The sequence below is a fragment of the Chondrus crispus genome, genomic scaffold (genome assembly GCF_000350225.1).
Source record: "Chondrus crispus Stackhouse genomic scaffold, scaffold_188, whole genome shotgun sequence".
Taxonomy (NCBI): domain Eukaryota; phylum Rhodophyta; class Florideophyceae; order Gigartinales; family Gigartinaceae; genus Chondrus; species Chondrus crispus.
This window is the reverse complement of record NW_005179067.1, coordinates 39,607-179,838: the sequence shown is the minus strand read 5'-3', so window position 1 is coordinate 179,838 and position 140,232 is coordinate 39,607. Positions and strand designations below refer to the sequence as shown.

The following is a 140,232-nucleotide window of genomic DNA, read 5'->3' as shown; positions in this document are numbered from 1 at the left end:
ACCCTTCGCAATGGGTTTGGGTTTCAAGAAAACCGTCGTCTCGCACGCCACTTTAACCTCCCTCATCCTCGTCTTGGTAGTATATCTGGTCATCTCCGTCAACCATCTCCATTCCTCCACATGTCCTTCCCTGTTCTCCTTCGCAGCCGAGCCCGCTGCCCCCGAGACCACCCGCATCTCCGGGGCTCAGACGCGTCGCAACAGGCCCATGCCGGTGTGCGCAGCCTCTAACCATCGCGCAAAATCCTTCCTCATGGTCTTTATGGGACACAGTGGCTCCACGGCCATCATCTCAGAGCTCAGCTCCAATTCCCGTGCCTACGTGAATAAGAAGGAGCCCGTCGACCACCAGGAAACGTTCAACACCACAGCCGCTCTGTTGTATACCCGCGACTTTTTCGAGAAGGGAATCGCAGAAGGAAAGACCCCTGGTTTCAAGATTCGCCCCACCCACATTCTTACCGAGCCTGATAAATGGCGCAAGCTCGCCCTCGACTATGACACACGTATCATATGGCAGTATCGAAGGAATCTGTTCAAGTCAGCTGTGGGTGAGTACTCACGCCGCTATTTGAACGATACCAGTATTGTCAAGGGGCTCGATAGCAAGGAAGAGGCTGACAACAGATGTAGTTTCGGCGTCGGTTGTTCGTATCCGATTGATGATGTGCCGTTCTTCCATGACCTGCTTCGAGGCAAGATGAACAGCCAGAGGAAGATCTCGGCCGCAGTTCATGCCGTGTCGGGTGGCAGGGGCTGCGTGAGAGAGCTTCCTTACGAGGATTATTTGTACGAGAGGGAGGAAACTTTAGCGGATGTGTTTCGCTTCTTGGGGCTGCCGCAAGAGCCCACAGAGCCAGAGCGGTTTAAGGCCACAGGCGATAACATGTGCAGCGTTGTGGAAAACTGGGCAGAGCTATGTCAAAATTTTTACGGATGCGCACTTTGGCAGCATATGCTAGATGATCCCAAGAACGGTTGCACATGTCCGCTCACCAGCACACCAACTACCTATTGTCAAATGTACCTCGAGTAGCTCTTCGTGCTCGTCGAGGAGCAGAAAAGGTTAATTTATTGTTTCGAAACACTGTTTTCGTGTGTGCTTTTTCTGCTGAGCAGTTGAATTTTGTTAGGGTTTGAATCATCCGCCAACGCCAGCAGCTGCCGATGCCGTGATACGAAGTAACTCCGTTGTCAAAATCGCTTTTGACATGGCCACAAGCACTGAATTATGAGCTGAAGCAACCGGCTTCCAACATCGTGATGGGTGGCGCTTATTTTCCTTAAACACCTCTCGCGATCAAGTTGCAAGGGTATTTTCACGAAAAATCTGAGATTTTTTTTTGTCTTTTTGGAACCAGAGCACTGCTTACGAGGCTTCCTTGTCCGAGCTCGAAGAGCGAAGAGAAGATGCTCCTGAGTGAAGAGTTGAGAGTGTCCCTCACTTCCACCCATAAACCCCGTTCTGCTTCCCCTCGCTGCATTGCAGTCGAGTGTCTAGGTGACAAATAGCCTCAGAATAGTTCACTTTTCAACCTCCTTTTCCTCCGTTTGCATTTACCCGACAAGAGCAGGAAAAGTATCCTCGCTACCGCAACTGTACGAGGTATTACGGTACATTCCAATGTGCACTACTTGCTGTATAGTCATCTTTAAAAAAGTGTTCCCCGAACAAGCACTCCTGTGCAACCTTGAAGCCTTTGTATTTTTGACCAAGTACTCAGCAATGATTGCCTTCTCATGGTGCCATGGTGCCATGGTGCCAGGCACCATGAGAAGGCAATCATTCGAGTACAGGGGGGTACCCTATTTAGTGCTACCCCCTGTACCGTGATATAATAGGCACTAAATCGGGTTTGGCACAAGAACGGTAACGTAACAAGAAGACTGTATTTAACTACGCAAACCCATCAAGGTCGTATGTTCCTGCTACTTGCGTGGCTTGAGAGCCTCAAATATGATGAGTCTGGCCTTGTACAAATGTGAAGACGCATCAGGTTGCGAGAGAGCTATCGCTGCCGCCTCTAATTTTTGAGAAATCATTCGCTGCTTCGATCAAGGAGAGAGAACGAGACTGACTAGCATTAGAAATCTCCTCCATCAGTTTATCTGTATGCTCTGCTTCAGTTCGCCCAGATAAAACACACCCAGACCCATCCATTTCCTCCATAATTCTCTCCACATCTTCTAGAGCTTCTGTCTTCATGGCCTATCGGACTTCACTTGAAGCCTCTACCACAACCCAATCATTAATATTACTTTCATTTAACGCGGCAATATCAGCGGCATCCCTTTGGTCATTAACAGTGCTCACATTTTGCATTTTTGGCCTGGAGATATCCCTAATGCCTGTTATGTGCGAAAAATCGCACTTAACAACAAAATTGGGACATGACCGTTTCGCCCTTATGTGCGAAAAAGTGGCCCATAGAGCCGTTACGAGGGCTAACTTGGCATCGCTCTGACTCAAAAACGGCTGTGTCAGATCCAGTTGTGCGGCGACACTTTGCCTCGGGCGCCTTTTTCAGTCGCTCATGGCTTTTCACTTTGGCAATTGGACAAAAATTGGGCCACAAAGATGCCTCACAGTGCCGTCTCCCCAATGGCTTCTCCAGGGCATTCGAACACGACTCTTCCCGCCCTTCTCTCCACGATGACCACTCCTGGCAGCCCAGTGGGCGAAGACGGTGCTCCTTTGGCGCGAACATTGGGTGGGGAACACGTTGGAATCTCAGGAGCAAATTTAGTGGAGGAGAATGACAGTCCCAATGCTTGCCTCCGCAACGATCAAGAGGGAGGGGTAGAGATGCGACTGGACAGGATCTACTGGAGTCTGATGCGAAGTTCAAGTCTATTGAGAAATACCGCAACTCACTGAACAAAGTTCAGGCTACTGGTGATTTCATGATTGACGTCGCCCAAGAAATGCTCAGCTATGCAGCGAGTATCCAGTTGCAAGCTGGAACTGATAATGGGACGGAAACGAGACAAGAGACAAGCACGCAGGAATCTAAAAGGCTTATAAGCCTGGCACATTCTAAAAAGCGCAACAGGCTCGCGTTTTTTAATTCTACCGATGGCATTGCGGTGCGTCTTTTAGTGCGGGGACACCATGTTGGACAGGGATTGCTACAGTATTGTGCTTTATGTGGTCAGCACACCACGGGATATCGGGACCATCGTACCACTTTCAGATGTGACATCTGCTCTGTACATCTCTGTCTGAGAGTACCACGAGGGTTCAGGAAAATCTGTTCGCAAATTTAGCACAGCTCAAAGCACTTAGAGGTGCGAAGGATTCCAGCAAGAACTTCATCACGTAGCAGGCAGGGGAATAGCGAGACGGAGAGTTCTTCAGCTAATCAAGGAAGCGGTTCAATGCACGAAAGTTTTATTGAAGGACAGGATAGTGGCGAGGAAGAATTTTTCAACAATGAAGAAGAAATCACCCCTCAGGCAAGGATGCAGGAAGCGGAAAATGTTCCGCCATCCCGAACTACACGGTTTAATACTAGACTGGCATCAACTCGCGGAATTTCCGAACAAGCAGAGAGAACCTCGGAGCAAAGATCCAAAAAAAGGAAGCGCACATAAGAGCGTGTTAACAAATTAGGGAAGTTGTCACAAAGCCAGCCCTTTGAGTAAACAGGGCCCAGTTATGTGCGTTGTTTTGCACATAAGACCCTTTTTAAGTTGCCTAACCCACCTCCTAGACCTCGACTTTGACGTTCTGTCTCTCCGGGGCTATTTACGGTACCGCCCCCAAAAGTAGTAGAGGAAAGCAGCTACACGTCCACAATGGCTCTATGTTCTCATTTTTCTAGGTTCTTTCATGGTCACTTAGTTATGGGCCGTCAAAGTTAATGTTCGATTTTTCGCACATTAAAATCTGGCATTAGGGATATTGGAGATATAGACCCGACATATCTTTTAAAAAAGATTCCATGGCGTCCTTCGGGAATCGCTCGATGGGCCGTGGGGGTACTTGTTTATCATACGTTTTGGTGTAGAGCCGTTTGAGTAGCACTAAACCGGGTCATGTACTATATATGGAGGCACTAAATCGGGTACCCCCCTGTACCCTTCCCCGAGGGGGCAATTTGGTAATTATTTTGACGGAGCCTAACAAGTGTTTTATGGCACTATCCTGGGCTACCAAAAAGCGTCTGCTACAGCCAGTGGGATGTCCATGTGCCATAGACGACGAAAGGACGCCGGCGAAAACAACCTGTTTGAAGCCATTTGACATTTTCACACACGTGCAGAAAGGGCTCAAATGAGAAAAAGGGGCAATTTGGTAATTTTAGTTATGAACCGGAAAGCAACAACAGAGATTGCACAACCTCATCTTCACCGCCTTTATCCTTCCTGAAGGCATGCTTCGAGAGTGTACGGCTCATTGCCGCACCGTACCTCGCCCCAGACGTGGACGACAAATGCTCGTCGCGTGCGGAAGAGAGCGGTATCTGGTTTACTGATCCCGACGTTGACTTTGCACGTCCATTTTCACTCGACAATCGCAGCTGTACGCGCTTGCGTTCCCGTTTTGCCTTCTTCTCACCTTTGAGTCGCTTTTCCGTAGCTAGTTTTACGTCTCTCTCTTTTCGGCTTTCAATTATTTCGTCCAAAGTCAGATAGAGAGCAGGTGTCCTTATTTGCAAATCAACACTTTTCGGACGACTTGCAATTGAACTCTTACTTTTCGAGGAACGTGTGCTTGTCATAAGGAATTTGTTCACACTCCTGCTCTTCCTCAACAATATTTCAACATCACGGAGTCCTGATGTGGGGTCATTTGCAGCCTCCGAAATGTTTTTGAGCTTGCGAAAAGTCTGATTGTCGGGGTTGCGAGTTCTATTTGCGGCATTTACTAAAGCTGCCTGGCAACTTTTCGGGTCATATGGCACCGCATTTGGTCCTTGTCTCTTAAACCTGTCGGGAATGAAAAGTTCATTGGCCATAACCCGTCTTTTCGAAGCTCAACTTAATCTATCAACAGTGATGTCACTGTAAGCCAATGTCGCCACCATCAGATTTGAAGGGAATGGCATGCCATTTCGGTCTGTTGGAGTGGCAAGATTTATCCACTCATTACATTCTTACCCTCTACAATGAAAAAGGGTGGTATTTTGTGACCAGAGGCAGAAACAACCACCACAATTGTAATATGCTTGTTGTTTTTCTAGCTTGACAAGCCACATACCCGCCATGATTAGTAAGTGAGGAACCGAATACTTTATTTCTCACTCTATATTGGCAGTATACAGCTGTCTCGTCGAGGTTACAAAGCCGCGTCGGGTCCCTGAATATGCTTGGATGGGAATTTTGAACTTTTTCAATGCTTCAGAGAACGTTGACATATGTGTAAAATTCTCAGCCGCCAACTTTGCCACAACTTAGTTCTCACTTTTTCGGTAAGTGATGTCTGTATTCACTGTCTGCCATTGCCGGATGGTGTCTTGAGATGGGCTGACAGATTATGTGCCAAATCCTGGACGTCCATCAGACGCTATCTCAGTCATAATATTCCGCACATCACCATTTGAAAGTGCGAAACCCTTTTCAGCTGCATATAAAATCCTTTTCTTAATCAAACTAGACTCTTGTTCACTAATAACTGGGCGGCGTCCTCTGCAATGGGCTTCGGGAGATAGGAGGGCGTAGATTTTCGATTCATCATGCCTGTGGGATAACTCCTCTCCGCCCTGGGTTGGGTGAGAGGCGGAGGCTTTAGCGAAGGAGCACGCCGCGCGGACGCGACGCGCTAATTAAACCGATCGGACGAGCTCGCGAAAAGGGAGTGGCTCACTGGCCGGTTACGCGCAGTCGCCCCGTGGTGCGTGAACGGGAGCGACCGGTAACGGGTTAGAAGCCAGCGCGCGCGACAGACAACCGAAAACGGACGGACGTAGGCGCAAAAGGGACGGGGGCGAGCTTGCCCCAGTTTACTGGTGGGGACGGGTGTCAGGTCTTAACCCCTCAGAGGGACGCCTCGGACACTTGTCGCAGTATACAGTACCTGCCGCCTAGTGCGTACCAGGTACTGTACGCCATTAAAAAGCTAGCGCCTCAATTCCTAATTACCGCGCGGACGCTGCAGCTACACGTGTGTACTACTGTACAAACGCGCTGCTTACAGACTACCACACGGATGCCACGTGTGCTAGCGTACACGAGTCATACTGGTAGACTACCGCTTGGCCGACACGTGCACTACTGTACACGTACGCCAGATTACGACCGCTCGGCACGCGCGCGCTCCCTACACGTGGGCACACCCGCCCACGTGTCCACCGTGCACGGCCGCATGAATCTGCGTCCATTTGCGCGGGATCCATCCGGTACGAGCTGCCTCGCGGTGGGCAGTCGCACGCGGCTGGCTGCCGGGGCTGCATAGCACGTGCGCGGCTTGTTTTCCCCAGAGGCTTTTGCGCGAGCGAGCGTCCGAGCGGTGCGACCGAGAGCGGCCGAAACTTGCGCTACGCATGCACGCTTGATCCTTGTTGGCGCGAGCGCCAATACCGGTCGATAAACGGCTGTGGAAGCCCATCGGCGGGCTCGTAGGTGTCGTCCGAAGCGGTATATCCATACCACCGGACCTTGTAGTCGATCCCGCCGCGCGTAGTACGGTGTCCGACAATGCGGTCAACGACGTACTCCGCTCTTTGCGTTGCGGATTGTGCGTCCGACTCGGTAGATGGGGCCGGGGTGACGGTATCCCCCCGGCCCGCGCGGCATCTTCGTAACGCGGTCGATGCTCACGCGATTTTCCACGCCGTCCTGCTCGATGAGGACCGTGGTGTCCGTAGCGGAGTGCACGCGAAACAGACCCTCTGTCTTCGGTAGTAGTTTGACAGAGAGCTCGTCCGTTCCGGCCGTACCTTGCGCACGCGTGCGTCGCTCGACGCTTGTCAACGGGCGGGGCGGGCGATCAACGTTGACAAAATCGCCCGCCACAACGACCGGACGGAAGCGGACCTTCTTGTCAAAATCGTCCTTGTACCGCTTTTGCGATGCGGTTAATTTCGTCCGAGCGCGGCCGAGAGCGTCGCGAAGCTTTCGCAGCGTAGCGCGCTTGTACTGCACCGGGGTCCGCGGGTCCTCTCGATGGGTCCCCGCGTCCTGCGGCACAGTACCGGGGAGGATTAAACCGGACGGTGGCCGCGTCAACACCAGGTCGAACGGAGTTGTCTCCGTCGACCGGTGGACCTGCGTATTGTACGCAAAGGTCAGCGGCTGCACGTAGTCGTCCCAATCGCGCTCGTGCTCCTCCACGTAGTGCCGGAGGCGTTGCACCAGCGTGCGATTGAACCGTTCGGTCTGCCCATTCGACTGGGGGTGGTAGGCTGTCGTGAGATAATGCCGCACCCCCAGGAGGGCGCATACCGCGTCGAAGAACTTCGCAGCGAACTGGGGGCCATTGTCGGTTAGTACGTAGCGCGGCGCTCCGTAAACGTAGACCCAGTTGTCTAAAAACGCGTTTGCGACGACCGAAGCGGTTGTGGTCCGGAGCGGGATACTGCGCGTTAGCTTGGAGAACCGGTCGGTAATTACCAACACGTGGTGGTTTCCGTGCGCGGTCTTGGGCAGGGGCCGCAGGAGGTCCATCGCGACAGACTCCAAGGGGCCCGCGCGGGGAACAGCATGAGATCCTTTTGGTTCTTGACAAGCGTCACGCGGGTCGCAGCACACGAGGTGCAATTCCGTACGGTCGAAAACGCGTCGCTGGCCATGTGTGGCCAGTATTACTCCCTGCCAAGGGTGTAGTACATACGCGTCGCTCCCTGGTGACCTGCCAACCTCGGATGGTGTGCCAGGTACAGTACGCGGGGGCGCAACCGAGTCGGTACCACGCGCTGCAGGGTTCCGTCCAACGGGGACATCCTCACGAGAAATCCGTAACGGTCGATGTCGAACTTCGAGTTCGGCGTCCCGACGGTTTCCGTGGCGAAGCGACAGAAGGCGTCCTCAGCTTGTTCGCGTAGAAATTCCTCAACCGAGATGGACGCAGCGTCGCGTTCCTCGGGAGTTATCGCGAGCGCGTGACAACCGTCCGGACGGTCTTGCGGCGGGTCCCAGTGCACATTGTCCAGGAGGGCCTTGCTGCCCTCATCGTACTGGACGGCGAAGCACGGGACCTCATCATCGACCGGTTCGGTGTCTCCTCCATCGGTACGTAAGCGCGATACGCCGTCCGCGAGTTGGTGCTTGACGCCTGGGCGGTACTGTACCACGTAGTCGTACTCCGCCAAGCGCAGGCGCCAGCGAGCGAGCCGACCGGAAGTGTCCGCTAAATTGAGGACCTAGCGTAGGGCCTCGTGATCCGTGCAGAGGTTGAACGCGCTTCCGTATAGGTACGGCCGTAGGGTGAGGATGCTCCACACTACGGCCAAGCATTCCTTTTCGGTAGTCGTATAATTGCGCTCCGCATCGGTCAACGCGCGGCTCCAATATCCGATCGGTCGGGTACCTCCATCGGGTTGCTCCTGTAGAAGAGCGCAACCCACTTGGTGTCCGCACGCGTCGGTGTCCAGCGTATATTTCCGTCCGTAGCGGGGCAGCGCGAGGATTGGCGGCGCCACGAGGCGCCGCTTCAATTCCTCAAACGCCGCGTATTCCGTATCGGTTAATATCTCGAACTCGTAGGGCTGATTCTTGCCGGTCTTCTTGTTCAGCGGCGCGGCGATCCTCGCGAATCCTTGCACAAACCGTCGGTACACGTTTCACATCCCGAGAAAGGATCGCAGTTCCGTTTGGTTCGTAGGCGCGCGCGCGCGCTCGATCGCGATGACGCTGCGTCGCTCCACCTCCAACCGTCCCGGACGAATGACGTGCCCGAGATAGGTTACGGAGGTGTCGAAAAACGCGCACTTTGCCAATTTTAGCGACACGCCCGCGGTATGTAGAAGCCGTAGTACCTCCCGCACGTGTGCCATATGTTCCGTAACGGTTCGCGAGTAGACGATGACGTCATCGAGGTAGACCAGCGCGGTCTCCCATTTCACGCGGGACAGGATGATGTCGACCGCTCGTTGAAATGTCGCGGGCGCGTTTTTGAGACCGAGCGGCATGCGTAGAAAGCGGTAGAGGCCCGAATGCGACGCGAACGTTGTTTTATCGCGGTCCTCCTCGGCGATCTCCACCTGCCAATACCCGCTATTACAGTCTAGCGTGGTAAAGACAGTGGCATCGCCGAGCGAGTCGATACATTCGTCCATGCGCGGTAGTGGGTAGGAGTCGCGAACCGTAACGGCGTTTAGCTTGCGATAGTCCACGCAGAACCGCATGGTCCTGTCCTTTTTAGGGACGAAGACTACGGGGCTCGCCCACTCGGCCGATGTCGGTTCGATGACTCCCGCGCGCAGCATGGGGTCGATTTCCTTCTTCTCCTTCTCGCGCGCGATGGGTCTGGCTCGGTAGGGTGCTTGGTAGATCGGCTTCGCACCGGGCTTCAGCTCGATGCGATGCTTCGTAGCATCGATCTTACCCAAGTGGCCGGACCACATGTCCTTGAACTCGGACAGCATGTCCAAAAATTCCGACCGGATGGTACTGTCTTCTGCACCAATATGGACGTCTTCTTCCCACGAGCGGGTCTTCTCCGCGTCCGTATCGGTCTGCTCATCCGCGCTAGCGGAATTGTCACTGTGGGCGTCGTCCGTTTCCGGTTCTTCGCGTCGCGCGCCTCCTCCTGTAGCGGTGGTGGATTTAATTCTGCCTTCGTCCGTAACGGGTCCTTCTCGTCGCTCACATTCCCCCGCGGGTGGGGAATTAATCCTGCCTTCGTCCGTAGCGGATTCTTTGCGACGCGGGTATTCTTCCGTAGCGGTGGAGGATTTTCTTCTGCCATCGTCCGTAACTGGTTGTTCGCGTCGCGCCTGTTCCTCCGTAGCGGTCGAGGAATTATTTTTGTTCCCTCCCCCTTCCTTAGCGTCGGCCTCTCCGGGGACCGGCACGCCAAGTGTCAGGATGTGTGTGGGGGAAGGCAACGCGAGACCAACAACGGTATGCTTGGGGACGTGGGCCGCGCGGCTTCCGAAGTTGCTAACGAGCACCGTAAACGGCTCGCCCGGGAGGAAATCCATGACCCCCTGGGCCATCAGGCATAAATTCTTATGCGCCGTTTTGGGGTGGTTTCGCAGGAAGCAAAGCCCCCCAGCCGGTGTTGCGACGCGTACCATCGCTTGGGTCATCGGGGGTATCGTGATCCCCTTGACCACGCGAATTTTTCGTGACGGTACGTTCGTCGGGAACTGCGCGCGCTTCCGGTCGGCCGAATTTTCCTCCTGCGGGAGCTGCTGCGACGGTCCCCTCGAGGCCATCTAGCGGTCGTGCCTCGAGGGTGTGACTCCCGTCAGCGCTACGGACGGCGCATGATGGAACAGCACCTTCCTCTGCGGTGGCAGGATCGCCTTCACGTGGCGATCCAGGAACGTGGTTCCGAGGATACAGTCCACCGCGAGGTTGGTGACGACCAAGAACGGTACGTGCGCGACGAACTCACCAATCCGGACGTACAGCTTGAGCTCGCCGAGGGCCTTCATCGACCTGTTCGGAGCGTCGATGAGCGGCGGGCTCCGCGCGGACTGGATGGCAGCGCGCCACGGTTCTGCCACACAGCGTAGGTGGATTAGATTCGGGCCGGCGCCCGAATCTAGAACCGGCGTGATGGCGCGCATCATCGCGCGTCGTTGTCCGACCGTTGCGGTGACCTTATAATTTTGCTTCTTGAAGAAGCAAATTGCCGCTTCGTCCGTTCGGCTCTGCGATGGCGCGCGTACCGAAGCGGTCGACGGGGTGCCTTGTTTATTGAGGCTTGGCACGGGGAGGATCGTCGACGCCTCTACGCGTCCTCCCCGGCTTCCCCCGTCAACCCAAGGTCCTCGGGCCCCTCGTCCGTCAGCGGTAGCGCGGGTTCTTCCGATTGGACGGCCTCGCGCGGCTCGACCACGTTGATGCCCGTGGGAGCCTGCGCACGCGAATTTTGCCACGCGGTCGGCGGTTGGCGCTCGAACGGCGAACTCGGGCGGAGACCTTGACGGATCCGAAGCTTTTGATAATTGGCCTCGCGGGCCTGCAAAAGCTTCGAACGCAGCGCGCTATCCGCCACCACAGGACATTGCTCCTGTCGGTGGGTCAGGTCCAGACAGAACCGACACGCGGGGGTCCAGATAATCCTTGATTGAAGAACCGGACCCGCTGGTTCTGTACTGGCCTTCCGTACGGATATGCGCGCGCGTCACCTTGTTAGGGGGGCGCCATCGGTGCGCCCGCTGGGGACGAGGCAGGTGACGGATGGTAGCTAGTCGGCGGCGAGCTAAGCGAGCTCGGCGTCGCCAACTGGTCCGTCACCGCCAGTATCTCCTCCGTTTCGATTCCGCGCGCTGTCGGGAGTTCAGACAGGGACTCGACCGACAGCACGGGCCTTGTCCGGGCGTTGCGCCTGAACCTTCTCACCGCATCGGGCGATGCTTGAGGCGATGCGAGCGAGGTCGCCTGTCTTCGAGCCGAGCGGTGCGATTCGCCTATCGCTTGCGCGTAGCGTGCCACCGCTTGGTAGTCCACGCCCGGATGCGTCGCGAGATAGTTCCGCACCTGCGCGCACGTCGTTGGCAGAAGTCCCTCAACGAAAAGGGACTTCAAGCGCCTGTCCGATAATACGGTTCCGCAGCGCAACGCCTTGTCCCACAACTGGTTACTGTACACCTCCTCCGTCATATTAGAGCTCTGACGGAAGGAGGTGACATCACCGACCGCTTCGGAAATAACTTCGTCAGTCGCGTACGTGCGCAATAGATGACCGGCTACACGCCGGGAACGGACGGAAGGCCGCTCTTCCGAGTACGGTGGTACGGGTATACCGCCGATGATGACACCTGCGAACCTGCGAACCACATAGATTATAACACCGTCGTACGATTCTGCCGTCGCAGGAGCCTCCCGGTACCACCCGCCAAGTTATGGTCTGCTCCGGGTAGCGTAGGGATCGACAACTAACCCCCCCTCGCTGACCCTCGACATACGGCGTCTCGTATCTCTCTTACGTCCACGGCCCGAGGGATCGTCCGCTAAACCGGTGGACGTCCTCGACGCCGAGGACACCCCCTACACGCCCCGCCACGGGAAGGGGTTACCCTCGCGGGTCACCCATTCGCCGACCCTCCTCAGCTTCCAGCTGCAATCTTCCCCACAGAGGGAAAATACACCTATCTAAGGTGAGTAGCCGACCCCTCTACAAACCGGCTAAACCGTCGCCTTATCAAGCTTCGCCTTCGAGGACACAGGCGGACTCTGGACCGCGACGCATCACGTCGTTTTTGGTGGTATCCGCAGGATGGCCGGATGACCCCCTGCGGAAGTGGGCCCCTACGCAAGTTCACAGAGGAGACCGGCCGATCTGTTCGATGTGGTGGACCGGCAAGGCCCCTCCGCTCGCCACGCTCAGATGCACCTCTTCGCGTTTGTCCTTCGCGTCACGTCACTCCCCGAGTCATGACCCTTCGCCCTTCAAAGGAAACGATAAACTCGACGGGTTTCGCTCCCCGCCGTGACGCCGCGTTCCTTGACCATGGCTAATTTTTTGGTCATGGATCACGCTTGCCTCACCACGCGTACGGTATTATCTATCTGACCCTCTCCTCTCCGCGACCAACCGTCGACCAGAAAGTCGTCTACCCGCTTTCCGCCGACTACCTCGTTACTCCCCGAGCATCGCCTCGCCTCCTACGCGGTTAGCCCGCACCTCAGGGAACCCTGCCACTGGACGTGTCCCTCGCGGATACGACCCCCCAACCCAAGGGATGGCCCACCGCCAGCTCGACAACCACCTCGGAGTGGCTCTGCCCCGCTCCCGATCGCGACTCACTCCGCGACGTTGCGCGCTGTACCGCGTTGGACTACGGCCCGACGGAACGGCAGCTAGAGACGTCCGATGCACAGTGGGGGCGACCAACTCATTGCGCCACGTCGCGTTGTCCCCCCCCTTTCAACCGCCGACCTTCACTCGCCGCTCCGCTCGACCCGACGTGCTCGCGTAAGATGATGGACAGGAGAAGAGGCCCCGTTTAATTTCTACCGTAACGCCTCTTCCCTTCCTCTACTCGCGTGCTACGCGCTACCCCTGGGTGCCTCGTCTGGAGGACGCCCGCCCGCCATTACTCCGACAATCCATAGTCGGCCAGGTCGCCCTCTACTCCCGCAACCGGGACAACCGGTGCATCCGAGGGAATCGACCCTCCGTCAGAGTCGAGGGTAGCTCCCTCGACCTCCGCCGCTACTGTAATCCCCGCCACTACCAAGGCGACCTCCATCGCCACCCCGCTGTCCGTCTGAGGTGCGGACGACTCCGTGCTCGCCGCCGCCTTGAGGCGTTTCACCTCCGCCACAAATTCGGCGTTGTGTACTAATTTTGTTAACTCGTCTTCAGAGACGCCCAGCTCGGCAAATAATCTACGCCGTGTAGTCACCGCCGCCTCCGGTGATGTTGACCTGTCTCGTGGGACTTCCACGGGACCTCCCCTGCGGCCCGGTACTTCCGCCGGTGCCGACCCGACCTGATTCCCTCCCGATCCCAGACCGCCTTCGAGGGCGTGGGGCTCATCGGCCGTCGATGTCACAGGATCTGTACCTCCCTGCATCAGCTCGGGCTGCAGGCTGGTAAAGGTCACCGGGTCGAAACGGATCCAATTTCCGGATCCCGGTCCTCCCGCATCTTCACGCCTTCCCGGCGACGCGTTCGCACGATCCGTACGGTCGTAATGATGCCCTTGACCGTACGGCACTCGCGACCATTCCACCTTGTCGTGGACCTCCAGCAACCTTCTCAGCTGAGCGGATACCCAAGGTCCGCGTAAAACCTCATCCAAGTCTAACTTGTGCAGCCAGGCAATTATCATGGTCGGTAACACGTATAGTCGCCCATCTAAGGACGACTATATGAACCGTTTCGCAACAATAGCGATCCACTCGCTCAGAAATATCATCCAGCGAGACGAACACGGCGAGTCATTGAGACTCAAGCCGAAATACACCAAACAAGGTGGAATCTCCGCAAGAAAGTCAGCCGGGACTTCGTATTGCGAGAACCAATGCGGTATCTGCGGGTACCGTTCATATCGGGATCGAGGTTCAAAAGTTGTCGCCTCGATCCACTCATACGCCGCAAAAATACCAAGTGCGTTTCTCATCCGACGCTCAAACTTGAGCTTGTCGTAATAACCCGGGTTCCTTTCCCGTTCCACGTACTCCTCAAAACGAGCAGCCAGAATGGGCTTGTCCCACGCTAGGTATTTAACAGCCGGCTCCTCAACTCGGTCCGGCAAGTTGTCTAATATACGCCTTAAATTGGCGACGTATCCTCGGTCCCCCTCGGTGCGGTATGCCCATGTGTCGAAGTCCCACTCGAAGGGGATCGCACGGTTACACGGTGTTCGAGCCAACCGCCGTACCAAGGCCGCCATATACTTTTGGCGACGTCCACGCCCCTCGCGGCGATACTTTGCCCACACGTGCCCATCCTGCACCGCGAGGCGGAAGGAAAAATCACGAGACCACACAGCCCTCAAGCTGAGACCACTGAGGAGCGTCCCAGTCACGTTCGTGTATGAACGAATTAGTTGGCTGTCACGCAGGCCCGCGGCCGTAAGAAAAGGGGCTCGCTCGAACGCCAGTGGGTCGTCGACCATGTTCTTGCCGCGCAATTCCTGAGGCGCTGGCCACCCGTTCATGCACGCGGCGCCCGTTTCCCCCGGTTCCCCATACGGGTTGTGGAACCGTTCCATCCCTCGTCGTCCCGTCTACCGAGCGCATCTCCGCCTGGAACGGCGTTCTCCACCCGCCACCGACGCAGAGTGAGGGAAATTAAAATGGAAATTAAAAGGGAATACGAAGGGATAAGGAGAGGGGAAGTTAAGAATTTCGGGGGTGCTCCCAAACTGGACCAGGTTGGCACTTCAAGCTCGCCGAGGAAAGCAGACAAAAGCGGGGCAACTGAACGGCTTCATGTCGCTCGCTGCTCCGCATCCGTACGTGACTCCCTCTGTCCTCTCTATGCTATCCCTCAGCGGCGCCGGCTTCTTTGGAGATAATGTCTCCTTACATACACCCGGGGACGCGTGTCTCTCTAAGAAGGGGGATCTGTAGTGCATTGTACACTATGGCGGGACAGCTGTCCCTAACCCGCCATAATCGCGCTCTCCGCCACCACGTGTACCACGGGTACACGGGGGCCCCCTGTCTCTCGGCGGGACCATACCGGTGGACATGTGTGATCCCTCTGCCACCTGTCAGGCCCATGGGGTCTTTTACTTGGTCCCCTCGGGGCTACACCCGTTATATTCTAGTTATTCTAATTTACAGTATAATTTAGCTTCGCCATGACGGCGACGGGGACTATATAGTCAACCCGATAATCAAAGTAAAGAGGCACGAAGCCTCGGGTCTTTTACCTTGGTTTCTGGATTCCAGGTTGTAGCCTCGATTCGGTACTGGCTTGCCCATACTGACTGAGCCATCTACACCCCTGGAATCCCAACTGCCTTCCCTGCGCGCGTCGACCCAACCGCACGAGCGCTACGTTAACTACTGCGCTGCCCGTTCTGTTAGTTCTGTTTTCCTTTAATTCTTCCTCTTCATTGCTGACCCTAGTTCTACCTTTCTACCGCGCAAGCCGCGCCCGGATCCTGGTTCCGGTCATCCACCGGGTGGTCTCCCGAATTCCCTTACGCGTACGAACGCGCGTCGCTCTGCCTACAGCCGCCACACGTGGCTGTAGTGCACGACAGCGAACTATCAAAAGTTACGCATCCGACAGGGGCTTCGCCCTGGTTCTCCATTCAGTCGTCCACAGGGACCGGTGTGGCGAGGAAATTCCTCATCTCAAATCACGCCGGTCAACCTGGTGGACGAGGGGGTCGACGGGGCGGAGAAGCTGGTCTCTGAAGAGGAGGAGGATCTCCAACTCACGGGGGAAGACAGGGAGGACGCGTAGAGGCGACATCATCAAAACTCCCTGTCTGCCTCACCCCGGAGGATCCTTCCCCCTCAACTCAGGCAGCAGAACCGAACCGAACGGAAGACGCGCGGACCGCAGCGGAACCTATCTGCTTCTTCAAGAGGCAGAACTATAAGGTTTCCGCCACGGTAGGGCTGCGACAAGCGAATATGCGGGCACTGTCCCCAGTCCTAGACTCGGGGGCAGCGCCCAACCTCATCCATATACGCTGTGTGGCCGAGCCATGGCGCGCGGCCATCCGTCCGGTAAAGAGCGCGCCGATGGTGGACTGCTCCAATCGCTCAATGAGCGCCCTTGGACAGCTTACACTGTACGTCCGCATCGGAGATTTCACAGTCAGGGTCAAGTTTCTCGTGGTCACCCGCTTGGATGTGGATTGGTTATTAGGGACCACCATTATATATAAAGGTGGTGCCTAATATAGTGGTAGAATAGCCTTGATATGTTGGTCTATAGGCCAACATATCAAGGCAATTCTACCACCGCGACGGAGGGTTTTCTTCCATCATGCCCCCTCATTGGCACTTACAAGCACGACGCCATCCAAATTTACTCATAAGGAACACCGAACGGAAACGGAAAAGTCGCCAAGAACCAAGCCGTTTCCGAGCAACACACCGTCTCGGAAAATGCGCATTGTGCGGGGAATTACAAGTCCCCCCATGACCCAAGCAACTGTACGGGTGGCGACGCCTGTCGCCGGGCTCTGCTTCCTACAGAATCATTTCCACACGGCGGAGAAGAACCTGTCGATTATGGAGCAGGGAGTCATGGATATGAAGCCAGACATTCCGTTTTCGGTAATAATGAGCAACTTCAGTCATCACTCGGTTCATGTGCCCAAGCACACCGTTACTGGAATTGCGTTACCCTCGCCTACGCAGATCCTAACCCTTCAGCCAGCCACAGGAGTGGCTGAAGCTAAGGAGGGGGGAGGAAACAAAAATATTTCTCCCTTGGGCACTGTAGAGGACGTTCAAGAACAATCCGATACGGAAGATGAGGGTGAAGACAAAACCGGTACGGATGACCCCCCGTGGTTGTGGACCGAGGATGTCCACATCGGCGAGGAGGACGGAGAGCTTCGTGAAAAAATATTCACGATGCTCTCCGAATTCAAGAAGATGTGGAATGTCCGCCTCGGGAAGATTGGTGCTACCAAGCACCGCATCGACCTCAAGGCGGGGGCCAATCCCATCTACCAAGCTCCGTATCGAGCTGGTCCAACCGCACGGGAAAAGGAAAAAACCGAGGTGAACCGCATGCTGCGGGCCGGCGTCATCGAGCCGCCCACGGCAGAATGGGGCAGTCCTGTGGTCTCCGTACCCAAAAAGGACGGTACCATGCGGTTCTGTGTGGACTACCGCAAGCTAAACGCACGTACCATCCGGGATTCCTATCCCCTACCGCGAATGGATGAGTGCATCGACTCACTCGGCGACGCTACAGTATTCACTACGCTTGATTGCAATAGTGGATACTGGCAAGTTGAAGTCGCCGAGGAGGACCGCGATAAGACGACGTTTGCGTCGCACTGCGGTCTATACCGGTTTGTACGGATGACGTTCGGTTTAAAGAATGCCCCAGCCACTTTCCAAAAGGCTGTTGACATCATCCTCTCCCGAGTTAAATGAGAAACCGCATTGGTGTACTTGGATGACGTCATCGTGTACTCCAAAGCCGTTACGTAACACCTCGACCACGTTTGGGAGGTACTACCACTGTTGTAAACCGCTGGGGTATTGCTGAAGATATCGAAATGTACGTTCTTGGACACTTCAGTGACGTACCTGGGGCACATAATCCGACCGGGACGGTTAGAGGTCGAGAGGCGCAACGTCATCGCCATCGAGCGGGCGCTACCTCCCTCTAACCAAACGGAATTACGCTCTTTCCTGGGGATGTGCATTGTCTACAGGCGGGTTTTCCCGAACTTCGCCAAAATTGCTGCTCCCCTTATAGGAAGACGAGCAAGGATCACCCCTTCGAACTAGGAGTCCTATCCGATTCGGAATATGAGGCCTTTGCCGAGCTAAAGAAGGGGCTGGTTTCACGGCCCATCTTGGCTCTACCCCGTCACGGTTACAAGTACACACTCGACACAGACGCATGTGCGTACTAAGTGTGGTGTGCCCTGCTGCAAGACCAACCGAACGGAGATAAATTTCCGATTGGATACTGGAGCCGTAGTCTCACGGATGCTGGGAAGAATTACACGACGATCGAGAAGGAGTGCGTTGCAGTCGTCTGGAGCATCCTGGAATTACGCCCTTACCTGTACGGTGCCACCTTCAATCTCCGAACGGACCATGAGGCCCTCCGGTGGGTCCTCAATTTGGCGGACAGCTCCGGCCGGCACGCCCGCTGGCGGTTACGTCTGGCGGCGTACGAATACGACGTACAATTCCGGCCGGGTGTCAAACACCAATTGGCGGATGGGGTATCTCGCCTCCGGACGGACGAAGGGGAAACCGCCGCAGTAGACGGCGAAGTCCCGTGCTTCGTCGTTCAAGTGTCAAGACAGGAGCCTAACGTAGGGACCGTCGATATTGACTGGGCCCCAGCTACCGAACGGAGTCCTGAGAATGCGCGAGAGAGGCCCCAGGCCCTTGCCGTAACTCCCGAACAAACGGACGTATCGTCCCTGTCGGTTGAGGAATTTATCCCAGCACAGGCGCCGGACGAGTTCTGCATTCATGCCGCCCGGACCTTCGGAGAGCCAGACTCAAAGTATGACGTGGAACGTTACGGTTTACTGGTGCGGAGGTCCCCTCTTGATGGGACACTGCAACGCGTCGTCCCGAAACGGTTAAGGGCCAAGGTGCTGTATTTGGCACACCACCCGAGGTTGTCCGGACACCCCGGTGGGACCAGGACGTACTATACCATGTACTACGGTAGTACAGGGTAGTACCCTGAGAAGGCAGTACTACTGGCCCCACATGACCAACGACGTGTACGCCACCGTACGGAACTGTCAATCGTGCTCTGCGACTCGGGGCACGATTGTACGTCATCAAAAGGACATGAAACTATTCCCCGCGGCCGTACCCCTGGATTTTGTCGCAATGGACCTCCTGGGTCCCTTGCCGAAGACCGCACATGGGAATCCGTTCGTCCTTGTGATTACCGACCGGTTCTCGAAGCTCACGCGCAGTGTCGCGCTTCGTACGACAACCGCAGCCGTGGTGAATAACGCATTCCTGGACAACTGGGTGTAAGTCTACGGAGCACCACAGTACGTCCTTACCGATAACGGTCCGCAATTTGTGGCGAAGTTCTTTGACGCCGTGTGCGCGCTGCTAGGCATACGTCACTATTTAACGACAGCCTACCACCCGAAAACTAACGGGCAGACCGAACGGTTTAATAAGACCATCGTGCAGAGGCTCCCACATTATGTCGAGGAGCACCAGCGAGACTGGGACGACTTCCTCCAGCCTCTGACGTATGCTTATAACATACAAGTCCACCGGTCAACGGAGACTACTCCGTTTGACCTGGTGTTGACAAGACAACCGTCCGGACTAACCGTCGCGGGTACACCGCCCCAGGCTGCGGGAGTCGCCCATGACAACCCGCGTACTCCTGTACAGTAGAAGCGGGCGACTCTTCACAAGCTACGGGATGTCCTCGACCGTGCGCGGGTAAAGATGACCGCGGCCCAGAAGCGGTATAAGGAGAACTTCGATAACAAAGTCCGATTCCGACCGGTAATACAGGAGGGCGACCAAATCTACGTGGATCGCCCTCCCCGAGCCCTCTGGGCGGCTGAACAACGTGGCCGTGACGGAAAGGGGCTTGGGACGGACGGCATGTCCGTCAAGCTTTTACCGAAGACGGAAGGATCCTTTCGGGTCCGCCAAGCCACGGACACGACCGTTACTGTGGAGCAAGACGAGCTTCCCGTACGAGTCAGTATTGACCGCGTTACGCGGATGCCGACGGGCCCCGGGGACCGGACCATGCCTACCGGGGGCATAAGTGCCCCTTCCAAACGGATTAACCTTTCCCGTGGGGATGGTGCTAATACCCCCGAGGAGTTCGTCGTCGACCGTCTCGTAGCTCATCGCGACACCCCTACCAGTCTGGAATACAAAGTGCGGTGGTATGCCTACACCCCCGCGGATGATACATTCGAACCGGCGGAGGGCCTACTACAAGCCTTCATGGATCTGTATTGGCGAGCCCATCGAGCTTAAAAATCGCTCGGTGCCGCAGCTAAGAAGGGGGGTCTCCCGGATACTGTACCGATTGAGACCACCCGCATGTAGCGCATGCGGGGGCGGAAGTCGTCTACGGGACCGTCACTACCGCTCGGATCTATATGCACTACGATGGGCTTTGCACCCTCTAAACTACGGCTGGCAGTCGACTCCGTCACCCCCCGAACTAGAGGCCTGAGTAACAAAATTGGCCAGCCCTCCGGGGCAGGTGCCGTCTGTCAAATACTGTACACGCCGCCAATCAGGCGTATAATCCGAAACGGTGAAGTACAGGGACCTCAGGGGGATCGCCTAGGTCACTAGGTGTCCCCCGAGGTCGACCATGGTCAACGATGGGGAGCTACGGCACGCCCGCGGTGCCCAAGAGAAATACCGTCTCGGATACCTGCAGCGGCGGCGCGACCCCCCACACGTGGCAAAAATTGCCAAGTGTCATTCCCGTATTGGTGCGGTGACCTGCCGAAAAAATCCGGCGACCAAGTTGTGAGGGGTGACACAGTCCGGTTCGGAAATTAAGTCGAAGTTCGGGCTATGTTTGAGCCCCTAGCGGGCTCAATAAAAATCGTAGCCAACTGCAGACCACGGCATCGTACTCCCCGCGTGAAGTCGCGTCGGACAGTATAAGGTCCGAAAAACGGTCAAATTGACCGACATTGAATGTCGACCCCGGCGGACCCGCCGCCATCTTTGGTCGACTTTGGGCTACGTTTTGATTCCTAACAGGCTCAATAAAAATCGTAGCCCACTTTCGAGAACAGCATCATGCTCACCGCATCAAGCCGGACCTGGGGGTATCAACCGATTTGGAAACGAGATCAGTTTGTATTGGTTTCTAGTCGTTTTTACAGTTTCCAAATCGGGATTGTCGGCGAAGTTGCCCAGGGCGCACCCGTACGCCCCTAACCGCCACGGAAAGGGACCGAGCGAGGCCAGAGGGGTCTCCCCGCAACCAAGAGGGTGGAGACCCCCGCGTACTGTACGCGCCGGTGGAAAAGTGGGGCGTCCGAGTTTGCAAATTGGCCAGCCTTCCGGGGGGGTGCTGTGCATCGGTACGTTGGCACCACTACCCCGGAGGAGCGCCGGCATGTGGGGAGGAGCTGTAGCCCTCTGGGTAGGGCCTGGGTCTGTACCTGGCGCCCTGCAAAGCCGGGCGAAACCGAACGGTACCCTGCAGGAACCTCCGGTGGAGCGCTCAGGTCCATGAGCACCCCCCGAGGCCGACCTTGGATGATGGGGGATGGGGACGAGCCGCCGTGAGGCCATGCCGTCCTCAAACCCAATCACCGACACGGAATGGCCGGGGTACAGTATATGTGGTGCATACGGTATTGTACCCGGTGGCCGCAGCCAATGACGGCGCGCGGCGGCGCATGGGGGGCGGTTCGGAACGCCTCCGATTTGGAGGACCACCCAATCGGAGCTCGTCAAAAAGGCAAAAAGCCACCCCCCGAACGGAAAAATCAGGCGTATTTTACTTTGAAAAAGGCCGATTTTCCGCGAAGGAAAACGCAGCGGCATCGGACCGGGGGGGGGCGCACTGCGCATACCGACCACCGGAGCTGTGCCTACTCCCGCGCGCACACTCTCACCGCTTGGAGAGTGGATGAGGCCTCCCGTGAAGGAGGTCCGCACAGGCAAGAATAGGCGAGACGGATAAGGCAGATGTTTTATTGGGGTACCATCGGGTTGAGAACCACGGTCACGGAATAGCGCCTATTCGAGTGTCGCGGGCTTGGGCGAGCGGACGCCCTCGGCCAAACCGGGGGGGCGCCCCGCCATGCTCGCCCTAGAAGACCGGTTGGTGAAACCCGGCAGCAGGTGGAATCTCAGCCCCGCGCTTGCCACGCCCTGAGAAGACTCGACCGAGCTCGTCAATTGTTGACGCAGCCATCCGGACGAGGGCCGCACCCTCTGCGGCCTCGCTCTCCAAAATCGAGAGCTGACGACGCGCCCCGGCAAGCTCTGCGTCACGTTGGCGCAAGGCGTGGATCCACGAGCGAGCGGCCACGAGCGCATCCGTCACGATTGAAGGCACGTCGAGGTTCTCGTTCGAACATTCGTACTGTAGAACCGCGAAGGCACCTATTTCCGCCTCGGGACGAAACCCGGCGGATGATGGCGGCATGGGCAGGAATGACCCGCCCGCTGCTGGTCGGGACCGTATCGGACTCTCGCTCGTCGCGGAAGAGGACGAGGCGGCCGGCGGAGGCTCCGCCCCGCCCACGACCGGCGTAAACCGTGTCGGATCCCGGTCCTCCCTCGACGAGGGTGAGGGCCCCGGCAGAAACCCCGCTTTGGCCCAGCGGTCGCGCATGGGCGTGCGCACTCCGACCCCAAGTCGGGGGGATCACGCAGCCGAGGAACTGTCGCTCGGGGAACCCAGGTAGGGCGCCAATGTTGCCGCCACGCCGCGAACTGGCGGAGGCCGGAGCGGAGAACGGCTATCCGGCGAAGCTGGCGGAGTCTCTGTATTCCAAGACGGAAATTCCGACCGGGTCACCCCGGCAAGTGGTAACTTGTGAGGCTCACCAGCCCCCAAGGGGGTCTCGTTAGCAATCTCAACGACCTCCACCGGGCCCAGCGGGGGCGGCGGGGGCCTCTCCATTTCTTCGTCGACCTCCGTGGCCCTGTAGGCCGACCCAAGGGGGCACTCCTCGACTACCACCGAGGTGGGGGGCTGGGGTAAATTTCGTAAGGTCTCCTGCTGGGGAGCGGGACCCATTGAGCCCTACTCCCTTCCAAGTCCGTTGAGGTACGCTACCCCCAGCAGCCCCGCTTGGGGGGCCTCCTCGAGAGGGAGACCTGGTGACCCCGGTATGACCGACTGGTCGGGGTCTTCATGACGACCCTCCGGTTCTTCCTCCCCACGCTGAGGCATGTGAGGGATGACCCCGGTACGGTAGCCGTACCAGATAAAGTCTTCGTCGTCCCTCTACGGCCGGTGAAGGGTGAATTCCAAGAGCTGGTCAGTGTAGTCTGCATCGAACGGGGAACCTTCGACCAGCGCGGCTATCCCCACCGATCGGATCAATGCAACCAAAGACAGTTGCAGGCGGAAGAGCACGCCCGGGCAGGGTTGATGCCGGCGCGCGTCCAGACGCCGGTCGGGACAGCGCGTGAAGAACGGGATCCCCTCTCACACCGCACGGAGGAAGCAGTGGAGAACGAGAGCTGCCCACTTCGACAGCGTGATAGCACGGACCAGCGCTCGCTTCTGGTTATCTACTGCGGTCCGAGAGCCCGACAGCCACCGTGAGGCGACGTACTCCATCACGCTAGGCGTCGGCATGCAGAGGTGCTCGGGCGCCTCAAAATCGGACCAGTCGGTGGGCAGGTGCGGATAGAGCTTCGACCGCGCTTGAACTGGCACGGAGAAGAATTCCGTGCAGTGCCAGAGGTGGAAGAAGAAATCCGTACCTCGTCAGCGGAGGCGGCTCCCCCGTGCGGCGTTCTCATCCCACTGGCGACGGTTGGCGACGCTGTACCAATCCCATATCGGGCGTGGGAAGGCCACCAACCGAGCATGAGGGACCGCTTGGTCCACCCGGCCGAACCGGTCGAGCAACGGCAACAGGGCCTTGTAATACGCCACCTCCTTGGGGCAGCGGACATACATGATGTCACTCCCTGAATCGGCCAAAACCCGACACGGCGAATGGCGCCAGCGGTTGAACCAGGCCTGGCCTTGGGTTCGCTGACCTCCGTGGCGTTTCGCCGACCGGCTGCGGGCCCCGCGTTGAACGGGGATCGCTGCAAAGCGTGCTGCGTCGAGGTACCGCTGCGAAAGCCTACTGTATTCCGCGACAGTTAGCGGAGGCTCCGGAGCGGCAGATGGCCGCCCCGTGCGCCGCCAGCGGTGGTCGAGTTCTTGACCGGGGAACGCGCAGCGGGCCATCTCTTGTAGACTCATTGGCCGATTGGCTCGCACACCGCGGTTCCTCCGGGGCCTTCTGATCACCGTTGAAGAGTCCGCCCTGTCGAGCGGGTCAGGAGAGGCCGGTGTTACCGTTGGTGCTCTCAACCGACTCACCGCTCGGGCGAGCGACGGGAGAAGCGGTACGGGGATACTCCGCAGCGGTCTCAGTATGGGAGAGCGGGGCGGTGTCGCCTCAGCCCTCGACCGTACCGCCGGCGGATCCACCGCCGGCACCGTCGGGTTATTCACCTGTTCCGACATCGGTGAGATAATAAGGACAGAAGAAGTTGTGGAAGTAGCTCGTACCGTCTGGTTGGGAAGAGATGAGGTTAGTACGGGTGAGGGCCGATCGCATGGGGGAGCCGGATTCTCGACCGCATGGGAATCCTCGCCCGGTTGATATAGCCGAGCGAAAGACCGCCGAGCTGCCCGACCGGGGCGCCGGCGCTTGCCCATTACGGAAAAAGTCAACGCGGTGCGGTCGTCGGCCGGGAAGGCGGCGGGAGATACCGATAACGGAATAGACGTGCCAAGCACGGTCGTCGGGACGGCTTGAAGGGGAGATACGGAACCCGACCGGTCGGCACGAGGACGTGCCGTCACTTAAGAAGGGGGGTCTGTGGTACAATTGTCAAGTGGCGGTACTGTACTAGGCGGGCGCCAGGGGCCTCGCCGAGTACAGTAGTACGATGTTAGCCGATGCGGCGCATACGTGGCCAGCACGTGTAGATGTGGCCACGTGGGAGTCCACGTGTAGTTAGTGGCCCCAGCTAGTGTAGGTGTACACGTGGTGCGCGACCGATCGGTGGGTTAGTACAGTAGTCATTTTTAGTTACCGTAAGCTACAGTAAGCTGGCTACAGTATGTACAGGTACTGTAGTCCGTCCGGTGCCACGGCCCTACTATGGGGTATAAGATAGGGGGTACCGGGCTGGAGGTAAACCGAAGCAAACACGCCTCCCCTTACTTCCTACCCTAGTCCTTTCTACGTACGGTTAAGTAAGAACTTCAGGTTTCCAGCTCGCCACCGGTCGTACTGCTCTACACCCCAGTACGACTGCGCCTGTCCCGCGTAGTCTACCTCCCTCGTCCGGTGCTTCCTACCGTTCCGGATTATTCTACCTGACGCTCCAGTGTAGCGGTCCCCTAGGCTCCCTCATTTAGAGGTACAGCCTGTCCTTTTTCCGTTTAAGGTTTAGCGTCCCTACGGCTGTACCACAATCGATACAATCGCAGACAAGAAACTCATCGAAAGAATTATCACTCACTGTATATATGACGGACAAGTGCGGTTCCTTGTGCACTTCAAGAACACCAATCTAATTGACGACACATGGATAGACAAGAACGACCCTGCGATCACACAACAACTCATCCAAACGTACAACCATCAATTATTCGATGACGAATAACCGCTTTAAAGAGGGAAGAGTGGTAAGGTTCGGATCCCGCTCAGCTCTTGACAGTAGAAACTTTACTGTAAACTAGAGCTGAGCAGGACGGCGAGCCACTGTACGTGACGTGTAAAGTACAGTACACGTCAGTGCAGGAGCTCACCCTGACCGGCAGGCCGTTCTTCTTTGGGAAATGGGGACTCTACAATGAAGAGAGTCCCCAAAGACGACCCGGTAAGCCGATCCGAGGAGGATCCTATAAGACAAGAGGACCATGATGAGCCGGAGGAGGACCAGACAGAGGGCATTAAGGGGTCTTTTAGAAAGATTTTTAATGGAAAAGTTAATTTTTAGTGTAGTCTAGGCTATTTTACCTGTATCGTAGCTACCTTGTAGAGTTTAATAAAGGTACCGGTTCGGAGCGACGGGGAGTTGGAGGGGCAGGCACAACAACCGACTAACCACCGGAGCCCCCGTCCCGACTAAGACAGAGCGTCAATTAGAACCTCTAAGTCAAAAACCCCAAAACCAACCGAAACTTTGAAAGTAAGTCAAACATTCCCAAACCTTGTCCACGTGTCCACCGGGCACGTGAAAGTTTATAGCCATAAATCGCAATTAAAGTGATAACTGGCTCGCCGTGGTCCTGACATGGGCCCGCAGGGAGGGTCTTGCCTGTCCTTTTGTAGCCATACCCGTGTGACGGTTACGTCTTCCCACCATGTGGTGATGTCACAACTTGTCAACAAGTTGCTTTTATTCATTCGACAGATTATGTATTCCATCCTTACTTTATATATATATATATATATAATATCCATCCTTACTGTGTAATGCTTTTTCATTTTCTCGTCCCTACGAAGGTGGAGGTTCCTTCACCTTTCTACAAGAGAGCATCTTTCAAAGACGTTCTCCAACTTCTTCTTTCGGACCGATAACCGGGTTCCACCATCTTGGGAAGCGCCACGCTTGCGCGATGTGCTCTCTGACTATCGCATATTACCATACTCAGGAGCCCCACGCCTGTGCGACGCGCCGACCAGAGACCAGACGGATTCGAAATCCCGAAATCGGCGACACCTTTCCACTCCATAAATTTATTTTTTGTCATTGGAGCTTCACTCCCCCTGCTAGAAAGTGCAGTCGAGATTTCAATGCTTACGGGACTCCTGGGACCTGTTCACGGTTACTTGGGGGGAGGCCTCTTCTTTGAGAGAGGGTGCAGGACATGAACATATTTCGTGGCGTTTGATATCACCACAACACTACTCTTCAGAAAAGGCTAATTTGGGACGCAGGTTAATTTGGGACACGATAAATATGCACAACTTGTCCTCAGCATAGGGCTGCCCCATCCCTTTTTTCTGCCAAAAGCAAGTGCTTACTCGATAATTACCTCACCCAATAAGAGTTTCCATCTTGTAGCCCAGCAAATAATCCGAAACAGATACCGCGCGCCAAAATCAGGTCACCAAGTGCGCGCTCTCTGATGTACCCATATTTCAGAGGTGCAATGCACGGAAGCACTGAGTGCACTCATCTAGCATGCCGTTCGGCTCTCAACGTTCTCGTAATGACGAAGTCCATACGAGTAATGGCAACGGTCGTAGCACGTCGCAGGGCCATGACAAAAGAGAGGCGTGCCGTTTACATGCAGGCTGTCGACATGTTCCGAACTGGAACATTCTCCCACCGCGAAATTGCGCGCCGATGCAGCATTACCAAGTCTACCTGGGTGCATATACGAGCCAGTCTGCGATCAATTGAACTCGATCAGGCAAGTCCAGACGAAATTATGCAGGCCGTTCTTCCCAACAGTGTTGGGCGACCTACCGTTTTGTCGATGGAGGAACAGAACATGATTGTAAGGCGCATAACGTTTGCGGCTCAACGGGGCTTTGCTCTGACTGTCCCTACTCTAAAAACTATAATGGCAAAGATTGCCGCAGATGAACTTCCAGGGTGGCTGAGTCGCCTTCCTTGTGATGACACCGTCAGGTCATTTCGGGCACGACACCGGGAGATTACATTTCGAAACAGCGAAAATTAAGACAGTGCAAAACTGAAAGGGGAAAGTTATGAACACGTGCTATCCTACGTAACTGCTCTCAAGCAGATTGATAACGTACACCCTCGTATTTTTGGAGATGCCGACCGTTTGTGGAATATGGATGGAACGAAGGTTGATGCAGAATTCGGCAAGAGAGTGAAGGTTCTGGGACCTTCGAATACTCAACACGGGGTTTCGTATCCTCAGCCACGGCTGGTGGAAGTGGGAAGCATGAAACATGTGTTACTGCAATATCAGCTTCCGGTTTGAAAGCTCCCCCCTTTTTTATTGTTGCAGGGAAGAATCGTATGTCAAAGTGGTTTGAGCCACTCGATTCAGGCATTTATAAATTTGATAATGGACGCCCTCAGCCTTTGTCTGAACATGGCTGGTGCCTGGGCGATGCCTGCGTGGTAATGACACAGAAAGGATCCATGCAAATGGATGAGATGCCAATTTTTATCGAGCACCTCAATCGTTTTGTAAGGAGAACAGTTAGCGCTTCTATACACTACGTTTTGTGTCTTGATGGGCATAGTTCCCGTAAAGGTATCGAACGGTTGGAGCTGTGCACTGATTCCAAGTGCGAAGTTATTCAGATCCCGGCCAATACATCGCACTTTCTACAGCCATGTGATAATGCTGTCAACAAAACATTTCAGCGAACTGTCAGGACGGCGAGAGACAAACTTTGCGCAATGGCTCTCACTAATACGAGATCCATACAAGTGAAGCTCATGGTTGGGGTCACGGGTCATAAATCCATTACTGTGCGAGATATCAAAACGTCCTTCCAAGCTACGGGACTTTTCCCGATGGAATTCGACTTTGCAGAGAGGTGGAAACGAGCGGCGGACGAACTTAAACAGAAGAAGAGACTCATTCACTAAGGGCTAGAGATATGCACTGTCGCGACCAGACTTCCAGCAGTACAACGTCGTCGTGCTGACAACGACACGTACCAAGACGTTTTGAAAATAATTGAGAGCTCGTCAGGAGCTTCACGAAAGTTGCAAGAACTTTTATTATTGATTCAAAGACACAGGACAGTCAACAGTATTCTCATGGAGACAGGGAAGAGTAAATATGCCAACACACAACACAGCAGTAACGAACAATGTGACTCTAAAAATACTGCGTTGCCTTGCGGAGCACCTGGGGAATATCTCAAGATGAAGCATACCATGGATCTACGCAGGCAGAATATGGAAAAGGCGGAAGCAGCTAAGGTCCTGAAAATGCAGAGACAATTGGAGCGAACTGCTGCGAAAGCGCGCGAAGCGCAAGAGAAGAGCCGCAGAAAGTTCGATCGTGAGCGAAAAAAGCAGAGCGTGTAGCGGAAAAGGGGCGAGTGGCTGCGAGAAAGGCTGAGGAAAAAGCAGCAAAAAGTGCCGATGCGACGAGGCAGTTGTCGCGAGGGCTCTCCAACAGCTCGCCCGACCGGCCTCTTGTGAAAAGACAATCAAGCGGTAGCTGCCCAAGGGTAGGAACAATGAACAACATGTCCTAAATTAACCTGGATCCCCGATTTTGAACAACATGTCCTAAATTAACCTGGATCCCCGATTTCATGACTTCTGGTGGGTGTGGAGTATATGCGCGGACTTTTCAAATTTTTACTGGCAGCCGCATTCTGGCGGCACTGATCTGTTTTGTACATCATGGCTGGGCATCTGACATGTTTCCACTGTATACGGTGGATTGGAGGTTTGCTTTGTTTTTAAATGTTTGAAAAGTGTCCCAAATTAACCTGTTCTGAAGGGTAGGCTGGCTGTGACGAATTTCTGTTTACTGTATTTAAAAATAAAAATTGCAGAATGCAGTTCTTCTTCGGAATGCAAAAGCGGTTTACCCCTCGATTCACACTGCGGTGGTCAGTCAGTGACCCCCTGATTTTATTCCGCAAAGCCACGAGGTATGATAAAATTTGGGAATGATATGTGATCTGGACCCACGCCGCCGCGCCATCGCCAGATGCGGTTTTGGCTCTCACTTCAAAACCGCAACTACGTCGCTCGTTTCAGCCGTATTCTCAGAAGCGACATCGGAATCACCGTGACTGGAGCATTGGCGGTAATGTTGAGCTGCACTCTAGAAATTTTTGGGGCCGTGCAAAGGAATAATGAACTCTGTGCGCAAAGGTTGTACCGGACCCTTCAGGTGGCAGACAACGACAAACGCGCCCCTGTTTCGCTTGCGAAACCTCATATGAGAAAAAACCGAATCTTCCAGTGACGTTGACTCCAAATCAGATTCGTGCGGGAGCAGCCGTAGGCACCGGGCACCTATGTAGCCCTTTTTCCGTGCTCAATGACTTCAAGGATCAAGTTGTTTATTTATGTACTCACTGTCGCGATAGGAACATTGGTTGGAACGTACTGTGTAACCCCAGAAAGCATAGAAAAGCATCTGTGAGAGCTCTTCTGGCATGGAAGACCAGGTGTGATCCTAGAGCTGGCAAAGGCGTCAGAAGACTGTGTGATGTTTGTCAATCTCTCAACAACAAGGATGTGCACCATTGTAAAAATGAAATCGCAGGACCTCCAAGCTATCGAGGACGTAATCCAAGTCGGGACTGGACTCTTTTCAATGTGACAAGAAATTCTGGACAAATTAAAGACGAATTTGTCAAGGAAATGTGCCGTTTGTCAGGTTGAAACCCAACTATTGCAATCAGTCTAATTGAAGACCCATCAAAAGCTTTTCTGTGCTATTATCATTTAAACCACAGTCAGTATGCTCAAAAGGCTCAAGAAAGCTTTAGGAACTGGCAAATGGGCTAGAACTGTGCTTTTTTAGCCAAGTAGGATGTCTTTCTAGCAACAAGGAGAACCATGAAAGGCACTGGAAGATGCCTGTGTTTGATACAGATAATCTCCATTCCTTGGAAGACTATTATGATTTCGAAGAGAAGGTTTTGTTTCATTCGCAAGGCGTGTTCAATGCGCTTGATGCCATGGGAAAGAATTGTTGCAGGAGCTGCCTGTATATCGTGACTGAAGGAAAGAGAGGTGCCGTTGACGAGGTTTGTCTTCGATCTATGGCCTGTGTTGTCTATAGTTGGCTAGTAAGGTGCATTCTGTACTCTCTCCAAGATGATTCGACAGCTGAAAAGAATAGCTTATTGAATGATGCGGCTATCAAAGATATGTCTGTATTGGCCAACAAGCTCAGGATATCGTGCATCGAGTCTTATACAAGCGGAGCATCTCCCATTCGATTATTGCGATTTTCCGAAGTTTCAAAATTACGAAAAGAGCTCTGCTACTTTCACACGCATAACAGCTGTACAACGAAGCATGATATCGACAACAGAACTCTTCAGAAGAGAGTTGAGTTGGTACTGGTTGGAAAGGGTATAATTTTGAAGAAACTCAGCTACTGGCTAAGATTTTATATTTCCCTGAGTAACCTCCATACGGTGATAGGCTCTATCGCTCTGTCCATGGCCCCAAACCTATCTCAAGTTACAAGGCCATCCGCTTCAGAGTTGAAAACGCATTTGAATGTTGTTTCCAAGCATTTCATGGCCCAAAAAGATAAATACTGGAACGGAGACTGGTCTTTGTCGTCTGAGGTAGGTGCTATTCCAGGGCCTCTATGGACTGATGTTGTGCTACAAATGGCTTCTAACAGACGCATAGCCGCCTGGTCTGTGGCATCCAAAGCTGTTAGTAAAACCCTTCAAAATGTATTTCCTGTTTCGAACACTGCTGAAGCCTTGCCGAATCATTCAAGTGAAGAATGTCTCAACTCTACGTCTGACTATACCCGGACTGATCTACTCTTGTGTGTCCCGGTTTTAAAGGTGATAGAGCAGATGGTTCACTCCCGAACCAATGGCATTGCTGCGGGTCCTCTGACTATTGCCATATCGATTAGCGGGATCTGTGAGGTAAGCCCGTCATTCGTGTCTGTTCTGAATGCTATGAGCGTGTTTCTGTCATACAATGTTACGGAAAAACACCGACAGAGACTCATTGCTGACAGAGAAAGAGCAGGCCCATGGGATTGGCAGACCTCAGACCCTGTTGCTATACCTGTCCTTCAGTTCGATAACTGGGACATAAAACCTCTACACGCCGTAAAAGTAGATGGAAAGCAATGCCAAAAGTTAATGGTTCGTTGCTGCAGGGTGTTACGAAGAAGAGATCGAGAAATTTTGCAGCTTCGGAACCGAACAAACAGAAGAAAACGAAAACGAGTTGAGGGACATTTCTGGATGGAAAAGTGTAAGGGTACTCGGGAAAAGGCACCAATTCATTGATAACTTTATCAAAGAGGAACATCTGGAAATGCATAAGCAATTCAATGACATTATGTTTGGATTGTCATCTCTATACAGGGCTGCTCTCCTGGGAGGGAGTGACGTGAAAGATGGAGAGTACAATACCCGTGTACAAGATCAGTTCGAGACGGAGGTGAGAAAAGGGCCAGTAAACTTTCGAACACAACTTTTGTCAGCCTTTAAACCACACGGTGGGAGAAATGTCATGGATGAAGATCTTTTAGATCAGCAAGTGGTGTACGTAGATATTAGCAGGGAGAGTGCTGCGGATATTCTCATTGTGCAGAGATTCTTGGGTATCATTGAGGAACAATTGCAACCAGGCACGCAAAATCGCCCTCGATTTGTTGTTATCGGTGGCGACCAGCCTTCCTACAAAAATGTTCTGTGACTTGTGGTTGAATTCATGGAGGAAAAGTAGGGATGCGAGTAGTTCATCCTCGAACAGAACAGTACATGGAGATATAGGCCTGAAACGAGGAAAGCTACAATTGCATGAACGGTTAGTGCCTTTTCCAGGCTTCTTTCATGCGGAGAAGCAGGTAATGTATGCATTGTGCAAGGAATTGCTCGATGGACTTGGGTTGGAGCAGTTGGCGGGATGCGCGGGACTGTCCAAGTCCCACGTCTTGAACATTATCAGTCACTCTCATGCGCGCAACAATCGGACGGTACTGTTCAACTTGGCATGTGCTATGGTGATACACGTTACTGACCTCCTTGTTTTCGAAGACGAGCATGTCGCTAAAAGCATGTCTGCTCTTCATTGCTCTGCCAGCGCAAAGGTTGTGACCAGTGACAGTACCGCCATGTCCACAAACAGGACCAAACAAAAATATTTCATGGTTGCGCTAATGAGAGTGAAAGACGATCCATGTCTGGCTACGTTAAAAAGTTGTACAAAGAACCTCCGACATTGTTACTGCTGCTGTATTAGAGACAGGACGAGTTATCAGGACCAAAGTCGAGGAGAACTTCTGCAATGGACCTAACGGAAAGCACTTTATTGGAACACTCCTACTTTCCTGCCTTCTTCCCACCATTAGATTCCACGTTTTATCCAGAACGGGACATTCGGACTTGAATGAAGCGTTCTGGTTCAAGCAGAATACCGTTCTGCACTCCTCGAATCACCTTAAATATCAGGAGCTATCGTTGTTCTACGCATTCTTCAGGGGCATTCTGCAAACTGCTGTTGAGGAAGAGCTCTACAAAAACAAACCGGGGCATTCACTGCTGAAGCTTTTGAGCTTTACCGGAAAAATAAGAGATGGCTTGGACAAGCGCGGTTGGACTTATGTTCATCTAGATGAGGCCTTGGAAATGCTCATTGTGAGACATTTAGAAAGCCTGAGTACAAACTTCATTGCCCATTTAGAGAACTCCGCATCATGGCTCATGCCAGTGTCGATGTTTCGAGCATTTTCGCGGTATGTAACTGGAGCTTCCAGAGCTTTTGGGCGGAAGAGGTCAAAAGAAGATGGTGGTGAAGCTTCAGGTCCTCTCTCGCACTTCGATAGAAATGCGTGCTAATGGAGAACAGTATGTAGAGTTCTACATATGATGAGGGAATGCAGGTTCCTTTCCGAGTCGCACAGAGTCTCCGAATGGCTTACAAACGTATTGAGCAGTCCACCTGCCAGGATGAACATATGGGAGGATCAGGAACAGATTCTACAAATCAGCGAGAGAGGTCTTTTAAGAAGCAAACTGCATTCATCAGTCACATTCCCAGATGTATTTGGCCCTCTATCGGAGCAAGACAGAGACACGTACTTTTTTGGAAAGAAGTTTAAGAAATGGACTCGAGCACGCAAGGTTATTCGACCTGCGCAGTCCATAGCAAAGTGTGGTGGAACCGTACTTGCTCAATGTGAGGAGAGCGCTGTCAGCACACCAGTGCAACTAATTATGCAGGGGTCGAGCAGAAGGAGCGATAAAGACTTCTCCTTGAAACTGGTTGCAGAGCGAAGGCGTAAAATTGCTAAGATGAAAGATGCTTATTGCATTGAACAGCGAATGGCGTTGAGGGCGACAGACACGGAGTATCTGAATGAAGTCATGGAGAGGTGGGGCTCATTACACAGTAAACGGTACCTTATATCGCCGCACGCTGATTGTTGCGTGGACAGCTGCGGAAACCTTAACAATGGCTCCAAATCAACGTTTCTGAAGTACATCGTGAATGGAAACAGAGATATTGTATATACACTGAATGATGTAGCTAAGAGTATTCGAGTCTCCACGGTTGATGAAGGGAGCAACAGAACCAGACCCAGATTAGTTCCTTCACGGATTATATATGAGTCAGAACTGCGCCAATACTATTCTCTGCAGGTTGACATCATGAACGCTTTGCACTACCGAGGCAACATAGGAGAGAGAGGCACGTCACTGCGATGTGTCATTAATGGAAAGATGAAAACCATTCTGCGACCATGGATTTTTGGCACAAGAGCAACGCATCTGAAGCAACTACACCTGCACATCGATGACCCCGCTATTGTTCTCCTTCAAAAGAGCGCAGAGCAAGCTTGTAGAGATATTAGCAGAGTGAAAGGCACAGGAGACGAGGGTGAAAGTACTTTCGTACAAACAGCTCTGGATTTTGACGACGAGCTGAGAGTCCCTTGGAGTTCTCTTTTGTCGAACAGAGCGCACAACGACGAGCTGGCTTCCTTACATTTGTTCTGTGGTGCAGAGGCAGCGTTTGAAGTGTTGTCTACGACTAGGCATAAATGCAGTATCTATATACACGGGGGAAATTTTGTACAACCCACGTCATTTACAAGTTGCACACCGAAGAGCCTGGTTCCTCACAGATATTCCACGGGCGTGGATGCAATTTATGAAGGGAAGGTAATATTACGGCGCGAGCCAGATGAAAACATGTTCATCGTCCCAAGAAGCAGATGCATTGTGTTTGATTGCTCTGGCAGTGCATACCTTGGCACTCATTCTACACGGGGAGTCAGAGACAAGATTTGTGACTGTCTTTGAAATGTACGTAAGGGAGCCGTTCACCACATACTGCAACCAATTTCGATACTAGAATGACGAGCGAGATGCAATGGCTCGTGGGAGGCCGTTGAAATGTTCTGGTTCTGTCCTTTTGTCGGACGGCACTGATGTTTTCGTAATATTCCTTTGTAACAGGGATCTATTGGGCTTTGGAATCCTTCATGTTTTGAACGGCTCCGTGCATGACCTGGACGAAACTGTAAGCTGCCTGAACTCAGTTGGGGTTCCTGGCAAGAGTACGGCACTGGCTTATTGCCTCGCAGGGTGTGACTTTTACTCCTTCCATGTTCGGACTGAAGCATGACCTGTTCTTAAGAACACTGTGCCGACAATCGCAGCATGCGGGAACTCTGGAGTCGGTCTCGTTTCCAGATTTGATACTATTGGACACGAACGTTTGTCTTCTATATCTATACAAGCATGGGAGGTTTGAGCTTACCACTCAAGAGAGGAGCAGGTATAGAGTGGTAGACACAATGGAAAGGATATCTAGGAAAGAGATGGCTCCGAACGCGCAATTGAGTTTACAAAAAAGCATGTTTATATCTGAGAACCGTGTGGGGTCCATGTCGTGGAGAACGGATGTACGCAACTTCGTCGCAGACAAACTGACATTTGCGAATGAGTTAGTCTGTGATATATCTCATTTAAGGCTGCAATTTAGTAGAGCTAGCTTCATTGTCAACCGATACCGGGGAATTTCTCACAAAACTGATGTAAGTGCGGAAATTAGGAGTGGCTGCAGCACCAATTTTGGATATACACCGGATGGTTCTGTGTTGTTGGAAAGAACAGAAGATGAGTCCTGCATAGAAAGGGAAATCAGAGCTGTCATACTTTCTTGCGGGTGCAAAAACAGTTGCTCTACTAGGAGATGCATTTGCTACAAGGATGGGAAAAAGTGTATCGGCTGTCAATGCAATGAGGTTCTTTGCAGAAACAGAACATCAGGTCACGTCGAAAATAGGGCTGAGGAAATTTGTAATGTGCCTGCAAGCACAACAAGTGCACTTCAAGCGGACATTTGTGAGAATGAGAGTGATTCAAGTGAGCAAGACGGCTCCATCGTCGCCGAATAATGCAGCAGCCAAGACGTAGACATTGAGGACGTGGATGTTCTCCTTTAACAAGCCCAGTCGTAGAAACATTTTACGCATGCCATCGTAGCTTCTACTATGTACTCATTACATACCTATGGATAGGCTTCTCGTAAGAAGTCTAGAAGTGAAGACTTGTCACTTCTCATGTCGAGAATAAATGCTCGACGCAATGCATCGAAGTAAATCGTGGCTTCCTCGCATTTGTGGAGACCGTTTTCGACCCACATTTGAAACAAGTCCTCCACATCCAATGGGGGAGGATTTGCAAGCAGATATTCCCTGTTGCACCAAATATACAGACCTACATTTTGGAGTCCGCAAGGCTTAGGCCGAACGTGATCTCTTGTCAGAAGGATTTTCTCATTCATGAATGGGACTGAACCGGTTGCGGTGCTCACGAGTAATTCTCTCTCTGAAGTGAGAGATTCAAGACGAGGCATGATATTGTACTTGGCTCCCGTTGGTAGAAGAACACAACGACAGGAAGGCGTGTTACGTAGCACACCGACTTCAAAGCGGTCCAAAATCCCCTGCAATAAATTGCATTCAAACGGGGGATTACCAGCACCACCTTGAACAAACCCTTCAAACTCTTCCCATGAGCCCAGTGATCCAAATCTGTTGTCTTCCTCGTCAGCGCTGCAGTAAAATTCCAGCACATTGCTCTCCTTAAAGCAATCTGCGAAAAGTTCGGTATTGACATTGCTTGTGCAGTACCATAAATAGTAGAGACTGACAGGGGCTATCCATCAACTAAAAATAATGCAGTCACAAATCTTCCTAGTCAAAGCCATTGCTGTTTCGCAAAGAAAAGCCTCACAATTTACACCAGGCATTTGCTGTTCTACTTCGTTACGTTCCGGTTTCTGTACATCTTCAGATCTGTCTTCGAAAATACCATTACAGTCCCTCCGCCATCACACTATATATACTTGGACCACAACTTCGTCTGTATTTCTGATTTTCTAAAATTTCCTATGCAGAGACCATGCAAGCCCATGCTCACAATTGGAGCGGTTATCATAACTTTTCCATGGGGATTTGCTTAGGCCTGGTCCTATGCAATACCAAACATGTTCCATGGAACCGTCCATCAAACAGGTATATCTTTTCAAATATGACAGCCATGAAACCAATTCAGATATGTTCAATGCGAGCTCATGCAGGCATTGGTGTGCATGGGTGTTCATGGGCTCCGCATGGCGGATTCAATCCAAGTTTTAGTTTTGCCAAACATGTTCCATAGAACCGTCCATGCAACAGTCTATGTCTGCATGGGGTAGTGATGGCCAAAACAATTCAGATATGTTCAATGCGAGCTCATGCAGGCATTGGTGTGCATGGGTGTTCATGGGCTACGTTCACACAAATGTGGAGTTTACATAAACTGGAAGCAACCATGTGGCTCAAGGGTCAGGACACTCCATTTAGAGTCTTATCTATATTCGCTGTCCGCGTTGCGGGGATAGAGAAACACCATTCATTTTGAACGCTCTTTTCGTCAGCCCTTGGTTCGCGTTAAAGCTGGTGCACACTTGTGCTTATCGAGTATGCTTTGGTGATGCGCTATTATCTGAACAAGACAGAATGAGTGAGGCTATTTTGCTTTCGACTCTGTTGCATATGTGGTATTGCTTGAGAACAGGCCAGCTCGTCACAGCAGGCAGAAGTCGAAGCAGTCTTTCTCATGTAACATGTCCATATACAAATGACTAGAAGAGGGATGACCATGGACAGAATGAAAAGCAATCAATGATTTCTTAATGTGATGAGTTGCCGGAATAATCAAGAATAGTTCCAAGAAGAATAGAAAACTTGAATGTGTCATAAAATGATGAAGCTGATGGGAGCTATCTCAAACTAGCAAGATCTGACAAATAGCCGGAGATCTTGCAAAACGTCGTCGGTTTATGAGAAGTTTTCAAAACAAGACATCTGGTGTTTTCGTGCAACAGCGAGAATACAACAAGTCACACTCACCAAAACTCTTTGATATAGTTCATCAATAACAGAAATCGTCGCGCCTTTGAAGCGCCATCACAACCCTATTTTTTCCACGGCGTTGAAAATATTTTAGTCTTATAGGCTGGTGGTGGAACATCTGAGACGCAAAGTTCTGTTTGGCCTCCACTGCAGCCCCTTTGCATCCAACCACTGAAAAAGCACGGCATGATATGAGGATGTTTGCGACATGACAATCGCAAAGGACTGATACACTGCCGTCAAGTTGGCAACCTTTTCGGTTGCGCCGCTCTTCAGCAAATCAATTTGATCCAGCAGGGGGCTGTCTGGGATGCTAAATTTACGCGAGAAAAAGTTCGGGGAGAGAGCAATGTCGTCCCAAAAGGGCCAAAAACCATTCGGCTCTCGCTTGTCGACGATATATGGATGTTGTATACAGAAAAACATTCAGCCAGCACGAATGCTTGCCTGCAGGAATTTACGACGGTGCTCTGTCTAATAGTTTTTGAGCCTAATGTGTACGTAATCTTGGCTCATGGCCAAGGCGCAGCGTTTGCGCAGATGCTCCGAGAACATACTTGATCTTATCTGCCGATAGGACGTCATGCCTCTTTAATACCGTGAGCGGATGATTCAAAGTAAGGTTGCATACCAACATTGAAGCATTTGGCGATGAGAAACTCTTGTCGAGCAAGCATTCGGTAGGTCGACGATGGCTTGTCAGATACCAGAAAGTCCACTACCCATCGCGTTAACAACAGGACATGTTCGAAAATCAAGAAAGAGACCGCTGGATACCGCTCACCAACGTTACCGATAAAATACGGGAGAGCCAGTTGAAGTGCTGGCGTCGTAATAGTAACGAGAGAAGCCGTGGTCACGATAGATGCAGTGGACAAAAATTTCAGTACGGGCAACCATCCTCCTATGTCCGCTGCATCATCAGCATCCGGTCGCTGGTGTACGGCGAGCATTTTGTATGTGTCCGTGCGGCATTCCGCCATATTGTTGAGAAAGTTAATCAGTGCTGCGAGCGGAAACGAGAGGCCAAACATCACTAGAAAACCATGTTGAATTACAACTTCTCCATAGTCTTCAACCGTCGACCGATACGGAGGCATTCTTAACTCTTCTACGAGATCTTGCGTGTCTGCATCGTCAATCGTAGCGCCTGCCGCGAGCAGTTGTATGCGCTGGGTCGTGTCCATTTCTTCAACTAGCTCGCGATGCTCTATCCTTTTCAGCCACTGAGTGACGCGCAGTTTGATAAATGGCATCCCTACTTCCATGAACTGCTGCACCGTCGCCTTTGTGATGAGCAATGAAGTGAGCAGCGTCCCAAGCTCAACCATGCAGTCCGGAGCTCCAGATGCATCCAAAAGGCAAGGGTCTGATGGCGTGAATGGCTTGACAAACGCGATATAAAACAATGTAATGTAGTCTGTCGCAGTGGTCAGCAAGGTCTGTTCAACTTTCAAAATCGGATTGGATGTGCTTGCAAAGACGCATCAAACTTACTGGACACAAACTGAAAGGCAAATGGCTTGGTAATGATGCTGTTCTCAGACGCCTGAGTCGTACGATGATTCTCTCACTTTGACAGCTTGAGCGTAGCGCGCTTCCAAAGAGGGTGTGCAACTGAAATGATCACCGCCTGTGCCATACCTGGGGCAAACTTGGCAAACGCATGCGAGCCGAAAAGGCCGATAATGGATTTTTTCAAGAAGAGGTTCAGAAACGAGCACGCGCCCACACATGATGCGAAAAACAGGGTGACCAACGAGCTGATGTAAACGCGTCGCTGGACGTCGCGCTTACTGGCATACGGAAAGACCGGCAACGACGAAAAGGTCAAGCCCGTAATCGGGGCGTCCAGCACAAAGTCTGGGTCATTCCCGCCGCCAATCCGAATGACGTCCTCGCCACTCGGCTCGAACGCGGCATGCACGCCCGTCACTCGCAGCAGCTGCCCGCGGATCCTCGATCGCAGCCCCGGCTCTCTGGCGCGTTCGAAATTGTCCGCAGCCGCCCTTTCCGGACCAAGATCCTCCAGGTTGACAAATCCGCCGCGGCAATAAAAACCTTGCCTATCATCGCCTTCGAAATCGGTGCCAATGTCGTTTTCGTTGTCCTCGTAGAACTTGTCCAACCCCCACTTGACGTTGAGCACGGCGTTCCTGCGCTTCCAATAGTCGAGCCAATAGGTCCCCCAGAAGCACAAGCCGAGTTCAATCACACGTTTTAGTTTTAGTTTTGGCCGTGTACTGCCCGAAGAACGTCTCAACGTTCGAATCTTCATGAGATTTGGCAGCGGGACACTGCCAAAAATTAAAATTGTGTAAATCTACAAATTATGTATTAATCTAAACATTATTTAAAATTCAACAAATTATTTATTTATTATCAGTATTCATGCAGAATTGAACTCGCGACCAAAAGAAAGGGTAGCAGGGGAGTGGTACCGAAGCACACCACCCCTGCTGAAACCCCTTCTCCATCGCCCCGCCTTTGCGTGCGCACGACTACCGACCTTTCTGGCGGTGCCAGAAGTAAATTTCCAACCAATTTATATCCGACGATTTCGTGCTACAGTATCTGCCCCGCTGTGCATCGGCCCCCCCTTGATTAGTGAAAATAAAGACAGATTATAATGTTAGAGAAATAAATGAACTTTTCTGTATCGGCCCACCGCCCACCCTTGCAATTCAATAAAATTCCTCCCCTGCGCAATTTTACACGTGGCTGCAGTCGAGGCATTGCCCGCCCCAGCATTTAATATCCGACGCTCCTCTGCCAACAGGGGGCGCTGCAACTCCTGCAGCCCAGCCTCCCCCCTCTTCGTAACCTCCTGTTCCGCTTTCCACCACTTCCGGACGTCAGCTCGCGCTGCAGAAGCGTCTTCACCCGCACGGCGACAGCTGCGCCCACGACTCCGTCGTCCGCGCAGACGTGCCACACGCCCGTGGTGCGCCTGCCCCACACGCGCGCCGCTGCCATCGCGCCGGCAAAGTTGATCGCGGAGAAGAGGCTGGCTCGTGCACAAAGTGCAGGGGGAGCTGATAGGACAGCCGATCTGCACCGCCAGATTGCGCGCTCATCCCTCACGTGGTCATCAAGACGCACGCCGAGTTGGTGGCGCGCAACGCCGTCGACCTCTTGTCTCCGCCGACCCTTCCGCCCTCCATGAGCCCTTCGTACAGCTGCCTCTCGTCCAGCTCGCCCTCTATCCCGTCCCTGCTCGTCGCCGACACGTTCTCTCTCCGCAAGTACCTCCCGATCCAGCGCACGCTCGTACAGCTCCAGGGCGCGGACCTCGTCCATTTCCACTCCTTCCGTGCCGTGGTGTAGCAGCAGACCAAGATTGTCCAATGCATGCACGTCGTCCCTCCTGTCAATCGCAAGCTCGTACAGCTCTGAGGCCCGAACCCCGTTCTTCACGACCCCCCCGAGCCGTCCTGCAGTAGGAGGCCGAGATGCACCATCTCCCATTCGTACAGCGTTAACCGCGTTCGTCTCGACTCCCTCAGTGCCCTTGTGAAGGAAGAGACCGAGATTGACCATCGAAGCGACATCATTACCCTTCTCGATCGCACGCTCAAACTTGTCTATGCCGTGTTTCCCTCGAATCCCTCCACATCATATGCCAGCAGCGTGCCGAAATTGAATATAGAATGGACATGATCTTGTTCCTCAATCGCCCTCCTCTATAGTTTGACAGCCCGCGCTCCATCCTTCCCAACTCCGTCGTTCCCATCCCTCATTACGTTGCCAAGCTTGTATATCGCGTCGACACACAGGTCTACTTCGATCGCACGTTCGTACAACTACACGGCGCAAGCCGCGTTCCTATCGACCCGCTCTGCGCTCTTCTACAACAGCAAGCCGAGAGCGACCATCGCGCTGACGTCATTCTTGTCGATCGCGTTTTCGTACAACTATGCAGCACGGACTGCATTCATGTCGACCCCGTCTGCCCCCTTCTCCAGTGGTGTGCCGAGGCTCACCATCGCGGCGATATGACCGTGATCCCCAATCGCACGTAGGTCCTCAGTTCGATCCCTCTCTCCATCTACTTTTTGATACGTACTTATCTCTCTGCTTAACCGCAGTGTTGGAACACCTCCCGTCGACTTCCCCAATGAAATTGAACTCAAGAACCTCCTGAAGTTGGCTTGACCATTTTCTTCCGACTGCTGTGAAGTTTGATAAGAAGATCTTCTCTGTAGCTCGTGCCACGTTTGATCATCTTAACGTAGTATTTCATTCGTTCACGGAACTGAACGTTTTCATCGTGCTTCTTCTTTGGTCAACGTAGTCAAGTTCTATGGCTGTACGACGATGAGCTGCCAGAAAAGGGTCGAATCGATCATTCTTGGGAGTACGTTGACACTTGTGTGTGCTGAGTAGCTGTGGCAATGGAAGGCGTGTCGGCATTAGGGAACATCGGAGCGTCGAGCATGGTGATATATGAGCAGTGGCGGGCTCGGGTGTGGGAAAGGAAAGAGGTGTCCGACCCCGACTACCTGCCAACCGAAAACGTCAACCTCTTTTTCGATATATGTTACAAACAATTACGACATGCTGGATTTTTTGAAATCATCCGCCTGCACTGTTGCACAATAGTGACTGTAGCCGCTAGCATTCCCACGCACAGAGAGCGACCTTCAACAATACTTTGAGCTTCGGTGGCGATTTTTTTACGATTCGCGATGTGGGCAAGCTGGGCACCATGCTCATCTGCTTCGTCCAGGTCATGCTGTGCGGCTTCGACGTCGTCTAAGGTATGAGAAGACACCGTCACTGCCCCCGTCTGCTGGTCGTGCTTAGAGTGGGGCGCAGCGCAATTTACGTTGAACATGCTAGCGCAAGAAATGCTTGGTTGTTCGGGGGAGGCACAGACAGACGGATCACCGGGAATTCATTGTTGTGTACTATTCGAACTTTTTTTGGGATGGCACTAGTATTTACGTTCTATTACAAGCCTCCAGGTTTGAGTACTACCCCTCGCCGTCGAAACTTATCGGATCAAACTGGGAAGACGTGAGCTCGCTAACGCCCACCAAGCCATCGCACACATCCCCGATCCACTCGCAGACATATTTCTTGAATGCTGAAGGTCTGAGAATGACGCGGTCGCAGTCCTTGCCCTCCTTTATCGAATACGGGCAGACGTACGAAAAGGTTATCTCCCTCGTATCGTTTGCATGCTCAAAAGTCTCCCCGCTGGCATCAGAGATCAGAGTCTTCTCCAGCTCTTCTGGAGCAACCCTATCAACTATTTCGCGCAACGTTTCGTGAATACCCAGCGTTGCTTTCGGTAACAAATGTGAAAGCACGTCAGTGAACATGGCGTGCGAAACTCCACCTTTGCTCAGAACCTTCAGCAACGCAGAGTGTATATCGCTCTCCTCTGCACCATCGTCGGATAATTTTGTCGCAATGCCCAGCGCTGTCCTCGCCAGTGCCACCTGCATTACGCAGCGCGTCGCGATCCAGGCATCGAGGCGGGCGAGCGTCAAAATTGATGCTACGCCAGCCCTGAGGCGGTCTTTTCCCAATCGTAGTCCAGCCCACTCCTTGTAAATATCCCGAGCGGTGTCAAAAACGAACAAGATGTCAACGCCACTCTCTCCAATATTATCGCTCTCTGAATGCCCAGGCGGCACCACTGTACGCCAGTGGTCTAGGCTACCAGAGGTAATACAGTCAATACATGCTCGCATAATTTTGTCGATCCCGCCGCTGTCGTCATCTGCAAACGCAATTCCCATCATTTTCACGTCTTCGCCAGCAGCATTGTTCAGAGCATGAATGATGTAGTCGACTGAGGCACTCTTCAGCTTGTTTTCAACCCGAATACAACTGACGTCCCACACCTTGGCCACCCTGGTCCAAACCGTTCGCTTGAGGCTGGACATATATGATGACGCCTTGTCAGCCACCTCCGCAGAGAGCTTAGATGCCCCTTGGATGCCATTGAAGATGCATGCGCCCGAAATCTCCTCCTTGGATGCTGCTCTCAGAGCACTGATAAGCGATCCGCTTTCGAGAGCCATCTTGTATGCAGTGCGAGCCAGAATGGTAGGAGACAATTGCGGCGGTAGAAGTGCGCCGTTTGTAATGCCTAGCTTCGCCACATCGAGTGGTGGTACCGCCGCTCGAGTGCCGCCTCCCAGCGGTCCGATCCCATCGCCTTCAGCGATCTTCAGAGGCGAGGGAACCCACCGATAGTCTGCAATTCCTGGCGACTGCTCCATCGGAGTAAGATTGCGCATGCAACGACGCGCGATGTCATCAGAGGCATATTTCATCACCACGACAAGGTCGCGTTGAAGCGGGGTGATCGTGTCAAGGAATGCCTCGTCCTTTTGACGCTTCTTCTTGGTCGCAATGACTGCGCGCTCGGCAGCGGCGGCAGCCTGGCGTCCTCCACGAGACGAACCTGCAACCAGGACCTCCAACGCAGCCTTGGCATGCGAGAGCTCCATCACCTGCGCATTCAGCCGAGCAACCTCGATCATTAACGAATTGATCTTCTCACCTTGTAGCTTTTTCACTTCTTGCATTGTCTGCATATAAATGTGTTGCTCATCAGCCCTCGCTCTCTCACGGTTGAGAAGTGATGCGATCTGCCGCTGCAGTACAGCTGCGTCGGCACCCGCGGCCGTGTCGCCAGTCGACGCTCCGGCGACAACAGCGGGGGGCGAAGAACTTCGGTCCGGGGGAAGGACATCTGTAGCGCGACTGAGTTTGGGGACCGTAAAATTCAAGTGTAGTGCCACGTTGGTGGCCAGAGGCCCGATTTCACTGTCTAGTCGCGTCGGGATCGCCGCGCTCAAGTCGAGAGCGCTACCATCTCCCTCCCTGCTCTCGGGCTCATGGCTTGAGATTCCGTGGCTTCCGCGGTTGGATCTTTTCCTTTTACGAGCCACTGAGGGAAGTCCGCAATCAGCCACGGTTCTTGTCTCGGAAGCGAGGCCACGCCGCAATCGCTTGCTTCTCCGGACCGGTGACTCCGGTTCCTCATCCAACCTCCCCCACCGGCGGCCCACAGTCATCAGGCAGGCCGAAACAGTGGTGCGCCGACGGACCTGAGGTTCAGACCTCAGGAGGATCGGCGAAGCTGCGTACGTACTCGTCCTCGCCAGACTACTCCACCGCAGAAAATTGCGCCTGCCTGAGGCACTAACTCAAGCTTTACGCCGGCAGTAAATTTTTGCTGGAGTAAATTGCTCATGACCGTTACAGAATTATGTAGCGATAGTTTAATTGCGAAACATTATAGTCAAATTTACGCTAGTAAAGTTGAACGTTTTATTTGAAGCCCTTCTGTAGTCGACGACCATTGCCGCACGCGACGAGCGCGTCGGCACGTCAGAGGAAGGCGAGAAAAGCCTACAAAGAGCTGCGCGACGGCGCTGGGTGAATGCGATCCAAGTTCGCCCGGTTCACATGCGGGATAGAGACAACAGCTTTTTCAGCCTTCCAATTTTTCCTGCGAGTCTATCGGGTGGCGTCCAGGCGCGACGTGTGGGTCGAGAAAGACGGGAGAAATACATGCGGCGCTGATCTAGAGGAATTGAGGGCGTGTGTATACTGGTAGCATTTCGCATCTGGCACGAGTGATAGTACTGTACCAAGCAACAGTAGGATGAGTGTGGAGCGGGGGGGTTTCGGGGTTTGTCGCTACGATTGGGGAGACCAGACATGGTGCGTTTCAGGAAGGGGAGAGAGAGAAGGGGTGCGTGGGGGCCATGGTTTGCTGGCGCTGAGTAAGACCAAAGAAGGAGGGAGGCGATGCGGGCATCGGGAATGGTTTGTTGAGGCTTCTGTGGATGTGCCGCGGAGCGATGTTGACCGAGCTTCTACAAGTGGTACATTTGTTGTTGCGTAGAACGTCACAGAGAGAAGGGCAATGCTATCGGGAATGGGATTGTGTGTGCAGCTTGAGGACAGTTGGGCAAATGTTTATGGCAGCTCACGTGTACGCAGGTGCATGTGTGTATGATTTTTGCAACTGCCAGGCATTTTGCTTTCTGAAGAATCGTGCATCCTGATTACATCAGCTCTCTTGAGCGGGGAGGCATGAAAACACTTTATCACGATCGACATCGTGGGACGCTCTTTGTCTCGATTGACTCAGTCAGTGTCTTTTCAAGATTTTGACGAGCGGTCCGTATTCTCAGAGTTGTCCCAGCGGTTCCGATTGCGGTGCTAAGGCTGCGATTAAGTAGAAGGAGCATTACGGGTCGTGAGGTCTGTGATCATGCTGGTCTGCAGTGGAGTACCTCATCTTACGCATTGGCTGCTTAAATCGGTTGATGTAGAATCGATGCGTCTCCCATCCACTGCGGATGAGGGATGGTTGCGACCTCGTGCCTCTCAACTCATCATCGCAACGAACGACGTGAAGCAAGCCGCGGATTGAGCCGACATATTGCACATCAATGTAAGCGAGATCTGTCATTTCCGTAGACGTTTCAGCTTCGCACGCAGGTGCTCCTGGAGAAACAGTTTCATCTTCTCCCCTCACAGCCCAACGAAGTTTCACGCAGTTCAAGGCGCGGTCAACGGCATCGATTTCGTCCCCGTGAACACGATCGTAGTACCGAATGAAACAAATCTCGATGTCATCTCTCTTCACAGATGCCTCAGCCAGGAGGTGACCCCGTCGCGGGATTTTGATAGCGATAAAAGCCATTACTTTCGCAATGTAGACCTTTCGAGGCACAATTCCGCCTGTGCCTCCCGGCGGATCGTCGCCACTCTCCTCAATCATGACATTATCCTGTCTCGCTACTTTGCTGCTGTAGTAGCTGTGTGACGAGACGGCACGCTGCATCTCTCTGTCTCCATTGTCCATAGTTAAAATCTCAAAGTCGCCAGCGCCGCTCTCAGGCGCCTCACAGCCCTTTAACGTTGGGCACGGGAGGCCAGCAACAGATGCAGTAGCGGGTCTTCGCACAACAGAGTCAGCAGTGGCCTGTGCTGCTCTTGGATTGAATCAACATACCACTGCAAACGTCCGGGACCTCCGACATCTTCGCAAAGTTCTTGCACCGCAATGTTGGGTCCTAGCTCGCCTGAGTGCTGGAAAAGGCTGCCGCATGAACCTGCATGTGCATGAATCTGTGCCCACATCATTATGTCGCCCCCACCAGACAAGCCTGCAGCGTCCTCACGCACCATCTCCTGTTTGATCTTTGTGAGTGATTCCGTCCTTCTGCGCTTACCCATTAGCTTGGCGATGACTTCCTCCCTGAGCGGAAGCATCCGGGTGCTCATCGACCTGGCACTGGTTTCTTGAGCTCCTTGAGCAAGCACCAAGCGCCGCATTGCCTCTTCCTGCCTGGTGTCTTTGCGTTTCGAAGTCTTGTCATATGCTGTCTTAAACAGTTTGTGGCTTGCCTCGTACGAGTCCGCGCTGTAGTTTGATAAGCTTCCACACATCTTGATGTCTGAGACAAGGTGTCGAAGAGCATGGAATTTCGGAAATGCCATACCACTTGCCTGGTACTTGCCAAACACCTCGATTGCTTTGTCCTGGAAATTTGAGATCTGGTCGGCGAGCGCGTCGAGCTCAACTGCGGTGAAGCCAGGCTCCGAGAAGCAAGAGATAGCTGTAGCCACCAGTTCTTGATAAAGAACGCAAACAGTCGTCAAAGGAGACTTATTAATAGTGCCACAAAGCCTGTCCAACAGAGCAAAGACGAATGGCATGACTTGATCAATGCCGGCGAGGTCTTTGGCCTCAAGCATGGCAACTATCCCTGTTGATGTGAAGAACCCAGAGAGCTCATCGTTTGTCCCGGACTTCGTGAAATCAAACTTAAGCCCCACGCAGGGCGATTCTGCCTGAATACGCTTTAGAAACGCGTTACATCTTTTCAATACGTCGACTCTAGCCGACTTGAGCTTTCTTGGACCTCCTTTGGAATTCAGCAGCTCTGTCGTGCTTAGCAATGGATCTTTCAACATTTCGCTCGCACAGACCTTAAGAGTCCGCGATAAACCCAGGAAAAAATTATGCAATGTTTCAAAACGCAGCAGTCTCGGCAGTGCCAGTTCTTCGGTTAGATCCATGAACGGCCACTTCAAAAGGGCAGAGCGAACCGTCGTCACGCCTACCAGTCTCATGTTTTCTTGTAGAGACTTCTTTCTCGCCGTATCACAAGCCTGCTCAGCGACTTCGAACTTATTCAATCGCTGCACAGTGTCCAAGATATTACGTGGAATGCAAGGCTCTTCCGAGGCAAGATCGAGCTTCGCAGTGTACCCCCGAGGGCAGTGCCCGTGCACCGTGCCCCCCACGTCCGATGCTTCGGGCATATCCGCAACATATGAGGCTAGAACAGGGTGGCATTTTCGGACATTTCCCTCTCCATCTGCTACGACCATTCCAGTGCGCGATACATCCCAAAGCGGAAGCAAGGCCTCCTTGATTGATGCCTGAAATACACGGCTCTTCGATAATCGCCGCTCTTGGACTGAAACTCTTTCTGGCATTACAAAAGTATGTTCCTCTTCCTCGCCGCACCAATATTCCTCGTCATCGCCGGTAGAGTTGGCAACATTAATTGCAGCCCGCACGAATTCAACTGGAAAGTACGCAACGATAGTGTCGCCGTTGGAGATGAGCTCCTGTCGGATCGTCTGAGTCATGTTCAGAGAGCAGATATGGAAAGGCAGGAAGGAGTGAGATCCGACTTTCAAAGTCTGGCACGATTTGTCTGAGTAAGCTTGAATCGCTCCGACGAAGCTGTAATTATCAATCCAGAATCCACCGCCATCGCCACTGATGATGAAGTCCTTTATCAGAGGAACCACTTTTTCTATAAGAGCGCAGCCCATCGTGTGATTGTAAACTCTTACATTGGCGCGGTTTGTTTCTATGAATGGATCGAAGAAGAGCTGGTGTGACTGAGCTTTTGCAAATTGGCGCTTGAGAGAATCGACTGGCGAGCGGAACCAGCCAACTCCATACACGTTGCAGTTCTTGGGGTCGTAGATGGTCTGCTGCTTGAAGTTCAGATCCGCGAGCCAGCATTTAGCGTCCTCTTCTGCTTTCTGGCGCATTTCCTGAATTGATTCGAAGCCGATCCTGGGTAAGCTTGCATCAAATGACTGATGTTGGAGGAGATTGATGATTGTGTTCGCCTGTCGATCACCACCTTTGTCGCCGATCTCCAGCACCACATTTCGCAGTGCGTGAAACACCTCTTCCTTCGTCGCATCCTCAGCTCGCGACTCCTCTACACCTGACGTATCAGCTGCGGTTGCCTCTTCCGGTTGTTCATCCTGCCCTGTTGCATCCAGTGCGAAATGGGGCGAAAACGTTTTGCTAAGGCCGGCGGCTGGCAGGATAACATTCGAATCTTGCGCTGCCAGTCGGATCCTATCCTCGTACCGCTCTTGCAAGGCACGACCGGTGAGTTGGAAGCTCCCACGCAAACGACGAGACTTCACGGGTGGCGGTGAGTCAGAAGCGTCAGCCTCTTGTGCCTCAGCTTCATCTACTGCTGCCTGCTTGCATTTTTTCTTGTGGGCTCCTAGGTAGGCCTGCCTTGGGAAACTTTCTCTGCAGTACGGGCAACAAACAGAAACGTGGTGCATGGCGTTGGCACAAGTTTCGTGAAGAAGCTGGCCCTGCTGTTGATGCTCTTCCACATGGGCTTGCCGGTGAGTGGCACAAAAACTGAGCAAGAGCATCATGATCTGCTTGAGGTCCAAAACGTGGGAGGGGTGCCTTTTGATTGGCCCAGTAATCTGCCGAAAATGATTTCATTCAAGGGTATTATTGAAATCGCCCGGCGGCTGGTCGCCATCCCACGCGAGCTTTGCGTTGCACGGCCATCCCACGCGAGCTTTGCGTTGCACGGCCGACAGCGCTAGTGCCAGCGCGATCGGTTTACGCTTTTGGCTTGTGGGGATGACGCATGGGCCCCTGAAGCGACTTCGCCAAGCATACAGAGACGAACAGGTACTCGGACGTCAGTGTTCGTACGATACGAACAAACCGTCCGTGAGGCACTACCAAGCCCAATAAGGCTGCATTGGATGCAGTCTCTTTCGCGCCTCTACGCTACACGCTCAGCTGTGTAATAGACGGCCGTGTACGTGGCGTAGAGGCGCACAACAAAACATATCAAGTTAGTGTGTATCAGGCTGTGCAATCCTGCGACGCTCCGTCGACTGGCCACTGCAAGTGGAATCAGCTATCCAGCGCCCCCGGACGTTGAGGCATTTGATTATGCTATGGACTTGGAGTTAGGATATCTACACATGGTTCGAGCTGCTACAATCTAGATGACTCGAAGCGGACTCTCCCGTACTCTCGCAGCATTCATTTCAAAATTGCTTTAGCGATCAAGTGCTTTCATTATGCTGAATACATATGTTTCCTTGCTAACGATCAATGCTAAAGTGTGAGACTCTCGAAATTTGGTGTTTCGTTCTCAGAATGCATAGCCAGTTGTTACAACTCACGGTACGTACAAATCGATCTTTCCACTACGAGGGAGTCTTTGTTCAACTTACGGCGTCGGCCCAGGTCCTTGCTGACAGACTTCCAGTGTGTGAAAACAATCTCATTTAGTCATGCACTGCTTGCAACCGTCACGGTGAGGAAGACACGATTGTGTGTCTGCTGGACTGCATACTGGATGAAAGGTAAGTGAGGTCTCCATCTGGCGGACTCTTTGCACGTCTCACAAGTGTACTCTACTCTTTACTGACTCTTTTAGTACGCCTATCGACAACCACAAGGAAGTTTTATGTTCGTCGAAATTTTCGCGATTTGACGTTTGCTTTGCATTTCGCGTAGCCCCCTGCTGCTACAACTGTGCACAGTTGTCGGCCACGAAGACACTCCATGGAGTGTCTTCGTGGCCGACGCAGGGAGTCATGGAAGGCACGAACAAAGTTTCTCCGACTCAATAGTTCAATTCGACTTGACCTGACGCAACAAAGGCTTTGCTGGTGCGCCACTAGCATGTCAGCATTGGAACGATCTTGGGACGTGCCGTGCACCATTATAGTGCATGATGCCGCCCACAGCTGTCCGGCCCCGCTCCGGCCGGCCACCCTTAGCGCTTTGCGAGAGACCGCGAACGGCGCTCCATAGCCAGAAGCACACGACACCGCCTGCCAAAAAAGTGTATTAGCGGAGCGGGCCGCGGGCTCCACTCGCGACCGCCACCATCCCCAGCAGCTGCAAGAGCGAAAAGATTTGCCTCGACGTTCGGGTCTTGTATTGTAATGTTGTAAACTATGCAAGTATCCTCCTTTAGTTTATGCTCGTAGCATAAACTAAAGGAGGAAACCTGTACGGCTAGAGCGAAAGAAAACCGCCCAGTAGACCCATGCAAGCCTATGCAAAGGTCAATGCAAGCCCATGCAAATAGCCAAATCAAGTACATGCAGAAACCCCATGCAAGGCCATGTATATGGCCAATGCAAGCCTATGCAGATGGCCAACGCAAACCCGTGCAAAAATCCCTTCCAAGCCCATGCACATTCCCAATGCGATCCCATGCAAAATCCCATGCAAGCCCATACAGGTGTCCAATGCAAGCCCATGGAAAATCCCATGCAAGCCCATGCATATTCCCAATGCAATCCCATGCACATGGCCAATGCAAACCCATGGAAGCCCATGCAAATTACCAATGGCCCATGAACCAGGCCATGCACGTCCACGCAATCATGGCGCTTTTCTCCGCATAGGAAACACTTGGGAAATTTCTGCTCGTGCAAGTATGGGTAAATCGCCATGCATGCATTGGTTTTGCATGGGCTTCGTATGGGAAAGTTCAGACTATCAGAAATACAGACGTTGTGTGTCAGAGCCTTGGAGATGAGAAACGTACGGTTTCTACCACACCCAGGTGTCTTGAGTTGCACTTTGAGGTAGTGCTGTTCTGTTTTAGCACCCCTAAGTTGTTGTGAAATCACTTCAACGCAACATTTGACGGCGAGTTGTTCTGAGGTTGTGCACACCTCTGTGATCATTGCGCAAAACGACATTTTTTGTGCTATTAAAGGGCACCGACGCAGTGAGCACCACAGTAAACGTGATATCAGAAGAGTTTTGTTAGGCCTGTAAAAGGTTTGGAAAGGCCTTGACGAGAAATGGGATCTGTGCAGGCCGTGCCGTTGCTCTCGCTGGAAGTGCTGCAGTTTGAACGTTCGGAGTGAGCACAGCGGGCGTCGTGAACGGCATGCGTGCAAGACGCTCGATACAGTAAAAGCTTCGGTATAGGAAGCGCTCCAGGTATTTGAAGAAGAACATCTCCGTAAAGAAGGCGACTAGACAGAGCACACTTCCAGCATATCGTTTTCGGGAGAGTGAGATCAGGAGGTGACAACGACTCTTTTTGCATCCTTGCAGGTTCGACTGGCGCAACAACGGACACATGCCCTAAAAACGATTATTTCTATGAAGATATTCAACTGCCATTTCTGGCACAGAAACGGCGATTTGCGGAACAATAAATGAGAAATTGCAGGCGGTCACTGACTGTGGTGGCAAAAACTATAGAACGGCGATGGCACGAAATTTCGTATGATCCCGCCACTTGTGCAACGGGTACTACGGTTCGTACGTGGCTACGAAACTCTGTACGAAATTTGATTTTGCGTAAACCCTCTATTGGTACTGTACAACCTTTTGCGAAGCAATGGTAGCGGTAGCGGCATTGCGAAGTCGGTATGAGGGTGCGCTGTAGGTGAGAGCGCAAGCAGCACGACGACTTGTGGTTGCGAGTGAGAGGGGTGGAGGATGTGGTTGGCAACAGGGAGGTGTTATCATGGCAGTCAACAGAAAATTGATTGTCGACAGAGGCTTCGTCACGGGCGGATTCGTATCCACTGACTCGTCATCGCGGGCCACCGTCGGACATCAGAAAAATCGGCGCTGCAAATATTCGACTCTGGCAAAAATAATTCACCTCTTTAACCAACGCTGTCCCATATTCTTTTCTCGATCATCATCACGGCCACTTCCACACACCCTTCCCCTTCCCCGCTCCGTGCCCGCCAACCGCAACCTCCGTCCCTCATTTACTCGACCAACAGCGCCTGCACCGCCTGCTGAGAGGCGCTGCGCGCGTCCACGGCCAGGCTGCTGGAGGCACTTGTTAGCACATGACGCGGCGCACCAACAGATATCTTCGTAGCGCCGTCCGTGGCGCGCCGCAATGAAGTCACGAGCCGCCGCCATCGCCCTCGCCGTGTCTGTCCTCTGCAGCTGTGATGTTTCCTCAGCGCCTCTGCCGATAACCTACTCAGGGCTGACGGGCAGCACACAAGCTTCCCGGTTGGCGATTGCTGCGAGGGCTGTCCAAGGCGACGAGAAAGTTGGCAAGAAGAGGGTCGAAGATAGAAAAGGAGGGGCTGATGCGAACTCGGAAATCGGGAAAATTGTAGAAAACTCAGATGAACAGGAAGATAGCAGGGCCAATACCCAACCCAAAACTTCAAACGCAACTGCCACGCAGGGCGACGATGTCCTTGCCGAGGCCGATGATAGAGGAACTAAGCGAGTTTCGAATTCGTCTCAAAGTACTGAGAAGGTAATGTCGAAAGAATTGGAAGCCGTCAGTGGTAGCGACAACGAAACGGAAAACGGCGATGACGGCGAGTTTCCAGACGACGAGGAAGGTGAGGCCGACGATCGCCCATCTCGCAGGCTGACGACCAGCGAACTGATTGCCGAAGCGCGGGCGCACAGCCGTCGCCTCATGAAAGGAGGTTTTGTTCAATTTATCGAATGGTTGTTTGTTGTGATTCTCGTTGCTCCGGGGACATTTCCCGTGTTTGGATGCGTAATACTGAGCTGCGCCAATTTTTGGAGAAGGAGGCTTGGTCTATCGAGCCCAAGCCCGCCGGCCCCAAATTCTGAGGCATTGCCTCGCGCCGTCGTCGGCAATGCGCAATCGGCGTATCAAAGAGTCCCACATGGAGACCATGGGGCACTTGTCGCAAGGGCTCGAGGCAAGGGCGGCTCAGATGAACGGGAGGCGGAAACCCCGTAAGGGCCTTCTCGTCTCCATTCTTTTTTTTGTTTTTTGCCCAGTAAAGAGCACCACCAAGTAGGCGGCTTTCAGAAGCGAGACAACATTGGAAAGTATCTTTGTGCACTGAAGCTCCTGTTCTAGTGTGCAGATTTCATCCAGTATTATCCAGCTTTTTTATTCTGTGGCGCCTCTGTGGGACATTGCCGATATATACAAAGCTCGATTTGTTTACATATGGACGTTTACACGGCCCGATAAGCGAATGTGGACTCTTCAAGGGACTGCACAATCGCAAGCACAAGGATAACGAGGAATGCCCCAATAAGCAGTGCCCCAAGAATGTTAACGAGTGCTCCAAGAGCCGATTGCTTTCTAGCTCCGTCTCGCGATAGCTCTCCTGCTAGCAGATAGTCACCAACATTGTTTGACGCATTGCCCATATCTCCCAGATATGCAATTCTGTTTTCAGCAACGAGCGGAGACGAAACAGGAGGTCCGAACTCGCTTGACAAGTTTGTAAACGCTCGCCTAAAGGACGCAAGACTTGTCTTGAGCTTTTTGGCAGACTCGGGCTGTTCGGCACTGGTCACGATCCTATTTGCTACAGACGCAACTGGTATCGCCCCGGGTTCTTGCAAGACATTTCTCGCCGTTGACAGAGTTGATGAAGTCATAGTCGCTCCGTTGACTGGCAGAGTCTGCGGCGACGAAGAGGGGGCATTGGTCTCCGAATTGTCCTCTCTTGCGCCGCTATCATCCTCGAAGCTTCTAGGCGGCGCAGTTCGTGTTGACGTGGATGTCTCCTCCACCGTGCCAGGGACTCGGGAGGACGTCTGCTCGCTGCCATTCTCTGATCCCTGTTCGGAGAAAAGGGTGCGCAACCTGGAGACGGCAGACCTGGATTGGGAGGAGGACTGTTCCGAGAATGGCGACAGCAATTCGGAGGATCGGGGTGTGCTGGGTATCATCACTGATGTTATGTCCGCAAACTCCTGCATTGCCTCTTGCAACTGCTCTTCATCGACCTGACTAGACGTCGTGCTAGACTCTTCACCTTCATTAGGTACAACAGCGACGTTGTAAAGTACAGCACTGGGCCCGAGGGCCCCCACAATACAATCATAGACAACTTTCGGGATTGGGTTGCGCAGAATATCCAAGCGTTCAAACCCTGGAAGGGCGACTAGTTCCCTGGTAAGACGCAGGATCGGGATTCCAGGGATCTTGGTCTTCGCGAGCAGGAGCGTCTTGAGAGCGATTTTCTTGCCCGCTCTGTGCGCGTCCGCCAACGCATCTGTCAAGCTCTGAGCCGTGGCGGGCCCCAGCTCATTGTGGCTGAGGTCGAGATAAGTCAAAGTGTGGGAATAGGCGAACAATAGCGACTCCAAGACGGGGGCGACGGCCGGGGATAATTCGTTATCAGCGAGGGCCAGATGGGTAAGCGGGGGCTTGTGTTCGGCGTCAACAAAGGGTTTGAGCAGTGCTTTGAGTGCGGCATCTTTCATGTCGAGGTCTTTCAGGATGAGTCGTTGGAGATGCGGCAGGGCGACAAGCGAGTTGGCCAGGGCGGTGGCGGCGGCGGAATCGAGAAGGTTATCGGAAAGATCAAGTTCGCGCAAACAGGTCTTGCTTTCCAGGGCAAAGGCAACGCGGGCAAGGGCGTTGGCGCCGGCGTTGACCGAGGAGAGACGGAGACATTGGATGTTGGGGGACTTTCCGACAATCTCGGCAAAGTAGATGGTGCCCGCCGAGTCGAGAGAGTTTGCGTGGATTTGAAGCGAGCGGAGACGGGTGGCGGGGCGGACGCCCAAATAGCTCTGGATGAGACGGGCCGATTCTGCTGCAAGGCCCGCGTGTTCTAGGCGGAGCTCCTGGAGGTCTTGTTGCTTCTCCAGCATCGCGCCGCATTGAGAGATGCCAAGGCTGCCGAGGGCGTTGTGGGAAAGGTTGACGGAGCGGAGCCCCTTCCACTGGCCGATTGCGTGGGAGAGGGAATGCAGACTGCGGAGGGCCTCCTCTTCGGAGAGAGACCCGATGCAATCGGAAAAGTCAACGTTGCGGACGCATTTTTTCTCAGCGAGATGCATCAAAGCTTCGCCGATGACAACGGCAGCACCGTCTCTAACTGCACAGCCGCCCAGCGAAATGGTGGTGTAGGGTTTGTTGTAGAGTGTGGCGACGACCTGCTGCGCTTGCTGGCGGGTGAGGGGCTGGCGGCGGTCAGGGCGGTACCGGAAGGTGAGGGGGTCTGCAGTAGGGGGGGAAGCGGCGGTGGAGGAAGAGGACATGGCGGACGTGGTAGAGGGGACGGAGAAGATTGAAGACATGGCGGGGGATCAACGCAGTGGTTTGGGGGGGCAGGAGAATGGGGGCGAACAAAAAGTGATTCAAAAAGGGAGGGCGGGAGGGGAGTGGACTGCTTTCCCGCTTCAAAATACAGTACAGGGAACACCACACGGTCTTGTGGTCTACATCAGCAATCCTTCCTTGCGGCCCCCGCCATCCTCCCCACGGAATAAAAGTACACCCCGCCTCTCTTCCCCTTCGCCTTCCGACCCGGTATCGCAAACGAATTACAACAGACTAAACACCCCTCATGACAGCCCTCCACCAACCCCCCCACCCTCTCCATAATCCCCGGCACGCCAAACACGGCCACGACATCCTCGTCGCCAACCTCGCACGTCCACATGTCCTGCCATGCGAACTCGACCCTCGCACGCACGTCGTCCGGTAGCCGCCACGCGCTCGCGCGCGCACGTAGCACCAGCCACAGGTTGAGCTCGACGCCGCGCGCGCGGAAGCCCGCCCGCGCCGCGTCCAGTACCAGCTCGCCAGAGCCGGAGCCAAGGTCGGTGAAGCGCGGGGGCGCGTGCGACGGGTGCGCGCCGCGCCGCTCGTGCAGCGCCGCACGGATGGCCGCACGCGCAGCGGGCGACGACGCGACGTACGGCGCACCTGTATACCGACGCAGGAAGGGCGTCGTCAGAACTGTCAGGCTGGCGAGGAGCGTGCACACAGTCGCGAGACCTACTGAGGCGATCGAGGGGGGGGACGCCTGTTCCGGGGTTGGCGATGTAGTCGCGGGCATGTTTGCCCTGACGTCAAAAGCGTGCCGCTTCAGGGAGTCCCGGTGGTTCAAGGGAAGATGTAGCTACACGGAGGCCCCGCTAAAATCATTGTACTGTTCAGTACAGTTGTACTCAGAACATTTCGTCTACGAGGCCACAGTGTCCTCTGATCATCCGTGAGGACGACCTAAGTCCTTTCCTATCGGGAGCTGCGCAAGATGCTTCCCCTTCTCGTCGCCGCAATCTTGTGTTTGTCATCCCATGCCGTGAGTACCGAAATCACGGGCACCGTGCGCGAGTCGGCGCGCGAGAGTACTGCCCTCTCCGTGGTCGTGCACGCATCGGGCGGTGCAATCGTCGATTCCTCGGCCGTCGCTCAGGACGGCTCTCTCCTCTTCTCGCGTCTCTCCAAGCAAACTGACGGCGTTTTCGTGCTCGAGGTTTACGGCGCGGACACCTATGAATATACGCAACTGCTCGTGCTATTGAAAAACGGCGCTGTGGCGTCGGCCATGCCGCGCAAGGATCCGCTGTTGCTTCCGCCACGCGAGGACGCAATCTGGCCAGAACAGACGGAGATTGTGATGACGCCGCGGAAGAAGACTAATTATGCAAAGAAGCCCGCCCCGTGGCAACTGCGCGACTTGTGGCGATTAAAGTACCGCCTGTTGCAACTCCTGGCCGTTATCTTCGTTGTTTGGTTTCCCCAAGTCATCAGGGATTTGCCACAGGAATTGCGCGAAGAAGTTCTAGGGGAGAAGGATGAAGACATTGGTGACCCCAACGCCTTGGTCAAGGCCCTGCTTGGCCGAGACGGATCCGGTGCGAGCGTGCAGCCGCAGCAACAAACTTAATAACACAAAGGCAAGGTCAAAACTCACTTTATACAAACGTCTATTCCTCCAGCACAGGATCTGAATCATGTCAGTCTTGTAAATATGTATTGCTCTCTCTCCGAAGAGAAGCATGGCAGAAATTTGATATCAGCAATCCGATCGATCCCTTCCTCTAACTCTGGCGGCGAAGCCCTCTTTAAGAACATATGATACGCCACCACTGGGATGTGCTGCACTCCCCCCTTGCTCTCCCTTTCTCTTACAATATTGAGATGCTGCGCCAAGTCCTTTGGCGTTTTCATACAGAGCGCCAAAATCCTCAGCCCCTGATTGCAACCTTTACCGATTTCGATGTACCTCCCTCGTGCCTTCTTATTTGGGTTGGTGTTGTCGATCACCACGCTATACCCGCTCGCCAGTGCTTCCCGCGTAGCTCGCGCACAACGCGCAAAAGTCTGCATCGTGTCCTGGTTGATCCAGATATACCCGCGGGAGAGAAGATGACGCCGAACAAACGATGTCTTGCCAGACGCAGGCATGCCGTGCATGAGCACCATGGTCTGTGCGGCAGGACGCTCGTCGGGCGCGGCTCCGCCCATGATGAGGTCCTTGGCGACGTCTGGTGGTGTAAGCGACTTGGTAAGCAAGGCTTCAACGTCCGTAGTGCCATCCAATAGCGTGACATCGGACGCTGTTTGCACGATGGTGCGCGGATCAAAACCTTTCAAGTTGGAAGCGGACACGGCTTCGCTCTTCTTGTTCGCAAAGTACTCTTCCGGTGTGCGAAAAGGAAGCCCGATGTTGATGCTGAAGCGTAAATCGCTATCCGAAAAGTCTTTGTCGCCACCCGGGCGAGCCGGTCTTCCCGCGGCGTCACCAACGTAAAACGAATTGGTGGGATCGATCAACTGAAGGCCGCCAATGGATTGGGCAAACTCCTCCCACATTCCCGTGCCAGGCTTGCGATAGTTATCCTTTCCGGTGGCCACAAACGCGCCCATGTCGGCACGGACGTCAGCCATGATGGCGGCAATTCGTGTCTTGACAAACAAATCGGTGATGCGACCGTTACCCACACCTGCTTGATTGGTAAAAAGGACGAGCAAATAGCCTTCATCGGAGAGCGCATTGAGCTTGTTCGCAACGCCCTGGAACACAAACTTCCAGTCGTGCGGGGTCTTGGGAAACTTTGCGCGGGTCTTGGTGGTGATGAGGGTGCTGTCCAAATCGAAAGCGGCGACTTTTATGGGCGCGTCTTCGCCATACTTGGCGCGTATGGCGTCGGGCTTCCACGCGTGAGGGATGAAAGTGATGAGGCCCTTGCGATGATCCCAGGCGCCGCGGTCGTTGTCGTCTGGAGCGACACTGATCTTCCGCAGCTTGGGCTGTCCCTGCGGGGAGAGACCCAACGTCGACTGACGGATGCGCTTGCGGGTACGGGGACTCTCTTTGAAAGACATGGCGGTAGAGATATGTGTGGGACGCGGCTAGGCGGGACTGCAGCGGTCAATAGAGATCGATGGCGGACGTGGTGCGGGGCTTGAGAGGAGGGCGGGGTTCGCAAAGCTGCGCCAAAAGCACAAAGTAGTAGAAAGCTTAAGATCCATTTTCGGCGCGTTTCAGGTAAATTGCTGCTTTTTTTGTGGGTCTCAATCGGAATCGGAGGATTGCGCCAAATTTGCGGACCGGGTTTCTCAAATCCTTGACTGCACCCTTGCCTCCCTTTCCACCACCATTGCCGTCGCTCCCCCGCCACCATTACAAATCCCCGCAACCCCCACCCTCCCCCCTCTCTCCCTCATCACTGATAGCAACGTCACTACAATCCGAGCCCCACCACACCCTATGGGATGCCCTAGACTAACTGCCCCGCCCCACACATTCACCTTTCCCCCCTCCAGCCCCATGAGCTTGCAATTCGCGAGCGCAACTACCGCAAACGCTTCGTTGATCTCGAACACATCGACCTCGTCCATCTTTCTCCCCGCCCTCTTGAGCGCTTTCGGAATCGCGAGTGCCGGCGCGATAGTGAAGTCGGCTGGGGCACGCTCCGCGTCGGCAAACCCCGTCACTGTGCCCAATACGGCCATGTCCAGTTGCGTGGCGCGCGCGCGGCTCATGAGGACGACGGCTGCCGCGCCATCGTTCAAGCCCGATGCGTTTCCGCTGGTGACGGTACCCGTCCCGTCCTTCAGGAATGCCGGGCGCATGGTCGCGATCTTGTCGATGGGCGTGCGCGTGCACTCCTCATCCCGGTCGACGTCGACCTCCTTCCTTCCCACCATCGCGCGCACGGGGACTATTTCGCCTGCAAACTTGCCCTCGCTCCACGCATTTACACTGCGGCGATAGCTCATTCGCGCGTAGTCGTCCTGCGCGCTCCTTGAAAACCCATGGGTGGCGGCACAACGTTCGGCAAACGTGCCCATGTGCTTGTCCTCCGTGGAGTCAGTTAGGCCGTCGCACAGGATGCCGTCAATGGTAGATTGGTCGCCCATGCGGTAGCCGAAGCGGGCTTTGGGGAGATAGTACGGGGTGGCGGACATGTTCTCCATGCCGCCCGCGACGACGACTTCGGCGATGCCGAGGGCGATGTCCTGGGCGGCGAGGGTGATGCTCTTGAGACCGGAGGCACAGACTTTGTTGACGGTGGTGCAGACGCACGAAGGGGGGAGACCGGCTTTTAACGCGGCTTGACGAGCGGGAGCTTGCCCGAGGCCGGCGCTGCAGACGTTGCCCATGTAGCAGGCGTCAACATCGGAGGCAGGGAGTGACGCTTTTTCTAGGGCGCCTGACGATGCGGGAGCGAAGGACGATTTAGAAGCAGACATGAGGTAAGATCGTGTACGGTCACCGGGTTGGTAAGCATGTCATGCAGGTTTAGAGAGTTGTTGTCAGAAAGACATACCTTTTATTGCAATTGCGCCGAGCTCTGTGGCCGGGACTTGGGCCAGGGCGCCGCCAAAGGAACCGATAGGGGTACGAGCGGCGCCAACAATTACTACATCGCAAAGATGGGGGGAGGAAGCGAGGGCCATTGTGGGGTCGTGTTGGTCGCGGTGCTTCCGGGGAGGTCGGGTGGAAGAGGAGAGGGGTAAGAAGGGGTAAGGAGGGTGCACACGTGTGAGGGAGAGACACTACAGTATAACGGTACCCTTGGATACTGCACCTTCGAAGTGTGTAGCAGAGTGGTACAGCAGTGCTGTACAATCTCTCTTTATGCACTGAGTACACGTGTACAGTGCTGAATTCAACTGTCGCGGCCATGACAAGTTCGGATGCCTCTCTGTTTCTGGAATTTGATGAGCAGCATCATTCTTTCTTCATCCAACACCGACATGCTTTCTCTGTCCTCTGTCTGCTTCCCCGCCCCTTCTTTGTACACCAACCGTTACTTTTTGTTTTCAACCGCATTCATCACAACCCAACGAGACAGTCGTATACATAAACATAAACATAAACATAAACAAACCACACCGACACCGTCTGCCAACACACACACTCCACCCTTGTCACCTTGATCCATTCATTTTCTGACTCCCAGCTAAAAGCAAATCTGCTAAAAAGCTTCATCCCCCTGACACTGTGTGCTCGCTCCTTTCCATCTCCTTTCTTGTCTTGCTTCTCATGCTTTCCTTTACCCTCACTACCAAGTATTCCCCATGCCACATTCCCCCTTGCTCAGTGATAAACCCTCTCAACACCATTCCCCAACAAAAATAACTTTGCCACATGTCTCAATAGTCCACTCCCTCATTCACACACACACTCCCGCTTCTTTTTGCTCTTCCTGAAACCCCTGCAAATGCACACCCGCAACCTCCTCTCCCGCACCACTTCCGACCACTTCCTCACTTGCCCATCCCCTAAACATTGCCAAGAGCATTGTATCTGCCCCGCCGAACGAGCAAATCAACTCCGCTTACTCCCGCTCTACTTGCGCCATACATTTCGCAAGTTTATGTCCAAACTCAACAACGAAACTGAAAGTTCACTGGGGCACGTCATCGTCCTTGCCATTGGCTTCTTTGTCTTCTTCTCCCTCCTCAATTCGGAGCTCACTTCAGAGACCACGAATACATTTGAAGCCAATGACATACATGCCTCCTCGAAGAAGAGCAACGCCGCTCTTTTTCATCGCCCGCCCCGCTTTTCCCCCTTAGAAACCCACTTGCATGAGCATCATGCTATTCCAGTCCGCTACATTCGCCTTCTTTCCCCAAGTCACCAGGCAGCCTTGCTTTCGCTGCTCTCGGCTCCGAAGGCAAACACCTTCTTGTCTCCCGTCAAACGAAGAGCTATCTTCACCCATATTTCTCGCTGCTCCCTCCCCCAATGTCTGCGCGCCATGGCAAGCAGTATCGCATACTCGCAGACGACAGATAGAGTTGCCGTCATTTTTTCCGATGTCAGCGGCGCTACGTCGTTGCACGATCTCGTCCGTACTGCCAGTGGTAGACTTTTAAACTACAGTGCCATGATTGTCGCTCTAGAACGCAAACATCATTGTCACAAAATCACTCGCGAAGACACTTATCTGGACTGGGCGGAATTCTCAGTAATTGAAGCCGTTGTACCAGGTCGCCTTGTCACCAATGACTCGACCTTCACGTCAGCAGACTTACGAATATCGGCCCGCAATAAGGCGCGCTCTTCAGCAACTGTGCCGCACATGCCAGTCATTAGCAATACACAAACTATTGCGACGCTCGACAATCTGGCTGTGCTGGACGTACACGTCGCCATTTCGCTCTCAGAAGTTGTGTGGAGCAAATATTCACCTAGGACTGTTCAGGAATACATTTTGAATGACTTAGAAGTGGCCGCTGGTCTTCCGAACGATACCATAGCAAGGGCATCCATTCTCGGGCGACATTGGGAGACCGAAAATGCCAGTATTGCACAACAGATTTTGCACCACAAGTTTGAAGTCCCGTCAATGTTGCTGAAAGGAATGTCACAAACAGCTAAGCGACTTCTGTTGTTGAAGCTCATGAGCAAAAGAAGAAAGGGTGTGCAGCGACCCAGAGCGTTTTTTGTCCATACTCAGTACGGCTTGGGGAATCGACTGCGAGCTCTTGGTTCAGCTATGGCATTTGCGCGGCGAACGGATAGGGTCCTCGTTTTGATCTGGGAGCCAGATCAGCATCTCAACTGTTTGTACACAGATCTCTTTACCAACAATGATGAATTCGTCGTCTCTAACGAGTTTGTTAGGGATGACAGTTGGCCTTTTCGAAAGAACAACGCCACAGACTCTATGATGAAAAAAGTGAAATGGTACAACTACATGCGGACAAATGGGACATCACCAAATACCGCTATCGACGAGGTCAAGGACGACGTTTCTCATCACATTTACGTGTCGACGTGTTACGTCATCCAATCCCCGGTAACACCATTCATAATCAGAACGCAGAGTTCATACTGGCAAGTCTTACGAACCCTCACTCCGCACATAGATGTCGTGCGTCTCATTGAGAGATTTGCTAGTTACCCCATGTCGAGTATGATTGGAGTTCATATACGCGGAAAGAGCATCAATGCTGATATTGATGGTGTTAGCGCCGCAGACTATAGCGAAGAAAGTTCCAAGCGGACAGACTACTGGCGAAATCTCACACGAGTAGATACATTCGTTGCTGAGATGAGGCGTCAGCCGCGAGATCAGTTGTTTTATGTGGCCGCAGATCACAGGGAAGTGTTTCTTCGACTAGAGCGGGAGTTTCCCTCGCGTGTTTTCTATACTCCAAGACGATGCGACGATCGAGACAAAAAATGTCTCCCTTTCGCTTTAGCGGACATCTTGCTTCTGGCAAGATGCTCGTCTCTGCGGGGCAGCTACTGGAGTTCCTTTTCCGAGCTCTCTGTGAGAATTGGAGGAGGCAGATACCTTTTGGCTGGAATAGATTTTGGTCGACCATGAACTTTCCTCGGCAGAGTGGGGTTTGATCGCAGCATGAAAAACTGGCAATCTTAATAATACAGCCACGGAGGAACGAACTGTCAAAGGACACAACCGTTGCCCAACATAAAAATCGCTGAGAAAGGATCTCATAAACGCTGCAGCGGAAACTGCCCCACGCGTGATGGACAGCGCCGCCCACAGAACCCATCCGACTGCAGAAGTGACACTTATATTCTTTTCTTTCGCTCTCGGGTAGACTATGGCCCGAAACGACGTCTAATCAGGGGATCTAGAACTACTGTTGACCCGTCGGTATTCGCGCCGACTATGTGATCCCCCACTCTCAACAAACTTTCATAACGGACCTCCTTGTCAGTCCGTACATCAGTAAAACCATTATCGGTATTAGCCTCTGCAACTCGAAATGCGCCCGACGCATTCACACTGATGCGATAGCACAAAAGCTGCGTTGTGCACTGCAAAATGACAATGGCCGAATGCATGTCCTCCCGCAATACATGGACGTTGTCAACATCGCGTTCGTAGACGCCTCGAACGGGCGAAAATTGCACAACGCGTTGCGCAGAAGCGACGGCAAACGCCAAGCGCGCTTCACAGCCCAGCTTGGCTGGTTTTCCCCCAGCGGCAGGATCGCGTAGGACGAGTATGACTGCGGACATTTCTCCGGGGGCGGGCCAACGGAAGGCACAAATGGCGAGCGGGCGGCATGCCTGCAAGGCGATAGGGGACGCAGGCATGGCATCTTGAAGCAAGACCGCAGAGTGGTCGGTGCAAAGGGCGAGACCAAAGGTTTGATTTGCGTGAGGTGTGGGAGCGAGGTGCGGAACGGGGGACATTCGAAGGAGGGGGGTTCGGGTGAAGAATTGGGCGATGTTGAGGAGGTTGTGGCTAAGTAAGCACTTGTAGCCAGACGTGAAACGATAGACTGCAATGGGGCCGTCGGAGCCCGAAACGGCGACGGCGTAGGGGGCCGGGGCGACGTCGAGAGCCAGGGCGGGGGAAAACGGGGCGTCGAGGGTGGGGTTTTCGCAGTTGATGTTGAAGGCGTGGCGGAGATGCGGGGATAGATGTTCCGGGCGAGAGGGAATGGGATGAGACGGGAACGTGGGAGATGGGGAGGAAGAGATGAAGGTGATGTAGTGGGTTGCAGAAGGGGAGGTGGTGGGATGCGGGGGAAGGCGGAAGGTGGGCGGGAGGGAGAGACGGATGAGGAGAGCGCAGTCGGAGGGGCGGAGCAGGACGAGCGCGGAGGTGGGTTGAGAGGCGGGCGGAGGGTTTTGTTGGCGGAGGAGGAGGAGGAGGACAGAGACGTCTGGGGCGACGGCAAGGTAGGTGATGATGTAGTGTTGGGGTGGAAGCCATTGGGATTGGAGGGTGCACAGAGGGCGGGAGGTGGGGCTGGAGGTGGGGCTGTGGGCAGGGTAGGAAGGGTGGAGACGCCAGACGGAAAGGAGTTGGGGGAGGAGGCGAGGATGAGGGGATAGCAGGAGACGAGGTGGGTGATGGGGAGGTTGGGGGTAACCGAGTTGGTTGGAGGCGGGCTGTGGTGGAGATTAAGCTTTGGCGGTGTGGTGGGGGGTGCAGGTGCGGTCGCGGTGGTGGTTGCGATGGGGGTTGAGGAGGTGATGGTGGCAGTGTGAAGCTTGAAGCGGGGTTGGTAGAAGGGGCTAGGGTTCGTGTTGAGGGTTGGGTTCCGGTGGGGGTTGGAGGAAGGCATGCGGCGGGGTTGAGGGTTTGGTTGTCAAGAGCTGCCCCTCTTTCAAAGATGCAAAACTCGGTTGCCCTCCTGGCGACTTATCCATGCTTCCCACCTGACTAAAGGGAAGCGAAGGACAATGCTGGCTTGCAAGCTTTTGGCGCGAAAATTTTCCTTTCAAAACGAATCTCTTACAGTGGAGATCTCTGCCCGCAGACCAGCCTGTCCCCAATTTCCCATTGAGCTCGTCGCTGATCTACCACCAAACTAAACGAATTAAGTGAACTGCACTATCTCCACGCCGGTGCTTTCCAAACGAAGACAGTATTCTTGCCCCGTCGCCTCCTCTTCCGCCCTCCTCTTCCGCCCTCACCCGTGTCCCCCGCTCCCAACCCTCATCCGATCCCCGTTCCGAAACATGCCCAACTCCTCCTCCTTCGCCATGGCCTTCCAAACCCTCGTCCCTGTCATCCGTATCTACGCCCCACCACGTTTCTCCCCGACCCATCCGACCCGCCCGCACTGCCCCCGCACTCAATTCTCCTCAAACTTCCTGCCATCCCGCCGTGGTACCCCCTCACCCCGCGCTCTCCCCCTCCAAATCTCCTCCCACTCGGCCCACCCACGCATGGCTGCCATCCGCCCCATCCGACCAAACGCTGACCAACCTTCCCTTGCCGAATCCCAAGTCACTCACGTCGCCACAGCTCGAGCAATAACCCCGATGCGTCGCCCCTCCCAGACAAACGGCCAGGACCCCTCCCACCGCTACACCGAGCAGCCACTCCCGTCCCAACGCCGTTCCGACCTCATGGCCCCACAGCGCGTCGGATTTTGGTCCATCATCCCGTACGTCGCCGCATCTGCCGTCCTCGTCGGTGTCGCCTGGTTGGCGAAGAAGCGTTTTGTCGCCAGACAGGAGGACCTTGTCGATGAGTACGGCCAAGTTGTCGTCTTATACGGCAACACCCCGGATACTAAGCGTGAAATCACCTCTGAGTACAAGCGCAAATTGGGGCCCGGTATTTTGCGTGGCGCCATGTTTGCGAGCTACTTGCGCAACCTCGTTACGGAGAAGACCGTCGTCCCGTCCACTATCCAGGACGTTTCCATTATCAAAGCCTTGCTGAAAATCTCAGATGACAAGGCCGTCAAAACCGTCAATTCCCTTGCCGCAACCCTGAACGACGCTCCCAGTCTTCTTGGAAAGCTTCTATTCATCGCCGAACGCATCGTGTCTGTCGACCACAGTCAACGCCTATCCCTGATCCCGCTCTTTCCGTACAGCGCAGGTACCGTTGCCGATCTTCAGCGAAACATGCTGGAGCGATGCTATCGAGAGTTTGTCAATGAGCAGATCGATGCCAACGACGTCGACGAACCACCTATGGCAGCAGCAGCTGCCCTGCGCTTGGATCCCGCTGACGCAAAGGCCCTTTTTGATGGAGTCGTCCTCGCAAGGATACGCCGGAAAGAGAAGGAGGCCGCCGATCTTGCCGCTGCGGAGGCTGAAGAGGCGTCCAAACCGAATGTAGCAGAGCTTGACTATCCCGCTCGTTCTGCTCAGCCGGCCAAAGCTGCAGTACATGCGTACCAGTGCTCGGATTGTGGCTACACTCTGTTCCCGGCAGCAGGGAGAGAATTCAAGTTTTACGGCGACGACTTCGTGTGTCCAGCCTGCGGTGCTCCCAAAGATAAATTTGAAGATCTCAACGCCGACAATCGCGACGAATAGTTCGTGGACAAGTAAATTTACCTTGTATATGCTATCCTGTCTCGCGTTCTTGGCTAGAGGGAGACTCGAGGAATAGGGTCGTGGGCGCCGCAATCTCTCTAGAGCCTTGATCACGAGCTTTCTTACTCGTCACTCTGGACGTTTCAGTACCTAGAGACAGTTTTCACCGCGAGGTAATACTTACCGAACACTGACGTGAGCCGCCCTGGACAGATATTCGCACAGACTACCTGCGTGAGCTGGACGTACGCTCATTGAAACGGGTATGTGTGGGTCGTTTCACAAACAGAAGAGTTAGTGGCCTACGCAACCTTTCATACCGATATTGTATATATATATTTACATATAAAAAGTCGTACAGAGCTTCCTCGCTGCCTTTCCTTCTCAACTTCCTCTGTCGCGTTCCAATAAATAATCACCGTCGCAGATGCTAACCACAAGGAACCTGTAGGTTCTCGTGGTCAGCCATCATGCGTCTTACGCCCATACCCCGAGAATAGGGGCCGTAGCCTGACCATGATAGCCCGGGCCGGTACCGTCATCTCTGGACTGAGCAAAAATCGATCCGTTGCCAATCTCCTCCAGACTGCTGTTAGGTTTACGAGCCGTGAGGAGAACAGCACTTTATATTGCATGGATGATAATGAAAAAATTACAACCTTCTCCCCGGTGGCTGTCCATCACTAGATTTCATCTGATGCGTTAAAGTGCGACTGTACGGGGAAGCCCTCGTGGCAGAAAAATATCTCGATGGCTCCAAAAGGACGGCTCTTGACGATTCGGTGATGCCTGGCGCCTAGCTATAGGCAAAACACATAGGGTGAGGAAAATCAATGAGAGATACCTTTGCTCCTGCTAATAAGCATTCAGGGTTTGCGAACTGCAAACTCGCAAACTAGGCCAACGCAAACTAGGCCAACTAGGCCTCCTTTTTCTCTTCTTCTTTTGAGTTGGATGAAGCAGCAAGTAGCGTGGCTGCAACAATCAGAGCCCCACCTGCGAACCCCTTCGCCCCAAAACTTTCCCCCAAAATAATTGCCGCGACACCGCTAGCCCAAAGTGGCTGCGTAGCAAAAATGACAACTGCCTCACTAGCGGGAACTCCTTGCTGTCCTTTGGTTTGAGCCCATCCTGATAGAGCCGACGAGAACAACCCCGTCCACACTACAACTCCAGCGTTCACCAACACAGCTCCGAGCGTCCAAGCCGCAACTTCATCTCCTTTAGACAGATCGTTGGGGCCGTGGTTAAAGAGGATACCGATTTCGGCAGACAGAGCCCATCCTATGGATAGGACTGCCTGAACAGCGATTTTCATTGCAACGAGCGGGTTTGCCGGGATTTCATTGCAATATTTGCTTAATCGAATGATATATGTAGAGAAGAAGAACGCAGAAAGCACCTCAAGCGCATCTCCTGTGAAAGACGAGACCGTGCCATGTCCCTTGTCGGAACTGAGTAAGGCCACCCCGCCGACAGCGATTAAGGATGAGAGCCAAGTCTTTGGGGTGATCTTGTCGAGCCCAAAAACACCCGCCAGTACGGGTACAATAACTGTTTGCAGTTGTACAAGAAAGGCAGCCCGGCTCGCGCTGGTCTGTTGAAGCCCAATGACTTGAGCTACGTTTGCCAGAAAAACGTATACGCCTAATTCCGCGCCTGCCTTGACGAAGGCGAAAGACTTTTTCGGCTCTGCAGTCGGTGGGGATGCCTGAGTGTTGCGGAAAGCGGCCCATTCAGCTGCTAATACAGGAACATATACAAGGGTGGATAGAACCAGGCGCTCCGTGTTGAACACGGAGGGATCAGGGTGCGGCTCTTGTGAAAATAAAAGTCGCACAGCTGGACCAAAGGATCCCCAGAGAAATGGAACGCAATAAAGGAGCCAGCGAGAAGGTATTGAGGTTGAGAAGTTTCCAATGGAAAGCTCTATGGGATTCGATGGAAGACTCGGTTCTTGCTCCTCGCTAGCTTTCTCCTTCGCTATGTTTGGATGTTCATCTTTTGAATGCAACGGGGATGCAGAGGGCTGTGGAGCGCCATTGCTCTCCGGTGATGCATTAGACTCGCGTAGCGGCGCAGGGTCGGGAGCTTGTGAGGACAGATATTGCGTTTTCGACTTCGATGGTTCTGTGCAAGATCGAACAGAGGATGCCCTACGGCGTTTGTGAAAAACCAGTGCTGTTCTAACTAGTGAAGTCTTTGCTCGATCTGAAAATGGAATAGTTGAGCTCGGGAAAGCAGGTGAGGCGGTGATAGGAGTAAGAAAGGTCAGTGTAGTCTGTTTCATGACGGGAGAAAGCGAAGTTGTGAAGCGGTCGAGTTTCGGAGGTCTGGAGGACCGATTGAGCGAGGGTGTGGTCATGGTCACAACGGACGCAGGAACTGGTGGACGGCACAAAGCAACTAGCGCGATAGTTGATGCGGAGGTAAATCTCAAGCAGATACGGTACCCTTGGGTAGTCGATACAGTACGGTATGAGAACGCACAGACAGATGGATATTTTAATGGAACAAATGTCAAGATTTTTTATTGGGTGGCTGATTGTGTGCAACCCGCCGCTGTGACCCGTCCTGTCCACTTAAACCCATTCAACAAGTGCCCGCTCAACTGCCCCGCAGACACTCAAATTCTTTCCCGTGCTGCAGGACTCGTCAGTATGATACTTCCGTTTTCTGGCCTTCAGCTCTAGCTCTCGCCGTCTCTGCATATCAAGAGTGCCTATCTGACCGTCGTCTTCACATGAGGTCAATTTTCAACTCATTTTTTCTAGACTTTTGCTCTCTTGACAAGAAGGAGGAAGGTAACCCTCCTCACCGTACCCGACTTCTCCGCCGTGGAAGGGAAGAGATTTGCGAGAACCACGTATCCTTTCCGGCTGTTTTTAGAAATGCCCGAAAAAGAAGCTTTTTTAAGCAACCTTAAAACCGCATTTGTATTTGCATCGCAACCAAAAACGCCAGATAAAAAGCCAGCTGTGTATTTTAATCCGCATTTCATTCTAACTCTTTCAATGTATTCGATAATTGTCTTCCTGGTGTTCTGCAATATGTAATTGGCGAGGACAAGTACGTCCAGGTAATTGTTGTCAAAATGCATTTCTAAATTGTCAATTAAATATATAATATGTAAATTTTCAAAAATATAATATACAGTAGGTACCCCTCAATAGTGCACCCTCGTGCCATCAGCTATAGAGACGCACTACTGACAGCGCGAACTAATAAAGGTCCATCCACAGGTCACAGCCCACCGGCCACCAAATGCTCCGATATGAGCATTTGACGTCGCTTCTCGCTTTTTGGTGATAGGTCGGTGGTCGCGGTGGTCGCCATCGGTGGTCGGGGTGTTCGGTCGTGGTCAACCGCAGCGCAGCGGTGTGCATCTACATCGGCATGGCTCCACGTGCACAGGTGAACACGTGGCAAGAGTTGTGACATCGCTGAAAGGGGTGCACATTTGGCCGTGTGCACTGTTGCCATGTGCACTGTTGTAAAGCGAACTATTGAGGAGACCCCCCTGTATATGCAAACATTAGGGCTGTCCTCACATGGGGCAGGCCCCAGTCCGATAAGAAGCTGTCGCGAACTACTGTACATACAGTACCCTTCTCATCGGCATAATTTGGGTAATGGGGCAATTTGGGTACCCCCAAAATTCCAACGCTAGGCCTATCGCTTATCCCAATTCCGTCCATCCTCCCCCTGAATCCTTTCTACTTTTCCCAGCCTCAGCTGAGACCTCTTCCTCGATCCCTAGCTGGCCAATTGCCCCTGAAACACAATATGCCGCCATCTATACCATCGTAGTCCTTCTAATGACTCCGGGCACACTATTGCATCCGCTCAGTCCGGAAAACATTACTACAACGAGGGTAGCAATTTATTTCCGTTTGGGGTCCTCGAAACACTAGCTTCCGCTTCGTCCTCTCATGAAGAGCGCAATTACAATTGCGACTACAACCAGTAACCCGACGGCTCCTCCTGTTGCTCCCGCGATTAATCCAATCCTTGGTGAGCTGTCGTCAGCCGGCTGATTTGCCGATGGTCCCCCCTCGAGATTCGCTGATGGCGGTTCGTACTCAGAACTGTTGTTAAGATATAGTTCCGCGGGAAGATTCAATGTGGACAGATATAGCTTGGCGACTCTGCTCTCGGAATCCAGAGTCCACCCGCTCACTAGAGCCGTTCTGTTGTAAACCTGGATAGCCTCAACTCCCGTTGACACTGAAATATTTGACTGAAAGGTGAACATCTCCGTTCCATTTGGTGCGTATATTTTTATCGCTGGTCGTTTGTTCTCCAGCTTCGCCTGTTCGTTCGCGTCCGTGAGGGCACTCCCCGCTTCGAGTATCACGTAAACATTCCCAAATTCGTCCACCGCTACACCCCGAGCTGCTTCCGAGGCCAGACCCGTTGAAATACTCGCTTGATCTGGAAATGTGACGGTCTCTATCGTCTTGTTCCACCCCAACGCCAAGTTGCTACTGTTAAACCTCGCAACTTTCCCGTCTAGCTCTGAATAGATGCTTACATCCGCCATACCAACTGCATAAACAGAATATGGATTTTTTGAAGTTGCTACTCCAACAAATATCTCATCTATTTGCGACAATATTTGCGTTTTCGACAGCCTTTCCAATTCGGGGTACGTGAATGAATAGACTGCTGCATTCTGAATCCTGGAACCCCCTAACTGAATAATTGATGTTCCTGCAACGTAACATTTCCCAGTTCCGTTTTCTATTTTCACAGCCAGAGCGTTTCCGGCTGCTCCAACGGAGTTGTCGAACATATCCGCAACTGCCAGGCCGCGAATATCACCTTCCCTAGAACCTAATCTTAAAATGACCACTGCATCAACATCGCGCTTCGTAGCGTTCGTGTGAAGTGGTGATTGGGCTCCAATTGCGCCAGTAATTATAAGTTCGGATGAATTTTGGTTCGTTGCAATTGCATTGAGTTTATCTCCTGCCAGTTTGCTTCCATAGTTTCTCATCCAAATTCTTGTCCCATTGTTGCCGTACTTTACAACAATCGGTCCGGCTTTAACGTTCGCAGAGTTTCTTCCTGTCGTTGCTGTAACATAGACATGACCCTCGCCATCAACGGCAATAGCATGAGCCAAGTCAGTGCCCTGTGAACCAAGTCGTTTGCTCCAAAGAAGTGTCCTGTTGAAAGCCAATTTCAGCACGAAAACGTCTTGCCCGCCGAGGCGATCCTCAATTTCATCTTTTGCAAAGCTATGCTCATTTTCCCCTGTCCCGGTTGCCTCAATATTCCCAGTTACGTATACGTCTCCATTCGAGTCCACAGCAGTACCAACAGCCCCAGTAATAGAATCATTTGTCAGCAAGCTCCCAGCAAGATTATTTGAAAAGCCATCACCGCCGTCATAAATCGATCGCGAATCTGTCCTCGGCGTCGCGCCATGGACGCCAACTATATGCAAGTGAAGATGAACAATCAAAACAGAAACTAATACGGCCTTGCCAATCTTGAAAGTTCGCTCGCACATATCTAAATCCTTAGGATTGCTCCGGTATGATTGCCAGAGCAAAGCTCTCGACAGGCTTTCTCATATGCAATTGTCTTTCCTGGTTTTGGACAACAGTCACTGAAGCTTTTTCCTCCACTCCTTTGTACATGGATTTACTCTCACTTGTTGCTGTCAGTGAAGAACTGAATGAATTTAATGAGTAACACAAGATTTTCTCACAGATGCGGCATGGAGCGTACATTTCAATATAACTGTTCAGCATGATGTTTCCTGTATCATATTTTGAATTGCTGAATGTGCGCCATTTTATACCTGAGGCCTGGCCTCCGTCCAGGTTTAGTAAATTATAATGAATTCAAAAGGATTCATCTTCACGGATAGTGTCTGCTCGCCATTTCGTCTTTTTCTCTGAGTTCGTTCTTTATTAAGTGCGTCTGTGATGGGAAAGGTTTGGAAGACCAATATAATTTTTCATTGAACAGACTTTCATGAGAGAATACTCGCATGCTGTTACAGTATTCACTTTCTCACCCCGACAGTTTCGAACACAACTGGGCATATCATTCGACACTCCACGAATAACGACGCTTTATTGAAAGCATGATGTCATTCTGTTTACGCAAAACGTAATTCTCATTAATAAATATTCTATGTGTATATGTCTCCCTCAAATATCTTTTTCGAACACAGGACTTGTCTCTTTTTGATGAGTTTGCGTGTTTTTGCCTTTTCCCTTTTTCATTCAGAATATTGTTGCGTCTAAAAAGGTGGCGGTCAGGATTTTTTTCAGGGTATAGTACAGGGCTTACGCTTTATGATTATCCTCAAATGATGCTCGGCACCTGTCTAGTCTTTTCTTCATCACCTCCATGACATAAATTGCATACACATAGTCTACTTGCCTGCGATTTCGAGTGTCATAGATTAATCGAACCTGTTTTAAGAGTGTTACTGACTTCTGTACTAGGAATGTAGGGGATTAATAGAGAGAAGTAATGGTTGATTTGCAGGACCTTTCGGTTTGAGATCCTTATCCGAACGATTCTTACTGCTTGTAACGATGCCAGTTGGGCATGGCTGTTCATGGGAGAATCGCGAAGGCATAGCCATGATAAAACCCCTACAGAGGAGCAAACTTTCGAGGAAAAACTGACGTTAATAGAAGCCGACTTTTCTTCTGCGAAATAAGAATAGGCTCTTATCATTACGTACAAGGAGACGAGATTGGCGACACTTGTTGTGAAAGAAACAGAAAAGAGTTTCGTTGTATCATAGTGACAAAAGGAAGGACTAGAAAATTCGTTTGTACGTGATACATGTGTAGTTGGTAAGCCACAACAGAAGAGGCTCTGCCAGTGCAACCCTCAATGTCGTTCAAGACTTGTACGCAAGCAAGGGTAGCACGAATAAGAAAGGATGATATTGCGGTGGCTGTACAGTTCGACTCTGGGCGATAATCTAAGCGATCCCGTGTACATCCAGGTGTTCATGTGCTCGGACATTCTCACTGCGCTGTGTAAAAGGATATTCTTCCTTGAATACAATAGCTTTCCGTTGTCAACCAAAGATGACGCCCCGAAGGATACGTGTAGCAGGGGCCTCATTGAGACGTACGGGAGGTGAATTTTTTCCCCTGAAATCGGAAAACACTGTCCCAGCCAGCCTTCAGCGATACTCGCGCAGCTCCTTCGCCATCCCTCGCAAGTTGAAACTGACTCTCCCTCGCTTATCCTTCCATGGCTCCGCGATGCCAGCATTTGACCTCCCCCCAGCCGAAAAGAGAATTGATTGATATTGGTCAGCTTCTCGGAGCCTGTGTCGATGCCGCGAAGCGTGCATGTGCGGTCATCCGGCAAGTTGAGGAATCCCGCAAATCTGGGGGATCACTTGAAGAGACATACAAAGATGTATCCGACCCTCGATCGGCCCTGACGATTGCCGATGTTATGGCGCAGTCAGTTGTTGTTGCTCCTCTTTTACGACAATTTCCGAACCTTACCATCATCGGAGAAGAGGATCTTCATCCGGACATGAAGCCCCACCCAGCAAGTCTTCCACCTTTGAAATTGACATGCGATAAAATCGTGGCACCAGACACGTGCAAGTCTGTGCCGATAGAGGATGTATGTGTATTCTGTGATCCGCTGGATGGCACCTTCGAGTTTGTGGAGGGTCGCCTCGATGCCGTGCAATCTTTGATAGGGATTAGCGTTAACGGAACACCGATCGCCGGAGTGATAGGACAACCGTTTGTCACGGAAGAACCAATATATGGGCTTGTCGGCGCCGGCGTCGTTAACTTGCTTCCCATAGATGAACCTCGCGCAAAGAATTCTGGGGCCATTGTTACATGTTCCCGGTCGTCATCGAAGCCCCTCATCAAGGAAGTGATCGACATGCTCAGCCCCGCACATTTGTTGCATCTAGGTGGAGCCGGGAACAAAGTGCTTCAAGTTGCGAACGGAAACGCAGACATAGCGATCCTCAATTTTTCAACAAGTTTGTGGGACAGCGCAGCGCCCACAGCCATTATTAATGCATTAGGAGGTTGCGTCACGGATTTGTTCGGCAACCCAATCCCACATTACGCTAACAGTAGGATCCAGAATCAATACGGCGTCATGGCTTCAGCTAAGACGTTTGCGCACTTTGATTCAGATGGGAGGACACACAAAGAGATGTGCCAGCTATTCCGCGCTTCCATGACTTTAGACCCGTTGTTACGCGATACAGGTCTCAGATTGAATCGAAAGCCTCAGGCCACGGATATCGCATTGGATCTTGACGGTAATCCGATCACGGCTTCGTGGCTATCTACCAAGCTCAGTCAATCGGTCTTGGCCTTCACGGCTGACGATTCCACAGCAGTGCGATATTTAATGTCTGATGCATGTCGTTTGCAGCTTTATTACGAAGATCAAGAACCCACAGGCCCAGAAAGTGTATTTTTGAAAAGGATTGTCATGAAGCATCTCGAGCATGTCAAGTTGAAAGCACGCACAGCGCCGCAAAAGCTAGCTCGTGACGTTTCCTCTTACCAAGTAGAGGCAGCCTTTCTATCCTTGGAAGCTTGCAATCATCTTCGGAATGCCGGGATCAAAGTACCGAAGTCCTACTTCACTGACTCGCGTCCGTCCAAACTGCCCATTGAAAGTAGATTTTTAATTATACTTGAAGATTTCAGTCCAGAGAGAAGCTGGAAACAAGTTGGTCTTCTAGACAAAGACAAAATGCGGTGTACTCTACATTCACTCGCATGTATGCATGCTTTCTTCTGGCAATGCCGCGATGAACCCCTCTATGAAACATTGTGTGAGGCTGTTTGGGATCAAGCAACTTATTGGGTTCCATGTAGACAAGCGCCTGATAGCTTTCGCAAGCTCCCTTCCTGTTGGGAAAATTACCTCCACAGTTTTGCTGATTCTCTACGAGAGGCCGGCCTTGATCCTGATCAGAACGAGACACTGAAAAATCTTGGGCATCTTTTGGAGACGCGTGCACCGCTGTCTGCAGACAAAGTGCACGGAGTTGGTCTGAATGAGGAACATAGTCACAGAACAATCATTCACGGTGATGCAAAGGCGGCAAACTTCTTTTACAGGCCCAGTAAATCACCGTCTACGCGGCGTGCTGAAACTGGGAAGAGCTCCGATGGTGAGGCTTGGGAAGTTGGCATTATTGATTTTCAGTGGTGTGGATGGGGACATCCGGCAGTTGACGTATGCTATTTGATTGCGGCATCTGCAGGACCCAGTCTTTTAACGCCTGATGGGAACGGTGAAGATGTTCTTCTCGAATATTACTACTCATGCCTGACACAATTCCTTGTTGAATTTGGCAAGGCAGATGACGTTGAAGCCGCCGTGCGTTTAATCAGCATGGAGGAGCTGAAATGCTATTATGAGGAAGCGTTATTGGACATCGCGCGTGTTGTCATTTCATACCATTGGGACCGGATCCGCGCAAGCCCAGAGGTGTTGGAATCCAGGAAAGACAAATTGGGGTCGAACTCGTACAATAAGAACTTGAAGTGTGCGATGTGGCTTATCGCGCGCACAGTCTCCCTATTGTCGAGATCATAGAAATACCGCCATATACAACCATGACGATGACAACTGGCATTATCCTGATGGTGGCTTTTTATTAAAGTCGATTTATCGGACAAGCCCGTCAGGACAAATTGGCGAGCTGGAGTTCAAATTACACAACAAAAATGCGCTCCTAGCGAATCTTCTGAAACTCTTGTTCTCCATGCGCAAACATGCGCTCTTCCTCACATGCGCAGTACTCGGCAGTGTTTCTGCCCAACGGCACCACCACGCAACTTGCTAAGGTTTTGATGCCTACCTGAATGCGAGACGATGGGTGCTCGACAAAGTCGGCCTCGCTGGGGACGAGCTTCCGGAAGACCAGTATGGTGGCATAAAGGTGCCAACTGATACGGGGCTCTGTATTCGTACTGGAATGCATGGGGTTGCTGATATGAGCCGACAGGGAAGGGAGAATATGACGCATGTGCGGAATGATCTGCGAAACTAATGAAGTGTGTGAATTAAACGCGGAGGGAGTCATAGGGCTTAACCGGCTCCAGCGCCCGCAGAGAAAACGGGTACTGTACAGGTGGGCATCGAACGAAACGGCGATGCCACATATGCGGACACGTTTATGAACCGGAGGTCCTGTTTGAAGTTGTGAAGAGTGAGCAAAGTTTGGGGTTCCCCCAGTACACGGACACGCAGGACTTTAGCAGATCTTATTGTCTGGAACACATTCACTGTACTCAGGGTGCTGCATCTTGGCAGGTCGGCAATGAGATCATAGTTCAGTTCGCGGACAATTTCCCATGCAAATTTGTCGAGTCTCGTTCGTCGAGATTTGGGCCATGATTGCATGCCAGTGATGGCCACTCTGGAAATCAAACGATATGCAAACAGATCATGGTACAGCACAGTGCAACATCTGTACAGGACGATGATTCAATATTGCATCTTGTCATCGCTGGGTGCTACAGAATTGAATGCTCCATTGAACGCCCGAGATTCTCATCTAATCAATAAAGTCAGCTCCCTTCAGCACCAGGACAGGCTACCATGGAACCCTCTTGGAAAAATGAGCGCACATCCAAAACACGTCGAGCTGTCGTCTACGAAACCTGCCGTTACTACCTCCATCTCTACGACCTTTATGTTTATCTCCATAACGCGTTTCCTCCCGCTCCTTGCAGTAATTCTCAGTTTCTTGCTACAGTATCACATTCCCAGTTCATTACAGGACATTTGTCCCGATTTGCAGTGATTATTTTCTGTTGGCCACGAATTCAATTAACTGCTTAGTGGTATCCACGGCACTATCCCATGCTCCATGGACATACCCGTTCAAGCCTTCTCCCATCCGGTGGGCCTCACCCGCGAAGAACAAAGAATTCACTGGCTTGTTAAACTGTTTGATATCGTCATCGGTCACTGATGGTGCACGGACAGAAAAAGAGCCTTTGAAGAACGGTTTGCGTCGAAAATTGGAAGCAACGAGACCAATCACGTCACTTTCGCTCAACACCTTTCCCGCGGCCGCCGAGAGATAATGTAAAACATCTCTCAACACCTTTTCCTTGCTTTCGCACTCGAGCTCACGACTATATTCATCTGTTGAAGTCACCAAGACAATATTTTCCGCTGGGAAGTAACCGCGCTTATTGAGATTTTGCACTTTCAGAAAGCCATCTATGTCACACGAGAGTGGAATGAGGAACAATGGGTCTTCGTCGGTGAACACAGGCTCTTTGAACTGTACGAAAATCTTCATGTAATCACCCATGACGATCTTGGCAATTGCGAGGCGTTTACGCCTTCTTAATGGGGGATCGAAGTTCAATCGACTGGCTGACGGCGGCTCACGGAGAAGAGCTTCTTTTAAAACACCGGCTGATACTGTTGAAACCACAGCCGAACCATTGTATATCTCACCGTTGCGCAACACAACTTGTGCACTTTCTTCAGAGTATCGCACAGTGTCCACCGGTGTGTTCAAGCGAAGCTTATCATTGGACCTGGTTGTGTCCTTCACCCCTGCCATTTGTAGAATGACCTCGACAGCATAGCCATAGCCTCTCTGATCCGTCACAAACCTGTCTCGAGACCTCGGAGCATCCGGAGCAAAGATAGGTGACAAACCATTAAGGCTGACCGCCTCGGCACCCACAGCATACTCGAAATCAATCTCGAAACGCCAGGCAGCAGTCTCTATCGGGCTCCGAATATCGATACCAGAAAACTCAACAGCAGAACGAATATCCATGTCATATTTTCCTTGGAGCCTGTAGGCACTGGCCAAAGCCTTTTCAGATAGGGTCCATGCCTGATCAGCAATCTTGTCGGGCACTAGGGTGCCATTGGAGACGAAGTAAACGTCGTCATAGTCCGCTGCAACAGCTTTGAGACCCACGAACTTCCGGACGAAATCGTGGAAGGGGACACCCCGGCGAAATCCTTGAAGAGACATGCCTCCTAACTCAACTGAGAGCCCTCCGCCCAGCGGTTCACGACGCAGGCGACCGCCGACACGGTCTGTGGCTTCGAAAAGAATGAAAGGAATTGATTGTTTTGAAAGTTCGAGTGCGACTGTGGCACCAGCTGTCCCTGCCCCTATGATTAGGACGGGGGAAGAGACGACTGCTGCAAAGATCAGTTCGATGAGGCATAGTAGAACGCAAAAGCAAAGTAGAATGCGGGAGAACATAGTGGCACAGGTAAACAGAACATTCTAAAGGTCAAACAATCTCAACCTGATATAGTTGTGGACTACCCTTCTCAAAGGCTTTATTTTAGACAAGGGAATATTTGGGACGGTTTCCCGCCACTTATCTCGTAACCGAAACACCCTTTTCATCCCATACGTTGCAAGCCCCGTGCTCTCTGTATTAAAAGTCATGGCTCTCATATGCAGATATCGTTGCTCTAGGAACAATATGTCCATCGCACTTACGGGCAGTCAGCAAACAATTATCCAAACTGTCTCGAGACTGTCATGCCTCTGTCAATGCGGCGACAAGCCGCCGACCACAAACGCTAAAGATCTACGGGGAGAAGCAAGACGTATAGCGCAGCATTTAGCAAAAGCACGAGTGCAGGACGCCACACAAGTCCCCAAAAATAGCAGCAAACGCAAGAAACCCCCCATATCATCGTTGCAGTTTGCGGCGGAGCTTGTTTTGGGAGCTGTTCATGACGCCGTTGAAGTTGGGAGCGAAACAGCTCGGGGGCCCAAATAACCCCCACACACACATGAAGGTACTCGTTGGTGACAGAGAGAGATCAGGAGGTACAGTGAGTCCTCATTTGCCTGAGACGGTGCCCAGCATACTGATGCAATCAAAGTTTGAAGCTGATTCTTTCGAGAAGATTTGCAAATTGAAATGGGAAGCGTAAAGTGAATTCTTCTTTAAATTATTGTTAGATGGCCCAAATATAGCCATTGAGAAGGGTACAGTGGTTTCGCGATAAGCACATATTGGGCGTGGATGAGGTCTGTATGTGCTTATCGTGATTATTCGCTTATCAAATTGTTACATACGGAGCCCATATTTGAAACAATCCTAACCGTCAAAACATTTATTCAAAAAAGCTGGTAATTCTGGTCTGGCGCAATGCCTGCGACCGCTCGCGCTTCAACTGTCTCTGAGTAGACCGCTGGGCATTGATAATTAGAGGGTCTATGGCATCATGACTCTCGAGCAGATGGCGAACAACAACCACGGCCCGCAATTTTTCCTCAAACTTCATCTCGTCAAGATATGAAACCTCGTCATCTGTATGCTCTGTCGCTTCTGTATTTCCGCGGATGCCTACGGCGGCTTCTTCTGCCAAATTGTCTTCATCAATGTCCTCAAACCAGTCATCTTCCCTGACCGGATTGAGAATAGAACCAACGGACATGTTCGCTCTCACATTGTTAGGCAGCAGACTAGATAGAGCAGCCCGTATTTCCGCCACCTTCTCATTCTCAGATCTTCCTGGGTCTAGACAATTCCCATCCATTAGATCCGTGTGGTTCCAACAATTGGCCATAACACTTTTCGGAAGTTGATCCCATATGGTCGGCATCCACCTCATCACCGTTAATTGGTCCACTTTATAAATTTCCGCGACACCAGCATCCACACGGTCCAAAGCATGCTCGTACTGTAGTCGCCAGTACCTCACCTTAAGAGCTGCAATAATTCAGGCATCCATAGGTTGCAACTTTGACGTGGTATTGAAGGGAAGAAACACAATCTCTACGTTCTCTAACGAACTAATTTAGTCAACATGTCCATGGGCAGAACAGTTATCAAGAAGCAAGACAACGTTTCGATTAGAGCCTGTTCGATTCACGTAGGATGAGAACTGAAGTAGCCATCTAACATAAAGATCTGTCGTCATTCACGCCTTGCAGTTGCTGTGATAATCAAAGCCAAGTTCTTGCCCGGTTTTCTTCTTGTAGCACCTCGGTTTGTAGGCCCTGCCAATTCCCATGAGCGGTACTTTTTCCGTACCATTTGCGTTACAGCAAGCAAGGTAGGTTAGTCTCGTTTCTCCTTCTTGCGCCTAGGAAGTCTTTGAGCTGCAATCGTGCGGTCGGGTGCCATAGAGTAGTAGTGTCCGAACTCATCAACATTTAATATGTCTTCCGGCTTGTAAACCTGGAGTATCTTGCGAATATCAGGCACAGCCTTGTCAATTGCAGACTGGTTTGCGTCGCCACTCTCGCCGTGACACTTCAGAGACTTTAGGTCGAAGCAAAGCTGGAAGTTGTTGAGCCATCCAGAGCTGAAGCGAAGATGTTTTCGCTGCTGGGGTGGGAGTTGGGAATTCATCTTGGACTGTAACCGCGCGGCTTGACGTCGAATTAATTCGCCGTTGATACATCGACGATTGGAAAACTGTGCGTTTACCCACGAGTACAAAGCAGACTCTAGCTCCTTACACTCCCCAAGGCGGTTTCTCTTGTGAATCCCGGACGGAAAAAGCGAAGGTTTGTAGACACTGCGGAGGAGGCGGGACATGGATGATTGACTAGGTGGACGCAATAGGCGGAATGTTTTGCACGCCCATGCTGCCAATGCGGCGTGATCGAAGGGTTGACTGCCTGAGACGCGGCGTTCTTTTTCGTCCACAATTTGTTGCTTCTGCAAAACTGTTGGAGTGCAGCTGCGCCGGGCATCTTGAACAGTTGACATGGTGGTATGGTGCGGTGCGGTTTGGTATGCAGGGCAGTCAACACAAGTGTGGCCTCGATTTATGCCCTCTTGTGTAAAGTCGCCGGTTAGTTTCGGCGGGAAGATAAGTGGCGTGCAGCAGAATCTGTTTCGGTTTTGGTGCGCCAAAAATTGATTACAGTCCACAGTTGTCATACTAAAGAATGTTACATAGATAGTCCATTTTGTGAACCAATATGATAATTGTGTCACTATTGTTATGCACTTATTGAGTATTCACAGAGATATCATAGAAGCAGGAGAATCGTGTCTCCCAACTCGGTGGCAAAGATGTGTATGCGCATATAGCGAATATTCGCTTATCGAGGACCCCGTTATCGCGAAACCACTGTACTGCATTTCTTGGTGACGGATTACTAGTTCTGCTGTGGATGCACTCTTTTGCTGCCCTTCCCTACAGAGCACTATCGTACGGAAGTTGGATGCACTCTTTTACTGTCCTTCATAGTGGGCCCCTAGCCAGATACAATGCTGTTCGTAGTTGGATGCACTCTTTTACCAGTGGCTCCACACACAGAACGATACTGTGGTCACGATGTGTCACAAAAAGGCTGCGACCCAAGGCTGCTTCCAAAGGCTGAACAAAATCACGATGGAAAACTGGAGTCTCTCGTCAGGAACCTGTGATACTTGTACGTGTTAAAGTGAATTGTGTTTAGATTGGGACTACCTATAATATTATGTTGCCTGATTCGTACTTTAGCCTCCAAATTAGCTGTAGCCTACACCTTTTTGTCACCTACCACTCACTTTTGCCGTTTTAGGCCTCAGGTGTACTATTCCCTTATGGAATATGTTACCTAGCTTTAAAAACTGCTTTATTAGGTACGTTTGAAAGGCTTCCTGGGTAGCAACCCTCCTTTTGGTAGCGTAGTGGCACTTTTAGTTTATTTGGTAAGTATCTCCTGGAGTTCTAGAGTACTATAAATGTCTACAAGTAAACAGCCCCGGTGCCCGGCATCAATCTTACCATTAACAAAAACCAACCACCCATCAACAAAAACCAACCACCACCGACAACCTCGTGCCAACGCGTCCCGTCTCTCTCCCCTGACGCTCGCCCTATGACTAGTACTTCCGTCAGTTCCGGGATTCCAGTACGTTTTGGGCATGTGTCAGTGCAGGTACGTAGTGACAAAATACGGTTGGTACGGGCTGCATTCGACGAATATGCGTTTTTGGTACTGACTGCGGAGCATGCCCCAAAACGTATCGGAATGTCCCGTTTTACCCACTCGCAATTTCCGGTGGAACGAAACGTTTTGAGCCGATTTACACGGCGGCACCCCTATACGCGCTGGATTTGCGACATTGCTGTGGGCAATTTCTCACCAAAATTTTGCCGACGGCAGCGCCCAGCCCATAATTTATCAGTGCGCAAAATAAAAAATTTGCCATGTCCCATTAGAGGCGCATGAGCAGTATTTTTAACTTTAATTTTATTACGTACCTGTAACGGAGCATGTGCAATACGTCAGAGGCCTCATACGTATGGGAATCGCTGGTGTATATACTACATCCAAGTTTAAAGCAAGCAAATGAATACGGCGTACATGATCGTGGGACATCTGCGCTCTAGCCATTTTTAGGCCTAGGGTGAATACGGCACAAAAACCGACTGCCAACCAATTTCCAGGGTGGTGTTTTAGACTCATGCCAGGACGTTTTCGAGGGTGCTGTACCAGTACGTTTTGGAGGGGTGTACGTTTTCAAGGGGTGCCGCACAGGTCCGTTTTCGACGATGCTGCACAGGTACGTTTTCGATAGGTGCTGTACAGGTACGTTTTCGAGGGGTGCTGTACCGGTACGTTTTGGAGGGGTGCTGCACAGGTACGTTTTCGAGGGGTGCTATACAGGTACGTTTTGGACAGGTGCTGTACGGGTACGTTTTCAAGGGGTGCCGCACAGGCCCGATTTCGAGGATGCTGCACAGGTCCGTTTTCGAGGATGCTGCACAGGTACGTTTTCGAAGGGTGCTGTACAGGTACGTTTTCGAGGGGTGCTGTACAGGTACGTTTTCGAGGTGTGCTGTACCGGTACGTTTTCGAGGGGTGCTGTACCGGTACGTTTTCGAGGGGTGCTGTACAGGTACGGTTTCGAGAGGTGCTGTACACAGGAAGGTTAAATCAGCCTATCGGAGGCAATAAGAAATCTGCGCAAATATTTTGGTCTGGGCCAGCAAAAAAAGTGTCATAAGTTTAGCAACGCTTGTTGATTTCATGTCGCGATTTTGCACATTTTTTACCAATAACGCCATTTGCTGAAAATCGGAATAGTTATGGCACAGCGTCTCTGCCTGGCCTGTGGCGGTAGATGACTGGCTGGCGCTGCACACGGGTAAATCTCGCAGCGCCAAACGACATTTGGCTGAAAAGCAGCACAGTTATGGCACAGCGGCTCTACTTGGCCTGCGGCGGTAGATGGCTGGCTGGCGCTGTACACGGGCCGGTGTCGCAGGGCCAAACGCTTTTACATTGATGCAATGATGAGACGGTGATCATCGCTGCATATGCGCAGCCACCGACGACCATGTTTTGCTGCTCCAGGGCAATGAAAATATGTCTCCATTCGCAGCTCCAATGCAGCACTAGACGTAATGCTCCGACCTACTCTCAGTCAATGAAATGTTAGTCCAGTACCTTTCTTGCAAAGGTGATGTCACCCCGCTGGTCCAGAAACGGTCCCATCCCGAAGGATGGAACCGATGGCGGTTCCAGCGGCGTTCACATCACATTTATTTGTAGCAACCAAAGAGTATTGTTACGGCTACATACACTACATCTACCTCGTCCAATTACCGAAATACCGCGGCGATGGTTCACTGCGCTTCCGTTAAATACGACAATCAACTCCAAGAAACATAACAGGAGAGGTCGGTTACGGTCACAGTACGTCATGATGGTGCATTAGAATTGTGAGAGACCAAGGAGGGTGTACTGATGGCTTACCGGATCCTGAGTTAGACGACGGGCGAGTTGACCTGCAGTGACAAGGAACGCTGTGAGGCTTGGTCAGAACAGTTCTTCGACACTTTCAATGTGTTAGAGAATGTGCGAAGTTACGTTACAGCTTTGTAGGTAACCGCAAAACGGCATTGCCTAGAGAAAGCGCTCACTTACCGAACATCTGCAGCGCACTCGTGTCTCGGCATGAGATTTCAACCTAACACGCAATTCGCAGAAAGCAAACTGTCAGAAACGAGGATGCGAGGTGGGTTAGGACTGTGGCAGAAGTGGCGTCACTTACTGTGGATGAGATCTCAACCAAACACGCAACTCGCAGAAAAGAAACTGTCAGAAGAGGGGATGCATGGTGGGTCAAGACTGCGGACGACGGGCGTGCAGAGAGTTGGATCTGGTCCTGGAACTATATTGCTGCATATATATATGCAGTGCTCAGAAAAACCGGTAGCTAGATATTTCAAACTACGGCTTTTCTGAGTTCTGGCAGGGCATCTGAGTGAAAATAAGTTGCATTTTCATTGGCACGTGTCAGTAGCAGAATATAGGTACTGAAATCTCAATTTGAAATTACCGAATTCCGTATGGCATGGCTGTCCTTAACGACAGCCATTCATTGAGCTTTTGCATGCGGCATCACATCAAAATGCGAGTAGGAGCATATCCTTTTTACCGTTTCTATTCATTGAACCAAGCTTTAATAATAACGGCACAACCGTATGCATTGCCAAATGTGACAAAAGGCCTTCTTTCGGCTCTAGAGCAGTAAGCTTGCTGATGTCTTGTTAATTGCCGAGGTTCATGCCAAATCTTACTGCAGACCCACTTCCAGTTGCAAACCTAGTCGAAACCGTCGCAGACGGGGCGCTAAAGCAAGAGTCGTTGGGTTCTTAGAAAACGCGGACCTTATGCAAAGCGTTCCGAAGGTGTTGCATCACAACGGACTACTTCGGATGAGCACGCACCATCTTCTTCTGAACTTCAGTTTGAAAGACATCGAAAAAGAGCAAGGCCATGTAGGCAACTGTCTACAAAGCCAGCTAAACGTCCAGGAGATGGGTTCATGTAACTAGACGGTCAGTCAGAATCTTACGCTTCCCTTTTGAAAGACGGGCTTTTAAGCGACCTCCAAGAATACCAAGGTGTCATGCATGACGACGTGGAGGCACTTCCATCAAGTCCTCACTCCAAACGAAATGACACGCTCCGTTGTGAAGAAAGCGAACGAATTTCTGGATTAGACATTGGATTGAGCGTTGAGCAGGACAATGCCTACGAAGCTGAGGAGTCTGAGGAGCTGATAGACAGCATGTTCGAAAGCGCTTCTGGTGGAATTCGATTGACCTGGACAAATATTGCATCACTGATAACAGCAACTGGGAGGACGCGTCTCAGCGAGACTGCGTATCAGACACTTGCCAACTTTAGGAACTGGAGACCGAATGAAAGGCAGCTCACTCTCCAACTGCCAAGTACATCTACTCTGAAGAGACGTGTTCGTCCATTTGCGAAATCCAACTTCTTCGTTCCTTGTCATGTAGAAATGTTTAACGTGGATTTGTCGAAGTCTGGGTCGAAGGCTGGCGTTGGAAAGTATACCTCACAGGACAGCGCTCTTGCGGGAGATGGTGCAAGGAAGACGGCATGATATGGATCCGTCAATCGAGATACCGAGGTTATCGGATATTGAGGACACTCCAATAATCAGGGATAGGGCTGGGAGTCTATCTGTTTATCGGATTCCAACCGAAGATGGTGTGACGGTGAAACTGCGAAAAGGGCTCCTTCTTAACATTACGTTCGAAACAAGTGACGCGGTGAAGGGCAGATTAATGCAAGCCCAGTTTGCAGTAACGTCCTCGACGAACATGAGATTTGATGCAGTTGTATCTTCTTTCTTTGTTTACGATGAGCCAAACTGGACAGAACCGCAGGCGGAGTCCAATTCAAAGTGTACCAAAACGATGAAGACGGAGAGACCAGAATCTCGGGCATTCCTTCCCAGTGACATGGTCGTCGAACTTGCATTCCCAGGACAGCCAGACACCGAAGATTCGGAAGAACCAACGCGAACACCCTTCCTTGTGTATAGGATGTGGAGAAGACGGGACTGTGATGACGACTACGCCACCAGCTTGGTTGTATCTTGTGAAAGAAATGTTTCGAATCTCACTGGCACGAATAGGGGCGTTTACAACCAGATGTTTGACAAAACCGTAGTGAAACGAGTATCTGCCGATGATAATCCAATGGACAAGGGTCATCGCGTCGATGCGGAAAGCAGTGGACGTTTGGAAGATGAAAGAAAGCACGTTGTGTATAGAATTTTTCTGTACTCTGATGAATTTACGCCGTACATTGAAAAGAAAGGAAGCATGGGTGGTGTATACATGCTGCCAATAGGTATGGCTCCGGAGAACCGCAATGGAGCAGGAGCCATCAGACCTATCGGGCTAACTCCTCCAGGGGTATCTACAAACGAGGTACTGGGGGCAGTTATTGATGATATCATTGAGGGGACAGAAAAGGGATTTGAGATGACCACTGCAAAAGGAGAGACGGTTGTTCTTTTTCTTGATGTCGTCGGGTACGTTGGAGACTATCCTGCAGTGTCCCACACTTTGGACCTACTAGGGCACTGCTCCAATGTTCCATGTCACTTATGCAGCTATGGTAGGTACGAAAAGTCTGGATTTGAAGGAAGCAAGTATTGTTACACAACTCGCATCCATTCCGACCATCCATCTTTCGCGAGAGATGAGAATCGGGCTACTGCATTCAGGAGATCGAAATTATCCAGGGAAGAGTTGCAAGCCCTTGGAATGGATGACGCAGATACGTTTGAGACAAGTTTGCAGGCACTTCATCAACTCTCTGAGAAACTGCGACAAGTTCGCGCTCGTGTGCCTCGTGTACTCGGCAGTAGCAAACCGGTTGTTCCTTCTGTTTTCGATTCGTATCGCTCATGCGTTGTGGCTCCCGATCATCTTTTCCTCTGGATTGGTCGCGACATCATGAATCTCTGTATAACACTGCTATCAAAAGATGTACGCAAAGATGCCGAGGCAATTGCCAAGATGGCTTTGAAGGATGGCTATCTCATATATCAGGAGAGCCTAATTAACCATGACAAGCATGTGCTACATTCAATGACGATATCGTCTATGTACTGCCTGCTCTTGGTAGCACCACGGGCGATGAAGAGTGCTTGGTACGTGAACAAAATCACAGGCGAGAGAGAGAGCGGAAACTGTGCTACTATCGATGAAGCTCTCGACCTCCGCGACCTGTTTTCCTCTCTCGTGAGCAGAACGCAGTACTTTCCGGACTCAAGGATAGATGGTAAGAGGTCATTAGACACACACAATGAAGAAGGAGGAACCAAGAGACTTCTGGAGATTCGTAATATGGCACTTCGTTACCTATCTCGAGTAGATAAGCTGTGTGGCACAAACAGCTTTGCCTCCACTCATTTGGACAAACCAAACCTTCACAGACTGTTGGAGTTCTTCACACATACATTGCCACTGTTCGGTAGTGTAAGACATGTACAAGAGTTGTTGTTTGAAAGCGCTCATCAGCCATTGAAGAGGAGGGTAGCTCAATCCAATATGAAAAACTCACAATTACAGGCTATGGAACATTCTTCTTGCCAACGACTGGAAGACTCGTCTGGCAATTGAAACTGAAGGCATTGACACTAGTGAGAACGGCTGGTGCTTTGAGACAGCGAAGTCGGTTTTATATCTCTTGGGGTACGACAGTTCTGGGCTTCAGGATGCGGGAAAATTTCTACAAAAGCTTCAAGACTGCTTCCCAACTCCTGTTCTGCAGAACCTTCGATTACATCGGAAAAGGACTCTTATCGTCGTCTCTCAGTAGGAAGGACTGGCGTGTAGACAAGTCAGTAATTATGAACCTCGGAAACACTGCAGACGGAGGTCAACATTCGGAAATGTTCCAATCAACTGACCTTGCACTTCTGTTGAAAGCAAGGGAGCTTTTAGAGCATTTATGGAAACAAAAGCTACGTCTTAGAAGTGGCCGGGCGGACCATGGAAATTACGTAACCGTACAGATATATGGAACTGCCAAGTGGTGCAAAATAACAGACGGGCGAAAGAGCGACCAGACATCTGTTTTGGCCACTATATCTTATGGGAGCGTGATTCAAGTCTTGCATTCTTCTGTAGTTTCGACCGCAGATCCTGATCTCACATTCACTCTTCATGAGAACAATGATTCTGAGCATGATGAGGACAGAAGGTTCTGGATGGTGCTAGCCGTGGGTCAAGTCCGGATTCTGGACGCTCGTGAGAAAGAAAGTCAAGAAACAACACGATATTGCGCAGTGAAGGAGTGCGAAGCCGAAGAAGATGGATACGGGGTGATGATACAACAACGAAACGAAAGAAGAGCGCTGGTTGAGCTTGGAAGCTACGTTCGAAAGGCATTAGTTATGCACTACTGCGAGCAGGACAGCGCCAAAAGCGACGACCATATGTGTCTCATATGCACATCAAACTCAGCAGTACAACACAGGAGTCTCCCAGACGGTGGAATTTATCAAGTGTGGGGGCGAAGGGAAGGGTATCCGCCACGTCAGGCATAAGTATATGTGCGAAACAAGAACTCTGGTCTTTATTCAACAGTTTTTAGTACTACCACACAGCTCTGCATACTTTTATGCACTGACTATAAGCTCTGCGCCGGCCTCTATATCCGTAGTTGCAACATATAAACTGTATCGTTATCGCAAACAAAATTCAGGTCTGCTATTTGTGTGCTTGTTGCAATGGGGCACGTCATGTATCCCCGCCTTTCGAAGTCCGTGTCCCTACACCTCTCTAGTTCCCGCAGCCAGTCTGATCCTTAACTTTTTCGTTTCCCTCACCATACGCCCACTCTCCTTGTCAACCGGTGCACCGTCATTGCTGTATAAAATTTGCAAAATTTGGTGGCAAATTTTGCAGGATGGGAGCTGTGATCAGTGGCCACTGATCACAGGCCGGCAGGGGGTGTTGTCCGACATCGTCATTGCTGTATAAAATTTGCAAAATTTTGGTGCAAATTTTGAGAGTTAGGACAGGTGATCAGTGGGGAGCTGTGATCAGAGGCCACTGATCACATGTGATCAGCCGGCCTGCAGGCCGGCAGGGGATTCAGGAGTAAGGAGTAGGATGGTTTTTGTACTTTAGGGATTCGCCGTGCTTCGGAGATTTAGAGGAGTACGGGAGTAACTAGGATTAGGAGATTCGTGGGATCGGCTGTTGGAAACGTGATATCCCTGTTTCGGGTTCTCCAGGTACGAACAGCGTCCGGGGAGGGCATGTTGTCCTTCGTCTGAAAACCGCGTCGACCATCATTGGCAATGCGAGCCATGATAGCTGGCAATGTATAATTGTTAATTGCGAATCCCCGGGAGGCAGTATATTTAATGCGCTGTTTAATGATTTTTTCCTCGTCCGCTTTGATGACACGGGGGGCTCCGGGATGGTTGTTGGCTGGGTCAAGAAGGCGGGACAGTTTGTCGTCGTCCTTGGTCTTGAGACATTTTTGTAATCGGTCTGCTGTCTCACGACTGATGATCATCAGTGTGGTTCGCCTCCCAGTCGACTGTGAGGCGAACCACATTGGCAACCTTTTTTTCATCTTCAATAAATTTACCGCTGTCTGCCGTTTGTCTTTGGCCCTTGCGTCCCGTCTGTCCCTTGCTTGGCGCGCGCTGCCTGACGACGCATTCCAATCGACATCGGAGGGGGCGTGAGTTGTCCGTAACTAGAGGCCAATCCCGGGAGCAGGACGAGAAGGTGTTTGATCGTGGATCAATTACTACTGTTTGGCCTTTAACGGTGCTGTGTGCCCGCCATTTTTTTGGCGGGACGGGGAGAAGCGAGGAGGTAACATTTCGGGAAACTGGAGGCCTGTTTCGTGAACATGACGAGAAAGTGTTTGATCGTGGATCAAATACTACTGTTTGGCCTTTAACGGTGTTGCGTGCCGGCTATTTTCTTTTTTGGCGGGACGGGGAGAGGCGCGGAGGTAACATTGCGGAAAACTGTAGACGAGGTGAACGCTTAGGCCCCGGAGCGTTTCCCTGGAGTCCAGGGATGAAAGACTGTACCCATTGTCCGCACTGGCAGCAACGAGAACTGAATCACCAAATTAGCCTTTTTTACCAAATAATGCTTTTAGGGAAGGGTATACCGCGCAGGCCTGCATGCGCAGGCAAGTTTCTTTGGTATGACATGTAATGGCTGTTGCGCGACAAGATTTACAAAAGCTGTATGGCTGGCCAGCCATACTGGAACTAGATTAATTTTTGTTAATTTTTTAGAGGTTGATTCTAGTATGGGTGGCCACCCATACAGCTTTTGTAGATCTTGTCGCGCGACAAACACATCACACGTGTGGACTCACATGCAATGTATTACACGTGTGGATCGATATGCAATGTTTTACACGTGGCGTCAACCTTGAAATCAAAACTCTCACACTGACAGTGTGCATTTTCTGATGGCAGTGTGCATTTTCTGATGGCTTTGTGTGAGTTGTGTGAGGGCATCACGAAGATCACATATAAAAGGCTCTCCATCTCAAAAGGCAAACAAACTGAACAACGTCACACAAAAAAGATCTTCCTTTCCAGCCCTCTACGGCTAATTTCCAGAGACACTTCCCCTTCCCTTCGTGTTCGCAACTGGGTAGGTTGAACCGGAATGTACTGCACGAGAAGGTCAGTGGGACCCAAACCTACTGCGTACTCTGTAGTTGGGTCAAAAGACGGACAAAAGACGGGCCCAAGACACTTAGAAACGGCTCGCGCCAGGTGCAGTGGTGTTCTACATGTAGGCAAGCTATCTGCTGCAGCTGCCGGACGGTCTGGCATTCTCGCCCTACACTGAAGCGACATGGGCCCTCTCCTGTCCATGAGAGGGAGTTTGACTCTGAGCGACGCACTCCTCAACGAATAAGACAGGCTTCACAAACCCGAGAGTGAAGGCCGTAAAATGTCTGTAGAACAAGGCTATCAGCTATGCTTCTCAGATGGGTTTGTGATGGTTTGTTGATGTTGGAGATGATTGTGAGACAATGGTGTGAGAGTCACAAAACAATTTGTGTGTGAATCACAAAACAGTCATCAAAAGAGCACTTCAAGATGTTGACTTCGCAAAAATAAAGTAATTCTAGTGGTGACAGTGATTCACAGAGGAAGGGCACTGATGAGGACGACATCCAAGAGTAGGTACTGCGTAATTCATACTTTCAATAGCGAGAACAGTATCATCATCACTCTGTAGTGACACTTCTATCTTCATTGCACAATTAAATCTAAAGCAACTATGATTTAAAGAACAGTAATTCAATGACACATGACTGACTTTCAAAGCTATCCGGACTGGATGATGTCGGTACCTTTGGAGTCCATACCCAGCTGTTCACTTGCACGTCTAAGTCCCATGGTATTTAGATGCTGCACAGAGCCGTGCATCTTTAAATGTGACCGTTACAAAAATATCGATTTCACAAAAAACAAATATGTCTATATACTGACTACGTTCCAATGGTTACCCCAACTCTTTAGTCTTCGGTATATATTTCAAACAAATTTCTCAAGTATCACTTTCCAAGGGAAATTAACAGAGGACGATACCATCCACCGGTTGATAATGGTATCAGATCTTTTCAATGGCCTCCAATTCGAGAGTGATATAGAGGTCTACTATACCTTGGAGAATGAAGAAGAAAGCAAGGCATGGTTCCCAGCAACAGTCATTAGTCTCAACTACCTTCATGATGATCGTCGAGAGGTGCTCAAAGGGACCATTCAATACAAGGCAGCGTTTGGATTCAGGGCATGTAAAAGCAAGGCTACTTTCAAGGAGGGAAACGAGTTCGTACAAGATGGACAAAAGTTTAGCTGGAGACTCAAAGACACATCCGTGCGATTGGATAACACCGCAAGCTCAGACGTGGCAAGCGCATCGATGGATGCAGATGATATGGACTATGCTCCAGGTAGTGCCATGGTAGAAAAATGCAAGAAGGTTAACCACACGACGACTGTCTCACTTGACCAGAATACAATCAAAGATACACGTGAGCCAAATGCTCTTTCCAGACGCCTTCAGTATCTTGAGGAAGTGCTGAAAGGACAGCAATCCTCGATTACGACTGCACTATGGACTCAAAATCCGCTCCTCATTTCTGATGCAGGCTCCAATATTCCTCTTAAGTTTATTTCGTTGCGTCTAGAGCATTGGTTACTCAAGACACCGACACGTCCTACCCCAGTTGAAATAACCCGTGGGACGAAGTGGTTTGTACAAGACTCATTTAAGGCGCGAGCAGACTGCACATTGCTCCAGTTTGATTCTATATCCAAAAGAGTCAAAGCTCAGCTACGAGCAAAGGTTTCTATTCTTCCGGAAGATTATATGTGCCGGAAATCAGTTGTGAAGGAGACGAGTATATACTTTAGGAGCTTCCTAGACTTGTCACAAGCACTCCGACCAGCATCACCGCAAGTTGTCAGAGACGCGATCATCGCAAAAAGGCTGGAAAAAGGTACCGACAATTATGTATCTGCCAGAGTGATAGGCTGTATGGCCGGTCCCAACACCGAATCTCTTTCTGACCCGTGCTATATGACAATTGGAGATTCTCTTGCTGTTATAAGGGATGACGAGGATGAACAACGGCACGTTGTATTTCGTCGGGATTGCACTTGGGATTCCATAGAGCAGATCTACTCCTATCCACTGGAAGACATAAGACTATCAGATCTTAACTTCCAAGAACGCATTTCCAAGGTAATGAGTGCTGAAAACGTGGTCAGCGGACCATTGGACCGGAAAGAGTCGTTGTACCTGCGATGGAATTTTCAATCCAATCCTTGTCAGTCTATATTTGCTGATGTAAATCTCAGCGACGTACTAGGAGTACTTCGAGTGCACGTCCCATTCATCTCTATCAAAGGGTCTGTCCATGTGAAGCAATTCATCAATGTTGCCAAAGTTCTGGGCCTCTTTAAGTAACCTCAATTCATTCATGCTACAGCAGTCTCCCGCTTTACTCATTTATCACTTTGGTGAACTAAGAAGTTTCACTATCACATCAAATACGACCCCTTATAAATCGAAGTCGTGGACCATGACCACATCCTCATCGTCTTCGACTTGATCCGTCTGTATTTCATCCTCACCATCCACCACGCTCAGATCATCATTATCCTCGTGATGTGAACCTGAACGGACCGGGGGATCGTGCACGGAGTTGTACATATCCACGGACATCACTAGCTTCTCCTTCAAAATACTGGACAGTTGCTGTGGAAGCTCACCCCGCTTTTCTCCCTGTCTTCTAGTCAAAAGATCTGAGTAGAGCGATCTCAGTCGCGACCGCCATGATCCATTGTGCTGATCCTGGCCATCCACTTCATGCAATATCTGCTCGTTTCGAGAAAATGCACCCCTCGCCTCGATCACCTTCATCAGCATGACCTCCCGGAACAGGACAGCAGTCATGTAAATCACACGAAAGGATTCCTTGGATATTGAATAGAGGTCTTCATCACTGCCACACCTGGTAAAAGCCACCAAGAACTTCAAGGCGACGTGCATGGCATTGAGTCGGATAACAATTTTTCGAGTCTCCTTCTTTCCATCCTTGTCTTTCGTCTCAACATCATACGTAGTGATAAATATGAAGGGATCGCTTTCAGAAATCAGCTTCTTCCATGCTATCAAATTCAGGGGGTTCACCTCAGCGACCGACTTCATAGCAGTACGACAGGTTCCGTCTGGGATATCTTGGAGGTTCATGTGCGGGCGGGGTGGATTCTCATACTGGAATGAGACTCCCACTTCACTTTGGAAAACATATGAGAAGTTTTGAAAGAAGGATTTCCGCCCAAGCTCCCTGGACTTCTTCAGAAACTGATTACCTATCTTGAAAACGCGGCGAACGATCTCAACCCTAATGTCTTCGTCCTTGATGAATCCAATTGGCTCATCTTCCCCCATCTTATCGCTTCGACGCCGAGCCACACGCCGGGCCTTCTTGATGGCCGTTGAAGCAAATTCTTCCTTGAAGAAAGACTCGACTGTGATCATTCTTATGTGGCCTGGCCTCAGCCAAAAAGGTTTCTCAGCGGTCTTCAGCTTCCCGCGGATGTTCCGATGTACCATTTCGAGTGACTTCGTCCCAATACTCCCGTTGTTCATTGCATTTGCAATCAAGCTCTTTCCCCAAGCCTTTCGCAGGACCAGATACTGACGAGCTTGCTTCGTACCCAGCAGCTCCTCGGTTTTCTCCTCGCTTGGGTCCCTTTTCCACAAAAGGACCTCGACAAGTAAAAGTCCGAACCCCAACACTTCGGAACTATTGACGTCCAATTGAAGCTTGGAAAATTGTGTGTCACGACTCACACCCTCTAAGGATTCACTCGCTTCCTTTCTCTGAGGAAGAACTCTCATGGTGCAAATTAACAACGCTCTTGTGAAGATAATGCACATGAATTTCCCTGCGAAGATGTCCTCCATAGGCCTAAGGAGGTCGTTTAAAGAGGCCTTCTCGGCTGCTTTTCCTGTCTTCGGCAGGGCGGAATTCAGAAGAACAATGTTGACGGCGTCCTGGCAGCGTGATAACGTCCACTCTAAGGTTGAGACACGAGAAGATACAGCCTTGATTGCACCTAGAATTTCCTTTTTCTCAATGGCGAGCTGGTTCTCCAAACGAGCATGCAGTTCCCACATGACTCGAAGTACTCCGTGGTTAGAGTCTTCCCCAAGTGCTCGAGCCAAATGGGGGCCCGGGGCTGACTCGGCAAGGAACCTGCCATGCACTCACAACAGTGATTGGTTATTAAAAAGATTTTTCCTTCTTAAAAAGAACTGCGTTAGAATATTGCCTAAGCCGAATTTAAGCCTATTTATGGCTTTTAGACACAGGTCGCTAATTCTGAAGAGTATATTTATTCTTTGCGCACTGCAGCAAAGTGTGTAATTTTTGTGAAATTGTGAAAATCACGGTTTCAAAGAGTGGATAACTCCTTGGAGTCATTATGTAGATCAGTCTACTCTGCGTTTATGTCGATGACCTACAGATTCGACAATCTTGACCCATGAAGTGCGGAGGTAATGATCCATGATATGGTGCCGCGCCTCGCTATCGGATGCGTATGAAAATTTGGTTTGAGAGCTCATTCAAGAACTAAACAGACCACCCCTCTTTTCCAGTGGAGCTGTTCTACAATCACATCGCTTCGAGACGGAATGAATCTTGTGAGTCATGTGTACATCATATGTGAAACAGAGCAAAATGGTGTTCTCATCTTGAGCGAGTTCACAGGAGCTGCAAAAAACTTAACGGGTGCTTCGCTAGTGAATCTCTGGAACGTTGATAATGGACAGCGATGCAATTTTTCAGAGCCTGGAAATGCCCGACTTCGAGAGAGAGTTGAAACACCAGAAAGTATACCGCCATGTCGACTTGCACACTGCGTCCGCATCTGGTGTTCGATTCATTGACGGTATAGTCACATACTCCGCGAATCGCAAGGCAAAAGCGATACAACTAATTCCGATACCAACACACCATGTTAGATATTCATACCGTGCTACGAAGGAGAAACGATTGTTTTCCTTTGATTCCGATGGTACTCTTCCCACGGTTGAGAGTCGGTCAGAGTTGGCGGAACCCTCTGAGTAACTTCTCGAAGTTCTGCGCCGTCTTGCCAGTTGTGATCAAAATATTGTGTTCATTGCGACAGAGGCAAAAGAACACAGTCATGGATTGGTTCAGAAGTGTAGGCCTTGGTTTTGCCGTAGAACACGAGTTTTCTGCGCGATGGTCAGACCTTTTACGGGAGAGGTTTGGGGGCTGTAGAATGAGTGGATTGCTAGAGTGTGGAGAGGAGAAGACGTTCGAAACAACCGGAAATACTGTAGTCGGGAAACGCGACGAAACTTGGGATGACTCATTAAGCCCCCATGATCTCATTGCAATGAGAGACGCGCTTGATTTGGCCGGTCTGTTGTTGAAACGAATTGAGGACAGCACACCTACGAGCTTCTTGTCGCAGAAAGAGATTGCATATAGGTGGCATTTCAGAGATGCTGATCCCGACTTCCCAGTGATTCGAGCACATGATGCTCGGCAAGCGCTCGAGGAGGTGCTACACGGCAGTCCGATAGAGGTCTTGATGGGGCAAAAACTCCTTTACGTTCAGTTCGACCGCGAGGGGTGCACAACGGAGCAGCAGTGGCTGAAGTGTTCAGACGTATGCGGCATACGTGCCACGCCGCGATCAGTATTGTGACTCGGGCATACGGTATGCCCGAGTCACAATACTGATCCATGGATATAAATATTCTTATTACATAAAAACTAACATCCCGCCGCGCGCTGGTGTGCCGCGCGCTGGACACGTACCGCCTGCAGAGCGAGGTGTATTTCATGGAGCGCGCGACGAGGCGCCCCCATCTGCAAGCGGCAAGAGCGCGTCCAAGAGACCCCGCTCGTAATTGCCCTTCATCCCGTTTCGTCGTGTGAGCCCACCATGGCGGTCTCCATTCGTTTCGTCCTTCTCATCTTCGTCTTCCTTCTCACATTCTCGGTTGTCCAAAGCCAGAAGCAGCCCTTCAAGCTTCACCAACAACTGCACCTGACAACAGCACCCCACCCCCAGGACTAGCTGGGGGCAATGGACCGGGTGGTTCTGGCGCTGGCCCCCTCCCTTCCCATCCGCCCAGTACGTTGCTCCGCAAACTCGCCATCGCAGTCATCTCTATTGCTACTGGCTCTGCCATCATCACTATCCTCGCTTGTGTCTGGTGCTGTGTGCTGCCTCCAGAGCTCTCAAACATGAACAAGAGTCCAGCTGTCCATACTAAGACTATCCCCCTTCCTCCTGCTGTCTCGCCACCCCACCCGGACGACGTGCTCACCGGCGATCACACTCAACCTCTCGCTAAGGAGCATATTTATCAATACTCGCCGGAAAGAGTTTAGCGCTACTCTCTTCGTCTCGTTCCGCGCGATTTCGCTATGTCAAACAGCAAAACTGTGGTTTGTGTTCTTGTTCAGCTGCTCCCCGCTCCGACCCCTTCGTCATGCTGCGCACTTACACCCGCACCACCGTCCGGCGGGCGCCGTCACCCATCCCCGCTCCGCATTGAACAAAAGGATCCCGCTTCTCCCCGTTCCACCCGACCACACATTTCCCGCATCTTACCACCGCCTCTTTACCCTCTCACTTCCCGCCCCTCGCACCTCTCGGCCCCAACCATCGCCTCTTCACCCCCCTGCAGGGGGTGAAGTGGCCCCCGGCGGCTCCCGCCGCCGCATCCAGTCGCGCAACTTCTCCGAGGTCGACTTCATGGACTCCGGCCCGGGCCGCTCGCTCATGTCTGACCCGCAGTCCTCGGCCTGCAGCACGAGCTCGACTCGCTGCAGCTCGACGAGGTCCTCGTCGAGGAGTACCTGCTCGCCAAGCCGGTACTGCGCACATTTCTTTCGCAATTTTGTTCACACCAAGACGCCACCCTCATGCCCTCCTTTTTCGGTTCTCGCTCCACCTGGTCTACCTGTATACTTTTCTGTATTTGTACAACACTCTTGTACATCGCGCTTTCTTCTACGAAAGAGGCGTCATACCACTTTCTCATTTATTAGCATGCTAGTTCCTTAAGCCCATCTCCTCACCTTGCCCTTTGCCACCTTCTCCACTGGGTTGTACACTAAAGTTGAATCGTCTAGTCGACACATCCCGACATCTTAGTACACATTGGCTTCCCAGCTTCGTTATGTTCAACTCCGCGTTCGGTGCTCGAGGTTCACCTAACTTCCTTCCGTGCCTCTGAATTTCGCTTTGATCAAACCTTGCCGCTGCAATCTATAGCGCTAATAGACCCATCATCATAAACCGCTACTGTCTTCATCCCCTTCATTTCAAACGTCGTTCCCCAAACCGAATCTCGGTGTCCCTTACAGATATACAAAGTTTCCCCCATCCGCCGATCCCAAATATTGACAGTCCTATCACTCCCCCGCTCACAATAAACTCCGAATCATCTGACCCGGCCGCACTCAGAACCAACCCTTCATGCCCCCGACATGTCTTTGCAGCATGCCCCGAGTCTAAGTCATTGGTGTTCAGCAACTGGTCATCCGAAGCCGTGAGCAAGAGTCGCGAGTTATTCTTCAAATCTGAGACAAAGGTGTCCTCCTCGTAGAGAGCGATAAAGACGCCGTCGGAAAGCTCTACGATTTTGCGCGGCTTCGGCTTCTTATAAAAGGTGACTACGGTACTGGGTATGAATTTCCCATTCCCTACGTCGAAAAACATTTTCCCCTGAATTCGTTTATTTTTGGGGCGTGTAAGGTGCCGTGTACTGAGCAAACGCACAGCCCCACACAGCATTACGTCATGGAGAGCGTGCGCCGAGCCGCCTTCATCCGCGAGCTGCACGAGCGCGTCCAAGAGACCCCGCTCGCAATTAATAGGCTCTACTTGCTCGTGAGCGCGGGGAGCGTGTTATGTGAAGAGCATGCAGGCTCCTCCAAAAGGGCATGCTGCACGACTTCGTTGAGATGTGCGCCGGCGTGCAGCTTGACCCCTTCCAACCATTCCCCAAGCGTGCTCCTCCGTCCCACCACGTCACCACCTCCTCCCTCTGTCCTGTCGAAACGAAAAAACAAAAACCTCCATCCTCACCCATTCCGCCCCCCTTTGTACCCCCCTGGCACCCATCCCCCCCAACCCAAACATGAAATGCCGCCGCCGCACAACCTTCATCAAACTGGAAGAGGGTCTTCAACCTTCTCCAAATGGGTCTAGCGCTTCCCTGGTAAGGCGCTGGACAACATCGGGGATCTTACCGGTCGTGTTCAAGTCTGGAAAGTAAACGAGAACTGCCGCTGAGGGTATATTACTCTGTGATTGATCGTTTTGTTTCATGGGGGCGTAACGCCCAGTGTAGCACAAGCTTCCTCCTTTCTGTCCCTGTACAAGTTCGAACCACCGAACAGTTAAAACGACATTGTTGCTATTTGCATTCTCAACATGTTCAATTCTTCCCAGCCAAAATGGTGTCACTTCGGTCACGTTTGACCCGCAGTTCACAGTCATCATGCTGCCCCTATCATACGAGCACGTGTCCGTCAGAGCCAATTCGCTTTCCGAATCATCATATGATGCCTCAAGTTCGCCGCAATCATCGCAAAAAGCAGCAAAATGCTGGAAGTCCCACTCCGGCGGGGCGGACTCTTTGCTTTCCATGGAGTCTATTTCAGAAAGAAGCGATAACACATTTTCTCTACATCCAATTCTTTTCTCTGTCACATTTATGCGCTTGCGATACGCGCTGATGTCAACTTGGGAGGGCTTGTTTGTTTGTATGACTGTTGCTTTTCTCATATCTGGAACAAAACGGAGGAAAGAACCAATGAATTCTTCGGTTCTATCAAGTTTCTGAAGCGCTTCCCTCTTTTCCACCATTTTATACCCGACCAGGCAGGTAACGTGAGAACCACCTCCTTCGAGCTCATGGGAATCATCCCGCTCGAAGACGAACTTTCTGAACGCGAGCATGTTGTTGGTTCTCAATGCCACTGCACTTTGTTGTTCACATGCACCTGAAAAATTGTTCATACCAGAGACGCGGCTGGCGTGTATGTTGTTTTGTACTGATGCGGAGTTTCTCCCTTGACTTTCAACAATGTGCCTGTGAAGTTCCGAAACACAGGCTGTATTCCTATCCCGCATGAAGACAGAAATTCGGCTGAATCGGCGGTCAATGTCCTCATGTGTGTGCCTAACCGGTAGAAAGTTTACAAAATTGCGGTGGAAGAGCCCTTTATGCACCATGTAATCACAAAATGCAAAAAAAGCGATTCTTGTTGTCTTTTGACGTATTATCTAGCTGAACATTCAGCTCTTTAGGAAAAGAACTCATACCTTGAGCTCTTCTCGCATCTCGCAACAGTAAAAGCGAGCGGCATAGCGCATCAATTGTTTGATTTGCACCTGAGGGGATGTTGTCTGCTGACGTGAAAAAACAAACGAAAGGCTGTCCAGAAAGTGCCCCGTGATAGCAAACACCAGTGACCTTCTGCTTGAGAGGCTTCCCCGTATCTCTTTTTGTCGTCGTATAGAAGCGCGGTAGTCCAAACTTCGCCTGGTCGGCCCCGTCAATAATTACAGAAAGAATTTTCTGGGGCGTGTCAATTGCTTTTGACTGAATGAGTCGATATTCTGCTCTCTCAGAGTGTATTTGCTGCAGATGTGCGCGGAATCTTTTCTTAAGTTTTTCTCTAGATTTTTCATATCCTGTCTTCCTAGCAATTGATAGCAAACCCTCCTTAAAGCTTGTGCACGTGTCACAAACCGAAAAGCCGTGTCTTCGTCTACACTTGATATGTGAGGCATACCGTTTCCAAGTTTCATAAAAGTGAGAAGAAGAGCACGCTCGACGGCCATACATCCCTTCATTCTCTCGAAAGAGCGTGTAAACCAGGTATTTATTTCCATGTGGGAGGTGCCGCTCGATGCTGTGCGGCATTTCATCTCCAAGATCGTCTGCTAAGGCTCGCAGGAATGAAATCACCGAAGATTTTTTAGTTGAGCTCCCATCCGATCCCCCCATTCTCCCGGGGAGGTGGGAAGCGTTCGCTGAAGGTAGTTCCATGACATTGGCAATCATGGTCCTTGACACTTCCAGAGTGTCAATCACCATTCTCCAACAAACCTGCCAGCCGTCACAGTAGAAGTATCGCTGTGAGCACTGTGGATCTGGAACGATTAGATCGGCGAGGCGTGCCTTTCTTTCATCACGAGAAATTGACAGGAAATTCTCTCGCATTGCCCTACACTTCTCTGTACCGACTTCGAAGACGCAAAGACGCTTGCAACAGCGTTTTGGCATCCAATTGTTGATATTTTTGATGGATTGGCGTCGTCTCTTCTGTAATCGCGACTTCAATGTTTTGCGATCGAGCTCGATTGGGACTTTTGATAGGGGAGGAGTATCGTCTAACGTTGTCATGATATCGCTCTATGTGCATGTCTCTCGGGTTCAACGCTTCAGGTAGTCATGACGGACCTGCAAGTATGGACTTTGGGCAAGCACGCACTGCGGTGTGGGGTCAAGAAGGCGCAGCCGAATACCAGTACAGGAGTACAGGATATTATCCTGTACTGGTATTCGGCTGGAAGCAAAAAGTCAGCAGCCCAGCTCACTGTGTTGTGTTTTCGAAAGAGTAGGCGTCAGGGATCTATATCAGCTTCCTCTGCTGTTGCGTTTCATTTTTTTCTGAAGGTTACACTTCGAAGAATTTATCAAAGTCCTTTTCTACGCCTGTCAAATGCCTTGACAGTGACAAATTTTTTCCTTCACGAAGCAAATATTGCGATTCTTACGGAAATGTTTCGTCAAAAGACGGGAAATCGTGGTAGAGCGGAAAGGAATTTGTTCAGGACGATAACTGATATCTATATCAACTGCCCTCCCAACCCTTTCCGAAACTCTCACATTCGATCCACTTGTTCAAATGTTTAAACTCAACTGTTCAAATCTTCGGAATGAGCCGTGTTTATTCTCTCATTCGCTTACGATGGTTTTTATGCCTACAAAAAACAACAGTCGCAACAATTTCCAGAAGCCTTTGCTTAAGTCAGAAGACTCGCGGCATTGCCTTTTAGGATATCCAAATCCTGCAACTAAAGCGAGGCAGAAAGTCTTGCAGTCATGAAGGTTACAGGAAGTGAGGGTACGAGTGATATTGTGACTGAATACGTCGATCCGCGTAAAATCGTCAATCTCTGGTACTCCAGGCCAATTCTTCCTCGAGATGAAGATATTGTCAGAGAGGGTTTCCTGCAAAATGGATATGTCAGCACTTATCTCATATCATGTCGAGTGGCTACCGTTCCTGAAATACAGCTACTCTTTGAGAGAGAGCCACATTGCTACACGCCTGAAAAGGCATCAGAAGTGGCACGAGCGGTGATAAGAGAAGAGACAGATGAACGCGCTAGAGGGTATCGCTTTTGCTATGATGGACACATCCGCAAAAGAGTAGCGATACAGCTAATGGAGGAGGGAGTTTTGATAAAGGATTTAAAGTTGAAAGGTGAATTGGTAATGTCGATGCCAGCCCAAGATGAGATTGCATATGGACTTTCGAGAAACGCTCTTCACTCTTTTTGTGTGCCGCTCTCTTTCCTCGCAACGCTCCTACGCTGCCACGAATACGACGTTGAGCTGAATACCTGGTTGAGCCAAAGGCGGCAAAAACGTTTATCAGCGACCGAAGTTGCTCGTCGGCTGGTGTCAAGTACTGCAAGAGGGGTTCAGGATGACTAGGTTATGAGCAAACAGATTGAAACCAAGCGCCAAATCTAGGGGGTTGCTCGCAAGCTTCCCATTTCTACGGTTGACTACTTACGGGATTTCATGTGCAATGATGATGGAGGCTTGCAAGTTGCGTTCACATTGGCAAATTTGCGAGCAATTCCCAAAAGAGTGACGGCAGAGGAATGTCTAATGTTGGTGAAACGATTTATCAGGTACTATCAAGATTGCTTGCCTTCTCCGAAGCCGCTTCTCCCAAAGATGTTTCAACACAGTTGGTGCAATTACGCCTAGCAATTAAAGAGCTTCAAAAATTCAAGACCCTTTGTGATTACGACGAAATCCCCCGTGAGATGACCACAATTGCAGAAAGAATCACGTGTACGCAGCTGCTGGATATCCAAATGCAGGAACATGCGTTCAGCAAGCACCTTATACAACCACTTGAAACTGCTTGCAGAAATCTGGTGCCGAATGGGACTAACCATTTGGAAATCGCCCGAAAAAGATTGCAACAAATACCTCAAGAGAACAGTGAGCAATCAGATCTAAATAAACATCCTGCGATTGATTCAGACACTCAACTATCATCTCCGGGTACCTCAGAGAATGAAAGCTCAAAAGACAGTGAAGAAGAGGGCTCTATGGCCAAAGAATCCCTCTCATCGCACAGTCAATACTCAGACGGGCCCTCTGAACAGAACAATGAGAGACCAGTTGAATCAACTGCAGAGGCAGCGCCACTAATTGAGGCATCTCAATTATTACCGGTTGGGTGGAAGATTGTGCAGGCTACACTTGAGGAATTCATGACACAACACGATGAGTGGAAAATGGTGCAGGGGAAAGCCGATATGGTCATGACTGTTCTACAAGATGATGAATCCAATGAGGACTGCCTGAAACAGGTTGTACGTCACTGCGGTATGGCGATGAAACAGAGCGGCGTGTGCTATATCGTGTGCAATTTTATTCACTTCTCGAAGCTTTTTTCAGTTGTGTGTGCGGAGGGCATGAAAATGATGAAGCACCCCATGCTTTACATACAGGATCCTTCAACAATCAAGAGAAGGACACTATCGCAGCATCCTCAAGAGTCAGGCTTCATCGCAGCAGTATTCTGGAGATCACCAGATCGCAGGCAAAAGCATCACTACTCATTTGCAAAAGGTTACAGAAGCTCAACCCTTCCGTCGTGGGTGAACTGTGTCACAAACGTGCAACAATCGCGAAATCCCCTCTGTTGTGAACAAGGCAAAATCCTTAAAGTTAGAGACCTTGAAAAGAATCTCAGTGTATCTATTCTTGAGCAGTGGTACAAACCTGCAGGTATCTGTTATAATCCTAGAGCAGGCTCCATGTCCATAGGTTTGGCATGTTTGGACTTAGGTATCCAATACATCGCGTTAGAACATGACTCGGAAATTTTCGGAGCGGCAAAAAGGAGGTTAGTCGCATCCGTTCAAGAGCAAGCCTTCAAGCGAAGAAAACTGGAGAGATGTACTCGGGGAGGAATAAAGGAAACTGACAATGAAAAGGAGAAAGAAGGAATGTTCTGTGGGATTGGGGAGAAGCATTGTCGCTTTCCGGGAATGGAAACTTCGTTTTCGTGCAAAGCATGCGGCGTAGTAATGCATGACTTATGTGACTGGGCCAAGGTCGTGAGAAACGTAAGCGTCGAGTCACGAGAAATGGTTGCCGTTTGCTCGGAGAAGTGCTTTGCATTGGAAAAATGAGTTCGTTTACTTTCCAGACTTGAACACGACCGGTGAGATCCCCGATGTTGTCCAGCGCCTTACCAGGGAATCGCTAGACCCATTTGGAGAAGGTTGAAGACCCTCTTCCAGTTTGATGAAGGTTGTGCGGCGGCGGCATTTCATGTTTGGGTTGGGGGGGGGGATGGGTGCCAGGGGGATACGAAGGGGGGCGGAATGGGTGAGGATGGAGGTTTCTTTTTTTTCGTTTCGACAGGACAGAGGGAGGAGGTGGTGACGTGGTGGGACGGAGGAGCACGCTTGGGGAATGGCTGGAAGGGGTCAAGCTGCACGCCGGCGCACATCTCAACGAAGTCGTGCAGCATGCCCTTTTGGAGGAGCCTGCATGCTCTTCACATAACACGCTCCCCGCGCTCACGAGCAAGTAGAGCCTATTAATTGCGAGCGGGGTCTCTTGGACGCGCTCGTGCAGCTCGCGGATGGGGGCGCCTCGGCGCGCGCTCTCCATGACGTAATGCTGTGTGGGGCTGTGCGTTTGCTCAGTACACGGCACCGTACACGCCCCAAAAATAAACGAATTCAGGGGAAAATGTTTTTCGACGTAGGGAATGGGAAATTCGTACCCAGTACCGTAGTCACCTTTATAAGAAGCCGAAGCCGCGCAAAATCGTAGAGCTTTCCGATGGCGTCTTTATCGCTCTCTACGAGGAGGACACCGTTGTCTCAGATTTGAAGAATAACTCGCGACTCTTGCTCACAGCTTCGGATGACCAGTTGCTGAACACCAATGACTTAGACTCTGGGCATGCTGCAAAGACATGTCGGGGGCATGAAGGGTTGGTTCTGAGTGCGGCCGGGTCAGATGATTCGGAGTTTATTGTGAGCGGGGGAGTGATAGGACTGTCAATATTTGGGATCGGCAGATGGGGGAAACTTTGTATATCTGTAAGGGACACCGAGATTCGGTTTGGGGAACGACGTTTGAAATGAAGGGGATGAAGACAGTAGCGGTTTATGATGATGGGTCTATTAGCGCTATAGATTGCAGCGGCAAGGTTTGATCAAAGCGAAATTCAGAGGCACAGAAGGAAGTTAGGTGAACCTCGAGCACCGAACGCGGAGTTGAACATAACGAAGCTGGGAAGCCAATGTGTACTAAGATGTCGGGATGTGTCGACTAGACGATTCAACTTTAGTGTACAACCCAGTGGAGAAGGTGGCAAAGGGCAAGGTGAGGAGATGGGCTTAAGGAACTAGCATGCTAATAAATGAGAAAGTGGTATGACGCCTCTTTCGTAGAAGAAAGCGCGATGTACAAGAGTGTTGTACAAATACAGAAAAGTATACAGGTAGACCAGGTGGAGCGAGAACCGAAAAAGGAGGGCATGAGGGTGGCGTCTTGGTGTGAACAAAATTGCGAAAGAAATGTGCGCAGTACCGGCTTGGCGAGCAGGTACTCCTCGACGAGGACCTCGTCGAGCTGCAGCGAGTCGAGCTCGTGCTGCAGGCCGAGGACTGCGGGTCAGACATGAGCGAGCGGCCCGGGCCGGAGTCCATGAAGTCGACCTCGGAGAAGTTGCGCGACTGGATGCGGCGGCGGGAGCCGCCGGGGGCCACTTCACCCCCTGCAGGGGGGTGAAGAGGCGATGGTTGGGGCCGAGAGGTGCGAGGGGCGGGAAGTGAGAGGGTAAAGAGGCGGTGGTAAGATGCGGGAAATGTGTGGTCGGGAGGAACGGGGAGAAGCGGGATCCTTTTGTTCAATGCGGGGCGGGGATGGGTGACGGCGCCCGCGGGACGGTGGTGCGGGTGTAAGTGCGCAGCATGACGGAGGGGTCGGAGCGGGGAGCAGCTGAACAAGAACACAAACCACAGTTTTGCTGTTCGACATAGCGAAATCGCGCGGAACGAGACGACGAGAGTAGCGCTAAACTCTTTCCGGCGAGTATTGATAAATATGCTCCTTAGCGAGAGGTTGAGTGTGATCGCCGGTGAGCACGTCGTCCGGGTGGGGTGGCGAGACAGCAGGAGGAAGGGGGATAGTCTTAGTATGGACAGCTGGACTCTTGTCCATGTTTGAGAGCTCTGGGGGCAGCACACAGCACCAGACACAAGCGAGGATAGTGATGATGGCAGAGCCAGTAGCAATAGAGATGACTGCGATGGCGAGTTTGCGGAGCAACGTACTGGGCGGATGGGAAGGGAGGGGGCCAGCGCCAGGACCACCCGGTCCATTGCCCCCAGCTAGTCCTGGGGGTGGGGTGCTGTTGTCAGGTGCAGTTGTTGGTGAAGCTTGAAGGGCTGCTTCTGGCTTTGGACAACCGAGAATGTGAGAAGGAAGACGAAGATGAGAAGGACGAAACGAATGGAGACCGCCATGGTGGGCTCACACGACGAAACGGGATGAAGGGCAATTACGAGCGGGGTCTCCTGGACGCGCTCGTGACGCTTGCGGATGGGGGCGCGACATACACCTCGCTCTGCAGGCGGTACGTGTCCAGCGCGCTGCACACCAGCGCGCGGCACACCAGCGCGCGGGGCAGGCGCTGCGTTATGTAATAAGAATATTTATATCCATGGATCAGTATTGTGACTCGGGCATACCGTATGCCCGAGTCACAATACTGATCGCGGCGTGGCACGTATGCCGCATACGTCTGAACACTTCAGCCACTGCTGCTCCGTTGTGCACCCCTCGCGGTCGAACTGAACGTAAAGGAGTTTTTGCCCCATCAAGACCTCTATCGGACTGCCGTGTAGCACCTCCTCGAGCGCTTGCCGAGCATCATGTGCTCGAATCACTGGGAAGTCGGGATCAGCATCTCTGAAATGCCACCTATATGCAATCTCTTTCTGCGACAAGAAGCTCGTAGGTGTGCTGTCCTCAATTCGTTTCAACAACAGACCGGCCAAATCAAGCGCGTTTCTCATTGCAATGAGATCATGGGGGCTTAATGAGTCATCCCAAGTTTCGTCGCGTTTCCCGACTACAGTATTTCCGGTTGTTTCGAACGTCTCCTCCTCTCCACACTCTAGCAATCCACTCATTCTACAGCCCCCAAACCTCTCCCGTAAAAGGTCTGACCATCGCGCAGAAAACTCGTGTTCTACGGCAAAACCAAGGCCTACTCTTCTGAACCAATCCATGACTGTGTTCTTTTGCCTCTGTCGCAATGAACACAATATTTTGATCACAACTGGCAAGACGGCGCAGAACTTCGAGAAGTTACTCAGAGGGTTCCGCCAACTCTGACCGACTCTCAACCGTGGGAAGAGTACCATCGGAATCAAAGGAAAACAATCATTTCTCCTTCGTAGCACGGTATGAATATCTAACATGGTGTGTTGGTATCGGAATTAGTTGTATCGCTTTTGCCTTGCGATTCGCGGAGTATGTGACTATATCGTCAATGAATCGAACACCAGATGCGGACGCAGTGTGCAAGTCGACATGGCGGTATACTTTCTGGTGTTTCAACTCTCTCTCTCGAAGTCGTGCATTTCCAGGCTCTGAAAATTGCATCGCTGACCATTATCAACGTTCCAAAGATTCACTAGCAAAGCACCCGTTAAGTTTTTTGCGGCTCCTGTGAACTCGCTCAAGATGAGAACACCATTTTGCTCTGTTTCACATATGATGTACACATGACTCACAAGATTCATTCCGTCTCGAAGCGATGTGATTGTAGAACAGCTCCACTGGAAAAGAGGGGTGGTCTGTTTAGTTCTTGAATGAGCTCTCAAACCAAATTTTCATACGCATCCGATAGCGAGGCGCGGCACCATATCATGGATCATTGCCTCCGCACTTCATGGGTCAAGATTGTCGAATCTGTAGGTCATCGACATAAACGCAGAGTAGACTGATCTACATAATGACTCCAAGGAGTTATCCACTCTTTGAAACCGTGAATTTCACAATTTCACAAAAATTACACACTTTGCTGCAGTGCGCAAAGAATAAATATACTCTCCAGAATTAGCGACCTGTGTCTAAAAGCCATAAATAGGCTTAAATTCGGCTTAGGCAATATTCTAACGCAGTTCTTTTTAAGAAGGAAAAATCTTTTTAATAACTAATCACTGTTCGAGGTAGTTTTCAACGTTGATCCATCTCCTGTGGTCATGATTAAGGAGCCTGGTCATTACTTTGGTAATGCTGGGAAGAAGACTACTGCCTTGCACTCTCTTTCCATGTGGGCCATTCATGCTACAAAGCGCGGTTTGATCAATACAGAATCCTTTGAACTGGTCGACTACTCAAGTCATGGGCATAATACTTCTCGATATTCAGGCGAGACAAACGTCATTGATGGTGTTACAAGGCTTCTCCCAGGTGAGCAGCTTCGTGCAAAATCTGCAAGTGATCCTACTCGATCACGAGTAGTTCGTCCCGAGCAGAAAAAGCGTTCATTGCTGAAGGAGATCATCTGTAGGTTCTCCCTTCCGGGAACTCCAGTACTGGATCTGTTCGGCGGGACTTACTCGTGTGGCTCGGCCTGTATCACTCTACCGGAGCACCGGAAGTTTTTCGGTTGCAAGCTTAAGGGAGATGTACACAGGACGGCCAAGAAAGCTCTCGTTGAATCATTTGCCGCTGCTCTACTGGACAAGGACTGCGATGTGACTTCAGCATCAGAACAAGTTCTAAGCGATGCAAGACTCGTCGTCTCCCATTCTCGTTATACACAAAGGGACCCTGGTTGGGAGGCTCCAGTTGGTTTCCCAGGCTTTCAGACATTGCCAGTCTACGTTACACGATTCATATCTGCTCTTTGGGGCGACCCGAACTTCGAGCTGAGATATGGGAAAGTACCGGTCTCTTCCCGGCCCAAATCTATGAAGGGATCGCTCTGTACTACTCCCAGCGATGTTCTTCTGGCTCTAGACTGCTCCCATTTGGGTGTGTTGCTCAGAAGTCCACGATCCAGCACCATGCGGCAGGAAATGGCTCATTCGCCTCGAGAAATTTTGTTAAGAATGAAATGGTCGGATACTACTACCGAACTCTCGTATACGACTAAATAAGCTCTCGCTCACCGCGAACTAAGACTTACGGTGAAGATGGTATCCTCGGTGCAACTGTCAAGGACTTCACGACATTCGGCTAGCAGATCCCGTTAAATAATGGTGGTCTTACCGTGGAACGCGTTACGGTTCAGGAAGTATACGTCGTTGCCAAGGAGTTTTGCGCTTGCTCAAAGATCAACGACCCGAAGTATGAATTGGAAGACAAGGAAAAGGAGATGGCCGAAGCAGGATTAATCGCACCAAGAGAACCGAATGTAGCCTTTGCTACAACTCGGGTGACTTCAGTCAATGACCTCAGCTCGCATATGGTGATCGAGGTGGTGGCAACTAGAGATATTGCTCCCGGAGAAGAGCTTTTTGTTTCCTACAACAATAGTTAGAAGCAGAGTTGCTGTGCATAAACCTTTACTCATAGATACAATACACCACTCAATGTTTAAAGGTGCCTACGATCGGTTTCTTTTAAACACACCAAGTCTCTACGCACTTTGCGGAGGATATCCCTCGTATCGGCCATATATCTGATAAAACCCACCTTCCTGCAGGGTCGGTCTGTGTCGAACAAGGCGAGTTTCATCCCCCGCAGAGCAGGAACTTACATCTGCGTCCTCACGGGCACAATCATGCAGAGCCATGGCCCTCCGGACATTATTGTGGTGCGGAATCAGAATTCTCCCTGGGCTTGCCGTCTCAACCGTGAACAAACCGGGTGAAATCCTCTGGCAAGGCACAAACAGGGCATATAACCCCGTACGATGCTTCTGAGAAGACCTGGAACCGTTCATGGTATTTTTTGTCTTAACCACGAAGATTGCAGATATCATCGAGAATGCTCGACGTGCATCACTTGATCCCACTACAGGGGCAGTGTCTACAGTGAAATCATCCAATCTCAATAGCTCTTCCTCTGAATTACAGGTAATGCTTTGTATAACATCACCAGGAACCACTCTTACGATAGTTCTATTCAATATGTCAGTCTTTCCATATCTTACGACGCACCGTGCCTCCCTGCACTCCGTAATCAGGCACTCATTTCCTTCAGCATTCGAGGTGATGTTCGTATCAAGATCTACGTATGTTTACAGAAAGTCCGTAGCATCCTTGTGACACTCGTTCGTTTTTAGGCTTTCTCGATACACTTCGACGGCTCCCAAGACTTACTTGAAGATATTAAAGAGGACATCGCTTTCCTTCTAGTCCTTAAAACGTGTAAAACGGGTTCTGGGAATGCTGCTTGAAGCTGGTTTCTTAGGCTTTCATGTATTGGGGAGCACCATTCGGGACGACCAAGTAGGCGGAGCACTGATCTGCAAGTTTCATTCGTCCAGTCGGAGCTACTCCTGTCGACGTCTTGCAACTCAATACCCAAGCGATTAGCCCAATCGTTTGCAATCGCATGTTCCATTGCTTGGAGCTGTGAGTTCTTGTAGTTGGACTTCATTTTTCCGCGATTCATGTCTTGATGAGCCTTTTCCAGCACAAGTTCTTGTATAAACTGTGCACTTCTAAACGCCGGTAACGTGAATGTGTAGAACTCCAATAGCCGATGTACATTAGGCTTGTCCAACGCTTGCTTCGCCTTCTGGGAGCTCTGACAAAGGGCTGCTAGTTTCTCAACATACCCAATTGAACGTTTCTTGAGCGATTGAAGGCGTTGCATTCCGCCTGATCGATTGTACTCATGCACAGCATTCGGTCCGTCGATGCATGCAGCCGGATGAAACTGAGTTCGAGAGACAAGTTCCTGGAAGTCCTGTAACAAATCGAGACATTGACTCACAAGTTCGTCTTCAGGCTGTCCTGTCCCATTATAGTACAGTACAACTTCCAGGCACTCTTGAATGCTTGAGGTGCGATAAGGAGGAAAGAGTACATCGCCGAGATGCTCATGCTGTATACTTCCATTCTCTCGATATTCATGAGACGGTTCTGGTAAACTAGGCCTCCTGAAGCCAGGTTTTCCTTCGCACCCTCCTCCGCATCTCTTCTCACTTGTACCGGTACGTGCCTCAATGTACAATTGATAACATCTTGAGCCAAGCCAAGAAATGAATGATCCGGAGCAATGATGCAGGACCGATAAGCATCAAATATAGCAGGAACTACAGGTATGCCTTCCGAAGAACGAGGAACTAGATCGCGTACTTCTTTGAGAGATATGCTCAGTTGATGTAACGCATTGAGGCTAGCTTCAAAATCTTCCGGACTCTCCATACCTAAACCTCTTAGTTCCTCCTTGGATATTCTCGTGTTACGGAAAACTTGAAGTCCCTCTTCATTGCGACGGAAAGCTGGATGATCACTAAGAACATCTGTCGTGTACCCGTAGGCAGAACCGCCTCTGCCCGACTTGTCGTATCTTGCGAAGTAGCATAAGTGACATGGTACATTCGACGTGTGGCCCAGAACGTCAATTGTCTCCGATATCACAGGGTAGTCTGCAATGAACCCAACACAATCCAGGAACACAAAGATTTCTTTCCCATCTGAATCCTTAGTTACAAAACCTTCCACACTGCCTTTCACAATGTCTCCAATAAATGAAGACAGCACTTCATTCGTAGATACACCAGGTGGAGTCAAACCTAGCCTTCTTATAGCCCCAATCGATGTTCGTTCATCTGGGAATATACCCAGAGGCATCATATAGCAACCCGCCATACTTCCGTTCTTCCCAACATGGGTAGTGAAGCCGTCTGAGTACAGGAAGAACCTGTAAACAAAGTACTTCCGGCCATCTGACAGACGACCTTCCGGAGGTGCTCGATTCCCATTCCGTTCTTCCTCGATCCCAACAAACAAGTGATCGGCTTCTGCAACCACTTCATGTACTCGCCCACGAATGAATTCTTTTCCGTGCGATCAGTTATCAGCTCTTTCCCAGAACGGAGGAAGACTATACTAATACGGAAATCACAGTTCATTCCTAAGCTTGTTCTCTTCCATGCTCTGAACACCACGTATGCAATCTGCGATGAATCAGTATCTCTTGTAAGCACGGAAACGGGTTCAACCCGAACTACGAGGTCTCCCACCCGAAAAGGGACGCTCTCCACATTACGAAGCATCTTCTTACTTCGTTTCTTCTTCTTCATCTTCAAACCTCTTGAGATCTCTTCAGGCCCATCTTCAGCGCTGTCTGCTTCAGAGTCCAAGCCTTTGTCTAGTAATGTCGCAACAAACATAGAATGGACTCTTCCACAAAACGAAATGACGCCTTCGTCTTCATCTGTTTCACCCTCAAGGCCACTTTGGCGAACACTTCTACGTATCGATGGGGAATCATTTGCTTTGACTTCCAGCAAAATTCCTTCCGCAATCGCCGATGAACCTCCCAATGTGTTGCGGATTCTAAAACGTTCGATAATATCGCTTCTACACTTCACAATCGGTGCATCTTCTATAGTTAGGAAACATGGGAAGGGACCGCCATCCGATTGGACAATTGCATCTTCTTGGTTCTCTCTTCGAATTCCGAGAAGCGTCTGCACAGAATGAGTAGCCAGATCAATCTTTGCCCAGTCGCTTGGTTTCACTATCATCACAGGAGCTCTCTCGTCTGACTGGAACGTTCCAATGCCCGACTTAGCACCACTCTTGCGAAAGTCTACTGGAAAAGTTAGAATCTCGGTCTTAACAAATGCATGTGTGCGAGCAGAAGGACGAATGCTTTTCTTAATGGTGGATGTGCTGGGGAGAGTTGCCTCCTCAGACAACTAGTTCAAGAAAACAGAAAACATGTCGTAGGCTTCTTCCGAGAACCGCTTCGTTCCGGTCATAGCTAGTAGAGATGTAACCGCACTTCATTTCAGGGGAAGCAGCCGTGTATCTCTCACTGCACTTTCGGGCCCGCGCCCCGCCTCGGTGTCTTCGACGTCTTGCACAGCACTAATGATTTCTTCACCTGTCTCTTCAAAATTGACCAGAGCTCTATCTCCTGACGAGCTAGGAGACATTACTCTTGCACAATTCTCAACCCCATTCTGTAGCCCGGAAGCATAAGGCTCGTGCAAGTGACCCTTTGTTCCAGCCTCATGTGTTTCTGAAATGAGGGCTTCATCCCTTTGCCCACTCGAACGAGGAGTTGGCATCTGGAAAAATGGGTCGTCGTTTCTAGAAGAACGAGCATCCCTGCGTTGAACAAGGTCACTAATCCATCGCTTCCGCTTCATTTGAGTCCCTTTTCTTGCGACTTGAAAAAGCAGCTGCTTTTAAACAATATGTCTGTTCTGAGGCTTTCGTCGACCAGAACATACACATCCGGTGGAGAATACGCACCTAGAACGATAAGAGGAAGCAAAAGGTTCCATAAAGGCGAAGACATGGAGTCTGTTTCTATTCGTCTGGTAATAACGTTACACGGATGTGTACACGTTTCATCCCGACTGTTTCAGATGAATTTGATCATTTTCACACACGAAAGGGATCCCAAATTTCAGATCTCTTTCGAATAAGATCTGAATGCTGGCAAAATTGCGCCGTGGAAAAATAACGTCAATTCACATATGAGACTTTGAGGGCGGGGTTTAGCGCCGCCAGGGATACGAACACTTCGGATCAGATTCGGGCATGATTGCGCTTTCAAGTGAGTTCCAAATGTCTAGTTTCACATGTCCAGCCCCATCTCATAAGGCCTCCGCCATCTGTGCCAGTCCCCACTCAGATCCTCCACCAGGTAAGTACGGGCTTTCCTCGCTCCCCTTCTCAGACTACCAGATTACTAACCCGTTTGCTCTGCCGGTGCAGTGGGCTGCAATGCATCTCACTGCACCGGCAGTGACGACGCCCATATTCCGTGCGATATGCCACCCTATGAGCACTGTACATGGATACCCAGATTCCGCCCAGGGGCAGCACGGGACCTTACCATTTCTCGCCCGTGGGCACAGATGTAGGCCCAATTGCACTACCCAGTACTGCCATACCAGGCAGCATCTTGTAGTCCATTACACTGCCCAGACGGGACGCTATGGGAGCGAAATTTAAGATTATATATCCGCCCGCAGGCGAATTATCATTGTACGTAAAAGCACCTGTGGGCGCCACACATAGTATACACATTACAGCGCGTGGGCGTATTCTAGTCCAATCAAACAACGCCCACGGGCGGGAAAAGGGATTAACCAAAGATCGCCCAGAGGCACATGTTTCGGTGTAGATTTTGCGACATTGTGGGTGATTTTTTGAGTCAAATTTTTTGAGCCCGTGGGCAGAAAAAATCAAACGCAAAAATTGCCCGAAATTGGCCATTTTGACCTTCCTGTGGCGATACTGCAAGACGCCGAACAGTAGCGGGGAAGTCCGCAACCGTGTGACGCTGCGCTCCGGTTTAGTCGCCCCATCCTCCGTGCGGAGTTCCGCTTTCTACGTCGATATGACGATGAAGTCTTCTGGAGCCACATGAAGTGGGAGCGTCGCGTTCGATCGCGTTTCGGACTCCTTGTTCCATATCAAATGGTGGAGCTTGAGAAGATCGCGGAGTCGCGTCATCAAGACGGGTATGTCTCGATCCCCGAACATTGGGGTATGTTCGAAATGCCTCGCGGCTTTTTCGTGGACCTGCCACCTGTACTCACGTACGCAGGTCGGCACTTGATCCGTAACTGCTATTCTGGCTTGTGGACGCTATTTTACAGCGAGTGGGTGGCCAAGGTTGGAGCCGCTCTCCTACAGGATGTATATGACAGGGCCAGATTGTTCTGGGTGCCCCCGACTCTGCGGTGTTATATTCGCCAAATGGACTTGTCCACGACGTTGGGTTCTCCGCACAACTATGAGGAGCTTCTTTTCCTTATTAATAAGGTAGACCAGATCAACTGGAACGCGATTAGTCCGCGGAATCAGCAACGCGGTTCAAGAATTCGCGATCGCTCACCTATAGCGAAAAGCGCCTCCAGTGGCGACTTCGTGTTCTATGATCCTTGGCATCATCACGAATGTACGCCAGAGAGGGCAAAGGAGGTCGCTGATGCGCAGCGTGTTATCCCTGCCAGCCATCGTCGGGGGTACGACTATTGCTTCTCCCCCGACGTCAGTGGACTCCAGCAGGAGGACTATGGGGAAGAAGACGTCGAAGATGACGGAATGAATCATGAACTTCGCCAAGTGGCCCCGTGGAGACTCCTGATTCGGCAGGAGGCCCTATACTCAATGTGAGTAACGCCGAAGTGGCGGACGATTCGGCTGGAGCCGGTATACTTGTTGACCGGGCTCTTCCGACTCGTGAAACTGTCGACGACCAAATGGCCATCGTACGCAACTTTCTGCGTGACGCCGGGGTCGACATGGCTTCCGAGGAGGACTCGCTGTCCGCTCTCGCGGCCTCAGTGCGACGTCAAGTGTCCAGACTTTCTCCGACAAGCCCGACGATGTCCGACATGCCGAGTAGGGAGGCTCGCCCTTCCGCAGAGTCTGGTCTCGATACGTGACGCGATCGCAGACCGGGTTCACCCCGCACTCTTTTTTTTGTGCTCCATGAGGAGTTCGCAACGCCATCTGGCCGTAAGTTCGAAGCGGTAGCTTGTGTACAGTAGCGCCATAGGGCGTGTAGTCATTCTTTTTAAGGTAAAGAGGAACCACCATTGTCTTGAGTCTATCCTTGTCTTGCTCGAATGATCGAGTCTCGGACATTCAATCTCTTTCTTTCGCAATATAAAATTACATGGCTCCGTTGGAGGTGACTAATTGGTTCTTCAGTGTCGTCCTCCGTCCTGTAGCCGTACCATCTTACTCGGAAGACGAGTTTACCGTCGTCATCGTAGCGATGCGCGACGACGTGGTCGACCACGTATTCTTCGCCATCGATGGCGTGTGGAGATTGCGACTGATCCCTGTCCACTTTTCTTGTTGTAGTGTTAGACGCCACTTCTCGTCGGTCCCTTGAGTGTTGCTCCGTCACTTCAGGGACTTTCTGGGCGGCTGCTTCGGGCTCCAATTGGCAGCGTGCGTCTCCTTCTCCTTCGTTGGAGGCGGGAGTCGGCTCGTCACGGGGACTGTCAGCGGGTGGTGTAGAGTTTCTATCCTGTCCGACCGGATATTCGCCAACCGGGCGTAGCGACGAGCCCCATGCCTCGAGTGTTCGGGACGGCTTTTAGTCGTCCCATCAGAGCGCCTCGAAGGCGGCGGCTGTCAAATCCGAGCTCTGTTCCAAATTCCGGTTTGGGCTGCGCCATTCATAGGCGATGTGTCTGGCAGGTCCGCAAAACCTGTTGGGGGAACCTGAGACTGCTCTATAGGAGAGGTGGATACTGTACCGCTCGGGATACCCGGTCTATCGGAACGGTGAACACGATTTTGATCGTGGGTATTCGTCGTGGATGACGTTACGTGTTGACTCCGCTGCAATGATGCAGGTACTACACGATCGCGTGTAACGCGTTCTTGTTCTTCCCTATCCTGGATAACCACGGTGTCCAGATCCGCAGAAACGACACAGTATGGTCCATTTGCTACTGGCGCTAGCTTGTGGCGAGCTTCTGTACGGGGATTCGCTTAGTCCCGTCGGACGAACACGTGTGTCCCGGGACGGTACTCCGCCTTTGGATGGCGTATGTGCTTATCGTAGTTCGCCCGATAGCGTTCTTGAGACTTCTTCATTTCGACTTGAGCCGTGCTCATAAGTCCACGAAGCTAGGCTCGCCACTTGGCGTGATACTGGGCATGGCCAACTTCCTCCAGCTGAGGTTTTGCCTGCAACGATAGGGCACGCGGTGGTCGCGATAAGACGAGTTCCAATGGGGCGAGCTTGGTTGTACTATGCGTTTGCGTATTGTACGCATGCGTAAGCGTATCAGTGAAGAGGTCCCAGTCTTTAGGGTGGTCAGCGACATAATGTCGAAGCGCGGACAGTATTGTCCTGTTGAAGCGCTCTACCTGCCCATTTGTTTGAGGGTGGTAGGTCGTCGTAAAGACGTTCTTGATGTCCAGGATGCGGCAAATCTCTTGGAAGAGTCGGGACACGAATTGCTTTCCGTTATCCGCCAGCACCGTGACTGGTAGTCCGTAGACAAACACCCAATGGTGGACGAAAGCCTTCGCGATTTCCGCGGCAGTAATCCTCTTGAGAGGCACGGTGCGGACCAGCTTGGAGAAGCGATCCGTGATCACCAGGAGCCACCGATTTCCGCGAGGGGTACGGATTAACTCCCCAAGGAGATCGATTGAGAGCGACTCGAGAGGCGCCGTAGCTGGGAACGGCTTGACGCGTTTAGTCTTCCTCCGAAGTTTGACTCGCTCTTTAGCGCAATGTATGCAATTTCTTGCAGTTGCAGAGCAATCTACGGCTAGCGATGGCCAGTAGCAATCTCTAGTTAGAGTGTAGAACATCTTCCTGCCACCGGGGTGACCGGCAAGCAGTGCATGATGTCCCATGTAAAGAATCCTCGCTTGGAGGTCGTGTGGTACCACCACTTGTGGTGTCGCATTTACGTTCCTGACGAGAACCCCGCCCTCTTCAGTGGCGAACGGGATGTCATCCCCACGATTGATTCGCCTTCTAATTCCGGCGCAGAATGCATCTGCCAGCTGATGACGTAGCATCTCTTCCCTTGTGATCGGATCCAATAAATTCTCGTCAGTCGAGTAGCGTTCGGTGTTGAATATCGCGTCGAACCTTGCCGACTCGAGATCTTCGAAGTCGTCAGAAAACTTATCGACTGGATCCATTTCGGAGAATCTTCCCAGAAAACATGGGATTTCTTCATCTACGGGGACTGTCGTCTCCCCGGATATGAACAGTCGCGATAATGCGTCGGCTTGGGTATTGAGCTTGCCCTTCTTGTACTTCACGTCGAAATCAAACTCTCCAAGACGGAATCGCCACCTCATCAGTCGGCCTGATGGGTCCGTGATCTCCATTAACCAGCGGAGGCAAGAATGGTCGGTATGTACCGTGAACCGGGTTCCTTGGAGATAAGGGCGCAGCGTCACTAAACTCCACACAACAGCGAGACATTCTTTCTCCGAAGTGGAGAAATTTCGCTCTGCAGCGTGTAGTGATCGAGACCAAAACCCGATAGGCTTCCTTGTCCATCTTCGTATGATTGGAAGAGCGCCGTGCCGACTTGGTAGCTGGCGTCCGTGTCCATTGAATATGGGAACCCAGCCTTGGGCAACGCCAAAATTGGCGGGGAGATTACCGCTTCCCTCAGCGTATCAAAGGCCTTGATCTCGGTCTCGCCGAAGGGTTCCAGCTTAACAGGTTGGCCCTTCTTGAGGAGCTGGTTCAACGGCGCCGCCTTATGGGCGTAGTTCGGTACAAATCGTCGATAGACGTGGGTTGCACAAACCCAAAAACGAGCGGAGCTCAGTCTGGGTGGTTGGTATCGCGATTTCGCGTAAAGCCCTGGTCGACACCTCGTCAATCGAGAGCGTCCCTGGCCGTACAACATGGCCAAGGTAATGTACTTCTTGTGTGAAGAAAGAGCACTTTTCCAACCTGAGGGACACTCCTGCCGACTGCAAGGCGTCGAGAACTTCGTCAACGTGACTTATATGACTCTCGATATCCTTCGAGAACAGAATTACGTCGTCAAGGTAGACGAGACAGGATATCCATTTGAATGAGGATAGGATAATATCCAACGTTCGCTGGAAAGTAGCGGGAGCGTTTGTTAGCCCAAAGGGCATACGGAGATACTGGTACAGTCCAGCATGACACACAAACGCGGATTTCTCGCGATCTTCTTCTGCAACGGGTATTTGCCAATACCCGCTATTGCAGTCGAGCGTGGAAAAGACGGTTGCTTCTCCTAGGGAGTCAATATACTCGTCCATTCGAGGAAACGGGTATGAATCCCGTATCGTCGCGGCATTTAGCCGCCGGTAGTCCACGCAAAAGCGCAACTGCCCGTCCTTCTTAGGCACCAGTACAACCGGTGAGGCCCATGCTGATTTCGACGGCTCCATTACTCCGGCTCGGAGCATACGGTCTACTTCTTTCATCTTCGCCTCCAGGGCGGGTGGTCCTGCTCGGTAAAGGTTTTACGCCATCGGTCGCGTTCCAGTCATCGTGTCGATGTGATGCTTCGTGACCTTGATCTCGCCCAGCTCCCCACTCCACATGGAGCTGTACTTGAGTAGCACAGCCTTGATCTGATCACGATGGCGGGCCGGGACGTGTGAAAGATCCACGTCATCCGGATTGCTCGCCATAGAGGTGTTTTCCACCGCCCGGTTGGCGTCCTTGTCGAAGTCTTGTTGGACTTCGTTCGCTTCCTCATCGGTGAGGCCTAGCATTGCAGCCACGCTGACTTTACTAGCTATAACAGCGGTCGGATGTGGCACCAAAGTGCCGATCGTTTGGCCCTTAACGAGCCGATAAGGCGCGATGCCAAAATTGGCAACGAGCACGCCGAACTCGCGATTTGGCTCGACTTGCACAACGCCATTGGAGGCCACGACTTGACTCTTTGTGTAGAGTTTCTCATGCGGCTGTAGGACCATGAGGCCGTGCCGTTTTGACGTCACAGAGACGAATGTTTGCGTTCCAGGCTCAAGCACGACAGGCTTGGCGACGCTGACTCGAGGTGATGTCCGACCGCCTGCCTTGGCGAATTCTTGGGACGCCGGCAATGGCGGTGCGTTCGGCAGTCGCCTGAGTGGCCTTCACGTAATAGGGACCGAGGAACCGTCGTCGAGCTCGATCGTCTTGCGGCATGGGTAGACGGCTTCCACGAAACGGTCCATGAAGTCACATCCCAGGACCACTCCAGCCGCCAGGCGCTCGCATACGAGGAATGTTACGCAATTAATTCGCGAAAAATTCTGACAACCAGATCAATTATCCCAGTTATTAAAATTGGTTTGCGGTTTGCATCCCGAATGTTCAGGGTTGATCCTGGTTTCATTTTCATCATATACTGCGGAGGTAGTTCATCGTTTCGAATAAAGTTTGGCCTAGCCCCAGTGTCTAGCACTGTGAGCTTCCTTGCCAAAAGTTCCTGGACTAGCCCGTAGTCGGCATGGCACTTGTAATTGCGCTTCGCCATCACCATAATGGTGCCTTGTAAACGTGGGGCACGTATTTTCGCCATGGTCGGCGTAGCTCGCTGAGCTTGCTCCCATGTTTGGGGTTCAACAGATCCTTCCTTGACAGGATCTTCACTGGGGAGGGGCGACCTTCGCCGCCCGGCGTCAGGCTCCAGGTAGCCAGGAGAGGCCCTCTCGCCTCCGCTTCGACGCGGACTCCCGAAGTTAGTTTCCCTGGTTGTCTTTGGACACTGTACCGCCTTGGTGGGCGTCAATTTTCGCGGCTTCCGCGTTCTGGAGGTCGCGAGCCCGGGTGATGACGATCTCGTCAAGGGCTCGTAACTTCTAATAGCTGTCTGCGGGTACGCGTTGCTTTTCTTCTGCAAAAAGGTGGTCGTAGTTTCGTATGATACGAGATGACTCGGCAATCGAGAGTTGAACTACGCAGTCTGGTGCGATGTGGTTCGGCCCGTAGCACTTGTGGCAAATTAAGTTACCACGTGGCCTCTCCAAGTTCGGAGTTCCTCGCACGTTAACTTGCCAGCCAGGACGGCCGGCGCGGACATGGCGTGAATGTTCCTGTCCTCGGATGACCGGGGCAGGAACGCGTCCGTACGGGCCCCTTGTGAGCATCATCGACTCCGGGTCGTCCGTTTGCGTCTCAGTGGTCGACGGTAGCTCCGCTGTCGGTACAGACGACCAATCTCCTTGCATAAGGTGCATCGACTCGCCACCTACGGCGTAGTTTTCGGCCATCGCCGGCCGAGAGTCAGCAGAAGACTCTGTCATCATCATTCGATGTTGTCCGGCGCGCGATAGCGCCGGTCGGGTCGGCGGCTTCAAAATGCCGACCTGCCTTTTTCCGCCATGTTCGGCGTTTCTTCCGCCACCGAAGCGGGCCCGAAGAGCGTCGCCTTCATTTTGGGCGTACTGGACGATATCCAGGAACGTGATTCCGTCACGACGACTTCGTCCCATTCGACGTTCTGTCTCGCGATAGCGCGATACGAGAGACCGGATTCCCGGATTGAGCCCGTCAATGAACATTGTATTTCGTTCATCGGTGTCGTGCACGTTACCGCAACGAACTCCGCGTCCAGCAGACGAGCGCTGTAACGTGTTTCTGATTCTTCTGCCTTTTGACGCACATCTCGAAGATGGAGTACTGCGCCGCTGATGGCGTCGTTGGTCGCATAAGTGCGTAGCAGGTACTGTACCGCTTCGGACCAGTACGAAATTCCTCCATCCAAGGAGTCCATCTGTTTTGTCGCATCGAACTGCGTTCTTGCCTGGCCTTGCAGGAAATACTTCACTGCTACCAGTGCCTGGGACTCTTTCATGGAGTTCGTCTCACATTCCTCGACGAAACGAGATAGAAAACCCAAAACCTTAATGGGGTCACTCCCATCAAAACGGAGTTTCGGGAGCGCCCGTTTGGATTGATCTAATGTGATCCTTGACTTTACGGGTTTCTCGCCCACTTCGGCGTTTGTGACGCCTTGTCAGCCTGTAACGGCGATAGTCCAGAGCGCCATCGAAGAGGCGATTTGTGGGTCGAAGCACCTTCAGTCTGGGGTGCTTCTGCCCAAGCTGGCGACCGTGCCTCCTGCCTTGCGGCGTTCGTCTGCGGCGCTCACCAGCATCCTCACTTGAGGCTTCTTCGTCATCCGACGGGTCCGACTCTCAGTCGTCAAAATCGTCAGAGGACGGAGGGTATGGATTCCAATCAGGATCATAGCGATCCTTCTTGATCTTGCGCGATTTTCGCGATTCTCGAGATCTCCTCGATTGCTCGCCAATGTGGCGTTCGAAATCTTGAGCTCCTCCTCTCGGAGTCTTTTTCCTGGCACCTCGGGATGCATCTTGTTCCTCGAGGTCGCCCTCGTCACCTCCACCGTGGAGTTGCTCCTGGACCGATTCGAGTCTTCTGACCATCCGAGCCAGTACATCGCGGGTAGTTATTTTGACTGACCCGTCGATAGCGTCCGGAATCTGGAGATCCTCCAAAACGGAGTTAACTTCGCCGGGTAGAATGCGTAGCTCAGCCGCTGCGCGGTCATGACGCGCCTCCATCGTAGAGATTTTAGCACGCAGAACCGTGAGAGTAACTTCAATATGAAGTATACGTTCGCGAACGAGGGCGACCACTGTAGCCTCGACGTCTGCTATCTTCCCAACGTCTGGGGTACGCGCCCCGCTGCTCGCACTGGGCTTCTCCATTAATGGAGTTGGTTGGTCCTGATATGGCGGTGCATCCACAGCCGCCGCTGGGAGCGGATCGGTAGTTCTTGGGGTATCTCGCCCATCTTGGCACGGCGCTCGATCGCTCTGTGTACTACTCGCGGCTCGAGTCTTGACGCCAGGAAGGCGGGGTTTTCGTGAATTGTTCATCGTGTGTCCACTCCTTCTAGGTCGGGAGACCGAAATGTAGTGCAGTGGACACAGTCGCCAACGAGGACGTAAATCTCGCTATGAGGGAAGGCTGTATGTTCCGTCACCACCAGGGTGTTCGGGGCCCTCTGTCCGTGGTAGCTCAGAGGTAACGCGAGAATCGCGGGTAGAGTCGCGGTCAGCGCGTGATGGGGTACTCGGGATCGGGCAACTAGAAGGAGTGGGTGTGGCGGTCGCGTCGCGGACCGCTATCGACAGCGTCGAAGAAGAACAAAACAAGAAGGGAGAAGAAAGAAGGAAGGAGAAGTGTAGCGTAGAAACGTAGAAAATAGGGAAAAAACTAAAGGAAAAACAAGAAAAAGGATGACGACGAAGGGTGCAGGTACCAGACTTAGCCAACTAGATAGGAACCGTAGAGGATCCCACCAGAAATGGGGTCCGATCACCTGATGCCTCTTTATTGTAATGCCTTATGAAACCCGACCTATATAGGCCGAGCGCCGTCGTCGGCGTCGGTTACTAAATGGGTAATTAATAATTAATTATCGTCATTAGAATTGCCACTTGGCATTAGACGCTAATTAGCGTAGAAACTCGTGGACACCACGTCTGTATACGTGTCGTACACGTATTGTACACGTATCATATACGTGTCATACGACTGTCATACACGTGTGTTCACGTGTGGTACACGTGGGGTACCTTGCCAAGGTGCGCGCACAGTACACGTGTCAAAGGCGGGGAGCGCGGCCCCTCGACGGCCGTGACCAGGGATAAAGGCCGCAGGGTCACTGCACTACAATGCAGCATCGCAGAGCTGTAGCGGAGGAGCCCGTCTTGCTGTTAGAGACGCCGGAAAGCATCTAACAGCTGGTATTGCCATTGGCGCGGATGGTAATGTTGCCTCTCTATTCATAATCGCATCTGGAAAAATGTATGTCAAGCTGGAAGAAGCCATTACCAGAGGAAGATTTTACTGACAAGGATGGGATTTGTCTGGCTTTGCCATGATGATTGGTGGCCAAAGGAAACAACGCTTTCTGTAACAAAAAAGGCTCGATTGATAGATCAGTAATTGTCGATGTCATCAAACACATTGACACTCATGCAAGAAAAACTATACCCCATTCGAAGAAAACTTTGCTTTTGGTTGATGGACGTAGCTCAAGTCAGAGTCAAGAATGGATAACTGAATGCAGAAGGCGAAATATCATAGCCGTTAAACTTCCAGCCAAAATTACACATATCCTGCAACCATGCGACCAATCAGCAAATCAGGCGTTCCAAAGGGAGATCAGGAGGACAAGGGACCAGCTGTTGGCAATAAGTCTCTTCTCCTGGACGAATACTACAATGAAAGTAAAGTTTGCAATTGCGGGACACAAAGCCGTGACCTCAGATGTGGTAAGAAAATCATTTCAAGAAGCAGGCATATGGCCTATGAATTTTCAATTCATGAAAAGATTCGATAATGCCCCTCATGGATCATCTCCAACACACTTAATAGATGCACATGAACCTCGAGCAGACACTTTTGGGGTATCGGGGGCTTCAAAGTATCCTCGTAGACAAGCTGCGTGTGTTTTGACCCACAGAATCAAAACACTACTGAACAGCGGCATGACGGCAACACGTGCATTGGGTGAAATTGCTGTTTTGATGAAAACTTCTTACGTTGTGAACAATATACTGTCTCATGCCATTTCCCCTTTGTGGTATAACTGCCTTCGTCCCGACCACTCGGAAACGGGGGGAGTTAGAGGTAAGGGAGCGCGCGCCGTTGGGTAACCCACGCGCGAACGCAGACCGTACAGATGGACTCGAAAAGAGGGAAGGCTCACGAGGCTGGTGACGTGCAGCCAGTCGGTAGTGTTAGATCCGGACGGCCGGTCACGGGTTAGAAGCCTGAGACTAAAACGGAAACCGGAACGGGATAGCAATTAGCCGTAAAGGGAAGGGAGGCGAGTCTGCCTCCCGTTTACTGGAACGGGGCAGATGCCCCCGGTCTTAACCCCTAAGTGGGACGCCAGGACACCTGTCCCGCTACAGTAGCTGTTACTTACCAGGACACCTGTCCCGCTACAGTAGCTGTTACTTACCAGCTACTGTGCTAAATTGGCTAATTTGTGCCATTAACTACTAATTACTAGTTAGCCACCGTACGGATTACACACGTGTGCCCGTGGCCACGATCCCGGCTAACGGTTGTGCCACGTGTTACCGGTGGCCACGCCCGCTGTTACCGGCTGTTCCACGTCGGACCCTTGGGGTACTACTGTGCACGGCACTAGACACATTTCCACCAGCGGTATGCGGTCAAGTGATTTACTCGCATCATACGACACGGCGCGCTCTGCGGGGCTCTGTGGGGGCGGTCCCGCTGGTCCTGAGCCACCCAATCGCCCCGACTAAACGACGGCGGCACACAACGCCACGGAATTCCCAGACCCTGCATTCCATCGCTCTCCCGCATCGACACCGCCCGCGGCGCTTCACCCGCATCGCCCCCTCCCCGCATTGCCTCAGCGCCTGACTGCTCCCGCCCAAGCTTCTCCCGCACCGCCCCCACCATGCATTCCCCCGGCGCCTCCCCGCATCTCCCTTCATTGCCTCAAACGCCTCCCCACTCCCGACCACCTCGCTTTGCCTCACGCCCGCATCGCTCTCCATTGCGTGAGGCCTCTATAGCCTCTCCACGCTCCGGGTCGCTCTGTCCCCGATTTGCCTCAGCTCCTCGCTCTAGGTCCCCTTCCCATTCTACCCCGCCTGTTCGCATGCCTGCTTCACCGGCGTCGCCTTCTTCTTCGCCTTCGCCACCAGCGCCCACCGCCTTGATCCCCACCGCGCGCACCTCGGCGCACAGATTTGACAGCTGATCTGCGGCTGTTAGCGCGCCTCCTCCACGGTAGCCGTGGATGGCTTGTGAAGGCGACGTCTTCTCAATTAAGGGAACAGATCGTTGAGGGTACGTGTGGGGGGCCAGTGACATACAACAGCCAAGATGTGCACTTGGAGGAACCAGTGAATTAGTCTACCATGGATTTGAAGGTATGAAGGGTCGCTTTATTTTGGCTAAGGCTGGAACAGAGTGTTCGCTTTGGACCAAGTGGTCGTAGTTTCGCATGTTTGCATCCTGCTCGATGTCCTGTCTGTAGTTTTTCATAGTCCGAAGGACTGTGCCGTTAATGTACAACAGCTGGCGGCTTCCACTTGTTAAGCTTGACAATTTCCTTACATGTTCTATCATCCAGGAGAGGTCATCGATTGAATCCTGTGCGGCTTCCCCGGCATAGTTCAAAACAGACTCTCTCGAGTCCTGGAAGAAAACATGGCTGATAAAGTTGGATCCTGATGCCGCTTCGATCTGCGCAGAAGCGACAGTTGAGAGCCCATCATTGGCCTTCCGTCGCTTTGAATGAGTGAGTGGTCCTTCGAACAGGGGAACTAATCTGTTTTCGTCTCTCCGTGACTTAATGAAAGGCGGCTGACGACCCCTAATCAATTCACGATACAACGGCAATTCCATGCCTTGAACAAGGTGTTTGCACAATAGAAACGGGTTTTGTAAGTATGCAGGGCATGAACAAGTCCATTTAACCTTATCCACATTGTAAATCCCTTTTACGGGAGTTGATGTTGCCTTTTTTCATTCCTGCACAAACGCCCGCCACCAGCTTGGTTTCTGTCGTCCATTCATCATCAATTGGTAGTCTGAGTTAAGCTTGGTCATGAGCTTCGTCTCTATGACGTACAGTAGTAAATCTGGTCTTGGCCGGTTGTATGGCAAAAGATAAAGGCGCTTTAAAACTGAGAAATGCGACTCGCACATCATTGTCGTTTTGGTGAGGAGGATGCACGACGCAAGTCGCATTCCCCAGCAATAAAACATATTTCCGTCGTACGAATTCTTGATCAAGTACGCTTTAAGCGTCTCCTCACCCTCTGGAGAAAAAAAGAGATCTATTTCTTCCCGTGCTTGCTGTTCAGAGAAAACTGTAGAGAATTCAGGGTCGAAAAAAGGATGGCGGTTAAACTGGAGACTGATCAACTCAAGTAACTTTGTCGCTCGCTCCTGGGAGATTTTAGCCTTCTTATCTCTGCGTAGACCTCCAATCTTCTGCTTGATGGCTCTTTTAAGATGCCAGAGGCACAAAGACGGGTCTATTTTATACACCCGTTTGATGGCATCCAGTTGACCAGAATCCTTATCTGAAAAGAAGAAGGTAGGTCGGAACGCCACCAACGAGTCGAACAATCCTCGGAAACATTCATATATTGTGTCCTTTCTCCGCACGTTTTCTGACGATGAAACACTGCCGGACTCAATAAAAAAGTAAGCAAGCGGAAAGCCAGCACCCAGCACTGCCCCGATCACAACAAAAAGTTCCCATGATGATGAATAAGTCTTGTACGTAGAATCAATAAATCCTTCAACTATATTGTGTTCTTGACAGAGCATATCTGCCATGCTGGTTTTGACACCGACAGCAAACGGCGAGCGTTGGTGAAAGAAAACATCGAACGTCTTGCTCTCTTGAGCATACAGTAACACAGATTCTTTAGGGTCGACAGCCTTTCGAATTGTGATGTCATTTGGTCCAATCACAGTTGGTACACCTGAGGGTACTGAATAAGCACATGTCCAGACGCCCGCAAGTTGGAGCAAATAAGAAACGGAGTACTACCCTGCCGTGCGTGCCGTAAAAAAAATTGCTTCTCCTGTTCAGATAATACATGCTTGTTCTGGGCCCTTTCGTGCAGCAAAGTATGCCTCACCGTAAGGTTGAGAGTTAAAACCTCGGTCATACGAAATAGACAACCTGCCACCACAGTCATGTAATCTTGAACTTACCTTGCAACGTTTGGCCTCCGCATTATGGCTTCTCTGACTGCATATATAGGCATGTGTCTTCACACCTTTCTTGTGCGAAACATATCGGAACCCTTCAACGTTTTCAACGACAGATTCAACTTTTGTTATAAACTCTAAGCGGTTATCCGGGTGCACAGGCTGATCGCTTGCATAACAGCATTCGATAAGATACTGCAGCTCCGTCGATGACTGTAAATTACGCCCCTGCTCCCTTGCAATAAACGCTTGCTTGTCTGCAACAAATGGAAGCCAACCCATGAAGTAGATTTTTTCGGGAACAAGGTCCATGGGGTCTTCTCTTCGACAGGTATTACAACTCGTTCGCGGCTCTCCTTTGGTGCTTAAAAACCAAGGCATCTCACGGTATGCTTTACATCTGTGACATTTCATTAGACAAAGAGCCCTTAGGTTGTCCAGGGAAGTTTCCTCTTCGCTCGCATGAAGAGCAGTAACTACTGCTAAGAAAACGTTTGCATCGATGATGATATCGAATATGAATATTACCCGTAGTATAGCCTCGAACTCGGCAGGTTGCACGACGACCAATTCACAAAGCGCTTCAGAGACGTCCTCTGGGCTGGGAAGCGTTGCTTCGAAGCACTGGTGCAAAAAAAGCTTCGCAGACCACCAGTGCATCTTGGCACTCTGCTGTGAGTTTAACTTCCCCATCCGGAAACAACTTGCTTGAAGCAGCTCGACGAGAGGAAGGTAAAGCAGCGAGAAACCCCCTCTGCAATGCGGGACGGAAGGGTGAAATTACCACCGAGAGTGGGGAGGCGCTGGCGGTTTTGGCAATGGAGCGTGTAGAGAGATGGGGAGGCGAGGGGGCCCAGCGACTCGGCCGGGTGTGAGGCGATGTGCAGGTGGATGCAGGGTGCGGGGGTGAAGCGGTGACGGGCAAAGCGGCAAAGCGAGGTGGCCGGGAGTCGGGCGCTTGAGGCGATGCGGGGAGGCGCCGGGGGAATGAAGGGGGGCGGTGCGGGCGAAGCGATGCGGGGAACAGTCAGCTGAGGCGATGCGGGGTGAAGCGTCGCGGGCGGTGTCGATGCGGGAGAGCGATGCACTGATGCAGGGTCTGGTAATTCCGTGGCGTTGTGTGCCGCCGTCGTCCAGTCGGGGCGATTGGGCGGCCCAGGACCAGCGGGACTGCCCCCATAGAGCCCCGCAGAGCGCGCCGTGTCGTATGATGCGAGTAAATCACTAGAACGAATACCGCTGGTGGAAATGTGTCTACTATGCACGGCGGCGGGCGCGTGTACGCCTGCTCGCTATAGTAGCACCGGCCCTCCTGCGCGGTTATCATCTCCCCGGGGGGTTGTGGTACAGAATTGTACTACACCCTTCACCGCGAGCGGGCAGCAAAACAAACCGGAGAAGGGTCAGTGTTGAGCCCAAGTCTGCACTGCTTCTCACGAATCGATCACTCACGTGCAATGAAACCATGAATGACTACAGACCGGCTACGGATATGGAAACACCTGCGGGAGCCCCGAAAAAACTCTTGGCTACCTTCACATCAACGATGGAGAATGAAAAAGGAAATACACATCCCAATATTCCTCGAAGAGTGGTATCGGTTAGCTTAGAGGTCGACGGGAGCTCAAGCGACGACATACCTCTGCCATATTTGCGTAGACAGAAAACTAGGCGGGCTGGAAGTGTCCAAAACGATGACGGTCCGGAGCAGACCCATGTGGCTGCACGTGGTCTACTTCATCTTTCGAGAATGCGTTGAAGAACACCAAGTATGGGCTTTGCCGGGTGCTCCGTAGTTCCCCCGCCGCTCATGAGCCATTTATCGCACAAAAATTTTGCCACGAAAATCAGGGAAAATTTACTGACTTTTGACGATTCCTAAGAACACGGAAAGTGTTCCACAATACCCCAGTGAGAAGGGTACAGTATTGAAACGCCTGACTCATCTCTTTTATTAATGCTAAAACATTCCAAGGCAAATACCAAGATGGCCATTCCCACATGCACATTGCGCAGCATAATATAGTACAAGGCTGTTCGCAAGAGACTACCAGAAGCAATCTTCCACCCATAGCAGGAGTTGTGCTTTAATTGTTGATACGTCCACACTCGGCCTCTCGCTTTCAAAAACCTCAAGAGCATTTAGAGAACTTCGAGTAAGCTGTCTTAAGTTGTCAGAATGGGGTTCACCTGTTTCACGTGCGCGTTGCAAATATACGCCTTCGATGTGGGGACAACGCATCTTAATAGTATGCAAAAGGTTTGGTATGGTTGTAGCGATGCTGTGGCATTCGGATTCATGTGTACATGTGTGCCCGTTCGTGAATATTAACCTCTTCAGGTTGACGGGAATGTTTTCCAGCATGGATGGTTTGAAAACTGTGGACCAGAAACACACAAAGTCTCGGGGCATCTGAAGTGTGACTGCGGAAGGTACTTCCGCCGATAGGTCAATCAAACGGAGAAAGTCATTCGAATATGATCGTCCAAAGTTTTGCACTCGAAGAGTCTTGAAATTGGACCCAGCTTCTCTATGAATACGACGTAGTATGGTTCGTGCCAAGGAAATGTCTAATTCTTGTCGATCATGGAATGATAGACACACTTCTTCAATCTTTCCGTAGTCAGTGTTCCCAAGTTCGAGGGATTGTGCGGTCTCGTTCAGTCTCGTAATGTTTAGTGCGCGGTAAAATGGTCGACGAAATGAACTGCCTGGTGTAGGTATGACAATGACGGCATTCGGAAACCTCAGCTCCAACCTTGCAGCTGGCGCTATGAGCGTAGAAAGACTTCTAAACAGTCTCTGAACAGCTTCTCGCGACTGGAAAGTAGATATTCGTACGTGCTTGAGCTGTGACCTGATTCCATGGGTTTTAACACCTCCATGCAACTGCGCTTTGGCAAGGGTCATCACCTCATTATCATTCAAGTAATCGATATTGACATCATCCCCTGCGACTTTTACATCTGAAAAGTCGAGGAAGGGAAGACCTAGATCCAGAGATTCCAAGATAGGACACCATTCGAGCAGATCAGTTGCTAAGAGCGCGAGGAAACCAGCATCGTAGAAAAGACCCCAGGAGTTTTGTCCTGAGCTGTACTGATTCAAATCTTCGAAGTGTAATGTCAGGGAATCCAAGCTCTTCCCCCGATGACGGAGGAACGAAACGAGACGAGATATATGGAGCTCTATAAGATTGGTAAGCTTGATTTGCCGCAAGTTGCAGTAAAGGCCCGATTCTAGATCCTCAATAGTGCCCATCGAGGGGCTCTGAATGGTTAGGGCTTGGAGGCTTAATTCTGCGGAGTAAAAGAGAGAGTACATCAACGTATCAGATGGATCTCTGGACTCCGGCAATGCCAGAGTGTGCAGATTCGGACAGTGGAGTAAAACTTCCTGTAGTATGGAGTCGTGATTTTCCCATCCTTCGCAAGGCGGAATGCGTAGCTCTTGAAGGGATTCTGCAGCTATGCGAACCATCGCTCTGATATGTTGTGTGCCCTGGTATCTCGATGGCAGGAAATGGGAGACATTTCTGCAGTCCTCAGCGTGGCTTATTTGAAAGAAATCTATTCGCACAAGGAATCTTCTCTTGAAAAGACTGAGAAGGAGAGTACAAGTTTGCGCCAGTGCAAAGGCATCACGCGCACGTTCTAGACGTGATCCACGAAGAACGGGGGCACAAGGATGAGCGTTTAGATTGTCGATCCCGCACAAGTGGCTAAACACATGTAACAGGGCGTCTTCGTGCAAACCTAAAATACCCGGACCGCTCGCTCGCATTGTGGCACGGCAGTTGTTGGTCAGTAGACACTTGTTCAGGCACGCTCCCACTTTAGATGAGTGTCGACGTCAATGCGATATGGCTCCTTCGGAGAAGTTTTTGCAAAGCAGCAAATTCAGGCCGGGTGAAGTCTTCTCTTTTCGCGTTTCGCACATATTTTGAGCCGAGTATAAAGGGCATGCATGCACTTAGTGGTGGGGCTCGAGGGCTAGGGAGAAACAATTGGTCGAGTGTAGTTCCGGCTGTGGTCAATTAGATGGATTGGCGCCGGTGGTCATCGTTATGTTTCCGTACGTCGGCGAATCTTAGAGGGGCTGTGCTGTGCGAGAGCGGGAAGGAAAATTTCCTGTGTCTTGACGACGCCACGCTATCAGGGGGGAAGCGGTTGCTTCAGTGCAATTGTGGTTGGGTCAGGAAAAAGAAGGCCACGTGTGCGGGCTAAGATGCCGGTACTGTAGCTGTCGGCGCCAGTGACGGTTACTTAAGGTGTACAATTTTATATAAATAACGGCAATCTGAAAAGGGCAAGCGCACCGGGTGGGGCACGGACACAGGCTACCACCCGGGCCATGTTGTGCCCTTCCTCCTTCGCCGCCCGAGCGGCCGCCAGTGTGCTGGAAAGGAACTGGATGACTACTGTAAGAACTTACCTTTTTCTATTTCACTGTACCGACGGTAACTGCGAACCGGGGACTATCTCCTTACAACGGTAACTTCGTTCCTTCCCCCCGCTCGCCCTACTGTACCGATGCGCTACAGTACACGCGACTCTGTCAAGACAAAATCAGGACAAAATCACCCGCTCCGAAAGCAATTGCGATCCTGTACAGTACCCTTGGGTACATTAGCACTGCATGCCAATGGGGTGTAAAATTAGCATTATGCGGCGTAGCCGATGCACAGTATCTATGACGGGCACTGCAGAGTCTACCCGATGGGTAGTCTTTTCATTTAATTTTTTATGTCATGGAAACGTTTCTTGATGTGCACCACCGCGATCTTCAGAATACATATGTAGCAAGACCTTTTTTTTTTCGGGCAGACGGTCTCCTGCTTCGCGTCAGCAGCTCAGCGCCCGTCCCTTTGCTAACCACTGCCCGGTGAGGCAAGACCCAACACGGCAACAATCTCTTCTTCCTATCTCGCACGCCTGCTTGTAAGTGCTTGCCTTCCGAGCTGCTTCCATGGCAGTCGCTCACATGCGTTTTACGTGAATGGATGAGTCTACTCCGCGCGCCTCGGTGCTCTTCGGCCGAGATGGCTCCTATGCCTTGCTAGAAGTCATCGGAAGGGGAGCGTACGGCACAGTCTACAAGGGTATATGGCGAGAAGTCGGGAGGCATGTCGCCGTCAAACGCGTCGCGAGGAGCCGTCTATCCCCGGACGAGGACAAGGCCCTTCAAACCGAAATCCAACTCTTCAAGAATCTAAAAGATACCCACATTGTCAACTACATTGAAGCTGTCGATGATCCCAATTCCGAGTATTTGGATATTGTCATGGAATTCGTCGAAGGGGGAAGTCTGCACAATATCGTCGATGCCATTCGAAGGAGCAAAGCCAGGGGGTCCAGGGTTTTCGATGAAGCAGTAGTAGCGGGTTATGTGCGCCAGGTCATCTTGGGTTTACGCTATTTGCACAAACAGGGTGTTGTACACCGAGATATAAAAGGTGCCAACATCCTCGTCACGAAGGAGAGTCACGTCAAACTTGCTGATTTTGGTGTCGCTTCTACGAAACCAGGAGCCGACATGCTTCACTCTACAAACCCTCTTGACGTCGCGGGATCTCCCTACTGGATGGCCCCCGAGATTATCAGACTCGACGGCGCCTCAACTGCCTCTGATATTTGGTCACTAGGATGCACGGTAATTGAGCTGCTCACCGGTTTCCCACCGTACTATGAACTCTCAGATATGACTGCCTTATTCCGAATCGTGTCTGATGACTGTCCACCGCTACCTCCGAACTTATCAACCGAGTGCGAGGACTTCTTGACAAAGTGCTTCAACAAAGACGTTACAGGCAGGGCAACTACCGATGAGCTTCTGCGACATCGCTGGCTTGCTCGAGAAGACGAGCCGAGCCACTCAACTGATTTCAATGCAAAACCCGAATTGGACAACGCAGAGCAACAGCCATCGTTGCGTGCTACCAGTGGAAAAAGCGGGTCTCAACGGAGCAAGCAGAGCGAATTATCTGCCAACTCGCAGGCCACACTAGGCATGTACGAAGAAGATGGCGATGTCGATTTTGATGATCTCGATTTTAGCGAAAGCGATAGAGCGGATGGGGAGACGTCCGCAGGGGACGGCTTCAACGATGGTACAGGAAACCATCTTGTTGGTGAGATAGGCTTCGCGGGAGAAGAACTTGGTGGTTCTATGGGTACTGTCGAACAAGACGCTAGTATTGCTGACGGGGGTATGCAGCGTGTGAGCATTCGCGATGATCCATTCCAGGATATAATGGACGATCCTGAGGTTGATCGAGAACGAGAACGCCTCAGAAAGCAAAAAGAGCATTGGGAACTGGTGAAAGCCCACGCAAGGGGTCTCGGCCAAGAAGACGACGTGCACATCGCTGCCTGCAGGACTCTCGTAGAGATGTTCAAGGGAAATCCGGAACAAAGGTATTATCTAATCTATGACCCAGGCCTCTTGCCTCTTCTCGAAGCACTAGAGAGTGGTACAGCTCGAAGCGGTCGCGTCATAGAAGCTATGTTGGAAGTGTCCTTGAGCTTGTTGGAAGACTCCAGTACGGAGTGTGGCACAGATAACTCCGCGGAACAATCGAAAAAGGCTGGAGCTCAGAACACGCAGATGTCGTTTTTTGGATATCCGAGAGTTTCTGATATTCGGGAAGACCTCTGTCTGAGTGGCTTCTTACCAATTATAATTAGGTACTGCCAGACTTCCTATCCGTTTTCTGTTCGGCGCCTAGCATCTCGTTTTCTTGCCAACGTGATGCGGTTGGAGCGAACACGGCATATGTTCATAGCCTGCCGAGGGTTCAAAGCTTTTGTTGACCTTTTGGAACCTGACATTGTATCTGCTGGTGAGTTGTCCACAACCGCCCTCGAAGGTATTGATATTTTATTATCCATGGAGAACCAACGACACAAGCGAGACTTTTGCCGTAGATTTGCATGGAATGGCCTTTTGGAACGAATAACAAATGGCATTACTTTCAACATGGACACACTACACACGCTTGCTACTATGCGGAATAGAGACGATGAACTGAGAACTCAGGTGCAGGGGCATGTTATCAAACTCGCTGCTCTTCTGCAAACATTCGGAGCGCGTGCAGATCCGTTCGTGAAGGAGCAGATGATCAGGCAATCTGTTCTCGATCCGATAGTAAGGCAGATCGCGAATCGAGATGTCCCTGTAGCTGCCGCTCTATCCATTCTATGCAGCGTTCGGGATCTATCTCGGGACCCGCAGACTCACCATGCCCTTCAACAAGCGTCAGCAATAGGCACGCTCGTGGAGTACCTTTCCATCGATCAGGATAGCGTGGTCGGGACGAAAGCAAGGCATTTCATCATTTCTTCGTTGCACAACTTGTGCATTGTCTCAGCAGGGCGGCAAGAGGCGGCAGCCCAAGCTGGACTGGTACCGCATCTACAGCGATACATTCGGTCACAGGATGTGAACTTGAAGTCTCTCTGCATTGACATGTATTCAGGGCTTGCTTGTGCTGGGCCACTGACGCGCGTGGAGCTGTCAAAGCACAACGGTGTGGAATTTTATATCGACTTGATGATATTGCTCTCAGCCCCAGGAACAGTGCGAAAATGGCAAGCACGTGTGTTGCAGTCTTTATCCGAATGGCTGGATGACGCTTCACAATCACAGGCGGTGGAGAAGTGCCTCGTATTGGAGTCCAATTGCACAAGGATGTGTCAGACGCTTGCTCAGCTGCGTATCAAGGACGTCGTTGGTGTCCTTGAACCGTATCTCAAAATGATAACAATTTCGGACAAGGTGAACACAGTATTTGGGGCGCGGCTGGAACTTGTCTCATCAATGGTGCGGTGGTTGGAGGAGATGTATCACGAGAATTCGGGGTCAGCAGGGGGCGGGCCACGGAGCCGGTTGCTGCTCTTGCGGACACTGTTGGCGCACGCGCAAAGATGGGAAAAAGGTTCTCGCATCGCTGGTTTGATAGCGGCACTGCGGTTGCTTCTTACTGAAGTGGTGCTAGTGAGTGACGAGGCAATTACGGTTCGGGAGCAAGCTAGTCTTTTGCTATCAGCGCTAGATAGGACCGGGGTAGGGTTATGTTGAGCGAGACAGGAAGGATAGTTACGGGCAGTTTACTTTCTTGTTAGTGGCATCTCGGTATATAACATGTTGGTAGGAAGCGGGCGAGGGCTTTGTTGAGTATGTACATTGATCTAAATAACAGCTGATAAAACGACGAAGACCAAGCCCTTTGGAACATAAACAGACGTATGGTGATGTGCAATTTCCGCCACACTTCACATTGTGGCTTTCCGCCGGTCTTGGTACTGTCGGGCGTAAAACCTAATGTCCGGCTCTGTGGTGCGGAAGTTAGCGCCGAAAAGCTGGTTGTGTATTCTGGCGTCGGCATGCCATTGCCTCTCCACATCCGGGCCGACTCTAAACGGGGTATGGTCTGTTGTAAAACATGGGTCTGGGGCGGGGCAGCGGCGGACGGCTTCGTCAACGCGTTCGAACTCGGGATGATATTCAGCTGACTTGCTAGTGATTGCGGGCGGGCCTAACAGGTTGGTCGAATGTAAGGCTCCAAGGTTGTTGACATCACGTTTGTGGTGATCGGGATAATCATCTTCTTCTTCTATGCTTACATCAAATCCCGCATCCCAGGCGACCGGTAGATTTTCGAAGTCGACAGCGGAGAGGTCGACGTCAGAAAAGCCGGCGCCGGTCGAGTCGACGTCCTCTGCAAACCTGGAGAGCGAGAGGCTGTGGACGAGCTTTGGCGGGGTGTCGAGTTGGGCGTCGCTTTGATTGGAAACCGGAGAGAGGGACGGGGCGGCCAGCGGGAGCGGGGGCGGAAGCGGAGACTTGTGTGGAGGGGGGCTTGGGGAGCGGCGTTTCCGGGGGGAGCGGCGCAGTGGCATACCGCAAAAGTAAAAGGCGGTCCGCATGACGCGGCAGGGGCGGCGGGAGAGGCGTGTGGGGCCCGTTGTTGCGATGAAGGGGGGAGGGGAGCGGTGAGAAGACGGGAAGAAAGGGAACGGTTCTGCAAGAGAAGTGGGTGAGGGGAGAGAGGAAATTGAGGAAAGGGAAGATGCAGTGCGGGTGAGCGCTGGCGGAAGTGACACGGGTAGGGGGCAGGAGGGGTACAAGATAAGGACAAGCGAGAGGGCTGAAGTATGGGCCGCCGTGTGGATTGGTTTCATTGGTTTTCGCCGGCACCACCTGAGGGACGCTGACGGTAGAAATTGTGATCATTTTAGTGAGCTGCCGCTGCGAGGAGCGCTTGGCCTAAAATTGCGTTCATGACATGCAGCCGGGGCTCCTGTTCCCATTGGCCGTGTTTGCACAGCTATCATCTTCTACGGCCAATCACACCCCGTCCCGGCCCAATCTTGGTAGCAAGTTCTAGCAATTGTAACTCTGGCTTCCTCTCAAGGCAATTCTCTCCCTTGCTGTAATGCATGTCAGCGTCTCTCGTACCGTCCGGGGATCGCCGCATGGTCCCCTTTTCCTGCCATGCATTACAGCATTGCATCCTCTCAGCTCCCACTCCACCCCAATACTCCCCCCCACCACACCAGTGGGTCCGCATTTCTTTTCTAGCCCCATTGCTGTTCCGTCCATCCTTCTATGCCTGTGTTCTTCTCTCCTTGACCTCAACATTATACTCTTCTATCGAGGGACGAAACCATTCATCTCCCTGCTACTACGTAACTATTTCTTTCTGATCACATCCACAGACGTATCCATTCTTGTACGCATCGTCGTCGCAACTATTCACCGAGACACCAATTACTTACATTATTGTTTTCTAGTACACCACTCAAAAAATCAATGCAAGCAGCCATCTCAAGTTGAACCAAGTGCATATCGCTGTCGTGATGCGCAACATCATAGACAGCTTGCTGTGTTGACGCATTCGTTCAGCAACTGTATGTTAAACTATTCGTATTTGTAGAGCGCTTCATTCCTAAAGCACAGTTTTCTTCCATTCCTCTGGCATCCAACGCCTTTTTTCTATTTCGCTATCTCGTAGAGGAATCATGTTGTATATGACTTTCTTCTTGTGGGTTGGAGGTGCGGATAGGCATTTCTGCCTGCCAGGACAGTATATCTCCATAATATTTCGCAAAAATATGAATATCATAACTAATGACAACATAAATTTTCTTTGTTTTGTTCGGCTACTGCCAAAATAGATTTTTTTTTGCAAGAATAGAGGTTCTTTGGTGTTGTATGGACGAAAAATTGTATCAATTTGATGTACGACGTGGCACCAGCACTGCAGGTATCTGCACCAGCTTTAATGAAGAATTGTTCCAGAGAAAAGGGGGCGTCCAAGGTGGAGAAGACGGAAAGAGGCGGAGAAAGAAGAAGAAAAGACCCTCTTCGCTTCGGTAGGAACTTGTCCATGAACAATTTCCGCACCGCGTCCAGATTTGCCATAGAACAGAGTCAATCAGGCGCTTGCTCGTCCCTCATCGACACGATGCCCATCCCCCCTATGAGGACAACAAAGAGACAATGAGTCATGGACTTCACACGTGGTAAGGCGCGGAATGAATATGGGATGCAGTATTTCATTTCATTGGCTGTGTAGCGCTGACCGCATGTTTTTCTAATACTGGCGAGCCATGATCCAATTCACGAGCCTACTGTACTTCACTCGACTGCAAGCCCTTCCGCCCTCGCAAATACTTTGTCCCGTCCTTTAATCTTTTGCTCTGACGGGTGGAGATGCTCTAATCGTAGTTGTGGATTCAACTCTAGTTCCACTCCCTGTACAGCTCTAGTCCACGCTCGACCACTAGAACGTTCACATTCTTTCTCGTCATAGCATGTATGAAATCCACTAACATTTTCGGAGCATTGCCTCTTCAATCTCCAGAGAGATCAGGTCACACGGCCCTGAGGGAGTATATCTTTCATCGCTCGAATGATGAGACAGATCTTTCCCTGGCTGCCACAATATATATGCACAATACATATGATTGAACTTTCGATAAAAGACATATATATAGATACTGTACAGTACTTACTCAACAGCCATTCACCCAGAAAGGAAGTGTCCTTTCTGTCTCGCTTCAACTTCGCTGAAAGAAAGCGTCGTGCTTACAAAGAGTGCTTACATTCTCCCACCCTGCCGTTGCAGGGTTCCACATATTAATTTCCTAGTCATGCCAACATCTCTGGCAGGGGAATATTCTGTGCATACCCTACCATAAGTCCCTGAGTAAAAATCCAGACAAGGCTCCCTAGAAATTTCAGCCAGGGAACACGTCACAGCGATTATGTGGACGTTTGTTTGAGTGACCCTAGGGATCTTTCTATATCCCTGTTTAGCGGTCATCGTGAATAGAAGACGGATTTCTTCACTCGTGACAAATACGTGCATACAGAAAGACACCGTGCATACAGAAAGACACTCACAGAAAGACAATACTTTATTATGTCTCTCCGCAGCATTCTACGACTGCGGCAACCTGCAACATAGTATGAATATTTATCTTTAGTTTCATTTCCTTCTTCTTTCATCTATATCTGCAAAAGAAACTCACAGCGAGTGTCAAGCTTGCGCGGGCAGTTTGTCCAGAAATGGCCGTTAATTTTAAACGAATCCTTTCCACTTCATCCTAGATCAGGACAATTAGAAAACGACAACACTAGAGAGTCAACAGAATTTAGTCACGATTATCTCATTTCACGCAACTCTATATCTCAGGAAATAGAAGAGGTGCAAGTGGCTCCGCGTCCCGAGTACCTCTCGCTTTCAAAGTGGAACGGAGTGTAGAAGTGTATGGAAACTGGGTTGTTTGTTTTCCGAAAGTAACTTCGAACTCACTGGTGCTATGGTTTTACGCCCTACTCATCTGCATCTAGAACTTTCAATATGGAAGATGATTGAGGAGGAATTTCCACTGACTAGATGAAAACCCATAACCAACTAATCATATATCTTTGTATTGAGTCATGTTCT

The 140,232-nt window shown here is 51.5% G+C and overlaps 17 protein-coding genes; 10 read left to right on the top strand and 7 right to left on the bottom strand.

Moving 5' to 3' along the window:
* Positions 1-1,672, top strand: part of CHC_T00003391001 (hypothetical protein) — a 2,055-nt gene extending 383 nt beyond the window's left edge. Inside the window, 2 exon segments of the mRNA XM_005714826.1 lie at positions 1-1,036; positions 1,037-1,672. The exon segment at positions 1-1,036 is cut by the window's left edge and continues 383 nt beyond it. Coding sequence (XP_005714883.1) covers positions 1-1,036 — 1,036 coding nt within the window. The 3' untranslated portion in view covers positions 1,037-1,672.
* Positions 1,673-39,256: 37,584 nt separating this feature from the next.
* On the top strand, positions 39,257-39,394 carry CHC_T00003390001 (hypothetical protein). The gene has a single exon (XM_005714825.1). It carries the CDS (start codon positions 39,257-39,259, stop codon positions 39,392-39,394), a length of 138 nt encoding a protein of 45 aa, XP_005714882.1.
* A 3,572-nt stretch (positions 39,395-42,966) lies between these two features.
* On the bottom strand, positions 42,967-45,027 carry CHC_T00003389001 (hypothetical protein). The gene has a single exon (XM_005714824.1). The coding sequence runs from the start codon at positions 45,025-45,027 to the stop codon at positions 42,967-42,969; it is 2,061 nt and encodes a 686-aa protein (XP_005714881.1).
* A 7,749-nt stretch (positions 45,028-52,776) lies between these two features.
* Positions 52,777-53,145, top strand: CHC_T00003388001 (hypothetical protein). The gene has a single exon (XM_005714823.1). The coding sequence runs from the start codon at positions 52,777-52,779 to the stop codon at positions 53,143-53,145; it is 369 nt and encodes a 122-aa protein (XP_005714880.1).
* A 21-nt stretch (positions 53,146-53,166) lies between these two features.
* On the top strand, positions 53,167-54,003 carry CHC_T00003387001 (hypothetical protein). Its single transcript, XM_005714822.1, has one exon. The coding sequence runs from the start codon at positions 53,167-53,169 to the stop codon at positions 54,001-54,003; it is 837 nt and encodes a 278-aa protein (XP_005714879.1).
* Positions 54,004-54,142: 139 nt separating this feature from the next.
* On the bottom strand, positions 54,143-56,273 carry CHC_T00003386001 (hypothetical protein). XM_005714821.1 is given in 2 exon segments: positions 54,143-54,227; positions 54,228-56,273. The coding sequence occupies 1 exon segment, from the start codon at positions 56,271-56,273 to the stop codon at positions 54,228-54,230; it is 2,046 nt and encodes a 681-aa protein (XP_005714878.1). The 3' UTR covers positions 54,143-54,227.
* A 1,702-nt stretch (positions 56,274-57,975) lies between these two features.
* CHC_T00003385001 (hypothetical protein) lies at positions 57,976-59,352 on the bottom strand. The gene has a single exon (XM_005714820.1). The coding sequence runs from the start codon at positions 59,350-59,352 to the stop codon at positions 57,976-57,978; it is 1,377 nt and encodes a 458-aa protein (XP_005714877.1).
* A 234-nt stretch (positions 59,353-59,586) lies between these two features.
* CHC_T00008981001 (acetyl-CoA acetyltransferase) lies at positions 59,587-60,930 on the bottom strand. Its single transcript, XM_005714819.1, has 3 exons — positions 60,801-60,930; positions 60,154-60,683; positions 59,587-60,111 (listed from the first exon to the last, which is right to left on the bottom strand). The coding sequence occupies exons 1-3, from the start codon at positions 60,928-60,930 to the stop codon at positions 59,587-59,589; spliced, it is 1,185 nt and encodes a 394-aa protein (XP_005714876.1).
* A 5,005-nt stretch (positions 60,931-65,935) lies between these two features.
* Positions 65,936-67,252, top strand: CHC_T00003384001 (hypothetical protein). Its single transcript, XM_005714818.1, has one exon. The coding sequence runs from the start codon at positions 65,936-65,938 to the stop codon at positions 67,250-67,252; it is 1,317 nt and encodes a 438-aa protein (XP_005714875.1).
* A 317-nt stretch (positions 67,253-67,569) lies between these two features.
* CHC_T00003383001 (hypothetical protein) lies at positions 67,570-69,542 on the bottom strand. XM_005714817.1 is given in 2 exon segments: positions 67,570-68,171; positions 68,172-69,542. 1 exon segment carries the CDS (start codon positions 69,540-69,542, stop codon positions 68,172-68,174), a length of 1,371 nt encoding a protein of 456 aa, XP_005714874.1. The 3' UTR covers positions 67,570-68,171.
* Positions 69,543-74,488: 4,946 nt separating this feature from the next.
* Positions 74,489-76,966, top strand: CHC_T00003382001 (hypothetical protein). XM_005714816.1 is given in 2 exon segments: positions 74,489-76,834; positions 76,835-76,966. 1 exon segment carries the CDS (start codon positions 74,489-74,491, stop codon positions 76,832-76,834), a length of 2,346 nt encoding a protein of 781 aa, XP_005714873.1. The 3' UTR covers positions 76,835-76,966.
* A 1,081-nt stretch (positions 76,967-78,047) lies between these two features.
* On the bottom strand, positions 78,048-79,487 carry CHC_T00003381001 (hypothetical protein). The gene has a single exon (XM_005714815.1). The coding sequence runs from the start codon at positions 79,485-79,487 to the stop codon at positions 78,048-78,050; it is 1,440 nt and encodes a 479-aa protein (XP_005714872.1).
* Positions 79,488-79,677: 190 nt separating this feature from the next.
* CHC_T00003380001 (hypothetical protein) lies at positions 79,678-80,019 on the top strand. Its single transcript, XM_005714814.1, has one exon. The coding sequence runs from the start codon at positions 79,678-79,680 to the stop codon at positions 80,017-80,019; it is 342 nt and encodes a 113-aa protein (XP_005714871.1).
* A 50,303-nt stretch (positions 80,020-130,322) lies between these two features.
* Positions 130,323-132,059, bottom strand: CHC_T00003379001 (hypothetical protein). The gene has a single exon (XM_005714813.1). It carries the CDS (start codon positions 132,057-132,059, stop codon positions 130,323-130,325), a length of 1,737 nt encoding a protein of 578 aa, XP_005714870.1.
* Positions 132,060-132,115: 56 nt separating this feature from the next.
* On the top strand, positions 132,116-132,316 carry CHC_T00003378001 (hypothetical protein). The gene has a single exon (XM_005714812.1). It carries the CDS (start codon positions 132,116-132,118, stop codon positions 132,314-132,316), a length of 201 nt encoding a protein of 66 aa, XP_005714869.1.
* A 958-nt stretch (positions 132,317-133,274) lies between these two features.
* On the top strand, positions 133,275-136,515 carry CHC_T00009411001 (Serine/threonine protein kinase, sepA). XM_005714811.1 is given in 2 exon segments: positions 133,275-136,355; positions 136,356-136,515. The coding sequence occupies 1 exon segment, from the start codon at positions 133,275-133,277 to the stop codon at positions 136,353-136,355; it is 3,081 nt and encodes a 1,026-aa protein (XP_005714868.1). The 3' UTR covers positions 136,356-136,515.
* A 7-nt stretch (positions 136,516-136,522) lies between these two features.
* Positions 136,523-136,789, top strand: CHC_T00003377001 (hypothetical protein). The gene has a single exon (XM_005714810.1). The coding sequence runs from the start codon at positions 136,523-136,525 to the stop codon at positions 136,787-136,789; it is 267 nt and encodes an 88-aa protein (XP_005714867.1).
* Positions 136,790-140,232: the final 3,443 nt, after the last annotated feature.

Bases quoted from the DNA above. Each gene is read 5' to 3' on its own strand.
- CHC_T00003383001 (XM_005714817.1), bottom strand. From the start codon at position 69,542: ATGAAACAGACTACACTGACCTTTCTTACTCCTATCACCGCCTCACCT.
- CHC_T00003382001 (XM_005714816.1), top strand. From the start codon at position 74,489: ATGGCTCCGCGATGCCAGCATTTGACCTCCCCCCAGCCGAAAAGAGAA.
- CHC_T00009411001 (XM_005714811.1), top strand. From the start codon at position 133,275: ATGGATGAGTCTACTCCGCGCGCCTCGGTGCTCTTCGGCCGAGATGGC.
- CHC_T00003388001 (XM_005714823.1), top strand. From the start codon at position 52,777: ATGGCAGTCAACAGAAAATTGATTGTCGACAGAGGCTTCGTCACGGGC.
- CHC_T00003390001 (XM_005714825.1), top strand. From the start codon at position 39,257: ATGAACTGCTGCACCGTCGCCTTTGTGATGAGCAATGAAGTGAGCAGC.
- CHC_T00003380001 (XM_005714814.1), top strand. From the start codon at position 79,678: ATGGCTCTCATATGCAGATATCGTTGCTCTAGGAACAATATGTCCATC.
- CHC_T00003385001 (XM_005714820.1), bottom strand. From the start codon at position 59,352: ATGTCTTTCAAAGAGAGTCCCCGTACCCGCAAGCGCATCCGTCAGTCG.
- CHC_T00003377001 (XM_005714810.1), top strand. From the start codon at position 136,523: ATGGTGATGTGCAATTTCCGCCACACTTCACATTGTGGCTTTCCGCCG.
- CHC_T00003378001 (XM_005714812.1), top strand. From the start codon at position 132,116: ATGAGTGTCGACGTCAATGCGATATGGCTCCTTCGGAGAAGTTTTTGC.
- CHC_T00003389001 (XM_005714824.1), bottom strand. From the start codon at position 45,027: ATGACTGTGGGCCGCCGGTGGGGGAGGTTGGATGAGGAACCGGAGTCA.
- CHC_T00008981001 (XM_005714819.1), bottom strand. From the start codon at position 60,930: ATGGCCCTCGCTTCCTCCCCCCATCTTTGCGATGTAGTAATTGTTGGC. The intron at 60,684-60,800 runs GTATGTCTTTCT...CCGCATCGTCAG, and splicing joins CGGCGCAATTGCAATAAAAG to GCGCCCTAGAAAAAGCGTCA. The intron at 60,112-60,153 runs GTCGACCGGGAT...CCCATCGACAAG, and splicing joins TGGGAAGGAAGGAGGTCGAC to ATCGCGACCATGCGCCCGGC.
- CHC_T00003381001 (XM_005714815.1), bottom strand. From the start codon at position 79,487: ATGTTCTCCCGCATTCTACTTTGCTTTTGCGTTCTACTATGCCTCATC.
- CHC_T00003384001 (XM_005714818.1), top strand. From the start codon at position 65,936: ATGCCCAACTCCTCCTCCTTCGCCATGGCCTTCCAAACCCTCGTCCCT.
- CHC_T00003387001 (XM_005714822.1), top strand. From the start codon at position 53,167: ATGAAGTCACGAGCCGCCGCCATCGCCCTCGCCGTGTCTGTCCTCTGC.
- CHC_T00003379001 (XM_005714813.1), bottom strand. From the start codon at position 132,059: ATGCGAGCGAGCGGTCCGGGTATTTTAGGTTTGCACGAAGACGCCCTG.
- CHC_T00003386001 (XM_005714821.1), bottom strand. From the start codon at position 56,273: ATGTCCTCTTCCTCCACCGCCGCTTCCCCCCCTACTGCAGACCCCCTC.